At 41.4% G+C, this 144,179-nt stretch overlaps 1 protein-coding gene across 1 annotated transcript; it reads left to right on the forward strand.

Annotated features, from left to right (window-relative positions):
• The first annotated feature begins 25,614 nt into the window (after positions 1-25,614).
• Positions 25,615-93,295, forward strand: Enpp3 (ectonucleotide pyrophosphatase/phosphodiesterase 3). The gene is made up of 25 exons (XM_040728183.1): positions 25,615-25,770; positions 30,191-30,266; positions 34,224-34,346; positions 35,562-35,687; positions 39,727-39,787; positions 43,826-43,923; positions 51,872-51,951; positions 54,512-54,631; positions 55,114-55,223; positions 56,505-56,570; positions 58,337-58,409; positions 64,574-64,682; positions 65,707-65,835; positions 66,349-66,380; positions 67,961-68,088; positions 69,870-69,936; positions 71,661-71,748; positions 75,361-75,539; positions 76,824-76,875; positions 78,441-78,595; positions 86,602-86,737; positions 87,514-87,591; positions 88,811-88,943; positions 91,318-91,474; positions 93,046-93,295. Exons 1-25 carry the CDS (start codon positions 25,693-25,695, stop codon positions 93,214-93,216), a joined length of 2,625 nt encoding a protein of 874 aa, XP_040584117.1. The 5' UTR covers positions 25,615-25,692; the 3' UTR covers positions 93,217-93,295.
• Positions 93,296-144,179: the final 50,884 nt, after the last annotated feature.

Raw genomic sequence — 144,179 nt, forward strand, 5'->3', positions numbered from 1 at the left:
AAAATAAGAAAGAGGGGAGAGGAGAGGAGAGAAGAGGAGAGAGAGAGAATGAGAGAGAGAGAGAGAGAGAGAAAGAGAGAGAGAGACAGAGAGAGAATGAGAGAGAGAGAGAGATCACAGCAGAGAAGCCTAGCTGACACCACCTAAACCAGGTGATCAAACATTATCAGCAATGAGAAAATGTGAATCATGCCCCAGACTGATAGGATGTCATGAGAGCGTTGCACATTTCTTTTCTTTTCTGCCAACATTGCACATTGTTAATCTACTTCATAAAGAAATATGAAACGGAATGCATAGGGACATTCTCCAAAGCAACTGCATACTTCATGGAGAAATATAAAGCTAAGATGAATGGGCATTCTACAAACTAACTGGTCTGTAATATTCAAAGAATCAGAGTTAAGAGAGCTAAGAAATGACAGGGAAAGGCGTGGAGAATGAAAGAACTATTCAACAACAGTTAAACACAAACCATGACTCTCACAGAAGTTCTCTTACACGAAAGGAAAGTTAAGAAAACCTAAAGGACAACTGAAGAGTACATGGGCGATGAAGACCAATGCTAGTCCCCGGTTTTGCTAGTTGTGGCAATATAGAAAAGTGCCTTTATTTTTAGAGTGTATGCATAGTAAGTAGTGCAGAAAAATCTAAGAAAAGGTTGGCAACTTGTGGCAACTGAGTGCTGAAGTCATGTCAGAAACTTTTGGGGAACCAGTTAAAACAGAACAGTGTTGCTATAGTTTGAATGTGGATCCAATATACTTTTGAATGTGAGCACTGCCCTATCCTTCTTGGGAGAAGGTGGGTCACTAGTGTGGGTCTTGACACTTTATAGCCCAGCCTGTCTCACCTCATACTCACTTCCTGTTCCCGGGTGTAGATGCAATGTAGCTGGTGGCTTTCTATTTCTACTGCTGTATCTTGCTTGCCATGATGGCCAGTTACTGTGAGCCAAAACAAACCAGCTGTCCCCGAAGTTTCTTTTGTCCATGTATAAAATTTTTCTTACATTGCCGGGCGTTGGTGGCGCACGCCTTTAATCCCAGCACTTGGGAGGCAGAGACAGGTGGATCTCTGTGAGTTCCAGGCCAGCCTGGTCTACAGAGCGAGTACCCGGACAGCCTCCAAAACAATACAGAGAAACCCTGTCTCAAAAAACCAAAAAAAAATTTTTGTTACATTTATTTACATGTGTGCATATGTGCACACGCATGTCATGGTACATATGTGTAAGTCAGAGGACAACTTTACAGGAGTTGTTTTCATCCTTCCATCATGTGAGGCTTGGGGACTGAACACAGGTTCTTTTTTTTTTTTTTTTTTTTTTTTTGGTTTTTCGAGACGGGGTTTCTCTGTAGCTTTGGAGGCTGTCCTGGAGCTCACTCTGTAGGCCAGGCTGGTCTCGAACTCACAGAGATCCACCTGCCTCTACCTCCCATGTGCTGGGATTAAAGGCGTGTGCCACCACTGCCCAGCCTGAACACAGGTTCTTGTTAAGGATGTTTACAACAACAGGAAGAAAGCAACTAAGATGTATAGAACAAATCTGTCAGGCCTGCAACAAAGTGTGAACACCCAAAATGTTTTGAAGAAATGCGACGCAGATTCTGACACTGTGAGAATTTTTCACTTGACAAATACAGTCACCCCAACCCTCCCCCCACCCCACCGCCATGGAAATATCTAAACCCACAGATGTTCAGGTCCCTCATATATAATGATGTAGGTAGGTGAAGTGGGTCAGCATGTAGACGTGGCAAACTGCTATCATTATAACCACTGTACCTTGTAAACTTATTGCTGTTCAACAAATCCTGACATTGTTAGTGTGCACACCATGTGTTTGCGTACATGTAAAAGTAACAAGCTTCTATCATTATAACTACTGCACCTTGTAAACTTATTGTTATTCAACAAATCCTGATATTGTTAGTGTGCATGCCATGTGTTTGCATACATGCCACAGCACACTTGTAGGGGTATAGGACATGAAGTATGCAATTTTATAATAAATAGAAATATTCAGTGAAGCCAATGAATTTTTGTCACAAAAGGCAAAAGAGGTTTAAATGCAAATGGATTCTAGGACAGTTTCTAATAAAGTTATGGCCATAACACCTGTCACCATATATACTAGTATATTTTACACATACACACACACACACACACAGAGAGAGAGAGAGAGAGAGAGAGAGAGAGAGAGAGAGAGAGAATAGAAAATCTGTGTAAAAGTAAGATGATGAATAGTTAAACAAAGACTCTCTTTTATTTTGTAGATAAAGGTAGGAGGAGAGAGGAGATGAAGGAGGAGGGAGGGAGGTCCCACAGGAGAAAGAGCAGATTAAAGGCGGGGAGAGCAAGAGGAAGAGAAAAATTCTAAACACAAACATTAAGCCAACTGAGCTCCAACCTTAACACCTGAACACCCCTCTCCAGAGCCCATGTGTCAGAAAGAGAGAACTGACTTCTTCCAAGTGTCCTATACCATGGCATGTGTGCCGTGGCATGTATGCAAACACACCACACACACACACCACACACACACACACACACACACACACACACACATACACCAAAGTCAGAACGGTAGCAGTTTGCCAAATGATCCTACTTCCCTTGACAATCTGGCCAAGGCAATGCAGTTTCTTTTACTCTAATCTCCATTAGTAATATTAGCGCTCCTATCACATATCACACAGTAAATATGGCTGGATATGAATTAATAATGTGAGTTGCACAATGACTACAAGTAAGGAGGCTATAACAGAGTTCAAGAGGAATGCATGTGTTGTCTGTATTGATGAGAAAATGGACCCTAACCAGCTGCAGGAAGAAGCTGTTGCCTCAGAGACAATATGGCAGAACTGGGTCCAGAGCAGAACCTGCAGGGCCAGGTCCCAATGGGAGAGCAGATAAGCAGCAGACAGACTTCTAGTCTGTCAGAAGAGGGGCAGAGCTGAGCTGAAACCTCGGAATATTTGAGAGTTCTCTGTTGGTCCCTGACACACACTTACCTCATATCAGACAATAGGCGGGTAAGGGGCCATTGGATTACCTTGCTAGTTGTTCATCAATTTATGGGGCCCAGATGAGGAGTTATACCCTTTCCTTGGTCCAGTATGTCAGATAAGTTATTGCGCTTGGTTTCTCTGATACAATTTTAATATGCCCATGTGAGCCTACAATCTCACTTCAATATGAGAAATGTATAGGGTGGGTGGCATCCTTTCTACTTTCAAGAACAAGCCATTATCAGTCTGCAGTATGTGGGTGCTTCTCAACTGATTGTGTTGTTTGTATTGTTTCTGTACCCACCCTGCTGTACACTCACCCTCCAATATCAAAATGGAGTCCCTCGGGGCAGAGCACACCCTGAAAAGTCATTGTTTTGTAGGAGGTAGATAAACTGAGCACACAGCATAGCCTAAGCTCAGCAAAAACAATTTTCTGCTACTGATATTGCAAATTGCCATTGATGTATCTAAACAACACAAGCTTAGCAAAAACAATTTTCTGTGACTGATATTGCAAATTGCCATTGATGTATCTAAACAACACAAATTTATGACTTTATAGTTCTGTTGATTATAGGTACAGGATTAATCACTCCAGGCAAAAGTCCAGTTATCAAGAGGCCTGGACTCCTCTCTGGACTTGCTAGGGAAGGTCTTTTTGGCTTTATTGGAAGCCGTGCACATTCTTTAGCTAATAGCTTCCTTTCTCCACCTTGAAGTCCAGAAACTTTACAATTTTTTTAGCTTTTTTCTCTATTTACATCCTTTTTACTCTAGGGAAGGTGAATGATCTAATTCAAACAAGAAAATGAGATTTCCCTTTCTTCCATTTTGTTTGAAAAACACGATCCTCTTTTCTCAGCCCACTAACACAAAGGCTGAACTCTGTTTACGAGGCACAACCAGAAATAACATTTTACCAGGTCTCTGGGCATTCCTTAATCGACTCAAGTTGGCATAAAATTAGCTGCTACAGTAACTTGGACCTAGTACTGAGGAGTGAACCACAGAAAGGATAGAGAGGTGTATGGGATGTGGGACCTTTCTCCACTCCCAACCAGAAATGCTGGAAGCAAATTATTTCTGGGATTTGGAATGGGAAGTAAAGTGAACTAACTTTAAAACATTTATAGCAAGGTAAAAGCTGTGGTGGGATTAATAAATAGATTAAAATGGCACAAGACATGCAAAAGTCTCATACTCACCTGGGTCAAGCTTGCTGAATGACCTGAGCAAACTATTCACATACAGGTGTATGTGTACATACACATACATAAATATATGTACATATAATTACACACAAATGCACATGCACAGACACACAGCTATAGTTGTGGAGTTGGAAAAGATATTACTGGAGAACCATTCTGCAAAACCTTGTATGGAACCATCATGTAAATTGAAGCAAGGGAGGTTGCACTGTAGTATTAATGACCTTGTAAAGAATTTGGTTTTAACCAAAAAGAGACCATGACCTTGGAAGGTGAAGTCTGGTAGAAGTAACTTGGCTTCTCTAGGGCCATGTGCCACCTAAGTGGTCTAGCAATATGAATCAGGGGTAGATGATGATGTATCACTTCAACCTCTGGAGAAACTGAAAGGTGAGATGAGCTACACAAGCTGTTAAATGGTGTCTATGTGAGGAAGTCCTGCTCTGGCTTCATTTCTGTTGCTATGACAAATACCCTGACCACAAGCAACTTAGGGGAAGAAAGTGTTTATTTGGCTTACAGTTCCATGTTACAGTCCTTTATTACAGGGAAGACAAGGTAGGAACCGAAGGCATCACAATCAAGGACAGAGAATGTAATTTCATGGATCCTCGTTTGCTCACTAGCTTTCTTCACCATGCATAGTCTAGAATTCTGGCCCTCAAGAGGTAGAGACAGGAGGATGGCAAGGTCAAGGCTAGCTGGGGCTACACAGTCAGCAGTATCTTAAGTATGTTAACAGATACTCAAAAACAAAGTGGTGAAATCTATCTCTTACAGCTGAAAGCAGGGTATGACTTCTGTCAGGGAGACTTCTAAAGGACTCCGATTTGTTATTGTATGTCTTAGGATTGTCTTTTAGGATTATTATATTTTCATCAATATAATCAGTCACTCATAAGGAAGAAAATATAAAACAGATGTACAACCTAAAAATAATAACCAGATCTAAGACCTATTAACATTCCCTATTGGAGGGTGGGGGGTATAGTTCAGCGGGTAGAGTGTTTACTTAGCATGTACGAAGTCCTGGATTCAATTCCCCAGCCACACAGAGCCTGTGCATTGTGGTACCCTGTAAGGCAGCATCAGGAGGTATAAACAGATGGACCAAAAGTTCAAAATCATCCTTAGCTGCATAAGGAGTTTGATACTAGCCTGGGACATGAGACCCTGTCTTTTTCAAATAAAACCCCAAGTAACGATAGCAGCAGTAATAATAAAATAAATATTTTGGGACAAATGTCTAGTGTGCCTTCACTAGGTGAAGGGAGGAACACTGTCAACACCCTAGTGTCCCACTTCTTAGTAGCAACTCCTTTCTCTTCCTAGAGGCAACACTGTCCTGACTCTTAGATGCTGGTCATCGCCTCCACTGTATTTATATTTTCATCCACTAACATGTGTGCCAAAGATGAGTAGCAAAGAAAAATGAGGTGTAAAGTAAGGACTGTGTGACTATCTCCTTGGAGAACATAAGCTGGGCAAGGTGTCTCAGCCAGAGCCTAGCTTTAGTTCCCAAGAGGTTTGTAATGGTGATTTCCCTTCTGGGAAACATCAGTAGAACAGAACAGAGAACGTCTTGGGAAACACAGAGTAGACAGCACTCTGAGTGTCCCACACTGCCTGTTGAAGAGTTAGTGTGAATATAGCCATTGGAGTAAGATATTATGTATTTTCCAGTTTCTAATCTTACATAGTTGCCTCTAATGCGAGAGGCAATTTGCCTTTGCAATGAAATGCAATGATTGTCCTTCCCTTCTTGTGTTTTACTTACTTAAGCAGTAAGACCACCATAGGTGAGGGAGAGTTTCCTACGAACCTGGCTAAGCAGGGTTACTCAAAGCACAAAGTGCAGTCTCCCCGGACAGCTGGCCACACCACCAGTCCTTCGGGTCACTCTCTACCAGTCTGAACTGGTTTCTTTCTTTGTCCATGCACATCTGTTGTGTTGTATTTTCCTTTGTTGTCTTTTTGTTTAATTTATGGGCTGTTCTACTTTGATCTAACTGTCAGAACACCGGCTTCCTGGAAGAAGTGCCTCCTTGTTCTGTAGTGTACATTTGTTGCAAATGAAGGTGTAGAGCAAAAAAAAAAAATGCATGCCTTAAAATGTTCTTCTTGTATTTTCCTCTTGAACAAGAGTGTGGGCTGTGTGGAGATCATTTCTCAGAAGGTGTTAATCCCCTATCCTCTCTCTGTCATCATGGATGTTGGGAAATCTTACACTCTTTTGATTCTAGAGGTGCTACAGATACCTACTTTTCTCTTGCCTGAAGCTTAGAAGATCCAGCCATTTACAGAGAGTTTTGGTAGATGTTTGTATTTTATTCATTAACTGTGCATGAAATGGTCTTCTAAGCCATGAAATGCATTTCCTTTGGCTCTAGAACAATTTCCTCGGCGATTTTTCCCTTCCTCCTTTACTCCTGTCTCACTTCAACTTTTATTATTTGATGATAGAAGACAGCCATGTAAAAATTTAAATATCTCGATGTTAACGTTAAATATGTTGCCTCATGTGCTGGCTAGTTTCATCAATCAGACACAAACTTGAGTCAGTAAGGAAGAGGGACACTCAGTTGACAGGTCACCCCCATCAACTTAGCCTGTGCATATCAGTGAGGGCATTTTCTTGATTAACAATTGATGTAGGAGAGCCTAACCCATGGTGGGCAGTGCCGCCCCCAAGCAAGTGGGCCTGGGCTGTACAAGAAAGCAAACTGAGCGAAGAGTAACCCAATAAGCAGCGATTCTCTGTCGTTTCTACTTCAAGTTCTTGCTTGAGGTGCTGCCTTGGAGTCCCTCAATGATGGATCATAAACAGTAAGAGGAAAAAGTATTTCTTCATGAAATTGCTTCTGGTCAGTGTTTTATCATAGCAGTAAAAAAGCAAATTAGTGTACCAAGTATCTAAACTATGCTAAATATGTTTTTCTCTGAAAACTCTCCTTGTACCTCTTTTGTACTTTCTCTTTCTTCCTTCCCCCCTTTCCTCCTTCCTTCCTTTTTTTTTTCTTGACAAGGTATCATGTAGCCAAAACTGGCCTCAAGCTAAGTATGTAGTTGAAGATTATCTTGAACCCTTGGTTGACTTGCTTTTACATTCCTAGTGATAGATTGTGGTTTGCCGTACCACACCCTGTTTATGTGGTATTGAGCATTGAACTCAGGGCTAAGTGCATGCTAGGCAAGCATTATGTCAGTTAAGTTACATCTCCAACAAGGAATCATCAATTCGTCATATGTTTACTAAATTTGTTAACCATTGGTGCAATTTTAAACTTCAATTTTATTTTACTACTCTATAGATAGATAGATAGATAGATAGATAGATAGATAGATAGATACTGTGTGTTTTATATCTTGGTAGACTGAAAAGGAACTTAATTATTGCTATGAACCCTTTTCCTTAGAAACCCTTTCCATTGTTCCCTTGGTACATCAACACTACTTGTACAGCACGTAACACACTATACTGTGCCCTGCACTGTTTGTTTTATCAGAATAAAACTCTTTAAAGCAAATTCATAAGCTCAACATTCCTACACAAAGTTTGTGCTTGGTGGTTCATATTTATTATTCATTACACTAGATGACATAAAAGCCTTCAAAGTCCCTTCATTTCTTGGAAATAGCTTCCTCTGAGGCAATAGCTAGTTCTAAAATTCTGGGTGTTGAAAAAGATTGGATCTCCAATAGAATTGTGCCTGCTAAGGTTTTCAAAACTGCTGTGGAACAATCTGTGGACACTGTAAATATGCATTACTTCCATTGGTTTATAAAGAGCTGACTGGCCTATAGCTGGGCAGGCAGATATTGAGTGGAAGAGTCAGATACTGGGAGGAAGAAGGGCAGGGTCTGAGGATACACCATGAGACACTGAAGAAGGAGCAGGGGAAGGACATGGATGAGGTAAATGAGCCTTGGCGAAGCACACAGATGAATATAAATGGATAAATTTACGTTATAGGAGCTAGTGAAAGCTGGGCGGTGGTGGCGCACGCCTTTAATCCCAGCACTTGGGAGGCAGAGGCAGGCGGATCTTTGTGCGTTCGAGGCCAGGCTGGACCGATAGCCTCCGAAACAATACAGAGAAACCCTGTCTCGTAAAAACAAAAAACAAACAAACAAACAAACAAAAAAAAGGAGCTAGTGAAATACAAGTCTAAGCTACCAGCCAATCATTTGTAATTAATATTAAGTCTCTATATGGTTATTTGGGAGCAGCTGGTGGGACAGAGCTGATCAACAAGACACAGAAACTTATGCCCACAAGTGGCACCCAAATGTTCAGCCCCTACTTCCACACAAAACCTGAGAAAACTTAATAACAATAAAAAAGTTCCAAGCATACAAACACAGAGCCAAGCATGGCTACCTAGTCTCACAGTCTCATGTAGACCGCAGTATAGAGACACATCCTGCCTGCAGGATCAGCTGCCAGCCACGGGGCCCTACCACCATGTGCTAAGCTGAGCAGGGCCAGCAGCTGACTTAGCAATTTAAGATTCAGCTCATGTGATCAAAAAACAGTACAGATGCTCAATAAAGATACATACAAATGAAAGAAACCTCTAAACCAGTGACAGTGTATTTTAAAATATACATTGGCTTGGAAGAAAAAACATATACAGTCATAGATTTGTAAAGTTTAAAAATAATAAATTTCTTTAAAAGGAATAAAGTAATAAAAATACACCATATAAAGATGGAAAATGCATGGGGAGTCTTGATCTTGTATGTTATTATGCTGTCTTTAGATGTTTGATTGCTGATAAATGAGTGACAGCTGCTAAGACACATTGGATAATGAAAGCTACTTGATTAAACCAACCTATATATTTTAAAAATATCTTGACTTCAAAATGGAATTAAAAAGATACGTTGCTTGGGTAAGGGGTTCTGCTTTTGTTCCCACAGAAAATGAAAAGCTGTGGATTCAAGGTTAAAGATGATCAGGTTTGATAGAGGAAGACCTGAAAATCCTGACCAACAAACATAGACAAATAATCTTAGAAGAACTATAAGACATGTGATGCATATTTTACCTACTCAAACATAAAACAAAAAGTCATTTTTGGCTGACTTGTGTAGAATGCTGTTCATACTTGTATTAACGCATAGTATTTACTATTAAAATTTTATATGTTTTTTATAACAAAGGGACCAGATGTCAGCAAAGATAAGTAGCCCAGATAACCCAGCACCTCAAAATGCCTCCATTGTTTTCCTCAGAGTTCTGCATCCAGAACAGCTTCAAGGCTGCTGGCTGCGATGATCTAGCCTCACAGACTACTCAAGCCAAGACTTAACCATTATCCTAAATTTTCTCAGGTTCCCCCAAAGATGCCAGTGCCCCCAGACAACAGGAAGTAGTATAGAAAAAAACAATGCATACATTTCCAAAAGATGAGTTATGGGCATTTGTTACAATTTAGTGGGGGTTGGTTACAACTTGTTATTTTTCATAATTGGGGGAAAAAAAACTAGCCAAAGGAGTTAAATTCAAAGATCTGTTCCTAGCCGGGCATTGGTGGTGCACGCCTTTAATCCCAGCACTTGGGAGGCAGAGGCAGGCGGATCTCTGTGAGTTCGAGGCCAGTCTGGTCTAGAAGAGCTAGTTCCAGGACAGCCTCCAGAGCCACAGAGAAACCCTGTCTCGAAAAAGAAAAAAAAAAAAGATCTGTTCCTAAAGGGGGATATGATATAGGAATGATAGAAAACAAGGGTAGATTATTGAATCTACTTTAATCCTAAAAGCAACTATTAATCTCAAAATATTTTACATTAGTATGGATTTTGGTTTATTGGTACAAATTTAATGTTATTTTTGCTATACTATATTTCTACTCTTGTTTGGGGTATGGTGCTTATGCAGCTTATGTAAAAAATGTAAATGCAATTTTTACCTGATAATCATTCTTACTTTCTGTAGTTTTCTTATGCTAGAGTTGAAACCTTTATTTTTTTAATTAAACAAAAAGGGTGGAATGCTGTGGAATAAACCTTCTGTGCACTGTGAACATACGTTGCTCTCATTGTTAATAAAAGTTGCCTGATGGATAGTGAAGTGGGATTTTCAGGGCATAAACAACGCCAGGAAGAAGGGTGGAGTCAGAGGAATCACCAGTCAGATGCAGAGAGAAAGCAGGATGCGTACAAAATGAGGTAACAAGCAATGTGCAGAAGTTAGATAAAAACATGTGAGTTGACCTGGGTAACAAGAGTTAATTAGTGCCAGGCGGTGGTGGCTCACGCCTTTAATCCCAGCACTCGGGAGGCAGAGGCAGGCGGATCTCTGTGAGTTCGAGGCCAGCCTGGTCTACAGAGCCAGTTCCAGGACAGCCTCCAAAACAATACAGAGAAACCCTGTCTCGAAAAACCAAAAAAAAAAAAAAAAAAAAAAAAAGTTAATTAGTAACAAGCCTGGGCTATTGGCTGAGGATTTATAATTAATTAGTATTAAGTCTCCGTGTGGTTATTTGGGAGTGGCTGGTGGGACAGAGCTGACCTGCCATTCAAACAGAAAAGTTTGCACACACAAAATGTAATGCAATTTCCTTCACTAGAAATTTATGTGCAGGGGCTTAGATCTCTGTGTTGTTGCTAAAACTATTAAATAAATTACTTAATAAATCTTCCTTGAATGTCATATAGGTGATAGACATCTCCATAAATAAAAAGCAGAAGTAAGCCGGGCGTTGGTGGCTCACGCCTTTAATCCCAGCACTCGGGAGGCAGAGGCAGGCGGATCTCTGTGAGTTCGAGGCCAGCCTGGTCTACAAAGTGAGTTCCAGAACAGCCTCCAAAGCCACAGAGAAACCCTGTCTCGAAAAACCAAAAAAAAAAAAAAAAAAAAAGCAGAAGTAATTTAATTCCTGTCACCAAAGAGTGGAAGAGTGGACACACAGAAAGGAGTTCTAGGATTGAGAAAAACAACTCAGCTCATTCCAGGTTTCACAGAAGTGAATTTATGTGGGCCATACCATACACCAATGTGTGAGCTGTACTGGGGACTGCTCTCCAGGATTGTGACTTTAGGCTGTCTCTCTAGAGGATTTTTCTAGAATTTGTAATTTGTGATTCCCTCACAAGGACACTAAAGCAAAAGGAGTCCATGGAAGCCTGAGATGTTCTTAGAAATCAAATTACTTCTCAAATTTCACATGGCCAGGTGGTGGTGGCACATAACTTTAATCCCACCACTAGGGAGGCAGAGGCAGGCAGATCTCTATGAGTTTGAGGCCAAACTGGTCTACATAGCAAGTTCTAGGACAGCCAGAGCTGCTACACAAAGAAAAAGAGAGAAAGAAAGAAAGGAAGGAAGGAAGGAAGGAAGGAAGGAAGGAAGGAAGGAAAGAAATAAGAGAAAAGAAATTTCAGATGAACAGAAATGTTTTCAAAAACTTTATTGATGATAGGGTGAGCTTCTGCACTTGAGACAAAGTAGGACACAGTATTTCTGGGCCCAGACAATACGTCAGAGGTGTTGACTGTTCCACAGAGAACGAGAACAGTGATCTGGGAGTCATCCATATATACTAACCCGTAAATAAATTGTACATGTTGAGCTGGGCATGGTGCCTCACGCCTTTAATCCCAGCACTCGGGAGGTGGAGGCAGGTGGATCTCTGTGATTTTGAGGTCAACCTGGTCTACAGAGCAAGTTCCAGGACAGCTAATGCTGTTACATGGAGAAACCCTGTTTTGAGGGGGGTGGCATAGAAAGGAAAGGAGACAGGGATTGATGGATTGATCAAATGATTATACATTTCATGTTCTCATATTGTAATTTTAAAAAGCAGCTCAAGAGAGAAAGTCGCCATGCAGCAGAATTCAAGTGGAGGGGTTTTTAATTAAGTGAAAAGGATCATAAAAATGGGAAATGGGAGGGGGAGACAGGCCTTTAGGGACAAGAGCATTGGGAAAGAAGAAAGAAAGAGAGGGAGAGGAAAGGACAAGAGGGAGGGGGAGAGGGAGAGGGAGACAGACAGACAGAAGGAGAGAGACAGAAGGAGAGAGACAGAGGGAGAGAGACAGAAGGAGAGAGAGAGAGGGGATGGGAGGTGGTCAGGGCCCTTTTAAAAGGGAGCATAGTAAATAGGCACAGGTGGTGCTCTTAGTGGTACCAGCTGAGGGAGTATCCTGTCAGAACTCCAAAGATAGGCCAGCACAAATGCCTAAATACTAACACATGTCTCGCTACACAGATACTGCTAAACACTGTTACCTTGGCCCAGTCATTGATTCTACATATACTATTACACGCCATTGCTTGTAATGCATACAATTTACTTATTTCACTTGTATAAACTTGTGTACATGAGCCTATCTCCTAGTAACTACATTGTTTCATACAGCATAAAGACAAATTCTACACAGTATTCCAAATTTCTAATGTATAATTAATAATGAATGGACATTAGCTAAACATCTAAACACAGCTGACAGTGTCTTGGACACTCTTAGCTGTCAGTTATGTAGAGACCTGTGCTCGGAGAACACTACAAGCTTGCACAGAGCCTGTCTGTAATCAGTCAGATACAGAGTACAGCCCCAGGCACGGCAAGGGAGAAATACCACTGTATCCTATTTGAGACTTAACTTTGTCAAATAGCTCTTTTTTTTTTTTTTTTTTTTTTTTTTTTTGGGTTTTCGAGACAGGGTTTCTCTGTGGCTTTGGAGGCTGTCCTGGAACTCACTTTGTAGACCAGGCTGGCCTCGAACTCACAGAGGTCCGCCTGCCTCTGCCTCCCAAGTGCTGGGATTAAAGGCGTGCGACACCAACGCCCGGCTAAATAGCTCTTTATACACTTCCTTTCTCGTACTCTCATTATAGTTAAAAACTAACAACAGTCTTGCTTATGCTAGCAAATGATTTGAGAAATGTTAGTATTAGTCATGCTACTAAAATCCCTTATTATCCACAGGGTCAAACTATTGTGGAAAGACACCATCAGATACCTAATTGGCCGATTAAGATAAATAAGAGGGGGTATTTACACTCACCTAAACCCTCACATACTATTAGCTATGCTACCTTTAAATTTTAAGAACAATTTCACTTTAAAGGATGGTTGTTTTTCTGTTGTTCAAAGGCATTTGCCCTAAGGGAAGCAAACCTAAAGTAAATGCTAAATAAAAACAGAGCCTGATGGTCTAAGGTTGAGGCGAATTTATACTTATGTCTTCCCCAAAACAGAACAAAGCCCCAGATGGCATCTGACCAGGACATCCAGAGACCACAGGCAAATGAAACATCTGGAGGCAGATGACAAATCCATCAAGAGGAGATGTCCTAAAAGAGTAAGTGGATAACTTGGGAGCCATCTGTCAGGACTGTAACTCATTAAGCTGAGACTTTGGGCAAATGGCAAGGACTAGCCCCCAAATGATACTGTTATGATTAATGACTATACTGCACGTTAATTTTTGTCCATGCAGAATTCAAATGCCTTTTATCAGGGGAGATAGAAGACACTTCTGTAATAAGAGGCAGTGTGATATTGTTTTGTCATATTAAGGACTGTTTATATAGGTTGATGTGGAATAGGTCATATTACGTGCATTTTGCTCACAGCAAAGTATTAGCAGAAATTAATCAAGAGATGGATGAACTGAGGATGATGTCCCTCTTCCCTCCATCCTTTGTTCTCTATTCTTGTAATGCTCTTATGCTTGCCTGCGTTAATTAGAATAGCTGCAGAGGTAATGCATTCAGTCTTGGCCTCTATTATGGCCACTATTCTTTCCTTTAAAAAAAATTAGAAGCAAGGAGATGTTTGGGGAACAAAGATCCTTGTGCCCACAGATCACGAGGGAAACCAGGAATGTTAAACACACATAAAATACCTGTTTTCCCACCTAGAAGGCACAGAGTGAATTGTGTTAAGGACCTGTTTGGTATCTGTAGAGGCAGACCTCACCCACCTAGATCCAGGTTGATGAAGTTAGTCTGGACAGGGTTCTCATTCTCATCTCTTCACAGGTTTGTTTCTCTGATAGACACGCACAGGGACCGGCCTGTAGCAAGTTTTCTTGTCAGACTGCCAGCCTACAAATAATGACCTGGAGACTTACTATTAATTATGAAATCTTGGCCTTACCTTAGACTTTTTCCTACTAGCTCTTATAACTTAAGTGTTATTTTTTACAAGTATTTGTCATGATGATGCCCAGTGTCATGAGATGCTGAGGAGTGAACCCAGGGTTTTGCAAATTCTAGGCAGCCACTCGACCAAATGACATAAGGCTCAGTCCCCAGCTCAGAAGTGACCACTTCTGAGCGATTAAAGAAGGACCACTTACACTCCCATCATCTTCTGTCTTCTGGAAGAGCATCAACCACTCTTAGTCACTCAGCCACCCCGGAAGACTTTACTTACATTATTGAAGGTATTTTTAAAAATCAACGGATTATAGTTATTACCACATCTACAAAATATGATCACAGTAACACCCTAGAATAGGGCAAGATTCAATAACACCATTATAGCTTCTCTAAGTTGACAATTAAAGTTAACCATTAGAGAAGCAAGTAGGAGCCTTGAGCACTTCACAAGTGGCAGAGGTTTTCAGAACCCAGAAACCTGCAAGAGTTCAAGTCATATCCCAACTGCTTACGTTTTAAAACTCAGTGGCACCTCTTGATGCGGGTTCAATCTTTCCTAAATTCATGTAACAATTATAAATTGTATCTTATTTCTGAGACATCACTAACCAGGAGATCTTACACAGGTACCAAATCTTTTTGACTTTATCTGAGAATATTTGCTGGTTTTATCACATAAAGAGGATGTTTGCTGCAGGGAATTTGAAAATGAATCCATAATTTAAAAGAAAAAAAACATTTAAACTGGCTATATGTAAAATCCCTGACAGGATATTCAAAAGTACTATTGACTTAGCAAAAATCTAGAAGATTCTACTTAAGGAACCTGATTTTCAAAGTTTAGAACAGCAGCAACAATAACAAAACCTAAAAGCAAACCAAGACACATCCATGGATGTTGTCCTAGTTAGATTTCTATTGCTGTAATAAGCATTATGATAAAAAGCAACTTGGGGAAGAAAGGGTTTATTTCATCTTGCAGCTGTATTCTGTCATGAAGAGTCAGGGCAGGAACTCAAGCAGTGTAAGAACCTTCAGGCAGGCCGGGCGGTGGTGGCCCATGCCTTTAATCCCAGCATGCGGGAGGCAGAGGCAGGCGGATCTCTGTGAATTCGAGGCCAGGCTAGACCGACAGCCTCCAAAACAATACAAAGAAACCCTGTCTCGTAAAACCAAAAACCAAAAACCAAAAACCAAAAAAAAAAAAAAAAAAAAAAAAAAAGAACCTTCAGGCAGGAACTGAAACATGAAACAGAGGCCTTGGAGAAGCACTGTTTACTGCTTTGTCCCTCTTGGTTTGTTCAGCCTGCTCTCTGATACAGCCAAGGGCTGCCTGTCCAGGAGCGGCACTACCTGCAGGGAGCTGGGCATCAATCATTAATCAGGAAAATGCCGCACAGTGCTGTCCACAGACAATCTGATGCAAACATTTTCTCAATCGGGTTTCTGTTTTCCTAGGTGACTCTAGTTTGTGTCAAGTTGAGAAAAAAAAACTAACCACCAGTTGACTCCCTGTCAGCTTGACACAAATATATCACCACAAAACTATAAGCTTCCCCTTTTTGTTTGTCCGCAATATCTCATTAATATTAATAGCGCAATATAAAACACAGTCCAACTTTTAAGAGTCCCATGAGCCTTTCAAAATTCCATTGACTTAAAGTATCCCTTTCTGAATGGAGATGGAGGAGGAGGAGCTTATGGGGTGGCGGATAGATAGGAAATGGAAGGGGACTGGAGGAGAGGAGGGAGGGGAAATTAGCTGGTATGTAAAATAAATGAAAGGAAATTATTTAAATAAAAAGTTGAAGGTCTCTTTACAAGTCCAAAGTCTTTCAACTGTAGTCTTCTGTAAAATTAAAGGCAAGTTAAATATTTTCTTGTCACAAGAGGGAAGAACCAGGGCACAGTTAAAATCAAGTCCAAGAAAAACCAAAATCCAACAGAGAAAACAGCTGAGTGTGTGATGTCTGGGGCTCACTCATGGTTTTCTGAACTCCAAAGGCCTGGAGGGCTCCACTTCCCTGGCTCTGCCATTCATACAACACACAGCTTATCTTTTGTTTGTTTGTTTTTGTTTTTCAAGACAGGGCTCTGTGGCTTTGTAGGCTGTCCTGGAACTAGCTCTTGTAGACCAGGCTGGCCTCAAACTCCCAGAGATCCGCCTGCCTCTGCCTCCCGAGTGCTGGAACTAAAGGCGTGCGCCACCACTGCCTGGCTCACATAGTTTATTTTATAGGTCAGTTCTGCTCCACAACGCCTGCTCTCTGTGGTGGTCATCCTACAGTCCTGGCAACTCCAGTAAGTGGGAATCTCTGCAGGCTGCACGCACACCAATGACCTCTGGCTTCCCTTCAAGGACTGACTCCACTACACGGTTCCAACCCTCAGATTCTCTCCATGACCCCTTCAATCCCAAGATCTCCACTGTGATTAAGGGTGCACCCTCCCCAGTCTCTCTCAATGCCTAACCTCAGATGCTCTTTTTTTTTTTTTCCTGAGGCAGGGTTTCTTTGTGTCATACTGGCTATCCTAGAACACAATCTGCAGACCAGGCTGGCCTTGAACTCAGAGATCCACCTGCAAACGCTGGGATTAAAGGTGTGTGCCACCACCACCCTCAGCTGCTCTTATACTCTTCAATCTTGCATCTCTGATGTGACTAAAGCAAGGACACATTATCAAGTTCTGCCAGCTTGAGATGCCTTCTTGACCCCCTCTGGACTACAATGTGAAGAGAGTGTAAGTTAACATGAAGGAGACTGTGAAAACCCAATGTGCAAATCTACTGTGCTCATTTTTTTTTTTTTTGTCTACTTGACAAAACCTAGATATACCCAGGAAGAGAGAATCTCAAGGATGTAACTTTTAGGCAAGTTTGTGGGGCATTTTCTTTATTAATGATTGGTGTTGGAGGTGTCCAGATCACTGTTGGTGGTGTCATATCTGGGCAGGTGACCTTGGGTGTATAAGGAAGCAGGATGAACGAACCAGGAGGAGCAAGCCAGTAAGCAGCACTCCTCCATGGCCCCTGCCTCAGTTCCTGCCTTGAGCTCCTGCCCTGATTTCCCTTAAGGACTGGTTGTAAATTTTAAGATAAAATTAACCACTGGGCGTTGGTGGCGCACGCCTTTAATTCCAGCACTCGGGAGGCAGAGGCAGGCGGATCTCTGTGAGTTCGAGGCCAGCCTGATCTACAGAGCAAGTTCCAGGACAGCCTCTAAAACAGTACAGAGAAACCCTGTCTCGAAAAACCAAAAAAAAAAAAAAAAAAGAAAAAGAAAAAGAAAAAGAAATTAGCCCTTTTCTCCCCAACTTGATTTTGATTATGGTGCTTGTTACAATGCTAGAAAGCAAAATAGGGCACCTACTATCTAGTTAACCGACTAAAAACATAAAATAGAGTTTGATGGCAGATAGCTAAATAATGTTGATCCTATAATTAGTGGGTCACTAATAGAAAACTCCAGTGCCAGGTATGGTACCCATCCATGGGAGTTGTTGGTCAGGGAAGCTTGCTCCAAAGGCTCCTCCCCTGTTAGGAGCAATCATTGTTACTTAGAATCTCTTGTAAATATTGCCAGCCTTTTAAAAGAATAGTCCGTCGTAGTGTTAAAAGAATAGCTGCCTTCATTCCCATTCAACCATCTTCCCCCTCCCCAGCTTCCTAAAGAATAGAACTTGGGCTCATAGTGAAAGACCTCGGCATCAAAGCGCCGGGCACTGAACCGAACCCTCTGCCCAAGAACCGGGGCCAGACCACTGGCTGCAAATGCAAGAGGTGATTTATTGAGTACACAGGTGCCTGCGGATGCTGCTGCAACTCAGGTGCAGAGCATACCGGGCTTGCAGGGAGTACAATATTTATAGAGTTTCAATGGTTACATAAGTAACAGGCATTTTATTGGCTCATCTTGGGGGCAGGGGTAGTTCCCACGGACTAAGTCTCCTGGTATTACTTTATGAAAGACCCCGGCACGCTTCAGCAATTATTATCCGGGTCCCATGACTACTATGGTGATCATAGACACAACTGGGGGCAAGGGTATTTGCCAAGGACTAGGTGTCCTGGTATTGCCACATAAAAGACCCTGGCACGCTTCAGCAATTATTATCCGGGTCCCAAGACTGCTCTGGTGACCACAGATCCTGTTTGACATCCTGCCAGCTGGGCGAGGCACCTGGTCTGGGTTTCTTTCATAAGGCCTGGCCTTACTTTTCTTTTCCTAGGGGGTCCTGGGTAGGGGGTCTTTCAATAGGAATAGCTGATGGCAAAAAGGAAACATTCCACAATTAGATCACTTAACCCCTCCTTCTGCGACCCTTTCATCTTGCCAACACCTGCTATCTGCTCACCTTCAGTGGCCTGGTTACTAGGCAACGATCCCTCCCCTTTGATTACTCCGCCCTACCTAGTTTCCCCGCGCCTAAGGAAAATAAAATCTTGCAGCTTGATCAGCTATGTTGTCTTGCTGTTCGTTTCTCTTGTCTCCTGTCCCCTCATTCCAGGTTTCCGTGGGCTAGGCCGTCATTGTGCCCTGCTGGCAAGGGCACTCCCCCAAATGTAGGCTTTTGTAATTTCACTTGATTGCCCACCGGAAATAGATAAGAGGATCCTACTGTCAGAGGTACCAGACATCTCGAATACAAAACATAAGGCAACCAAGCTGTAACTGAGATGGCCACGTCCTTTCTGTTAGATGACTTTCACAGTATCAGATGGTATCGTGTAACCTGCCGGGGAGGGAGAGCCATAAACTAGGTGATCCAGCTCTGAACACTGAAGGACAATAACATCCTGACAAGCAAATAAATGTGCCCCTTGGTGCAATAGTGGTACAAGTATTGTGGAGATAATTAACTACTCCCCAATTAGATTTATGACCTACCCTACGACAGGGAACCCATGCCCAGACTGTAAACCCAGTCAAGAACTCATGCCTAAGGAGGATGAAATAAGCTAGTACTGCTTAGCTAAGTTGGCACAGCATCAGATTTCCTTGTAAATATCTGCATTAGTACATGTGAGCAAAGGGTATTCTTAGTCCTAACCAGAGAAGCTTCTGATTGCAGGACATGGAAGTAGGTGAGGACAGAGATTCATGACTGCCCATTTATACCATTTATGCCGCATGTTTAAGGCTCAGGGAACATTGCAAAAGGGAAGGCAGAAAGAATGAGCCAGGAGACAGAGGGAAGGGTTGGGAAGTGTCGTCTTCGTCTTCTAAGCATCACACGGGTATGGTAATCAGGAACTCATAGCAGGTGTGCTCATTGACACTGGGTTTACACAGATCAGGCCCAGGAAACAGTCAGCCAAGATGGGGAAAGGAGCCACGGGGCTCTACCTATTACTGATAAACTGTGAGCAACCAATGCATTCTTATACTTACCAATGAGTCCACCAGGCTCTAATGGATAGTTCCAAAGCCATGATCATACAGACAGACCTTGTTAAACCCTGGGATATAAAACAAGACAAAATGTCATGAATATGGAAAAAGAGATTTGTGGGGGAGAAGGGAGACTAATGGAGTGAAACGGAAGTAAGAGAGAGTGTATCGGGGGAGAATAACCAAAATGCAATATGTGCATGTATAAAATTGTCAAGGAACAGATTTATTAATTTAAAATGTATGCAAACTTTGGACTCGATGATCTCAATGGAATGTTCTGATTCTGAAAAGCGTTTCTTTTGTTTTAGCAGTTAGTGAACCCGCTTCTACAGATCAGGCTTGAATAGAAGACACATGATAAGCTAAGGAAATGATGTAACAGAATTAGACAAAACTACAAAGCCATCACAAGAAACTGGCTTTGTGCCTCAGATATTTTGCTTGTGAGGGTGGCTTTAATAACAGAATAAGGGGGCTGACATGGTTCTTGGAGCTACTCTAACATTTCTGAGTATTTGTATAGCAAAGCATATTCTTTTCATCTTCCACTGTGTCATAGCTGGACAGGTTTATCTAGAGCAGTGTTTTCCATAGGATTTATTCCATTTTTAAGGGGCTTTGTGGAAACCCACCTTTGTGGGCTTCTGTCAGATCCAGTCAACTTGCCTGGTTCATACCTAAGAGAGGGAGTGTGGATTGAGAAAGGGCAGGTAAAGATGCTAAGAAAGAGACAGAGACATGGATAGAACCAGGAGACAATCCAGTGAATACTGAATACTCCAAGTTTATTCTTCAACATTCTTAAGTACCCCGACCAAAAGGGGGACTTGGCAGAAGACTTCTATTATCATGTATAAGGAGCAAACAGACTTTCTTCTCTTAATCCTCCAGGTAACCACACCTGTTATCTGGCCTTGATGGTCAAGAGTAAACAAACCTCATTCTGTCTGTTGTTATTTAGATAAGACATCCAGTACCAAGACCAAAACATCCTGCAGAAGCCAAGCCTTATTCTGTTAGGTCTTTGGACTTACTAAGGACAGTTTTGGACTCTTTGAACTTGAGGCAAGATGAAGCAGAGCCATGTTTATGGGTCCCAACAGGTTTTAAATAATCTTTATAAGAGAGAAGAATTCTCATGGTTTGTTTGACAAGGCAGTGGTTATAGGACCAGCAATTTCACAACACCACACTTTGAGAATCACTGGCTTAGTGTCATCAAAACTTGCCGAGTTTGCTATGACTTTTGACCCCACTGTTATTAATTGACCTTTCCCATCAACCTGAACCTTCATCTCAGCACAGAGTAAACACATCATAAAGTGTCAGTCTATATACATTGGAAAACAGAGCTGTGTGTTTAATTTTCTTTTCTTTTTTTTTTTTTTTTCCGAGACAGGATTTCTCTGTGGCTTTGGAGACTGTCCTGGAACTAGCTCTTGTAGACCAGGCTGGCCTTGAACTCACAGAGATCCTCCTGCCTCTGCCTCTCGAGTGCTGGGATTAAAGGCGTGCGCCACCAACGCCCGGCTTTAATTTTCTTATAAAAGAAAAGCATTTTATTGAGCTGGCTTATAATATCAGTGATTTAGTCTGTTGTGCCAGGTTTGCAGAATCCCAGAGACTAACCAAAGGAGTCAATACTTCTGATACAAAAGCAAAAGGTCTCTTTTATTGTTCAAGCTGGCCTGCTTGGATCTCACCCCATGGCGGGGAGATGAGATACCAACCAGCCAAAAAGAGAAGCTTTCAAAGGGCAAGACCATGAGGTTGAAGGCCACAAATTTCAGAGTTTCCATGCTTACTTAAGGTCATAAAAAGTACAGAATAAAGCAGTAACTATATATTTTAAGCAAGATACATTTGTAAGATAAGACAGGGCACAGGGCTGCAGGGTTACAGAGTCACAGGGTCTGCCCTGAGCTGAGGGGTCTTTACAACCTTACAACCAGCAATTAGGAGACATAGGAATGTTGACACAAGTGGTGGACAGCCACCTCCCCTTCTCTGAGAGAGGGCTCAGGTGCCAGCTACAGCATCCCCAGGCATTAGAAGTTCCCTTTTCAGGGCCCAAATTTTAAAACTTTTATTAATTTTAATTTTTGGTCCCTCAGGTCTTTTATCAGTATGGTAGGAAGCATGGCAGCATGCTGGCAGACATAGCACTGGAGAAGGAGCTGGGAGTTCTAGATCTGGATCCAGGGGCAGCAGGAAGACAGAGACCCTGAGTCTGTGCTGAGCTTTTTTTTTTTTTTTTTTTCAAGACAGGGTTTCTCTGTGGCCTTGGAGACTATCCTGGAACTAGCTCTTGTAGACCAGGCTGGTCTCGAACTCACAAAGATCCTCCTGCCTTTGCCTCCCAAGTGCTGGGACTAAAGGCCTGTGCCACCATTGCCCAGCGGGTTGAGCTTTTGAAACTCCAAAGCCCACTCCCAAGGCATACTTCCTCCAACAAAGCCACACCTACCCAACAAGGCCACACCTCCTAATTCCTCTCAAGCAATGCCACTCCCTGATGACCAAGCATTCTAACTTATGAGCCTATGTGGGCTATTTTTAGTCAAACCACTATAAGAACCCTTTGGTTGACTGATTGAAATAGGCTTGAACTGGGGAATGAGAAGACTGGGGTTCCAGGTCTAATTCTGGTGTTTAGTAAATATGTAATACTGGGAGAGTAAGTCACATAATTTAAACAACCACAGACTAAAGAGACAAGAATAAAATCATTATAAGGGACACTTGTGTCTGTTTTAAGTCGTTAAACTGAACCTAGGATCTTACACATACTAGGCAAACACTTCACCATGGAGCAGACATCCCTAGAGATATCCTTAGTTTGACATCAAATAATGTGCATCAAAACATTTCTTAAGATATGAGAAAGCAGTCACCAAAGAGCCATCAAGCCCTTCCTGCCATGAAGGACTGTATCCATTCAAACAGGGTGGAGCAACCTCCAGCTACCAGGAATGGGCACTCCTTTACCAATCAGGTCCGCTTACAGAGTGAAGGAACTATCTTCTACTTGGGACCAGGGAGCTCCTTTTGGCCGGAAACCAAAGAAAGCCAATAATTGAACTACAAAGATGTCAATGAAACTAGAGGGCCCAATAATGTTGAAGGAGACAGAGAAGGGAAGAACGCATCGAAGACTGAGTTTGTGGACCATCAGTTGCTAGGTCCAGCCTTAGAGTAATGAAGCTAGTTTGTGGCACATTCTCATCCATAGTCACAGTATCCTAGTGGATAATAAAAACTTGGTTCAGTCCAACTTCCTCCTACTTAGGAAGCTGCTTAATGCCATATAATTTGGGAAGCGTGAACATGCACTGTCGTAATCCCTGTTGTATTGCTGTGAACAGGCACAGCGATGACAAGGAAGCTCTTAGAAAAGAAAACATTTAATTGTGGGCTTGCTTACAGTGATGTCCTAAAGCATAAGTGTTTTGTCATAATTCACTATAGTGATGTCACAGTGTATAATTGTGATGTCATAGTACAGCATAGTGATGTCACGATGTATAACTGTGATGTCATAGTGCAGTAGTGATGTCACAGTGTATAATTGTGATGTCAAGGTGCAATATAGTGATTTCACAGTGTATAATTGATATAGTGCAGTATAGTGATGTCACGACGTATAATTGTGATGTCATATTGCACTATAGTGATGTCACAAGGTATAATTGTGATGTCATAGTGCACTTTAGTGATGTCACAATGTATGATTGTGATATCACAGTGCACTTTAGTGATGTCACAGTGTGTAATTGTGATGTCATAGTGCAGTATAGTGATGGTAGAGTGTATAATTGTGATGTCATAGTGCACTTTAGTGATGTCACAAAGCATACTTGCAATGTCATAAAGCACTATAGTGATGTCACAGTGTAAAATTGTGATGTCATAATGCACTATACTGATGCCACGGTGTATAATTGTGATGTCATAGTGCAGTATAGTGATGTCACAGTGCACTATAGTGATGTCACAGCGTATAAATGTGTTCCATAGTACAGTATAGTGAAGTCATGGTGTATAATTGTGATGTCACAGTGCACTACAGTGATGTCACAGAATTTAGTTTTGATGTCACAGTGCACTATAGTGATGTCATAGTGTATAATTGTTATAGTGCATTATAGTGATGTCACCATATATAATTGTGATGTCATATTTCACTATAGTGATGTCACAATGTATAATTGTGATGTCATAGTGCAGTATAGGGATGTCACAGTGTATAATTGTGATGTCATAATGCAGTATAGTGATGTAACATGTAAATTGTGATGACGCAGTGCAGTATAGTGATGTCACGATGTATAATTGTGATGTCATATTGCACTATAGTGATGTCACAAGGTATAAGTGTGATGTCATAGTGCAGTATAGTGATGTCACATTGTATAATTGTGAAGTTACAGTGCAGTATAATGATGTCACAATGTGGTTCTGGTGTGAACTTTTGAAACCTCAAAGCCCAGCTCCAGGAACATGCTTCTTCCAATGCCACACCTCCTAGTCCTTTCAAATAACACCAATTCCTGGTGAGTATGCATTCAAATATATAAGCCCATAGGGGCCATTCTTATTCAAATCACCACACATACTATTTTGTTGTTTGCTTTAAAATAATTGTCAGATTGGGGAAATTATGGAATGTAAGACACAATCTTCACAGAATTGAAAGGCCTTATGGTAGTTTCAAAATTTCCATTAGAGTCAAAGACATTTCTATTTATTTTAATCAATTTATTTACTTAATTATGTGTGTGTGTATGGGAGTTGTTATGTGTTCATGAGTACAGGCACCCTTGAAGGTCAGAGGTTGAGAAGCTGGAGTTACAGGAATTTGTGAGCCTTGTGATGGAGAAATTTCATGCTGGAAATCCAAGATGAGACCTCTGCAAGAGCAGGATATACTCTTAATTACTGAGTCCTCTCATCAACTCCTGTATTTCTCAAATAATTATTTTTATCTGTGTGTGTGTGTCATGCACGTGTGTGTGCATGTGGTAGTGCTCTTGGAGCACTGTTTGTGTATATCTGTGTGCATGCATGTGTGCTAGCACTCTTGGTAGCCAGAGGAGGGCATCAGATCCCCTAGAGCTGGAGTTGTTGGCAGTCATGAGCAGCCTGACATGGGCGCTGGGTTCTAAACTCTTATTCTGCAAAAGAAGCATGCACTCATAACTGCCAAGCCATCTCTCCAGCCCCCAAACACCTTAATAAATGCAACATGATGGCTATATAAATGCGCAAACTCCCTGTCACAGGGCTGCTTCTTTAAGGTCACTTTTAAGGAAAATAAATGACCAGTTTCTCATGCCTCTAATGAAAATAAATGACCAGTTTTTCAAGCCTCTAATGTCATGTCGGCACTGGGGAAACTGAGAGATGAGGGCTTGGAAAACTCGAGGCCACCAGGCTACTGTATAAGATCCTGCCTCAGAAGGAAAACAAAATCAAAACCCAGAAAACAATCGAGCTGGGGGTAGAGGGCTTGGTAGCTGGTATGAAGCCCTGGATTCATTTCCCAGCACTTTGTAAATTGAGCACGGTGGCTCATGCTGTATAATCCTAGCACTCAGGAGGTAGAGGTGACATGAGATCCTGTCACAAACAAAACCAAAACAAATGATTAGATTTTTAAAAAAATGATTAATATATTATTCATGCTACTTACATATCCTGTTTACTATAGATTATAATGCCTCAAGCTGTAAAGAACAGATGTCCACAATACCCGAGAAATGGACTTTACTCTGTGGGCAATCCTTTTAGACCACGGCTTTCCCCTCTTGGATTAACCAATCACTACAGAGCTCTGCTCTTCTCCGGTATTTAAAAGGCAGTCACAGCTGTGACTCTCAGGACAGTTTCTTTTTCCTTGACTAGAGGGAAGAAAGAACTTTATTGTTTTCTGGATAAACAGGTTTACAGGAACAATGGACTCCAGGCTAACCTTAGCCACGGAGGAGCCTGTTAGGAAAAGCAGTGTCAGGAAATACAAAATCCTTTGTGTGGTGAGTACAGCTGTTAATTTTAGTTTTACAAGCTTGGTGGCAGATGTGAGGTGCCTGCCTCTTTGCTTGTGTTTGCTTGTGTTGTTATTTAGATTAAAATGTTAAGTAACTGTGCTCAGTTTTATCCCTTCTGACTGCAATGCAAGTTAGCATGATTAATTACATTCTACCAGAACTTTGAATTACAGTTGGTTATTACATTCTACCAGAACTTTGAATTACAGCTGGTTAGCATTCCGCTAGAAGGCAGAAACTGTGCAAACACTTTGCACTGATTTTTTTCCACATGTTTATAGTTAGAGCTTAAGCCAGTTTTGAAAGGTATGAATGTTGCAAGTATATAGTGAATGAAAGCATTATCAGATGCCTTTTGAGGAACTGTGGATTTTTATCAATATTTTATTCTATTTAACTTCCATGGAGAGATGGTTTCTTTTGTGTCCTTCCTCACTTTCATCTTTTCATATGGTTTATCTACCATCTATCCTGCCCCAAAATATAGTGCTAAAAAGCCCTTTGGTTTTATTAGTCTGTTTTTGTCCTTCATCATCGAACTTTGGGATGATAATGTCCAGCACCCTGGTTTCTCGAGGTTCTTTCAAATGCCAGCTCTGGCTTTCTTTCCCCACAATGAAATGCTTCCTTAGCAGCTGGCTGATCCACTCTCCCTGCTCCCACCCAGTGTCCAATTTGAATGACCCTGGCCCTAACAGTACATGGATGCTGTTGAGTTCTTTTTTAATGTTCTCTCACATGCTTCCTTGACAATATTGAAATGCTCATGTTTAGGACTTTCTTTTCTCTTCTCTTCTTTCTTTTGATTTATTTATTTATTTGGTTTTACAAGACAGGGTTTCTCTGTATTGTTTTGGAGGCTGTCTGTCCAGCGTGGCCTCGAACTCCCTGCCTCTGCCTCCCGAGTGCTGGGATTAAAGGCGTGTGCCACCACCGCCCGGCGATTTACCTTTATTTTTATAAAAGCTATGCATAAACATCTCCCCTCATCTTATCTGATGATCTTTGCTTTAGGCAATCTCTATGTTGTGATATTGAGTCACACCTGCCCCCAGCCCAAGACTTCCTCCTAAGCCATAAGTTATGATCTCTGACTTCTTGCCAGGTCTTACTCCCTTGACTTCAGAAGTCTCCTCCTCAGCATCGGGTCTATCTTGCTGTGGCTTTCCTCTGACTTCTCAGGGCTAGTATACATCACCATTCTAGTGTTCGTGAAAAAAATGCATGGACATTGAGCCCAGTGACAACAGTAAATGAAACCCTCAGTAAGTTCTCAGTGTTCATCTTTCTAGGAGTTACAGAACACTCCTTGTAGCTTTTGTTACTATCTTTATCCCATCTTATCAACTCAAGGAATCAAAATCCCTTGGGAAGAAAACTTGGGTGCTTCTGTATTTTTCTTTTCCTTTTCGTACTGAGGCACAAGCATAGGTTTCATCTCACAGGAGGCCTCCACTTCTTTTCACTGAGACCTGGGCTTGCTCATTAGGAGAGTCTGGCTGGCCACAGAGCCACAGGGATGCTCCTGTGTCTTCTCCCCAGCAGAGCACACCACCAGGCCACAATATCTTGATTTAGGTTCTAGGTATTGAACTCAAGTCCTTGTGTTTATAAGGTTCACAGTTTACTGGCTAAGCTATCTCTCTAACCTGGGGATTTCTTTTTAAATCTTTCTGGCATATTTTTTTCTACCCTATGTATTAGAAAGGTCACTATTTTTAAATCATACCCTAAAAGTGACTCTAATGGTTCTCTCTCTCTCTTAAGGTTTCAGGGGTTATGATGTACATGCCTATAATCATAAAACTTAGATGAGAGAGGCAGCAGAATCAAGTGTTCAAGGTCATCCTCAGCTACATACAGACTTTGAGGCTGGCTTGACTGATTTCCTTGAGACTCCCATCTCAAAAACAAAACAAAACTAAACTAAAACACACACACACACACCCACACTCACACACACACAAAACCCACACATTTAAGCCTGTCTTTTTTTTTTTTTTTTTTTTTTTGGTTTTTCGAGACAGGTTTTCTCTGTATTGTTTTGGAGGCTGTCCTGGAACTAGCTCTGTAGACCAGGCTGGCCACGAACTTACAGAGATCTGCCTGCCTCTGCCTCCCGAGTGCTGGGATTAAAGGCGTGCACAACCAACGCCCGGCTAGAAACCCTGTCTTGAAAATAAAAAACAAACAAACGAAACCACATTCCTCTTATACGTTATTCAGTCAAGCTGAAGCCAAATGTTGAGTTCTCAGTAAGTTTTGGAGTTCAGAACATTTTTTTCTACGTTGTGCTCAGCATAAGGCAGCTTAAAATGCATGTGTACTCCAAAACTAAGAAGATTTAAATTAATTACACGCCAAAAGTGATTATGAATCTTAGGCTGCCAAGGAACTTACAGAATTAGAAAGAAAAAAGGAAACCATAAATGCATGGAGTAAATACAAAATCATTAAAAATGTGAATTTTAGCATTACAAAATTTTAAAGCATAGTAAGAATAGACACACACGGTTTTTTGTTTTTGCAACTTTAAGTGGAGAAAAACCCAGGAGAAAAGATGTATGCCCAAAGGTATTAATCTATAAATCTATAATGTACTAGCTTTACCATAAGGAGTAGACCAAAGTTGGCCTTAGGCTTTCTAGTCATTCTAGTAGGAGCCATCTTTGGTTTCTGGGCACTGTGACAAGGAATTAACTACTAATGTTCCTGTACTTTTTTCTTTTTGGTTTTATGAGACAGGGTTTCCAGGTGTAGCCTTGTATGTCCTGGATTAGACTGACCTTGAAATCAGAGGTCTGCCTGCCTCTGCCTCCTGAGTGCTGGGATCAAAGGTGTGTGCCATCACCACCCACTAACACTGTTCTTAGTTATTTACATTCACTGCCTCATTGAGCAAATACACAACGATCTCTCCCTGACGATCTCTCCCTGATTCTTGGCTACAGTTTGAGACCTCATGGGAGAAGAACTGTTCTAATATATTAGTGTCTTTTCTTGGTCACTGTATTAACTTTTATGGTACAAGTTAATGTGTTAATTTTCAGTTGATTTTCAAAATGCAAATTCCTCAAAGCCAGAAGTTTATACAGTTCTTTATTGTGTGAACAATTTTGATACTACGCTTGTTCTTTTGCAAGGTTTATTGTTTGCTTTTAAATTATAATCAAAATTGTTTTATTTTCAAAAGTTATTTGAGCTTGTGTCTGTTACCATTGTTTCAAATTAAAAAAATTTTCCAATTATTGAGGGGGGGCACATGCACACACACACCATAGGCGGTGTGCAGAAGTCTAAAGACAACACGCTTTTGGGGTTTTGTTTTCTCCTTCCACTCTGTGGGATCCAGGGACCAAACTCAGGTCAGCAGACTTGACAGCACTCACCTTTACCCACTGAGCCGTCTCACTGGACCATGTTACCATTCTTTGTGGCCATGTCCAGCATGTCCAGCCCTACTGGCCAGTACTCTTATCATTTGAATGCGTGGTTTAAGTAAAAGAATCTAATCACATCACATTTAACTGATGGAAACAGGGAGTCTCCTCTATTGCATAGCTTTGTCAGCAGTAGTTATCACAATGACCTAACCAGTCTATGGTCAAGAAGTTTCCAAATCATATGAAGCTGTGTGTATGAACTGAAGAGCACAGCAGATCCTTCCAGTTAATCACTTGCATGCTGTGTGTTGACACACGTTAATTATTTCCCTGGTCCTGTGACAGACAGAACGAAAGACGTGGCTAATTAGCAAGGAGGCACTTCAGGATTTCACAGTTCTGCTGGACGCCGGAATTATTTCCTGCAACTCTTCTCCAAGGAAAAGCCTAGTTAGAAAAACAACTGGGGAAGGGGGAGGTAAATCACCCCTGTGGTTTGAATTTCTGCTTCCACTCAATCTGGAGTCAAACTTATATTTGAATTATGAAAGTGGTTGAATTTGGACATCTATAAAACACGGTGTACAAAACATTTTCTCATGGGATTAGGATGTGTCTTAGTTACTAGAGTACTGGTCTACCATGCATGGAGTCCTGGGATTGCTCTCCATCACTGCGCAAGGCAGGCATGGTGGCACAAACCTGTAATCTCTCATGTAGTTTAAGCCAGGGATGCTTGGCTCTACCACAAACCTAGGTTACATAAGAACTTCTTTCAAAAGCAGACACAAATAAAAATAAGTAATTTTTTTCCAAATCCCTTTTTAAAATCAGATATTGAATAAAATAACATGCTTTCATTACCTGTTGTATCTGGTATCTTTTATGATCAGGTGCCAGATATTTTAATTTTGTAAGCTAAGTGTACTTAGTATTGACCTATAAAGGAAAAGTACCCGTCTGTCATTTTGTCTATATTTTTAAAAAAACATAGAGATGACTTCTCCTTCTTTTCCTAATAGGTTCTTCTTGCTTTGTTGGTGATTGTGTCGCTTGGATTAGGCCTGGGACTTGGGCTCAGGAAACCTGAACAGCAAGGTATATCTCCCACCATTTTTTACAAAATCAAAATCAAAACCAAACAAACAAAATAAACAGTCTCTTCATTCTTCTGGCTTTAATTCTTTCAAACTTGTCTTTTCCCAGGTTGCTTTGCTCCCTACCCACCATACCTCCTTTATAATAAACATTACTCATTGTTCTTTCTGGACTTTATTCTTTTACCCTCACGTACAAAATGGAAAACAAAGTCAAAAGAACTCCGGTAAGCCGGGCGTTGGTGGCGCACACCTTTAATCCCAGCACTTGGGAGGCAGAGGCAGGTGGATCTCTGTGAGTTCAAGGCCAGCCTGGTCTACAGAGAGAGTTCCAGGACAGCCTCCAAAACAATACAGAGAAACCCTGCCTCAAAAAACCAGAAAGAAAAAAAAAAAAGAACTCCGGTAATTACAAATATCCGATGACCACGTCCAACCTCCTGACCTCTGCTGTGTCCAGTGTCTTGCTCTTCTCTATGTCAGTTTCCTGACCTCCACTGTGTCCAACCCCTTGACCTCTGCTCTCTACAGCCCTTTGACTCTCACTGTATCGGCTTCTTGACCTTTCGAAGTTTTTATTTCTCTGTCTACCTCCTCTGTGCTTGATAGCAATGTTAGTGTTGTCACTTCTTACACATCCCACTCTGGTTAATCAGGACGAAATTCTTAAAAAGTCAAACATCATGAAAGTGTCAGTTTTTTGTAAGAAGCAAAGAAAAATAGGAGATATGTACCTCTAACTATAAAATCACATTCCCTTTGTTTTTAATCCTACTGGTATGAATAGCAAATATATCATTGATAAGTGAAAATATCAGTATTTTCTATAGCTTTTTAAAAAATTGATTTTGTCTTATGTATATGTGCATGATATGTGTGTATGTGGTGGTGGTGGTGTATGTTGCGTGTTGAATGTGTGTGTGGTATGTGTATGGTGTGTGTGTGTGTATGTGTGTGTGTATGTGTGTGTACAGCATATGTGTGGAGATCAGAAGACAAGAATCTGGGGAGTTTATTTTCTCACTCATTCTGGGGTTTTCAGGACTGAACTCAGGTCATCAGGCTTGTATGAGAAGTTCCTTAATTTCCCAGGCCATCTTACTGGTCAATCGTCTATATTTTTTAATAGATTGTGGTGGTGTTTTCACTAAGGTGTAAGACAAGTTTGTTTTTAATGCATCTGATGACCTTTTCAATATGATTAATATATTTTATTTGGCTCCACTGAGAAAAATCTTAGCATCTATTTACCAAGGAGGCTCTTGGAGAAGTCAGCTGACAACTCTCTAGCCATGCCATCATTTAAGAATGTACACACAGGCCGGGCGGTGGTGGCGCACGCCTTTAATCCCAGCGCTCAGGAGGCAGAGGCAGGTGGATCTCTGTGAGTTCGAGGCCAGCCTGGTCTACAAAGTGAGTTCCAGGACAGCATCCAAAGCCACAGAGAAACCCTGTCTCGAAAAACCAAAAAAAAAAAAAAAAAGAATGTACACACAGTTCTTCCATGCAACACAGGAACACAGCAGAGATTTACAAAAAACAGTGACTACTAGCTAGAAAATCCCTGCCATCTTGTGGCCTCTGGACTACTGTGTCTCGGAGGGGTGCTGCTATTTCTGGCTGGAATGAATGTTGGCAAGCTGTTTCAGTGGTATCATTCTGGTGTTGATGTATACAAATGGGCATCATTTTATCCTCCAAACTGCACAAGTTGACCACAAAAGGCATGTACTAATCTCTGAATAGAATCCACTATTGTCTCAGATCTTTTCCCTGTCCCTTACCTACTCCCCCATTCCTTACGTCCTTATACCTTCTGGCTGGCTTCCCAGCACGGTTCTCCTTTGTCTTCTTCCCGTCTCAGGTTCTCATCCTCCTACCAGCATCCCCACCTTACTTCCTCCCCTACTCGGGACTCCTTCCACCTTGTTCATCCCTTTCAATATTCGCTGACACTGAGAACAGTCAGCCCAGCTTCTGTTCTTCACCCTGTGCCTAATCCCTTCAGCCTGGGACAATTTTAACCATTCTCTACTCCATGTGTCCCTTCCTCATTGGCAACGTAAATTGTTCCTCGTGTGGATTTTAAAAACGTGTGTGTGTTCTTACAAAATTACTGTCATGTGTGCGCATTATCTCTTACTTATTCGTTAAAAACTGAATGTTGTCTTGTGCTCTGTGTTTTTCTATTTAGGATATAGCAATGAAGAGAACAGACAAAAGTCCTCTCAAGAGGTTACATTTCTAGGCTGAAGATATAACCTAGTTGATACAGTTGGTCTAGTCCTTAGCTAGCACGAATGAAGCCCAGGGTTTGGGATTCAGGACTACATAAACTAGATAAGGGAAGTAAGCAGGGGGGTCAGACACTGAAGGCAATCTTTAACCACATAGCATGGAGGAGGAAGGGACAATTTCCAGGGAATGATGATTGAAACCAAAATCAAGAAAATGAAATGGCATGTCAGGCTGGTGTGTGGGAATGGGTGTGGGTGTAAAGAAACTTGAATTATGAGCTCATGGAAGTGAAGAAGTGGAAATACTCTCCAAGGAAGAATGTGGGGGTGTTCTTTCCCTCTCAGCCTGTTGACCATCAATCTGAGAGGGGAAAGAGGCAAAAAGGGGTGACAGGAAGCTTTGCACATGGCTCATGAGCCTAAGTGGAAGGAGGCCTCTGGAGACAGACTTTGGTGAATCAGCTCAACTTTATTCCATAGTATAAGCGATATATAAGATTGGGGAGCTGGGGACAAACACTAAGTTTTCATTAAGTAGTTTGCTCCTATCACAAGGCTTACTATGTGGCAGTAAGATCTATAACAGAGCTCCTAGCACAAGTATTCTTAGGAGGGATCTGTGCTAAGGGTCAAGCTAAAGCTGAATCAGGTATCTGTCTTAGAGACAGCTTTTAGATAAGGTCAGTGTGCCAGGCCCAGGGACTTTCTCCAAGCAGATAAGGGCAGGTAGAGAGCAAGAAGCCTTGCTTGGGAGGGAGGGAGTTTCCGTATTGCTGAGCTTAGAGAAGCTGCCAGGCTATGGTAGATGGCAATCTCTAACAGTCACCAATGTATTTCAACAGAAGATCATTCTAGGTAGCTAGAAACAGCAACTGCAAATGGCTAATCCAGGACAATGCCTGCTGTATTCCATTGAAGGAGTAACAGGGAATTCATGAGCTAGATTTAATAGGACCGGAGGGAGGCAGTCAGGTAGAGGAGCTAGTTGGTAGGGGTTGGTATATCAAAGCTTGATCTTGGATTTTCAATCTGAGTACAATAGGAATTGACTGGAAAGTTTGAGCTGAGGAATGATGTAATCTGGTTCATTTCCAACTGCTGCATACGCTAAGGCTGCTGCATTCCAAACATGGAAGAGTAAGAGCAGAAGAGAGGACAATTAGGGGACTGGGATGATCAACCACATGAGCCTTATCTTGAAGCAAGTGGCAATAAATATCTGGATTCTGGAACCAGTTGTATGGGTTATAGCTCAAATATTAACAAGTTGGTATAAAGTGAAAATGAGAGGAGTCAAGAATGACCCCGTGAGTGTTTTTTTGTTTTTGTTTTTGTTTGCATGAACTTCTGGAAACAAATGCTTTCATACTTGAATATAGTTTTCATCTCCCTGCACCAGTCTGTCTTTACTTTTGAAATCTATCTGTTAGCTATTCTGAGCTACACATTGACCTTCTCGGCTTTGCTAATTTGTAAAAGCCCCACCCCTTTCCTGAGATTCAGTGGGATCATCCTGCCCCTTGCTAACTCCCTACCCTGTGTGCTCCCATGTATTGCTTGTATATACCCATTTCTCTTATTCAGCAGAGTCATCATACTGAACCATAACATCATCAATCTAGTGTTAGTCTGTGCTAAGCACGTCCATGTATTCTCACCATCTAAGGATGGAACAATAGCCAACCTCTAAATGTTGCTGTCCTTTGCCTTTCATTTGACAGGCAGCTGCAGAGAAAAATGCTTTGACTCATCGCATAGAGGACTGGAGGGCTGCCGATGTGACTCAGGATGTACGGTCCGAGGGGACTGCTGCTGGGACTTCGAAGACACCTGTGTGAAGTCAAGTATGGGCTTTGACAGTCTGTCTGCCAACATGTTGGTTGTGCTGCCATGATTCTGGCATCACAGCATTCCACCATGAGCTTGTTTCTAGGGCTAGCATAACAAAGTACCATGGTCTAGGTAGTTTAAAAAACTGAAGTCCTTTCTGACCAGCCTGGAGGCTAGAAATACAAGATCTAGATGTTGGTGGCATTGTTTATAAGGGAGACAAGTTTTGTGCCTCTTTTCTAGGGTCCTGGTAGGTCATTGGCAAGCTTAGACATTCTTCGACTGGCAGTATCACAGCTTCAAACACTGTCACACATCTATGTCTCTTCATATAGCCTTCCTCCGTGTGTCCTTGTTTCCAACTTTCCCCTTTTTATAAATAAATAAAATCAGGGCATGGTGGTTCATACCTGTAATCTCAGTGCTCAGGAGGCAAAGCAAAAGAAGTTTCTATGAAGATGAGGCCAGACCGGGCTCTATAGTGAAGACATATCAAAAGAAAACAGCAACAAAACAGAAAGAGGGAGAAGAGGAGAGAAAAGGAAGGGAAAAAAACCCCAGGTGTTGTATTGAAGACTACCATATTGACTTCACTTTACTTGACTCTTTGCAAATAATTTGCAAATATTTGCAAATAGGATCATATTCATTTATGATGGGGATTACACCTTCATTATCTCTTAAGACTGCACAACTCAACACACAGCATCTTTTCTGGATATCTGCACAAGGTTAATTATTGTCATTTCCCCCTTCTCCATGCGAAACACAGAAGCCCTTACCTTGACTGCATTTGAGGGACAGCCATACAAAAAGCAAAATGATACATAATGACCTGGGTTTCCATGGAATTCTATTACTTCTGTCACCACTTTCCTTTCCTCGTGTGCTGTCCTTAGACAAGGCTGGGCAAGGCTGCTCGTGGGTATATTCATATTGCATCAATGCTCATGATGTTTCACCATGGGGAATTCCTACACTTGAGTGGGAATAGGACCAGAACATCTGCAATCTCAGAGAACAAGTTCTATTTATGGAGCCTCATTTCTCTCTGCTACCCAAGCAAGGACACTGCAGTCATGGCTTCTTTTTGTTTTTTAGGATGTACTTTGATTTATTAAAGCAGATAAGTATGAAGTTTGACTGTGTTGTAAGGACACAGGGAGGAATGCATGGCATTTGCACTCTTTGCTTTGTGCATTTAAGGACTGACTTGCATACTTTTGCAGCTCAAATATGGACATGCAATTCATTTCGCTGTGGGGAGAGCAGACTGGAGAAGAGCCTCTGCTCCTGTGCAGATGACTGCTTGCAGAGGAAGGACTGCTGTGCCGACTACAAGACTGTTTGCCAAGGTAGGCAGAGGATGTTGGCACATCGTTTGCCTCTGTGGGTTCACTGGAATTCAGTTTCTTAGGGCTATCCTAAGCTACAAAGATTTTTAAAAAGGCAGAGAGAATATGTAGCTATTACTCCACGTCCAGGGAAAGATGAAATGTGTTTACTGTGAGATGAAATGAGGTTTAGAAAAGAAGTCTATTTCATAGATGGGTAAAAACACTTGTAGTCTTCATGTGGACAGCAAGGTGTTTCCAGTCCAGTGACCATGCTGTATGCTTACTTGTGGTTTGAGACATTGGATGGCAGATTCCAAAGTTAAAGAGTGTGGAGATGGTTATACAACATAGCTACAACACATGTGTTGAACAATCTGTGCCCTGGGTGATCTAAGGACTAAGAGCCCTTAAGGAATTATTGCCAACACAAGACCCCAAAGCAAGCATCCGACTCCTAGTCATACCAGCTCACTTCATAGAGACTTGAAATTGTCGGGAGCTCACTAATGCTTCAGAATACCCGATGAATTATAAAAATTGCACATTACACAGACACTAAACTCTTCACACTATAGATCCTGATCCTGTGACTCCACAGTCTACTGAATTAATGTCTTTACATAAAATAGAGAATAAGTTGCATTCTAAGTTTTGAAGCAAGAGACAGAAATTGGAATGCAAACGTTGCTAGAGCTGGGTTTCTGTACTCTACTAGAGCTGGGTTCTGCACTCTAGAAAAAGTAGAAGGAAGCTATGGTGGTTTGGATGAGAAATGTCCCCCATAGTCTCGAGAATTGAAATGTTTGGTTGCCCCAGTTCGTGGTGCTATCTGGGGAGGTTCAGGAGGTGTGGCCTTGCTGGAGGTGCTTTCAAAGCAAAAGTCACCTTACTGGTTTGCTTTCTCTGCTTTGTACTTTGGTTAAAGATGTGAGCTCTCAGCTTTTTCCTCTGGCTGCTATGCCAAGTGGGTCTAAGCCTCCCTTCCAAAACAAATTCATATCCCTTTGGAACTGTAAGCTCAAATAAACTCTTCTGTTATAATTTGTCTTGGTTGCTATGTCTGACCTCAGAAGCTGACAGAGAAACTAACACACAAGCCCAGACCAAGAGATGCTCAGGCAAGGCACTTTTGTTTTCTAAATTAGGACAACTCTTCAACTTAGATGAGATATATAGTTCTGGCAAATTGCAAGACAGAAAAAGCATGAGAGAGGATCTTTTGTGCAAACAAGGAATTTCCATGGGTAGAGTGTCTAGTCCCTACTGGCCGATGTTTGAGTTTATTGGTTAGCAATGACTACTAGGGCAAGGCAGGTTCCAAGAGGCATATTGTGCTTCTCCATGAGTAGGGTGTATTTGCAACTGCCGTGTTTTTAACACAGGAGGTAGGGGCATGCCCTGGGCCCTTACTTAATTCCTCATTTACTGTGTCCTATTCTGTGACTGCACAAAATGGCTGTGAGCCTTGGGCCCCCTTCTAGCGTATTATCATTTTGTCCGTCATTTCAGTGACCCTTAACTGTCTTAGAAACATTACTGTAGTCAAGAGTAGAAAGTACGCTTTAGATATATGAGTCATTTTATATGAAAAATAATGAAAACCAGGATTACTGGAAAATAGCCTGAAATGGTAACATTTTCCAAATGCTTAGTGGTAAATATTGAGTCATATTTTTTTCTGAGTATCTGGAAAGGCAAGTATGGCTTCTGGTTAGCTTAGCTTTCTAATCTCACTGACTGCAATATTTCTTGTCCTTAAAGTCTCCTTTCTCTTGTCCCAATTTTGTAACTTTAATATTTTATCTGAAGGCTTGCGCTGAGATCACATAAATTTCCATTTGAGTTCCTTGAGCAGCATTGCTTGACTTTTACAGGGGAGGGCAGGAATTTAGCCTTATACACATTCAATAGTCTGGTGGGGCTAACCACCTGTTTATTTTCAAATTAAATTTAGTGTGTTCTCACTTTAGAGATATAATTTTTTTTAATTTAAATAAATAGCTTCAAAGAGCACTTGAAGAGAGTTAGAACCATTTTGGAGTAAAAATCTGTTAATGGCTTTTATAATTTGGCAAATTTAGAAAACTTTAAAAACAATGATTAGTTTCTATCAGACGCAGATAGAGAGAGTCATCTGGTGTTTTCCTCATATCTGTCCATCACCTATCTTCAGCATTTATCATTTTGCAGCCAATCCCATCTCAGGCTGACAAAGCATCCTTTTTGTAAAGGTAGCATGACTTGCAGATAAAGGCACCGTGAGCAAGGCAAAGGTTTAGTGACTCAGCAAGATAAGCAACTGGACTGTAAACCTGCTTCAGAGGGAAGAGCATGGAAAGGATGGGAAGGACGCTCAAGTAAAATCACTGAATCTGTAGCCTCGGGTGGGGTCAAGATACTTGTCCTCTTGTAGGGCAATTTGGGGTTTATCTGATATTATGTAAGAATTCCTCTCTAAATCTTTTCTTGTTCCCTACTAGTTAAATGTTACCTGAGTTGCCAAAGGAGTAATCTAGACAAAGATTCCCATTTACCTAGGATATTATCTGATATAATATCTATTACCTGATGCATAGACTGGCCTTTTAGATGGTTCCCAGTGTGACATTCACATAGAGTATATGATCTGTGCATCTCGAAATCTTGTGCTTCCTCTTCTTTTGCTCTTTGAGATAGTTTTACATGTATGAGTGTTTACCTCACGTGTGTCCATGTACCATGTCTGTGCCTGTCTTCCGTGGCATTTGGAAGGAGCAGTCAGATCTTCTGAGACTGAAGTAAAAGAAGGTGTGACCTCCATGTGGGTCTGGGATTCAAAGTCAGATCCTCTGCAAGAGCAGCTAGTGCTTGTAACTGCTGAGCCATATCTCCAGCCTTGTGTTTATTTTAATTTTGTAAAACAAAAGCATACATATAATTTTCTTGCCACCCTCTTCCCCTCTGTCTCTGTCTCTTTTGTCTGTCTTTCTGTCTGTTTCTCCCTCTCTCAAAAGGTTAGATTATTTCAAGGCTGGCATTAGCATCACTGCTCTGTCTGTGTCTAAAAAAGGTAAGGATTTAATAACATTATAATACTTATATGTAATTATTATATATAATTACTTTTATTCATCAAATATCTAATCTATGTTCAAAATTAACTCTCTGTTTCATAACAGTTTTTTAAAAGATTGAAACAAAATCCAAACAGGTGCTTTCTACTGCAAGTGACTGATATATTTCAAGTCTTCCCCTTTGTGCCTCTGACATTTTATAATACTGGAGAAAAGAGGTCATGTGTTCTAGACACTTTCTAGTCTAGGTTTTGCTGACTGAATGCCTTCTAACTTAAGTAATTTCTCATTCCATTTAGTTCCAGAAACTTAGTAGTTAGAGCCAGAAAACTGCTGAAACTCTGGTGTTTATTGATTTATTGCAAACTACATTTTGTACAAAATGGTGTTGTCTTTATCATGATGTATATTACATCTACTTGTATCTTCTGTGGGAGTTGTCATAAGGAATTGCTCGGGGTCACATGGATCTTCTGTCATTTCCACTTTGTGCTGGAATGTTCTATAAATGGAAACATTCATGCAGAAAACTTTTCATGTTAAGAATTCTCAATATTTTCTACTTGAAGCCAACCATTTCAGTTAGCTGTTTCTTTTCTTTGTGGTTTTCTTCCTCTCTTCTTTGGTTTTGTGTCAATATTTTTTGTCAGTATTTATTAAATGTATTATCACCACAGCCATTGTGAAAATATCCTTCAGGTGAGGTGTGAGAAAAACAAACCCATTAATGGAGAAATATTCTTTCCATTTAAGGACTCTCCTTTGTGTTTTTCTGGATGGAGAGGCTTCCCTTCCCGAAACTCAGCAATGTAGATCACTGATGCCAAGTCTTTAGAGGTCACTGCCCTTGTCACCACACGAGATAGAGTGTACTATGTTCTGGAAGAAGTTAGTCATCTGAGTGATAACAGTCAAGCAGTTGGAGAAGACACACCCAGCAAACCCTTGCTTCTTTCTGTTTATATGTGGCACAGCTATCTTAAACAATATGATCTGCTTTGCAGGAGAAAGCCCGTGGGTGACAGAAGCCTGTGACACAGCCCAGGAGCCCCAGTGTCCAGAAGGGTAAGCAAGAATGGCACGGTACCTCGTCTTCCTTTAGTAACAGGCACATGATGCTGGAGAGGGGTCAAGCAGAATTTCCACACGTTCCTCTCAAAGTATAATCTTTAACAGAAGTTTGGAGTCCTTGTGGATTCACACTCAACACCCATTTGCTTGCTTTGCTGTTGACAAATTACTTTCGTGTATTATTTTATTATAATACAATAATAACTTAAATGTATTTGTTGTTGCATACCCACATTCCCAGGGACTTACAGGCAAGAATGGAATTCAGACTAAATTTACCCTTGCCAGGACTGTTTCCAGTCAGTTAACATCCTGACATTAAACTATCTTCCAAATGAAGGGAGGGGAAGGGCTTCATGGAAAGGAAGGTTCACCATGACAGGAGGACCCTTGTCAAGTAATGTCCACCCACCTGCTTCTCCTCCCATGTGCATGACCATCGTTCCCAGGACTTTGGTGATGCCCCTTGTCACCTCCCCCTCAGGGTGAACTTCCCTTCCTTTCTCCCCTTTGTCCCCTGCCCTCACTTTCCTGGGCCCAGCAGTTAGGGATGGCAGTGGGGTGGCAAAAGATGAAAGGAATACTTGGACTTATGAAGAATCAGCATTTTAAAATAGCGTCATTTTATTTAAAAAAAAAACTGTGAGGAGCCTGACATGGTGGTATGCCAGCATAAGGAGTCCCAGTTACTTGGAAAATGAGGCAGGGGATCACTTGAGCCAAGGATTTGGAAACCAATTGGTGTCTTTCTCTTAAAAAAAAACTGTACCACATTAAACCACAGCTCAGAGATAACATGTCTGGCTATATGACACGTTCTTTGACTTGTGTTAACTCTTAGATTCAGCAGTCTCTAGCAGAACAGTAAGGACATACAACAAAGCTTGCCTACCGGTTTTGTCCATGGGGCTTTGCACTAGGCACTTCTCAGAGCTTTATCCATGAAGATGAATATTAAACAGTATGGGGCTGGAGAGATGGCTCAGTGGTCAATAGTGCTTGCTGCCCTCTTAGAACACCCAAGTTTGGTGCCCAGATATTTTCTAATGTAAGCTGCACCATGCCACTGTATCTTTAGAGGTTACTTATTTTTAATTTGTAATCCTGTGTATGAGTGTGTGCTGTGTGCAGGTACACTCACATGACTGCAGTGGCTACAAAAGTCAGAGGATGATACCGGATTTCCTGCAGCTGGAATTATTTGTGACTCATCTGACGTGGATGCTGGGAACTGAATCCAAACCCTCTGAAGAATAGTATGCACTCTTACCTGCTGAGCCATCTCTCTAGCCCCGATTTTTGTTTGTTTGATTTTCCGAGACAGGGTTTCTCTGTGTAGCCCTGGCTGTCCTGGAATTAGTTCTGTGGACAGGCTGGCCCTGGAACTCACAGAGTTCTGCATGTCTCTGCTCCTGAGTGCTGGCCACCAACACTTTTTTTTTTAAACGTATGTATTTTCTACATATCGAAGTTCCAACAGTCCCAGTTTTTTTCATTTTTATTTATAAATCAAGATAAGCTTCATATATGCTCCTATTTTAAGCATATGATACAATAAAACTTGGAAAGTCACAAGCCTCAGTCACAACTTATAAGACTTAGGATATTTCCCCCACCCCAATAAGATGCCTCATTTCAAGCCGGGCATTGGTGGCTCACGCCTTTAATCCCAGCACTCCGGAGGCAGAGGCAGGCGGATCTCTGTGAGTTCGAGGCCAGCCTGGTCTACAGAGCTAGTTCCAGGACAGTCTCCAAAACAATACAGATAAACCTTGTCTCGAAAAACCAAAAAAAAAAAAAAAAAAAAAAAAGATGCCTCATTTCCCTTCTCAGCCTCTACTCTCTGAAGGCTTCCGATTTGTTTCCCCACGGATCCCTGATTTAGACTTTCCCATCAATAGGACCATGCCATATATCCTTCCATATTTGGCTCTTCTGGCTTAGCACAATGTTTTTGAGGCTCAAACGTGTTTGTAGGTATCAGCTTTCTCTGGGCACGTGTGCAGGGTACTGCCCCTATTGGACATTTGTCCCATTCTCTTGTGTAATTTCTGTTGGCCTTTTAGTGGTCACACATCTAAGAAAGCTGTTCTCACCTTGTATGAGACTTAATGTGGTGTTCTTCTGAGTGATTGACTCTGCACTCGGAATCAGCCCTGGACCATGGCAAGCCACCTTGTCGCGTCTGCCGCGCAGCCTGTGTCTGAGAACGTGTGGAGGGTGTCGGGGATTGACAACACAGAGTCTTGTTCAACGATGTAAAGAAAACTTTAAGCAGGCCCCAAAAAGGTTCAAGGAAACTTCCTAAGAAAGGCTCCCTCCAGGAAAGCTTCTGCTCTGTCCTCTACCCTGGCTGGTTCTTCTCTGACACCAAAAAACTGATCTGGGCGTGGCAGAAGAGGCGGTTAGTCTTTGGACAAGGTCGAGGTCAGGGCGATTTCTGTGGGCAGGCCTTTTCCAGGAACTTATTGCCCCCGGGCATTGTATTGTTTTTAGTAAACATGTTTTTAGTAAACATTGTCTTACAGCTGCCTACTCCCAGGCAGAAGGGGAAGTGGGTCTCTGCTCAAGGTCTGGTGTTCCCATACCGCCTCTCAATTTCATTTCCTAGGACTCCTTTATACCTTTAGACTCAGCATCTAGAACAATGGATTACTCAGAAAGCTGTTAATTTTCCTTCAATAAATAAATATTCTAAGCAACCAAACAAACTGGTTTTCTAGGTCCCCTTCATAACTTGTTCTACAATATGAAAGTGACAGACTAGTAACATTTTAGCTTGACTCAGTCATATGGAGGAAGTGGAAAGCATTTTATTATTTTCTTGGCACCAACATTCAAACTTTTGTTTTCAGTCATATTTGGGTAGCTTATTAGAATGTTAAAGATTTACTCTAACCAAATTTCTTTTTGCTTGTGAGCCTAGCCTTTAACGGCTGAGCCATCTCTCCAGCCCCCAAATTTCTTTAAAAATTATGTTTTTGCTAAAAGCAATGGAATATATAGCTGCCTGAGCACAGAGGTGAAAATTGCTTTGCCATACCCTGCCCCCTCTCTGGGTTTTGAGACAAGGTTTCTCTTCTATAGCCTTGGCTGTCCTGGAACTCACTTTGTAGGCTGGCCTTGAACTCAAGAGATCCTCCTTCCTCGGCCTCTCAAGTGCTGGGATGAAAGGCATGCACCACTAAGCGTGGCATCATACCCATTTTTTCAAGTACTATAATGAAAAACAAATCTACTGTGTTCATAGTTGCTGTTCGTGACAAACCCACATTGAAAGCATCCAAATGCCTTTCAGCACAGAGAGGAATGAGTTGTGATTCATTCATGCATGGAAACTAAGCAAATGTAACAAAGGATGATTTATAATTTTAAGATAGATTAATCTCAAATATTATGAATTCCAAGCAAAAGGTAGTATAGTTCACATAATGTATACTATGTGATTCAATTTATATATAAATTCAATATCAAAGTGGGAACAGCTGTTCCTAAAAGTCAAGATACAGCTTATCCTGGTTGGAGACGGGGTTTTCTGAGGTCAGTAATGTGGGAAGGAATCTGGAGCATTATTCATGTTCTGTTTCTTAATCTCAGTGATGGCTACATGGCAAAGTTTGGTTAGGGAAGATTTATAAAGTTATGTATCTGTCATATCAGACATGTATTTTGTGCAAGCAAAAGTCAAAAAGTGAAGATAAATAACAAGTTTTTGGCTGTAACTCCAAAATTGCTGTTGATCCTTTTATCTTAAATACCAGTCTAGAAGAGTAGAAGAGCTTTCAAATTTGGGGATATTTGTTAATATCCTAAGATATGAGCACAAAGTTAAAGAATGAAGTATTAATGTGAGAAACTCATCACAAACTAGTTACCAAATTTATGTCTTGGGAACATCCAAAAGGTGGTTGAAATTCATCGACTGTTGCTTGACCTAGAACCATTTTCTTATTTATTTTTTAAGTGTTTTCTAATGTAGAGAATGGTAAGTAGTACAAGATCATGGGTAGAGTTTCTGCTTTCCATTTTCAGGTTTGACCTGCCACCTGTTATCTTGTTTTCCATGGATGGCTTCAGAGCAGAGTATTTACAAACATGGAGTACCCTGGTGCCAAATATCAACAAACTGAGTAAGTCCTGAGAGCTGACTGAGTGCAAATAACAAAGCAACCCACCCATCCTTCCCCTCTGGCTGCATCGGTGATTTATGTTAGGCCCAGGTCCTGTCAAGACCTCAAGGATTTACCCCTGTGGTCTATATATTTTCACTAGGGATATATTTTCCTATGTGTCAGTTCTCCTCGCCTTTTTCTTAAGCAGCATGTCATCATTTTGTTTACTTTGGTGTGTTCCATGTTTGAAGGCAACTTCTGAACTATGGAAATCCAGTACATATACCAACTCAAATGTGGCATTTGTCAGAACTGGGTTCCAAGTCTCAGTGGCTGTGACTCAGGAAGACAAAATCTTGAAGGAGCCTGGGTTGCTGGGTAGACCTGGTGTCTATTAATACTCCATCAGGGCCTCCAATGCTCAGGCTCCATGTCTACTTCTGGTGTCAGACTTGGTAGAAACCAGCTCCACCATTCATGGCTAAGAAACCTCAGACAGATCCATCTCTCCCTTGCAACACTAGTTTGTCTGTGAGATGGTAATTTTCTAGTAGGTAGGATTGCTGTCAGCTCACTGTAGGGTTTTCAGTTCTTATTATCACAGCACTGTGCTTCTGAGTTAGGGCACTTGGCCCTCATGAAACTCCATGCAATAACTGAATACTTGAGGTCACAGCCTGAGAGCAAACTCCAGGGCTCATAGCATTCACTGCTCTGCAATTCCTATCTTTCATTTCTTTTTCCCAGACTCTCTTTCATCTCCAAAATTCTCAAATACAACCACAATTTTATTGGTTTCCTGCTTTGGTTTTTTCTTCAAATTATTAGGAAATGGCTCTCTAAGCCTGAGTAAGCGGATTGGATTTTTCTTGCTGGTAAAATGAGAAGACAAGAGCTGATGATTTCTTCGGTTAACCTCATGCCAAGATGGCATGGAGAGGCAGCCTGCTTCTGCCTGCAACACAGCAGCCCCAGGCCTTCAGCTTCCCCACATTCAAATAGATCTTTGGCAAAGAGACTGAGAATTTTCCAAGTGCAGAGCTAGCCACTCTCTGTTGAGCTACTTGGGTATGGAAAGTTAACCAACACTCTCAGTTTTTACCTCATTATCTACATTTATTTGATAACATGGATATGAGACTCTGTGTTCAAAAGGGAATTAATAGAAGGCTGAACAGAAACTGTTTTCAAGTGGGGTTAGTTTATTTTCTCATCCCACTGAGTACTAGAAATGGTGTGTGTGTGTGTGTGTGTGTGTGTGTGTGTGTGTGTGTGTGTGTAACAAATATTTCAGTCTTCTGCTTGAAACACATTTTGTCACATATTTGGTCCATCTTGATAGCCAAGGCATCAAGATCTTACTTCTTAAGTCTGCCAACACAACTACCTCCTTGTTAGTTTCTAGGGAACTGGAGTATTATGGTTTGGATCTGAAGTACCCATCCCCCACAGGCCTGTGTTTTGAATGCTTAGGTCTCAGCTGATGGCTTTGTTACAAAACATTTGGAAACTTTTGCAAAAAGTTTGGAGCCCAGCTGGAAGAAGTAAGTCAGCAGGTCTTTGGAGTATTGTTCCTGGCTTCTTCTTGCCTCTTTCTTGCACTTCCTTGCTGACAGGAGCAAGAGGATTTCCTCAGTACACATTCTTGTGTGTTCTGCTCAACTCACAGAACCCAGTAGCCAAGGGCTGTACACTGAATCCTCTTGAGAACATAACCCAAACTAAATCATGCTTTTCTTGTTGTTTAACCAGGGTTTGGTCACACTGACAGAAAGGCAACTATGGACTAAGACTAGATATTATGATATAAGGTCAACATTATGGTAGCCTTGAGGTGAAATGGGCACCACTCTTAAGGAAGTCCAAGTCTCTAGGATCCCATCAAGCTACAGAAATTGAACTACAATCCTTGTAGAAACTGAGCATGAACTCAAACCACACAGCAGTGAGTCATACCAACAACTACTAAGTGTACAAGAATATGGCTCCCAGACTCATACTGTAATGGGCTTTATGACATTATATCATATTAGCGTAAAAGGCTGTAGACATAGAATGGCTAGAGACACATCAAGAACTTTTCCAACGAGATGGAATGGATTTTCCTTGGGTTGGAAGCTGCCTTCCTGGAAAGTTAGGTGGGAAACTGAAGCTAAAATAACACTACAAGTATCTGGTAGACAGTAAAAATCCAGCAGTTTCCTTTTGATGGATTTTTTGGGGGACTCAAGTTGGCAAGGTTGGCATTTACGAACAGTAGGCCTCTTCAGTTCTCTGTGGCAGGCCATCTGCTCTCTGCCTTCTGCTGTATTTTGATAAGAACAGTTGCGACTCGATCTACCAACCTATGAGACAGTTGTCTACAAGCACGATGTTTACAGAGGACCTCTAAAGTGCACAAATTTTACACAACAAATTTTGTGTAAATGGGTTCACAATTTGATAGCCTTTTCCATACCGTCTGTGCTCTTAAATCAAATCGAGTTTTGTAGTTAACATACACTTGGTTTTTTAAAGCCACAATCCACCTTTTAATGGATGTATACATTTCACATGATTATTGATAAGGAAAGATTCCTTGTTTCCATTTTACTCATTGCTTCCTGCTTGACATTGGTTCTTTTGTGCTTAATTCTTACAATCTGCTTTGATATTTTTCATTTATTTCCGTACACATTTTCTTTGTGGTTACTATGGCAATTTATACATATTTTTGAAGGTTTTTTGTTTGTTTTTGTTTTGTTTTTTGAGACAGGGTTTCTCTGTGTAACAATCTTGGCTGGCCTGAAACTCACTTTGTAGACCAGGTTGGCCTCAGACTTATTGAGATCAGCCTGTCTCTACCTCCCAAGTGCTGGGATTAAAGGCGTTCAACACCACCACCCAGCCATATTTTTTTATCATATTATTATAACCACCTATTTTAATTATGTCCAAACTCCACAGTTTTCCCTCAGCATGCAATATAGCTCACATTCTATACCTATGCATAGTCTATATCCATCATCTTATCATTTAGTTACAGTTATTATATTATTTTGTTTACCTTTTTATGTTGGAATTAAATATGATTTGCCTACTTGCATAGAATTAAGATATTCTGTATTTGTCTATATGTTTACCTCTGCCCATACTCAGCACTCAGCATCCTTTTCAAGGCAAGTCTAGTGCTAATGAACTCAGTTTTGTCTGGAAAATTGTTTTTCTTCTCTCTCTCTCTCTCTCTCTCTCCTTTTTTCACTTTCTCTTTTCTTTATCTTTTCACAGATAACTTTTTCTGGATAGAGTGTTCTTGTTTAGTAGGTTTTTACTCTTTTTCTTTTAATGCTTTGAATTCATTATTCTACTCACTTCTGATTTTCTTCTGAAATAAAACAAAACAAAACTACTTACAGTCCTACAGAGATTCCCTGGGAGTGCTAAGCAACTTTTTCTCTGATGCTTTCAATTTGTTCATCTTTTGATAATTTTATTGTGATATATAATGGTATGGTCTTTTAGGTTCCTGTCTTCTGGGTTTCTGTAGGTGTTCTGGAATTGGATGTATATACTCTTTCCCAGGTCTAAGTGTGTTAGCCTTTATTCCTTTGAATAAGCTTCTTAGTTCTTTCTCTTCTCCTCCTCCCTTCCTCCTCCTACTCCTCCTCCTCCTCCTCCTCCTCTTCCTCCTTCTCCTCCTCTTCCTTTTCTGGAAATCCTATGATGTGTATATTGGTCCTATTAATAGTGTGTTGTAAGATTCTTAATCTTTATTTTCTCTTTGTCATTATTTTTAAATTTTGTTCTTCTGTATGAATAATTTCCATTGAAATCCTTAAGTTTTCTGGGCATTTCTTCTTGATCTAGTCTGAATTTGTAGTTCTCTATGAAAATTTCAGTGAAGTTATTACAGTTTTTGATTGCTGAGATTTCTGTTTGGTAAATTTGAATACTGTCTATATCTTTTATGACATTTTGCTTTTGTACATGTATCAATAATGTGAATCTTTGCAACAGCTATCTGCTTCATTACGGTCACTCTCTGAAAATTTGTCTTGTTCCATAACTATTACTTTTTGGTTTTTCGAGACAGGGTTTCTCTGTGGCTTCAGAGACTGTCCTGGAACTAGCTCTTGTAGACTAGTTTTGCTTAAACTCACAGAGATCCACCTGCCTCTGTCTCCCGAGTGCTGGGATTAAAGGCGTGTGCCACCACTGCCTGGCTATTTCTTTATTGTTTTTATTTACTAATTATAGACTGTATTCATGTCTATAATTATATAAGACAGTCACTTCTCTTAGTCATGGTCTATTAGCCTTGTATAAGAGAAACTTAACAATTAGCCTGATCATTTAGCTAGAGGCTTCTCAAACCCTCATGTTAGATTCAACTTACTTCTTTGTTCTTAGGGGATGTGCAGATATCAAATATTTATGAGATCTCATCAAAACAAGCAAAACTAAAACACAGTTTCATCATCATCATCAGACATTCCTCTAACTTTCTGACCCCAGGAAAAAATAAGTTGGAATCCAAGATTCTTTGCCTGTTCTCCTTGTGATAAGAGAGAGGCAGCTTGCTAATTAGTGTTCTAGAAGAATCCACTGTCTTTGCTCTCACTGACTTCCAGGCAAGTAGACTGGTTCCGATTAGTGTTCCAAGGCAGGTTTGATGATGAATCTCAGTTGTCATCTTGATGAGCTTTAGAGCCATCTGGGAGATGGACTTTTGGGCATGCCTGTGGGGATTCTCTTGAGCAGGTTAGTTGGTGTCGGAAGACATACACAATGGGTAGTACCATTCTCTGAAGTAGAAATCTGGACAGTACTGTGAAGAGAAAAGACAAGACAAAACAACCCAAAAAACCCTGAGCCAAGCACAAGTACAAACTGTTCTGTTTCCTAACTTCGGATACAATGAAGCGAACTACCTCTTGCTGGTTTGAACTCCCCACAACACAAGACTGTGAGCCAAAGAGAACCCCTTTTCCCTTAAGCTGCGTTGGTTGGGTATTTTATTTCAGTGTCAGGAAAAGCAGAAACCATTCCTCTGAGGACACCATGAAAGAGATAGGTGATTGGACATGATCCAGAGGAAGCTCTGAACTCCTTACTCACTCTGGGCTAAGGCAGAGTAAGGAACTGGGGTGAATGTGCACATGCTAGCTCAGTCCTTCTTGTCCTCTTTGATCCCTGGAGAAATATTGCAGACTGGGTCACCCCAGTTCTTCAAGACAGATGAGGTAGAACCTTGTCACCTTCATTTTAACTGGGAAGTTTGTGTGGTCTAATTCTCTTTCTCCCTGCCGGGAGCTGGAACCTAGAGGTTCCCAGTGGATCATCTGGGATATGGTACTGTGCTGAGTGAGAAGCAATTAAAGCAGTTACCAGATGGCTCTGCTTGCCATTGCCTGACCTTCAGGAGTCTTGGAATAGGGTTCTGGAGTTCTTACACAGGGGATTGATTCAGTTGCTACTGAATGGCTGTGCCTGTGGTGCAATGAAGAGGAACAGGATTTCCTACTCTTTCAAGTTCCCAACATCACTCCCTCTTTAGTCTTTTCTTCGCCCTGTGTTATGGTCTTGGACACATACTTGCAACCACTGGGAGATCAACACCCTACAGAGCTTACAAGAGTCCACTGAGTTCTGGATAAGACATAGGTTAGCCCATTTGACTACTCTCTCCAAAGGGTATAAGATGTTTGAAAAGTGGAAGGCACATATCTTGAGTTTGTGGATATTGCTGAGAAGTTTGTATGACATCAGTTTATGGCATACATACATGCCACAAAAACAATATTTTATCAAGACTGCTTTAAAGCTCCAATGTGCCCATTCCTTGACTTAGTCTGTTCCTCATTTAGTTTTCTGTCCTTAGAGTTGTAAACACTGTAAGTCATTTTTGGATTGTTTTTCTTTCCTTACTTGTGCATGGTGTATGTGCTTGTGTTTTTGTGTGTGCACATGCATAATGTGTGCTTGCGTATATAGAAGCCAGAAGTTGATATCAGGCATTTTCCTCAATGGAATTCCATCTTAATTTCTGATAGAGGGTCTCTAGATGAACCTGGAGCATGTCAGTTTGCCAAGACTAGGTGGCCTGTGATTTCCAAGGATCTCCACCTGTGTCTGCCTCCTGAGACTTGGAGTTAATGCTGTACATGGCCATACCCAGTTTTTTTATGTGGGTGCTGAGGTCCAGGCACAGTTCCTTATGCTCATGCAGCTGAGACATCTCCTCATCCCAAAACTTGCTTTCTCTGAAAATGTTTCTATAAGTAAATTATGTGCACAAGTAAGATTTTTAAGCAACATTTAGTAAGTTCTTAGTCAAATCAAAACCCTGCCCTGAGAGCCTTTCTTTCCCCATGGAAGCAACGCATCATGTCCTCTGTGAAGCATTCTATTGGATCGTAATTTCCATTCAGAAGAAACACTGCTGGGAGGTCATTCTTTCTGCAGTCTGTCCTCTAGTGCCCGGGTTAGAAAACATGACGTAAAGCTGTGGCCTGGATCTGAAGGTAGTCACAGATGTGTCCTGTTTGGAACATTATAACCAGGGTGGTGGCAGTTTAACTACAGTTCATTTACAGCCAGTATCTATAAGCATTTAGAAACTCGAGCTGCCCCATCCATGTTCCAAGGAAATAAAAATAGGAACTAAGTCTATTTTCCTGGTATCATTGTTTTCTCTCATGTCATCTTTTCATGATGAAAGTAGACTAGATCTCATCTTATCATAGAACTTCATAACCACCCAATTTATAACATACTAAGGAGGCGACACCTCCACCTCTCCTTTTCCCATCAAGGGCCCTGCACAGTGGACTCAAAATGGGTGGGTTCCCAGGAGAGTCTGAAGGGGGAAACTTCTGGGTCCTATTAGAAAGAACACCAGACAAAGGCTGGGAAGTAGCCCAAGCTCGTGTCTGTTTGGAAGGACATTGTTTTCAGCTGCAGAGCATGTGGCATTTTGGCCGTCAACCAATTTCACTTTGTGTTTTAACTTAAATAGAATCTATAATGGGAGAGCTGGCTTTCAGGAGAGGTCACGGCACTTGATATGGAAACATTCCATGTGGCCACACCGCTGTAAAGGAAATGGCAATGCACTCCCCCGGTGCTGACCCTCTCTCACAGGGTTACTGCTCACATTGAAAACGGAGGAACAATGGGAACACAATTAATGCCATACTTGGTGGAAAACAGCTTACAGGAAGCTTCATAGATCAGATGGAAACTGCACCCAAAATAGTAAGCAGCAGAGTGAACTCATGCTTTGCCGATATGACTTGGTGGCATGGGTTTTTGCAGCTGTATTCTTCAAATGCCTTTTCAGGTGTGTAGGTAGGTCTGATGATCTTTGTCATGATGAATATTATATAAATATGGAAACTGTCAGCTGAGAGCTAAATGCTTTGTAGAAACCATTACTGTAATGATCAGACACATAAAAAGAGGAATTCAATGAAAGTGATGCCAGTAGTGTGTAGTTTAGGGTATCTTAAAGGTCAACAATCTGGGGCTCATGGGATAAATTATGGTCAATTGGCTTTATATCATTGGATCTGACATATGCTAAAACAGTTTTTTAATGATTTAAAAGAGAAGAAGACATCTTGCAGCGTATAAAATTATATGAAACTCAAATTTTGATGTCCACCGAAAACATTTATTGTACGTCGGCCACACTCACTTATTATGGATTACCCACGGCGTCAAAAGCAGAGTTGAGCTGCTGCAGCAGAAACCACGTGGCCCTGCAAAGCCTCCTGGTTCCTCTCACAAAAGAGTCCACTCATCTCCTAAAAATGGACTTCTTTTAGTAATGGACAAAGGTTAGAGGTTAGAATTCCAACCTCTTTCCATCTTTAACCCACTTTTTAGTTTTCTGGTCTTATAGAAAACATATCAGTGTTTAGTTATACAAAAGTATTTCTGAGAAAGAAACAACTTTCTAATCCCTAACTATATTTTCTTGCAGAAACATGTGGAATTCACTCAAAATACATGAGAGCAATGTACCCTACCAAAACTTTCCCAAATCACTATACTATTGTCACGGTAAGTGCTTGGTCCTGGTGGTAAGTTGATACCATAGACAGGAAACTGACTATATTACACAAAAATATTGAGCAAGAACTGGCCAAGCTTGTGCCATGGACTTCATAAGAACATGTGTAATCGTACGTGACTGAATTCAGGTCAGAAAGGCATGGTTCAGTGTGAGGTCAATAGAGTGCCATGAGGCATTCTCAACCAAAAATGCCTAGCAACCTCTGTCATGTGAGAAATATCATTCTCCTGGACTTTTTGATTGTCCTTTACTTAACTGAAGGTTAGCTGGGAACAGTAGGCAATATATAAGGACAGGTACTTCTATGTGGAAAAATTTAGTCTCTTCTGTTTTTTTCATGATTTTTACTTGATAGAATTTTGTTTCATAAATGGACTCATTTCAGCCGGGTGTTGGTGGTGCATGCCTTTAATCCCAGCACTCGGGAGGCAGAGGCAGGCGGATCTCTGTGAGTTCGAGACCAGCCTGGACTACCAAGCGAGTTCCAGGACAGCCTCCAAAGCCACAGAGAAACCCTGTCTCGAAAAGCCAAAAAGAAAAAAATGGACTCATTTCAGTGAGTGACATTTTAAAAAGATTAACAACCAAGGCAACTGGATTCTCCTCAGTAAATGAAAAAAAAAAAAGGTAACAAAGAGTTACCAAGCACACAAGAGTTGTGTTAGTTCCTTTGTTCTTTGATGTGACAGCCTATCTGATATAATTGAAGCAAGCAAGGAAAGCACACTTTGAGGGGACACACTCCACCATGGTAGAAGGCTTGGAGACAGGAGGGAGAGACAGACCAGTTGGCCAAGTTCATGAGTAGTCAGGAGAGAGAGAGAGAGAGAGAGAGAGAGAGAGAGAGAGAGAGAGAGAGAACAGAAAGTAGGGCAGGATAGGGATACAAGTTCTGACATAGCTGATCAAGGTGCTTGTCTCCAAACCTGACAACTTGAGTTCTATGCTCAGATCTACTTCTGTCTTGGGGGTGGGGTGGGGTGGGGCATGCAGCCTGGCAGTACAGACTTTGAAAGGAATTCAATGGAGTTGGCATAAGCCAGACTTTTCTGTCTGGAGCAGGTTAATAGGAAACTAAACACTCTCTCTTGATGGCTTCCTTCTTTATTCTTCTTTTCTCTCATGTTCTTTCTCTGCTGTTTTTACTGTATACTTTTTTCTACAGCTTATATATCCCAATAAAGTTTTTCAGGCAATATAGGAATTACAATATGGTGACATTCTGTTTTTCCAAGTGAATGATTGTAATAAATACAGGTAAAAACATGTTTTTTTATCTCCCTTACATGATTATTTTACATATCATAGGTAAAAAAAAATTATCCCAAGAACCCATTCATTTATCAACTTGTTATAGATTAGCTGTGTGGGATAGCAAGCTATTCTAGTCAGGTCTTTTACTGAGCAACTCCTAAGATGGAACTCATAGGCCTTAACTGTGAAACACATCCTTGTATTTTTTTTTATTATTTTATTGTTTATTGTGTATACAGTCCTTTGCCTGCATGCCAGCAGAGGGCACCAGATCTCATTCAAGGTGGTTGTGAGCCACCATGTGGTTGCCAGGAATTGAACTCAGGACCTCTGGAAGAATACTCAGTGTTTTTAACCGCTGAGTCATCTCTTCAGCCCCCCTTGTATTTATTTTTATTCATCAAAACTCTGCATAGGCTACATTATTATTATCAAATTCGACAGTACAGACTAGGGAGAGGTCATCTTCTTGACGATCCACAGGTTAAAAATGCCCAGTAGAACGGGATGTTTCCAAGAGATAAACACACTATATTATAGGCAGTGGAGATCTCCCCATATCCATTCACACCATGCTAAATACCAGAGAAAGAGAGCTGTAGCAAACATGTAAAGGCACAGCAGAAGCAAAAGATATTCCAGGGTCTGCAGTCCTGTGTCCTTGCCAAAACATGATTGGCCCATCAGAGAGTTTCCTTCTGGTGGGTGACACCTGGAACTTCAATTGCCACTAACTGCTCCACTGACATGGATCCACCGAGTGAAAGGAGAGAACCTGACTCTTGCAAATTGTCCTCTTGTCTCTTCATGCTTGCTGTGGCGAGTTCATACTCCCACAACACAGACACAGACACACACACACCCCCCCCACACACACACAGACAATAAATATATAAATAAGCACACACCTCCAGACCCATACCCAATGACCCACTTCCTACTTCTTCCATGAAGGCTGTAGGTTTCACAGCCTTCCAGAATAGTACTATGAGCCAGGAACCACATGTTAAAGCAACTGAGCCTCTGTGGAACATTTAACAGTGAAACCACAACAGGTATCAATGTCAGTCATTTGCTACTTGATGTCAGTCATTTGCTACCGAAGCCAAGAAACAGACTTGTAGGATAAGGATCTGTATATTTTCCTGATGTTTAGTTTTGGAGCTAGACTTTTACACTGAAAAGTATGACATCCTTTCCAGGTATGAGTTGAGATCTGTTGCTATTGCAACCTGCCTGTGTTTTACTAAAGTACGCTTCTTCGTAATCTTATTTTTGTAATAAATAATATAGGGCTTGTATCCAGAATCACATGGCATCATTGACAACAACATGTATGATGTGTACTTCAACAAGAATTTTTCACTTTCTTCAGCGGAGAAAAATAATCCTGCCTGGTGGAGTGGGCAGCCGGTATGTACCATTTTCCTTGTGGTCTCCAAGCCTCTCTTTCCCCATAAGGCTGATTCTGGTTTCTCAGTTTACCCTGAGGTTTCTCTTCACCCAGGTAGTTTCTAGTGCCTAAAGATGTGAAGATTTTGCTACTATTGATTATTATCATTTGAACTAAAAAACATTTGTGGTTGTTTATGTTGAAATTTGGGTATTGTATCATCAATGTACTAAACTCAACTTTCTCAGAAAGATACCCATTTCCCCCATGCTGTTTTGCAATCCCTTCAGAGGTGAAGAGTTATGCAATCTTATCAGTGTGAGGGAAATAACGGACCTTACTACGTGTTTTATTTTTGAGGCCGATTGATTATAAATTCTAAGTTACTATAAAGAAAAAATTAATGACTGTGAACAAATTGTTGGTCAAAATACTTGTTTGCAGTAAGTTATAGTGTTTGTACCTAAGCAGTTATTATCCAGTTGACTTTCACTCTTTACAGATTTGGCTAACGGCAATATATCAAGGTTTAAAAGCTGCTGCCTATTACTGGCCAGGATCAGATGTGGCTATCAACGGCTCCTACCCTACCATGTACAAGAATTACAGCAGGTAGAGAAAATGCTTCCAGATAAGGATCCATCTAGGCAGAGATGTGTAGAATAATTTTTCTCATTTATTTATTTGCCTTAAAGATTTTTTCCACTTGTTTGGTGTGTGTGTGCTGTGTTTAAGTGTGCCATATATAGAAATCAGAGGACATATCTCAAGAGTTAGTTCTCTTCTTTTATCATATGGTTCCAGAGATTGAAACCAGGTCATGTGGCTCAGAGGCAGGCATCTTATCTGTTGTAGCTTCCCCTTTCATGCTGTTTTGTTACTTAACCCTGACCGAAAACAATTTATGGGAGAAAGGAGTTTCCTTAAGCTCACATTTCCTGATTAAAATTTGTCACTAAAGGATGCCACAGAGGCAGGAGCATGAGAAAGCTGGTAGTGTCATATCCATAGTCGAGAGCTGGGAGAGGATGCCTGCATGCATGCTCACCTGATTGTGTGTGCTGAGCTCAGTTTCTCCATCCTTCATTAATATTTTCTTTCCAAGTGGTTCTAGGTTGACAATGAAGTGTAATAACCATAGCCCCATCCCATTGTCCCCTTTCTTTTTCCTTTTAGTGTTAGTAACCGAACCCTGGGCCACATGCATGCTAAGCCTACACTTTACCACTGAGCGGCACTCTGGCCCCATTTTGTCTTAATTGTGATCATAATTCCCTGCTTGCAGTTATTGAGGCCCAAGATCTTAAAGCTGTTCTCTTCTACCCCTCGTCCCGTTGGTCAGTCCCTGCTTTTGACTCTACTTCACAGACGATGCAATTGAGACTTTTGTCACCACTCCGCCGTGTACTCCATCCCATTGCCTGCATGGTGGGAGCTCCTCGCTAGACACCCTTCTGCTTCTTATCCCCTCTGATCTATTCTCATTCATCAGTCAAAAGGGTTCCCTTAAAGCATAAGTTCAATGACAGCACTGTTTTGACCAAAATTTCAGTGGCTTTCGATATGCGCACTCTGTATACATCTTCCAGTGCGTATTGTTGGAACGGAGCATGCAAGAGTAGCAATTGTTGATAATGGGTAGTTTTCATTTTAGTTGTGGAAAATCAAAGGAGAAATGAGTAAGGAGGAAAGAAAGAAATCTGTCTGGATTAGAGAGTTTGTTGAAAGTCATTCTAAAGCAAGCACTGACAACGGGACCCTTTGAGTATGCCACACCCCTTTCAGTGTTCTTATCATGTTCTACAGAATGAAAACCTGGGGCTATTAATTTTCCTCCATAAGGAAGAATATATTGGAATTATTTGATTACATTGTCAAAATTTTTTATTCCAGTTCTGTACCATATGAAACAAGGATCTCTACATTGTTAAAATGGCTGGATCTGCCCAAAACTGAAAGGTATTCCCCTGTTGAAGAGTAATCCATTGTGATGTACTTACGGGTGAAGCTGGAACTTTCTGTACCATCACTGATGAGTTTTCAAAACCTTGGAATTCCCTGTCTGTCCTTCTGTCTTTCTCCCCTTCCTTCCTTCCTTCCTTCCTTCCTTCCTTCCTTCCTTCCTTCCTTCCTTCCTTCCTTCCTTCCTTCCTTCCTTCCTTCCTCCCTCCCTCATACCTCCCTGTCTCTCTCCCTTCCTTCTTTCTTTGTCATTGTTTGTCTTTTTCCCTCTTCCTCCTCCTGCCTCCTTCTCCTTTTTCTCCTTCCAACCCCTTCTGGCATTTTGAGAGGTTTAGTTTGAAACTCACTATATAGACAAGGTTGTTTTGAACTTCTTGCAATCCTCCTGCCTCTGCCCACTGAGTGCTGAGATCACAGGTATGAGCAGATGTGTTATCCTTTCCAACTGAAACCTTCTCCAAGGCTGACTAATTCATTAGAACATCAATGATTGTGAAGATTTGGAGATGGCTAGAATTAAATTACAATTTATTTTAAGCGATATGTAACCCTATAAATAGCCACTCCTTGTTTATCTCTATGTCAGACCTAACATCCTGCAACTAAAATGAAAAAAAAACTTGTGGAATATGTTAACAAGACTCTAGTTTTCAGCCACGAGTTGGTGGTGCACGCCTTTAATCCCAGCACTCAGGAGGCAGAGGCAGGTGGATCTCTGTGAGTTCGAGGCCAGCCTGGTCTACAAAGCAAGTTCCAGGACAGCCTCCAAAACAATAAAGAGAAACCATGTCTCGAAAAACCAAAAAAGAAAAAAAAAGACTCTAGTTTTCACCAATCGAAGGGCTAAGAATGTGATTAATAGCTTCTAGGATTGATAGCAGAGTTGTCTCCATTTTTTGCTGCAACCCACCTCTCTGGTGTTCTCATCAATGTGTTTGAAACGTCTTGATCCATGACACTCTCAGTTCTAATACTATATGAACTTCGTGAAACTGCTTCCATGTTGGAGTGTAGAATTTGAGATAAACTAAATCTGTGCCCTGGGGCCAGGGTCACACACATTTGGCTCCACGATAAACTCTTATCACAATTCTGAGGTGAGAGATGTGTTTTGAGTTGACCAGGCATATGTCACTATACTAGCTATTGGCATTGCTTTCAATGTGCACTTTTCAAGGATTATTCCTGGGAACAGGTGCTCGGAGAGGGGGCTTGTTGATATTATCTATAAAGGTAGATAGAGTCAGTACGTAAGAAGAGAGGCAGATATCAAAAAAAGAGTTGAGGCAGAAATGTTAGAGGCTCTCATACCTGTTTTTGAGGACAGACTTCAGGAGCAGAGAGGGGCAGGTGCAAGACCCAGGCCACAGCCTAGAGTCAGAGCATATGGAAAGAGAGTGCCAGGTAATCAGAAACCATCCCATTAGAAACCAGCTGCTGACAAAGGAACTGGGCATAGAACAGAGAGTCAGCCAAAGGTCAGACATCAGAAAGTGGAAAGGGATGGGCACATTGAGAGAAGTCTTACCTACAAGAGCAAGGTATGTTTTCACAACTAAGCCACAATAGTGCTTATTCTGGAGAAGTATTATTTACTTTCATTAGGAGACCCGACTCTACTCTAGCCAATCTTCTGGATTGAGGGCCTTACAGAGAAAAGAGTAGGAACAGCCAGCATGCTCATGAACTACAAGATGCTTAAATCCTTCTGCAGGTTTACACTAAATGGTTAATGTCTTCCTTTCTCTCAATTTTACCCCTAGACCCAGTTTTTATACCATATATGTGGAAGAACCTGATTCTGCAGGGCATAAGAGTGGACCAGTCAGTGCTGGAGTAAGTTTTTTTCTTTGCTTGTTTGTGTTTTGATTCTAAACAAATGGAGAATCATTCATCTCTAACCTACAAAATAAGACCGAGTTCTTAAAATCTCTACCAAATACACATGTTTAAGAAATAGATGAGATCAAATACTCAAAGGGCCTAAAGTCAGCATTTTAGTTTAATAGTGACATAGTTAAAAGTTCTGGGAAGGGTAACTGCCTGAATAACCATATCTTGATACTTTTTATTGACAATCTGATGAAGACTTTGATGTGGCCCTGTTAACCCACATACCGAGAACTCATGGCCAGATACTACATGGGTCACTCAGCACTGTAATGTGGACATTTCAAGTGGAGCCACCTGTCAGATTCTTGTGGTGTGCCACAGCTGTCTACCATACCTCCTGTCACTCACAGCTCTTCACAAGCACCTCAGGGACTGATTCCTCTCAGAGCCCTCATAACCACTGGAGTGGCTGCTAATACCAGTTTCTTCATTAGCTAGACTGTTCTCACACAATTTTTCCACATGGCTATTGTATTCGAATTCTATTCTCAGGAAACAAAGCCATCCTGTTTTCTAAACCCTAGTGAACCTCTGTGGTTTGGGTCAATATGTGAAGCTTTCAAAGCTCCCAGGTGTAAGATGCCCTATGGAAACTCATCTAACAATTGCCTCCACTGGAATGTAGGCATGTTTGCTTGGGCCTCCTTTGCTATTTACCAGTGAAGTTCCTTTTCTTTTCTCCTACTAAACCAAGATGGTTCCTAATGTGAGGCCCTGCTCAGTGCTCACCACCTGAGAGCCTCTTTATCCTTCTGGCACTATCCTGAAGAATGCAGCATTTGACACTTACTCTGGTGTAACTTCAAAACCCTCCTCCTGTTCATTCTCTAAGTTTAACTGGTATCTATGCTTGCTGCTACAGGTTTGATAAGATTAATCATTTGAGGAGGATCACTGTCCTGCATTTATCTGCCTCGGCATCTGACTTAGATTAGGTACCATTAGCTGTTTCTTTCCTTTTCTGTGCTCTAGTTTTAAAAGTATCAAGTTTTACGTTTTAGGAGTAATCGCAGAAAGTGCAGCAAATGAAGAAAATCTGGTTCTTAGAGGTGTCTATGCAGAGGCCCTGTTCTGGTAGATGGGATTGTGGATTGCTGGAAAAGAGTTTTAGTCAGGGTTCTCTAGAGGAACAGAACCAAGGACACACACACACACACACACACACACACACACACACACACACACACACAAAGTTTACAATGGTAGTGACAGCCAAATCACACGGGAGACACTGAGAACTCAGGAATTACGCTGTCCTGGAAGCTGGGTGCCTCAGTAATTGGAGAAATCCCAGAATGGCTGTTTCTTGCTGAGGAGCCACAACAATCAGGCCATAAGGCGAGATGCCTCAGTGTTCTCAGTCAGACACTGAGAGCCTAGAAAGTGAGAAGCAGCAACAGGGCAAGTCAGGTTGCAAGAGCTGCCCACTGTTGAGCTGGGCCTTTCTGCATGGGTCAGACAATTCTAATTTGTGCCAAAATGACATCAAAACCAGCCACATTAGAGAGTCTCCCCTGAGTAACAAAAAAGGAAACAGAACCTGCAAATGGTGCACTAGAAGGAGCTGATTATGTACTACAGGACCCCATGGAAAGGCCATATTTAGGTGGACTACTGGCCCCCTTCCACAAGTGGACAGCACCATAATGGTAAAGAATGATTATAGTAAGTACCCATTATGGTGAGCTCCTCTGTGTTGAGTACGGTTTGAAGTGCAGTGTGACTAGTACTTTGCATCCCTACCTAGGGCACTGGGAATCAGAGAGAAGGCTATAAAGAAGCCTAGAAAAGAAGGCAAATACCCAATCATGCAAATCTCTGTAGGCCATAAAAGTGTTCAACAACAAGTACTGAGGCATCGTTATTAAGAAAGTGGAATGCCCAGTTCCATGTGTATTTAGAAATCATTTTTATTGGGCAAGAGGAATGCAAGAGAAGGAAGGAGAAACATGCTAGTTTCTGCAATACTCTAGAACAGAAAGGGATAGTCTTGGACCAGGAGGAGGCCAGCATCAAGGATGGAAGAAGGTATGTTTGAGATTCAGTTAAAGGATAGATGTGTCATGACTGGGTGTGAGATGGGTGAGCGATGATGCATTTCTGCTTTCTGTCATATGCAAATAGGTGAGTGATAGTGGTCCCACTGATATTTATAAGCCTACCACAGGGGGGTGGCTGAGGGAGGGAGGGACTCATTATGTAATTGAGGTAACTATGATGTCCAAATGCATGTAAGTTTCCAAATGGCAGTCAAATATGTATTGGAAACTGAAAGCAGATAAAGAGCTGGGAATTGGTAGTATATAGATATGCTCAGAAGTGGGAAATGTCATAAGGAGAGAGTGAAGAGTGACAAAAGAATAGAGATTAAGACAAAACCTAGGTAAGACCACAACAAACAGAAAAAAATGGATGGAGAAAGTTATATGGCTTTGCAACTTTAGGATTATCATCATTATTATTATTTGTAATCACATTTGATTCAAAGTTCCTAAAACCTGCCAATTACAAACACAAGGGCTATTTCAGTATGCTTTGGCCCATGCACTAAGTTGAATGCTCATTAATTTGTAGATTTTTCACTCATTAAAACCCATCTTCCTCTGCTACTCTGAAGAGTTTCTGGTGGGTCTAATATTGTGCTAGGCAGCCCTGGGGTGGAGATGGTAGTGCCTTAGTATACAAAGCTTTCTTGAAAGAATAAAGAAAGTAACGAGTTAATACCACATGATTTTTTTTTTGCTGCTAAAAAAAGACTTTAAGAGTAATATTTTTTTAATTACTAAAATTTTGATAGCTTAAAGGATGTGTAATGGAAAGGTTATCCTTGAGGGGGCTTAAGGAAATGATGATTTAGAAGGCACTGGGATTTGGAGAGTGAGGGAGCCATAGGAGCCCAGAAATTTGTTTTTTTCTTTCTTCCTCCTTCTTCCCTTTCTTCTTCTCCTTCCCTGATCCTGCTCTCCCCTCTCCTTTTTCCCCTCCTACCTTTTCTATTCTCCTCACTCACCTTTCCCTCCTCTTCTTTTTCTTCCTCCTGTTCTTTCTCTTCTTCCTCTTCCTCCTCAATCTCCTCTTAGTCATTTTTCCTCTTCCCCTTCCTCCTCCTCCCTTCCTTCCTTTGTTGAATGAAAATTAAAAGACCCAGAGACTAATATTGGGGTTCAAACCTCAAGCTGAAGAAAACCAAAGTAGCAGGCCACTAGCTCTTATCACTACCTCAGGCTGAATGGGCTGCCTCTCCTCAGTGTGGTGGAAGAATCCTAAGACTAAATGTCTTCCTATCCTCAATGTGACTGGAGAACAAATCCCTTCCTAAATTCAGTGTGGCTGGAGAATGGATGCTCTATACTGAGACCTTCTTCCTGTCTTATATACCATTCATGAGTCCTGGGATTAAAGGTGTGAGCTATAATTCTCTTTTAGACTGATTCACTCTTTTGAGATGTGGGTGGCCTTGGACTCACAGAGGTCTGTCTACCTCTTAATCCTGATTAAGGTGTGTACCACCACCTCCTAGCTTTCGGAATTAAAGGTGTGTGCCTGGCTTCTGTGGCTTGTGGCTGACTTTGCTTTCTGAATCCTCAGTCAAGCTTTAACAAATCATAAATAATAGCTCACCACATCTGCCTTCCCACAGAGTCTTACTATGTGATTCAGGCTGTCTCTGAACTCTCAATCCTCTTGCCTCAGCCTCCTCAGGGCTGTTTGTTGTCATGATTGCTTAACATGGAAGATGAAACACTCACAGTAAAAGTCACCTGCTACTCATTACCCAGTAAGGAATCTTTACATCTTTAGTAGGATGAAAAGTTGAGAGGAACAAGTTGTTCTGAGGAGAACATTAGAGACAGACTAGCTTCAATGTTGATAATGTTCACACACATGGCAGAATTTCAGAGTGCTGGCAAGGGCCACTGTAGAGAAACACATGGATAGGGGTTATGTCTTGGGGAATGGTGGGCCTTTGGAGAGCATAGCTGTGTAGAGCTTCCAGCCAGCTGGATCCTCTGCCTCTTTGAATCCAATTTTACAAATCAGAATCTGCAGATCCAAAGCATACTCACTCAATTTGGTCCTAGCGTTTAACCCATGACACCAGGACTTCATGTACCATTCCAACAGTGTCCACTGTGAACATGAACCATCATGATTACAGACAAAGCAAACTTTTCATTTTCTTTTCTTCCTCTGGTACCAGGGACCCATCTCTCTGTATATGCATGCAATGCAAAAGAGAAGCCATGCTTTCTACCATCCAAGCCACAGCTATATGCACTCTATTCCTTTTCATTCAAGTATTCCCAACACTGCTTACTTTTTCTTTCTACAGAGTATAAATTCCTAAAAGATGCTAAGGTGAGCTAGGAGACATGTGATGAGTTAGGGTATATGGCTCTTGCCCTGCAAGAGCTCATATTGACCTTGGAGGAGAGAGGATACAGGCATCAGTGATTTCAAGACTGGGGAAAATCCAGTGGCAGCAATTTAGCAAGTGCTCGGAGAGAACTGACTCCTGGTGTGCTTGGGAGACGTGGATAGGATGGTGATGTGGAAAGGGATACTGGAATCTGGGACAGTGACAGACAAACTAGACTGTAAACACCCTGAAACTGACAGTCACATGAGTGAGCATCTTGGAGTTGGTGACAGATTAATGTAAGACAGATCATAGGTTGGTTCCAGTCTTTTTGTCTCTTAGCAACTGTGGGCTGTGAGTATGCTAAGCCTTTACAAGAGGACATTTCACATCCATGAGTGTCTTCTGTGAGGATTTCATGTGAGAATTACCTAATGTCTTTAGCTCTGTCGGATTTGTAAAATGTTGTCTCTAAAGAAGAAAACAAAGACAATTGTTGTTGTAATAGTATGAGAGACGAAACACATTTCCTCGATCCATTACTATGATGCTTCCCTTTTCACTAAGGAATACTGAAAAATGACAACTTAGAAATTTCATTAAACTTTAGGTCAGTTCAATGTACTATTGTAATAAAGTAAAGAACATTGTAAGCCCGAAGACTATAAACAGTTAAATGAAAATGAACCCCAATTCACTAGTTCATTGTTTATGTGACTTCATACATTTCTGTTAGTTTCCTGTTCATTTGTTTTTACTTAGAAAGGGTGAGATACTTACATACAAAACCAGGGTTATGTAATATAAATGGCCAAGTTTACAATTTGATTTTCTTTTGTTAATGTTTAATATGGCGTTGTGAGCACTTTCATATGCCTTTGTTCTCTTTAAAAATGTTTCATGGGCAGGGAGAGTAGGTCAGCTTGCTTAGTATGTTTGTGACCGTGAACTTGAACTTCAGCAATACACACACACACACACACACACACACACACACACACACACACACACACCCTTAAGGACTGTGGCATATTCATCTTAAAATTTGTGTATGAAATTCAAGGAAAAAATTATTTTTCCTAGAATTAAAATTACAAGTCAATAACATGATGGGTTTCTTTGCATGTAATGTTTACATAGAAGTAAAATTATTCGGTTGTGGAGTATATACTCCTCTTTAACAGTCTGGTTACTACTGTCGTATGATCTTTCAGAATGTTTGCAACCCTTTGGCTCTTTTAGAAGTACACAGATTCAGCCGGGCGGTGGTGGCGCACGCCTTTAATCCCAGCACTCGGGAGGCAGAGGCAAGCGGATCTCTGTGAGTTCGAGGCTGGGCTGGACCGACAGCCTCCAAAACAATACAGAGAAACCCTGTCTCGTAAAAACCAAAAAAAAAAAAAAAAAAAGAAGTACACAGATTCATACCTCTGCCATCAGGCATTCTTATGTAAACATCTGTAGTTGAATGGTATTTGTTGATATTCAATGTGCTTTCATATATTATAAGCCTTTAATCAGATCTTCTTTGTAGGAAACGTGATTCAACTTTGTTGTTGTTATTTACAGAGAGTGAGAGAACTTTCATTTGGCAACTGTGGTGACATAGGTGCTGTCTCTATGTTGTCTTTCAAATCCCAACAATTTTAGAGAAGGAAATATGCTTAAGTTTTTCCTTGACTGAGTAATTATTTAGTTGCTGAAACAACATAAATTGTCAACTTTAGCTCTAAAAATTTTTTTTCAGGTAATTCAAGCCTTGAAGTTAGTTGATGATGCCTTTGGAATGTTGATGGAGGGTCTGAAACAGAGGAATTTACACAACTGTGTCAATATAATCCTTCTGGCTGATCATGGTACGGCATTTTGTCAAAATCATATTTTATCATTGATTATATTTTATCCCTCCAACAATAATAAAAATTGATGGTGATATTTTAAATCTGGATTTCCAGATGTAGGTGCTATTGAGAAAGTAAAGAATGAATTTTGTGGTAGATCATGGAAAGAGGCCGAAAATGTCTACCTTAATTATTTAATAGTTCTGATATCTGTTCATAGGCTTTATTTTCTGAGAAGTAAAGTCAAATAGAGTTAATAGTAGTTAAAAGAGATGTGGGCCAGTTGTTATTCAGTCTACAAAGTGCTTCTGGCTGCCTTTTAGCCGTGATCTCTTTGCCACAGTTGGCTAGGCTTTGATGGCTGCTGCACTTTGCTGCACAGGGAAGTCTTACTGAGCTCCTTGTATTTCTTAATCTATATGCCTGGTGTGTATTTAAGCATCGTTCTTGTCTACCAAAGCCCTGTCTCGTCTTGTTTCCCAGCTCTAGGTTAACTCTTGAGTTTGTTTGTGCTCAGTAGGAAAGGAAGCAGACCCCTCTTCCTACACGCCAATGCCCTTGTGGTTAATCCACCTCCTTGCCCGACCGACCCCCACTGTAATATGCACTTAAAGCTTCTAACATGTTTTCCTGCTGCCTTGAAACTACAGGAAGAACTTTTCATGAGCATCTTATTATAAAGGAAGATGCTAAAATTAAAATTTGTGTGCCCATAAAGAAAGAATCCATGAACCACTGGTTCTAGAGAATGTGGTGTTTAGCTGGACTTCAAATGTACCTTCAGAAGCGAGCCCTTTAAGTCCCTTAATCCATCTGTAGTAAACAAATGATCTTATTTTTTCCACTGACTCTCCATTCACGACGTTGAGTCTCCCCATCAGCTGCCTCACTTTTCAAGCTCTGCCACTTGCAGAATAACAATTGAGTCAATTGCACAAATTCTCACCTCACTTGTGTTTGAAACATGTGTTTGACATTACCAAAGACAGACAATTGTTACCATTTACATACATCCAATGAGGTTTTTATTTTATTTTAGGAATGGACCAGACATACTGTGACAAGGTGGAATACATGACAGATTATTTTCCTCAAATAAACTTCTATATGTACCAAGGACCTGCCCCTCGCATCAGGTCTCGTAATATCCCTCAGGACTTCTTTACCTGTAAGTACGGAGGGAATGCTGAAGGAGTAACCATAATAGCCAGGTTCTGACAGCCGTTAAGGCTCTCTAGGCTCCTTTGTGGCTTTTTGAGAAAACCACATAGAAGCGCATGAGAAATCCCCATGTAGAAGTGTAGTTAGTCTACATGATCTGTGGTGCTCATTCACACAGTTGGGGCAAAACAGATTGTACTCCAGGCTTCAATTCTAAAGTAATTCTTTGATTTAAGAATTTTTTGTTTGTTTGGTTTTTCAAGACAGGGCTTCTCTGTCTTGGAACTTGCTCTGTAGACCAGGCTGACCTTGAACTCACAGATCTGCCTGTCTCTGCCTCCCGAGTGCTGGGATTAAAGGTGTACACCACCAACGCTCGGCTGATTTAAGACATTTTTAAATTGATTTTTTGAGATCACAGTTATTGATAAATAAACATGTGTGTCACGTTTGCTATAGTTGTGTGCATTTTTGGCAGTGATTTGTGTGTAATGCAATTCATCCTTTTGTTTTGAAACAGTTAATTCTGAAGAAATTATCAGGAACCTCAGTGTAAGTCCCTTTTAGAAATGTTTACATGTTTCTATGTCTAAGATATATTAATGTATATTATTATTATCGTTGTTGTTGCTGCTGCTGTTGCTGTTAAATTTCAGACACAGATATATTCCTATTATATGGAATTTATTAAGTTTATTATTGACGCTAAATTGTTTCAAGCATGCATGGCAAGCAGTCAGAACCGAACCAGGAAGATGGGATATAAGCTATTGAGGATAAAGAAACCCTGACTACACAGTGGTTAAAGTCATCTGGAACCTCTTGCAAATTCACAGCGATGCCAGCACAGAAACCTTCAGCACTGATAAAGCTGCTGGTGCCGTGTTCGCAATGCTTGGGGCGGTTAGAGAGCTGTCAATGTCCTCTTTCATCTGATGATTTCCCTATACTCTCCCCCTTCCTGCATTCCCTTTAAATTTTTTATGTCATATCTCCTAGTTCCTCAGTTTTCTTCTGTATACTTCCCAAGAGATAACAGGGACACAAGGTTGATAATTAAGATGAGATACTGTGGTTTAAAACACATGAGAATAAGTAAGGAAATTTCATTTCCTCATCTTCTTACTTACATGTTTATTTTTTCCCATTTTGTTTCTCATACAGGTTACAAAACTTTCTTTGTAATTCTGTTTCTCAATTCTTCATTTTTACTTTGCATGAATAGGCACTGATGTAATGTTCATTGTTAAGGCTTTAAAGACGTGATTATCAAACAATTTTTTAATAACATTTGTGATGAACCTATGAACTTTTCACAAATAGGAGGGTCTCTTTAGTTTCAAAAGTTATTTAAGTGACTTGAATGCTAAGGAAATAGTTGTTTAAAAGATCAGATGAGTGAATTCTGTTGGGATTTTTTGGTACAATTAAATTAACATGTATATTTGTGTCTATATTAACGTATATAATTTAGAGTCTAGATCTACACATAATTAATTTTCTGCCAAAAAAAAGGGAGGAGAAATTTGTGGTATCGTAAGATCAATACTGAAGAATACAAATTTAAGAAAGACTTCAAATATTTAATCAAAATTTAAATTTCAATATAGTGATTGTGGTAATGATAAATATAACACGTCTTGTGGATAATAGGGTTAATATTCTTAGTTTTTGCTAATCTTAAAGCCACTTAGAAAAGATTTAAAAAAAAATTTATGTGCATGTTTGCCTGAATGGGTTTATGTGTCCATGAGCTTACCGGATCTTGAGGAAGTCAGAGAGGGTATGGGGTCCTGGGAACTGGAGTTCTAGGTGATTGTGAGCCACTGTGTGGGATCTGGGAACCGAACCCAGGTCTTTGGCTTGCACAGCAAGTGTCTCACTGCTGAGAGATTGCTCCAGTACCAAAGCCACTTCTAAAAATTGGTAAAAACTTGCCTTAAGTTTTAGACAGGGTTTCTCTGACCTGGAACTCACTTCATAGACCAGGCTGGCCTCGAAATCACAGATACCTGCTTGCCTTTGCCTGGGATCAAAGGTGTGCGCCACCACCACCCAGCTTAAATTGAAGTTTTAAAAGTTAGTCTGTGGATTTGACATGTCACGGAGAAACATTCATCCCTTTTTTTCAGTGCCGGAAACCCGATCAACATTTCAAACCCTACTTGACTCCTGACTTACCGAAGCGACTGCACTATGCCAAAAATGTCAGAATCGACAAAGCTCATCTCATGGTAGATCGGCAGTGGCTCGCTATGAGGTTTGTGTCTATTCCCAGCAGAGACCTTTGGCCGGGAACTCCTTTAGTACTCCTCTCCTGGTTAGGGGTTAACTTCTCTGACCACCCACAAGGCTTCTCGTGCTATCCAGCACTTCCTGGTTGCTGATACTTTTGTTACGGAGTTGCTCTTAGGGTTTCAATTCTCGTAATACAGATCAAAAGATGGAGGAAGGCTAGAACTGCTTACAAGTGCTCCGGAGATGTAGGTGACAGCGCATTTCTACCCTGACTCACAGAGTAAAGGCTCTGTCATCATCCAGGCTGAGAGTGACCATCGGAATGGCTAGCTGGCTCTTTGAGACTATTGTCTTCCTGGCTTCCATAAAATAGTCTTTTGATGGCCAGGGTCACTAATCAGTGGTGACACTTATCTCTGCGTAAATAAGCCAGAGAACAAATCAGATCTACCTTCGAGTCATGAAGTGATTCTGATTTTTGTTTTTGTTTTTGTTTTTGTTTTTTTTTTTTGAGAAAGGGTTTCCCTATGTAGTTATGGCAGGCCAAAAATTTAATATAGAGGCAGCCTGCTTCTGCTTCCCGAGTGCTGAAATTAAAAGTCACCACACCCAGCCTGATTCTGAGTGTCATTCTTTACTTTCTGGCTGGTGGGGGAGGGGCTAATGGGGATGCAGTGGTTAAAATACATGTTAGATAAAGAAAGACAAGATGGACGAAGTCAGGGTTGTTGGTCTCAATGTGTGTATGCAGGAAGAGAAATGGGGCACTTGGCTGAATTTATTCTATAAAAATAACCTGGAAATGTAGTTTGATCAGACCATGTGCAGTTCCTCACTTTGTCACTAGATGGCAATAGCCTCTCCTTGAGAATGGGTTTCTTAGCCCTCTGTGTCTTCAGCTTGGGGATCCTGGTTATAGACCTCATTTTCTAAAAGTATTTCTTTAAAATATGTGAACCAAATTAAAGTACTATTAAGCATAAGATGTTAGCAATTTAATATATCTAAATGGAGGTTCTGTCTGTAAGTATTTATCGTTTGGGTATTAAATAAAAAAAGTTAGGAGGCCATTGGTACATAATGACCCAGGATTATAGAAGGTGGGTTCAGCCACGACGATGTCTCTAGGCACCATGTGCCAAAGCCCAGTTCCAAATGATGGGCTTTGTATCCTTTTCAAAAACTAGCAGTAAGGTCATATTATTCCCAGACATCTCCACCTTGAAACAGGAATCAGTATTTCTCCAAATTTCAAAAACTCTATTACTAAATTCTTAGTCATATTGAGTTTGGTGTACAAAAGTGAGTTTGATCATAAAATCGTGCAAAGTTTTGGTTTATATTCCTTATTTTGCTTGTGTATGTATGTGAGCGATCGTGTGTGTGTGTGTGTGTGTGTGTGTGTGTGTGTGTGTGTGTGTGTGTGTGTAAGTCCAGGACAGTTTCCAGGAGCTGCGTCTCATTTTCCACCATGTAAGCCTTGGAGGTTGGTCAGAGTTCAATCAGGCTTGATGGTGAGCGCCTTTATCTGCTGAATCATTTCTACCCACCCTGAAGGGGAAACCCTGGAATCTGTGCTATTGAGGTTGCTCCTTTGTCAAAGCCCTAGAGCTGGAAACCTTTGAATTCTCTTTGTAAAAGCTGGAATTCTCGTTCTTTCTGTCCTACTCCTCCGTTTCTCAATGGCTGGGAATGTGACCATGAAAACATATGCATTTGCTTGCCAGAAAAGTTCCTTTGAACACAGAGCCATTAATAAAACAAGTACACTGACCAGTGTATATTGATGTTACCCCTTCACAGGAGTATCTCGAGTTCAAGCTGCGGAGGAGGGACACATGGCTACAACAACGAGTTTAAGAGCATGGAGGTAACACTGCAGCTTTTAAATAGAAGCAAGTCAGCGGTGAGATGAGAAATAGCTAATACAGAAGGAATATGTGGTTTGGCACGGCGGGTGAGGTGCTGTGATGCCCAAAGAAAAAGGAGAGCAGGCTAAGGTTGGGGGCAGGTATCTTTGAGGGCAGGATGCAACTTTAACTCCTGGGAAAGAGCTGGAGATCCCCGGGTGACATTTGAGCAGAGACTCCGGTATCGAGGGAACAGTGAGTGTCCCACACAGAAGAAATAACCAGTGCAGGGGCCCTACTTTGGGGTGGTCATCATTTGTTGGGGACAAGGGAGCCTTGACAAACTACTGGAAGGTGTTCGACTGTGGCCGCTGTTGACTTTGAAGGAGGAAGCAGGAGAATAGCGGGGCATGCAAGTCTGAAGCGTATATTAAATGTGCAAAGAGAGATGTTGAATAACAGTTGACAGTTTATGCTGGCAGTCTATGCAGGCATAGAAAGTGTTTAAAACATAGAGGTCAAGGTGCTGCACTTGGGGGTTGAATTCAGACACAGAGGAAGCATGGACTCTGTGCAGGGCATCTCTCTTTGGAGGAAACAATCACAAGCTAAAGGACATAGAGGTAGGTGACAGCAAGGAAGACGTCTGAAGCCCAGGGAAGGAGCCGTGAAGAAGAGACCCGAGAAAGTACAGCTCACACTCGTCCATAGCAAAACCACACCGAACTTGTGGTCCCTGCAACCTGATTCTCCTACCTTTGAAAAGTTAATTGTTTGGGGTAGTCCATGAACCAAAACGAATTCTATGTTTGTGGCTTTACTTGTTTGCAATCTTAAATAATGAGATCTGTTAAATAATGCCAATTATTCAATGAGTTAAGTAAGAATAAAAATATTTAGGTCTCTCTACCCCACAAGTACATGAAGAGGTGTCAGAGAAAGAGATGAATTTAGAAATTTGTGCAGATGTTTAACTCTAAAAGGACCAGCATTTCCCCTCATGTATTACACTCTTTGAGCAGAGACATGCAAGAAACAGGAAGAATGCACATTAGCATATGGCAGATTTTTAATGTGTACCTTCTAGGTGTCCAGGAGTTATGATGAGATAGTCTTCCTACTGTTGCTGAATTCCTCCTAATCTGTTGCATGTGAGGATCTGGGGAAGCAGGTTAAGACAGGGCAAATACAGCTCACATCACAGTTGAGTGCAATTGCACAGATCACAGGTAGAAACTGTTTTAAAACTACATTTCTCATCCCTAAAAGAAATTCTTACTGAGGCCTAAGGAGAAAATAGGGTGTTGTTTCAGAAAGAAATGGGTAATGAGTCTTTCTCTGTCCTGACAGCCAGCTCCCAAGTAATGACACAGAGACTTATTAATTCTGAAAGCTTGGCCTTTGGCTGAGGCTTGTTTTCAAGTAGCTCTTATAACTTAGATTAACCTATATTTATATTAATCTATGTTCTACCATGTGGCTTTTATGTCTATCCCATTCAGTGTGTCAGGTTCATTCCTCCTTTCTCCTTCCCAGAGTCCTTTCTGTCCCCGGAAGTCCTGCCTAACCTCTTCCTGCCTACCTACTGGCCATTTAGACCTTTATTAAACCAATCAGAATGTGCCTTGGCAAAGACATGTTTTCACAGCATAAACAAATATTCCACAACAGAAATGTATGTATGTCTCTTTCTACACTTGTGAATTAGATGTCATCTAGTAATAACTTAACTCTTACAATGTAGGCGATCTTTTTGGCACACGGACCCAGCTTTAAAGAGAAAATTGAAATCGAACCATTTGAAAATATTGAAGTCTATAATCTACTGTGTGGTGAGTATGTTTAAGTCAGCTCACAGCAAGGATATAGTGTTTGTAATATATTTCTGATTAGAAATTGGGAATAAATTGAAGGCTACCTGCCACGTATTAAGAAGATGGGAAGGAGAAAGATAAGGAAAATTTCTTAGAGTTTTTGGTTACATAAGTGACTCCTTTTGTTTTACGAATAATGATAAATCGCCGGTTGTGGTGGTGCACGCCGGTAGGATTTGCTGAAGGAGGCAGAGGCAGGAGGATCACGAGTTCGAGGCCAGCCTGGGCTACGAATAATGATAAATCTTGTATCTTAGGAAGCCAAGTTTTTAAATATTTTAGTGACTTAATAATTTTTAAAAATTAGAAAAATGAAATAACAATTCTAATTTTTGAAAAAATAAACATACCTGAGTCCTCAGAGATATGCCAGTCATTAAACTGCTCGCTGCATGAGCATGGGGATAAAGCAGTTCATGGCAGTTACTGATGGAACAGACTCAGGCAGATCCCCGGGGCTCACTCGCCAGCCAGTCTAGTCAACCGACTCAGCCTCACTATGAGACCATGTCTCAAATAAGGTTGAAAGAGGTTGAAGGAGAAACCTGATATTAGTTTCTGGTCTCCACACGCACACACATGCATGCACACCTGCACCCCCCCACAAACGTACATACACACATGCATATATACATACACACACAAACTCAGCTAAAAAGTGTTTTCCTATTATTACAAGAAGTCTTCTGGAACTAAAACGGGTAATAAAGTCTCATTTTGCAAGACACTTGTTATTGCACTGTTAAAAAACTATAAAGAATTAGTGTTTCAGGAACCAAATCTGCTACCTGCCTGCCTTAGCGGACCATATCAACAGGTTGTGTCGCTTAGAACGTCCGAGGAGGGAGGAGCTGCGATTTCACTGTCAGGTGGACATGGACAGACTCACTATTGTCTTTCTTAATCTCGCTGTTGGCTTGTCATAATTGAATGTGACTTAAGAAGACAAAAAGTCTCTGTGTAAGCACGAGGTGGTGGCTGGGCGAGGAGGCACAGCAGGTTGCCTTCTGAGTTCCGTCCTGGAACATGTGTGGTGGAAGGAGAGACCGGATCCCCACAATCTGTCTTCTGATCCCCACGTGCACGCCCCTCCCCCATCACAATAAATAAATAAATAGGTAGACAAATACATACGTAAATGTCGACAACCTTAAAACAGCCTTGTTACAGCCTTAACAACTTAAATCCTTGGTTCCCATAGCTGGGCTTGGATCGGGGATGCTGGCCTTGTTGCATCGGTGATCAGAAGGAACCGGACTGGCAGGACTTGAGGAGGTCTTAGGTGGTAGAATGTCACAGGAATCTAAGGTTCATGGCACCGGATGCTCTACAGAAAATAAACAGGTTGAAGAAGTTAGTGGAAGGGAGCATGTTCAGTCAAACTGTTCTGAAAGACATAAGAGACTCCATCTCATATATTCATGTATCTCAGGGGCTCTCGGTTACAAAGGGCTTTTAGGAAGGGAGAGGGGCAGTCTAGAGAGACAAGGGTCAGAAATCTGTGTGCTGGGTGTGATCTTACACATTCCAGGAAACGTGTGCTTTTTGTTCTGAGAGCCCCATAATGGACTTTGTGTTTGCTGTCACGTCACCCCGAGTCAGTTGCCTGCGGGTCCTTTGCTCTACCTAGATAGAAGTCCTGTGTAGGCAGGGGGAGCTCTTCAAGACTCACTGGCTTCTCTGGTCTTAGTTCTACGAATTCTACAAGAACTTGATTAGCAGCGGCACCATCAACTGCAGCAGTCACGTGGCGCCCTCTAGTGTTCAGTCCTCATGCAGGTCTTGTGTATCAGGCTTCTTGGCCCTTGGTAGCAGGAGTGTTTACAGCTCTCAGCCAGGGGTTTTAGACCCCAGACTGTGAGACTTGACAGCCTTCTGGAACTCATTTGGTGGCCAAAGCCCACATGTTCTCTCCTCTGGTACCATATAGCCATTTATTCTTCGTCAGTGTTGACTGCCCACTTCCTCACCGTGTGTGTCCTTTTCTCTTCCCATGGCTTTTATCTCTGCGCAGGCTGCTTCCTCAGCTTGGTCGGTGCCAGACTAGTCGGAGTAGCTTGCTTTCTTTGTACTACAAGCACAAGCCCGCAATACTGACAATAGGTCAAAAGGACAGCTCATGCTAGACAAACCTTGGGAGTCGGGGGGCGGGGGGGGAGGGCTGATACTGCAGCATCAGGGGAGGCAGTGCAGGAGATTACCTTTCAGCCCACTCCCTGAGTGCAACCCGTTTGGACCAGTCACAGCCATTTGTTTGGGCCAATCACAGTTTTCGAGACTCAGGCTTCTCAACAATTGCAGTGCTAGTCACAGCTAGATGGAAGTGGTGCTTCTCTGACCCAGGCGGCAATGACCGCAGGATCAACGACAGTTCCTAGTGTGTTGTGACAATACAAAGTTCATTAGGCAGGGTTGGAAACGTGTCTGCGGCTCTGCCTTGAGGAGCAGAGGACATCCGCTACAGTCTTTGGGGGGGAAGGCATCTGTGAAGTGTTTGGGATAAGTGGTGTTGGCACAAAAGCATTCGCTAGGCGGCGTCCTTTCACTCCAGGCAGGAAGGGAAGCATGAGACAATCCAACAGCTACTAACGGGGAGTTGTATCGCTCCTTCCCAAACGTCTTTGCTCATTTAGAGGAAAACAAGAATTTATTATCTGCACTAATGATGATTTTTAATAGAGTTTGACAGTTTTGGCAATATAAATACCTGCCTTTACCTACTGATCCATTTCACTGGCCTCTTAATTTAAGTTTAAAAAATATTTATCCTTAGAGAATTTTTTGTAATTATATAAATAGACTAAGATTTTAAATTAACTTCCAGAAATGAGCTTTTATTAATAATATAACTTTTTGAAAAAGTTTACTGAATTTCTTTATGTATATATATATATATATATATATATATATGCCCACTGAATTTTTGTGCACCATGCCTGCAGAAGGTCAGAGGGCATTGGGTCCCCTGGAAGTAGAGTCACAGGCAGCTGGGATCTGCCATATGGAGGCTGGAAATTAAACTAGGGTCTTCTACACCAGCAACCAGTGCTTCTAACCACTGAGGCATATCTCCAGCTCCAAGAACATCATTTTTGGTCAAGCATGCTGGCACATACCTCTACTCCCAGCACTAGGGAGGCAGAGGAAGGTGGATCTCTGAGTTCCAGACCAGCCTGGTCTACATAGCCAGTTCCAAGTCAGCCAGGGCTACACAGTGAGTCAGTTTCAACAAACAAACAAACAAATAGCAATGAGTATAGTTTTCAGTACTTAACACTCATGTTATGCGTAAAGAACAAAGTAACTGTTTAAGAAATGAAGCTCTTCTTTAGAGGAGTAGAAGTTCATGGAGGTTACCATGGTGCTTTATGGGGAGTGTCCCAGTGTAGATGGGCAAGAGGCTGGAGACTTTGGGAAATGGAGATTGGTCTAAGTCATATCTGTAAAATGGAAGTACATCACAACAGACTTTATAACAGGCGTTAAACTCTGGGGGCCCCCCATACTCCACAAAGGAGTTGTTACCTTGCGTGTCCAAGCTAATCCGAACTTATTACTTTTTAAAAACAGATCTTCTACACATTCAGCCAGCACCAAACAATGGCACACATGGCAGTCTAAACCATCTTCTGAAGGCACCGTTCTATGAGCCATCTCACGCAGGAGAACTGTCAGCACCTTCTACCTGCCGCTTCACTGCTCCGTTGCCTACGGACACACTGGACTGCTTATGCAGTGTGCTGCAGCCTGTAAGTAACAGTTTCATGTCTTTACGAGAATGTAAAGGGGCCATCGAGTTTGTCTTCTGGCTTGGCTGCTTACCGGGTAACTGTTGTTTCTCTGACCCTTATCTTCGTGGATACACTAATGTCAGTATGCTCTGTGAACTGGACAGAGTCATTTTACTGTGCGTTAACTCACCTTAGACATCCAAAGTAGTAATCCTGCCAGCTCTCTTGAGTTCCCTTGCAAACCATTTTCTTACAGTTTAAGAATCAGATGCTCTCCTCAGCCACTTAGACTAGAGGGAGCAGGGATTATAATCTGGCTTTAGACACACTCAGTAGGGTGTGTGCTGTGTGGCATGTTTTGAACAGTGGTGTCGAATCTATTAGGAGGCAATTGAACACTGGGGAAGCTGGCAGTATATTCTGAGATGGTCATTTTAATAGATTAGGCTCTGGACTGAGTCCAGAAGTTAGTCTTCAGATCCCAGGACATTGTGGATAAGGTAAAGTTTCCTGCTAGGAGGAGACCAAGGGACAAGGAATCAGAAGAGTAACCTAAAATATAAGTGGTACGGGTAGGACTTGACCTCGTTGCTATGGGTGAAGACATTAAAGGATAGAAGTCCAATAAAATTTCTCAAAAATGATTTAAGTCCATAGGAAAAGATCCTAGTAGGTGTGTGAAATTTTTTTCTGTGCATATATCTTCAGATGGTATTCCTACTTCCTGGTCCAGATAGCTTCAGTGGAACCGCCATGAAAAATCATTAGTATAAATGGGTAATTTGTTCTATGTTTTAGAGACTAACAGGGCCCAAGAGAACTTGGATCTTGCGAACCTAGTCTATCTTACTGTAACCCCAGTGTCCCTCTCTGTAATGAATGCCTCTTGCTGTTCAAAATGTGGCCTCAGAACTAGCCTCTGCATCTCTTCTAAATTGGAAAGACATGTGAGATCTCAGACCATCCTCCAGACTTGCTGAATCAGAATCTGAATTTTAACAAGTTCTTCATGCATCTGTCATTCCAACTTAATTCCAGCTGTTATCAAGATGCTTCTTCCCATTAACAATATCTTTGCAAACACACACACACACACACACACACACACACACACACATACACACACACACAGGGCAGAAATACCTCTGTGTTTCTGAGTGGTGACATAATTGGAATGTAATCTCAAGTTAGTCTGGCTTCTTTATTCAGTAGTAAAACACATTGTGCCATTGCTGCAGAGCTATTCTTGGTCATTCTTTAAAACACTAACTTATTTCTCCCTGTCTCTCTCTCATCTTCCAGAATTCTCAACTAGAACAAGTCAATCAAATGCTAAATCTCAGCGAAGGAGACAGTAAGTCAGTGGAAACTGTGACACTTAGAGTTAACAATATATAGCATTGCTCTTTGAAGGCTTCCAAATGAAACTCACAAAGGCTTTTGAATGTAGACTTTTATGGACAATATACAAGAGAAGCAGGCAAACAAACATAGAATTCTAATTGGAACTACAGTGTTCCCAGGAGCATCCTTGAAATGGTTGTAACTCATCCATGTCTTTTATTCCCTTTCGAAGATGTGAACTGGTTAAAATACTGAGTTTGAACCTGAACTTCGTAGCTTTCCTACTGTCTATCCTGGGGCAAACCTAAGTTTGTTGTGCCTCTGTGTCTTCATCTACAGTAGTTTTACCTACCTCGTGTTGTAAAGATTATTTTTAAAGCCCATGAAGAGAATTTACAAGTATCTTTTGCATTCATATTACCATTATGTATTATTTGTAAGTACAAAACTCATGGTACCTCAGTTACATCATTTATAAAATCTGGATACAACGCTGGGCGTTGGTGGCGCACGCCTTTAATCCTGGCACTCGGGAGGCAGAGGCAGGCGGATCTCTGTGAGTTTGAGGCCAGCCTGGTCTACAAAGTGAGTTCCAGGACAGCCTCCAAAGCTACAGAGAAACCCTGTCTCGAAAAACAAAAAAAAAATCTGGATACAAGCATCCCTAATATCTATAGGGGATTGTTCTTGGACCCCTTGTGGGTACCCTGGATCTGAAAATGCTGAAACCTTTCCAGAAAATGGTGTAGTATGTGTGACTTCTGCATATCCCTATATGAACCCTAAACCATTTTTTGAATGACTTATACTATCCAATATGATATAAAATGTTATGAGAATAATCATTGTGTTATATTATATGGGGAGTAAATGATAAGAAAAAACTTACATATGTTCAGTTTAAATATAATTTTTCTAGATATCGCTAAGCTGTTATGGCTGAGTTATGTAACAGGATATAAGCACAAACACCAATCAATAAATAAAAATAAACCTTCTCCAGCTCTTCAGGACGTTAAAAAAGTTGTAAACAAGGTTACTTAACCACAGGAATTTGCTTCACTAAGTTCTAGAAATGAAACTCAAAGTCAAGGTGCCAGCAGATTCCATGACAGCCCAGACCTGCTTCCTCATCCTAAGCTCACATAGCAGGAATTGGTAATGAATCACTCTGCAGTCTCACCTCTGAGGGTCAAATCTCGTTTATGAGAGTTACACTTTGTGACCTAAAAGCTCCAATCACCATCCACCCGGGGGATGGGATGTCACCATGAGTATGACAGTATTGAGGTGGATTATCTGCATTTTGTTTTTGAGTCTCCTTTTCTCTTAAGCTCTTCAACAATAAGGAGGTAAAGAAGACAGGTTTCAGGTCTTTGCTGAGCCCCTTGGCTTTGCCCAGTTACCTGTCAGAACTTTACTTTTGTCAGAGGTATAATGAGATGATAGCCTATCTCATATAGTTGCTCTAAAATATTAATCCAATTACCCGACATATAATCCACAGCTGGAGAGTGGCAATGACTGTGTGCCTTTTTGTTGTTGTCACAATGTTTTATGTCATTTTTATTTTAGTCTCAGCAACAGTGAAAGTGAATTTGCCATTTGGAAGGCCCAGGGTGACACAGAGGAACAAAGATCACTGTCTCCTTTACCATAGGGAATACATCAGTGGATTCGGCAAAGCTATGAAGATGGCCCTGTGGAGCTCATACACACTGCCCAAGCCGGTAAGCATTGAGCCCAGGGATCAGTGAGTGATGGAAAGATTCTAACGCTGAACACCTAAGGGCCGAATTCTGATTTGCTGAAGAGTTCATGAAGCGAGTACTGACTCCCTGCCCCTTATAAAGTAATACTGCAGTTATTACACCCAGGCCCTTACAGGTGGTGTGTGGGTACCGAGAAGGAAGACATTGTGTTGTGCCTGAAGAAATTAGAAATAGCAGTTTAGGCCAGTTTGCTGACTGGTTAAGGAGGGAGAGAAGGACATTTCAAACGGAAGCAAAAGGAGGGTCATGACATCTGCCCACTCTTCCTGGAGTGGGTGCCGGGTGCACCATGGAGATTATGGTGACTTATATAAGGCTCTTGTCCCTTTGATTATTTAGTAAGCGCTTTCCTATGTGCTGTGTGCTGTGAGCTGTGAGCTGTGAAAGTCACAATGTAAATGCGGTCTAACCGTCCCTTGAAGGATCTAGGGCTCTAGAACATTATACGTACATAAGTATTGCGTCGCAGGTGTCTTTAGCCTGAAGTTGAGAACATGCTTGTGTAAATCTCCTTCCCTCTTCACAATCTGGCAAACTCCCGATCCTCTAAATGGTGCTGGGATGGTTAGGTACCCATTAAAATATTAGATCCCTGACTCAGGCTACATACAAAGTTAACTTCCTGACTGACTTACAGACCCAAATATGAATAGCAAATCCATATTTTTTATTTATATTTTTATGAGCTTGGGACTTTGGGGAATAATACTAACAAAATTACAAGGGCATTTAATTAGGCTATATTCATGCTAATGTGTGTGGAATGGAAAAAAATCACTGGTGGGACAGAATTTGCATTGGATATAGAAATGAGTTATGAGTATCGCGAGTAGTAATTAGGGTCTAAGACAGATAATCAACCCTTATACATAGACAAGAGACTGGCAAGTGGCTTAGAAAATGCACAGTAAAAAGTGATTCCAGGCATTCAATCTCATTAGCAATCAGGAAACTGTAGAGAAAGTAAAGTCTGCCCCAAATATCCATCCATGATCTCCTTTAGGGGAGGGAAAGGTTTTATTTCAAGTCTACGGGACAATAGCAACGTCTGGGAACTGGCAACTGGGAATTGCTCACCAAATGGAATGTATTGGTGAATTACTCTCAACACTCTAAGGACAAAGCTATACCACCAAGCAGAAGGATGAAGAAACAGCTAGGAAGAAATCTCTCTCTCTCTCTCTCTCTCTGTCTCTGTCTCTCTCTCTCCCTCTCTCCCTCTCTCTCTCTCTGAGTGTGTGTGTGTGTGTAGAAAAAAATCGATTCCTGCTCTTGCTAAGGATACCACTTCCTTTATAGAGAGGAACTAACTGGCTGCATCTAGTTTATCTACTCCTTTTGGTCCAAGTAAGGAAATTTGCAGAAAAAGAAGCATATTTTTTTCTACTACCAGTTAAAGCTGTCTGGGCCATGAAAGCCAGCTTCACAACCAACAGTGAATGATACAGTTGTGGCCATGCTAACAGGATGCTACTGTTTGTTTCCCAGTGTGGTAAATATTATACTGTCACCAGAGTTCCCACGTAGGCTGGTGTTACTCTCTTATGGGCACACTATCCAGGTGTTTGTGTTTTTCTCCAAGGCTCCTTAAAATAATATCTAGTTTGTGTTTGCTTTTGAGAGGGTCAGCATGTCCAAGGTTAGTCTCCTTATCCAGTCCCTGACCATGAAAAGTCCAGGCAGGCAGGGCTTGCTTGGGGTTAAGGGGGGGTGGTGCTCATGTTTTTGATGCTTCTTCCCCTTGCCATCTGGCATTCCTGAATTTCCTAGAGCAGTGGAGGATGCCAAAGGCAGAGAGATTGTAACTGGGTTCAGGTTAGGTGGTTAGCGCAGGTCTTTGGTATATTCTAAAGATAGCATCTCTGTTTCCAAAAGACCCTGTCCATTCTCTGATCCCACAGAGGTGCTTGTGTGTTCACCCCGCCACGTGACAGGATGGGATTCTAGCAATTCTCTGCTTTCCAATTCAGAAATTACTCTGTCTGTGTGTTGTGGTTCAAGAAAATTACACAGGAGGATGTTTGGAGCTTCACATAAAATGTCTGGGATCAGCTCTGTGTCTGAGAAATCAGGCTTCAAATAAGCGCTTTTGGAGCATGGGTGCAATTGGTTGGTCTTTAAGTTTTTGGGTGTCTTTGTTTTTCTGTGGTTTTGGTGGGCGTTGTCATTTTGGTTGTTATCGCAGAAGAGCTCTGGGGGAGGAATTGTGACTTGAAATCATGGTCCTCCCACAACAATTTCTGGGCCATTAAATCTGGTCAGGGTTAACTTAGATGTTGCTTCTGGGCCTACTCAGTAGTAAGCTCAGAGTTATTTATCTAACTAGATAAAAAAAATGATGAAAATAAAGCAAGAACCATGGGTGGCTGTTTAAAGGAGATATTTCATTAATTTCTATGAAATTAAAACTTTTATTGATTAAAAAGGTAAAATTGAAAAATGCCTATCATTCTATAATACACATATATTTTATATACATATATATGGACAATATCTATGCATTACATGGCATACATACACATCTCCCACATCATTTAAAATCTCTCTCTCTCTCCCTCCTGTGCATGTGTATGTGTGTGTCTGTATGTTCATATATAAGTGTTGAAACCCACATGGAGGTCAGAGGCTGACCTTAGGTATTGGTCCTCACCTTTTGCCTTATTTGAGACAGAGCTACTATTGTCCATGGCTGAGTAAGCGAGGATAGCTGGACCTCAAGCTTCCAGAGTCTCTCCTGCCTCCGCCCCATCTTGCTGCAGGAGCCCTGGGATGGCAGATGTGCTCTACAGTGCTGGGCTCTGTGTGGGTTCTTGGGATCGGAGCTTGGGACTTCAGACTTGCTGCAAGTTCCTGCTATTGAAGCAACTCCCTACCTCTGAGTGGGAACTATTAAATAAGGCCCTCTTGGGGTCTATAAATTATGACCTAATCACATTTGTAAGTTTTTAAGTAACTAGGGACAATATGTGCCCCAGACCTTTTTTGAACTACAAGTAATTTTTCCATAGAAACAGAAATTGTACAATCAGGTATCCAGCTGTGTGCAGTTGACTTTACACACTATAACTTTTGTGAGCAGCCCACAGGTAATGGACATCGATCACTTTAATGGAACTGTGTTTGCTTGCTGATCGAGACCTGTTCGGTCCCCACACCAGAATGGAAAGAAAAGCATCTTTGTTGTCCATGTTCATTTTCACTTCTCTTGAAGGACTTTGAGAGGTGGGAAGTCTGTATTTTTCTCCGAGTCTCTGACAGCATCTTCTTTATTGTTTCTCCTGCCTCTCTTTGGAGCTCAGAAATTTCAGGGTCTCTGGGAAGATGCGGGGTTGAGGCTTTGCAGGGGAGCTGGCTGGGGGTGGGGTGGAGATGGTGAGTGATAGGAAAGGCTCATCAGCACACCCCTTCTCATAGGACGTGTCAACCTCTGCAGTCTCCCAGGACAGGGCTGCCTCTTGCCTCATCCCACCTTTAGGAACCAGGCTGTGTGCTGTTGTTCCTAGTCTGAATGCATGGCCCTTTGTGGGTTCAGGTTTGATGTGTGAAAAATAAATCTGAAATTTTTCAGTTAGCAGAGAGCGTATGACAACGTTTTTAATACTTTTGAGCTTCAACCGTCCTGTCCATTTCCCTCAGCCCAGTGTGTATTCCACTTTGATAATACAGTAAACCAGCTGACTGAGTCGCTGGTGCACAAATTTTACGCTGCAGTCTCCTTCCGTGTCACAACAGCCTTCCCTCCTTAACATTTTCATGATTGCAACTGTGGGGAGTTGCACTCTAATAGCTTTATTCAAGAGAAACTTACTAACCACGGGAGATGTTATAGTAAAATCACGAAACGTGTAACCTATCTAAAAGCTCACAATTCCCCCGGGTGTTTATGGAGCTGACTGGCTCAGTTATCAATGTCCTCGCTCACAACATAGCCGCGTGTCTTTTTATTGCCAAGTGGAGGAACTGATCATCAAGAACATTTTCTTATGCTTTTGAAATTGTATAAATGAGCTTTCCAGACCTTGCATCTTAAGGTAAGTTTTTTTTAAAGGTATAGTTAATCTGCTGCTTCTTTCTCCTCTCTTAGAAAGGAAGAATAAAAGGCACTTTTTTTTGGACAGTGGGTCTCATGTAGCCCAGAATTAATTCAAACTTCTTGTCCTTGTGTCTGTCCTCACCCCCTGAATGCTAGGATTACAGGCACGTGCTCACACATCTAGCTTTGTGAGATGATGGGAACTGAACCCAGGGCCTCATGCATACTAGACAAATGCTCCACAACTACGTGGATTGTATCCCTAGTCCAAGGTGATCCACTGCAGACACTATACATATCTCAAAATGTTTTTATTCTGGTTTTATACTTAATTGGTGGTTTAGCAGGCTTTTGAATTTTAGAGGATTTTTTCCTCTCTAAATGTATTATGTTAATGGGCCAATGTTGCAGTTCCCTACTTTTTTCCTACCTATCTGTCTCTATTTTACTTTTTGAGATGTATCTTCTACATCTTCTAGATCATACTATTTTTACGTTCTATTTTTGATCATTTTTACTTTCTGGTTCTTTAGCATATAAATGCTATAGATCTCCATACCTGTCTCAAGGTTTTCTTCTGCTTTCTATATTGGAATTTCCTTGTTTGTCTGTCAGCTCACTTTTTTCTAAACATTTATTTATTTATTTATTGTGTATGCATTGTTCCTGCCTGCACACTAGAAGAGGGCACCAGATCTCATTATAGATGGCTGTGAGCTACCATATGGTGCTGGGACTTGAACTCAGGTCCTCTGGAAGAGCAGCCAGTGCTCTTAACCTCTGAGCCATCTCTCCAGCCCCATCAGCCCACTTTTTAGGTACGAGGCATTGAGCTATGTGGTCTATGCTTTCAAACTCACTGGGTTCCGCAGTTTGATTAAATGGAGGAGCGGCTGTCTTGTCTTGTAGTTCCAACTACAACTATTACGTTTTATTGTCAGGCTAATTTGTTTCCCCAAGGAAGGGCATGTCTAATCCAACCCACGATGTGTGCGATCTACAGTCCACATGGGGTAATGGAATGGGGGTGGGACCTGCCACTCATTAAGCAGAGTTTCATCTTGTTCATATCCATCTGGCACGTCTGCTCTTTGCTGCGTGGATACCATGCCCTTTACTATGGCAGCCTGTAGTCTGCGCTCTGCAGAAGGGAGTGTTCTATTCGGGCCCCCTTTCCATAGATTTTTAAGCTCCCCTCTTGATTTCAGTCAGGCCTCCATATTCCTCTGTTTTTAGGAGACTTCGAATTCTACCATTCTGAACTCTCACCATTGTTCTGTGCTTCCCTGAAGTTTTTACTTTCTCTTCTCTCTGGTTCCTGCTTACCTGCTTTCTAACTTCTGTGCATTTTTTCTCTTTACTGCATTCAATTTTCTTTCCACTTTGCATAATCACTGTGCACGGTGCTGTGCACAAAGAACATTTTCATAATATACATATATAATACACAGAGTATCTTCCCCCACCTCCTCGGGTCTCCCCCATCCTGCTAGTCCTTCATCCCCTTAGACCAGTGCTTAACCTTCTTGACGCTGAGACCCTTTAATACAGTTCATCATGTTGTGGTGACCCCCAACCATAAACTTATTTCATTGTTACTTCATAATTGTAATTTTGCTACTACTATGAATTGTAATGTAAATATCTGATATGTGAGATATCTTATATGTGACAGCCAAAAGGGTCATGACCCACAGGTTAAGAACCGCTGCCCTAGATAGTTTGTCCTCTACTTTCATGTCATATATATATATATGTATGATTTTACATATCTATATAAATATAACAGCCACACATAAGAGAAAGCCTGCACTATTTGCCATTTAGAGACTGCCTAGATTTGTTTAATATAATTATCTCTTGTTGCATCTGCTTTTCTTGGAACAACGTAACTTTATTCTTCTTTATGACTGAATGCATATGTAGCATGTTTTCTTTCTCTATGCCTCTGCACAGCTCTAGTAAATCACAATGCAGTAAACATGGCATTTCACGCTCTCTGTGACATGTTGGCTAGGAGTCCTTTAGGCAAAACTACCTAGGAGTAGAGCAGAGTCACATATACGGTAGATCAGGTTTTTAGTTCTTTGTCTTCTAAAGGAAGTTCCATCCTGTTTTTATCCAGCTTCTGAGTATCTCTTGTAACCTCTTCTGTGTCTTCATTATTAATGTGTCTTTATGAGCTTTAAAAGAAAGCAAAGATAAAAGTACATATTTAATCAAGATGAGAACTGTACTGAGCTCCTGAGAAGTGCTTTCTTGCTGAAGCATTGCAGTGTGCGAGCATTTCCCGTGCTCAACTGGCTTCCCGACTTCCCTTATCTTCAACTGTTACCTGCTCTAGACCCGTGGCACGTGCTCTTCTGCCTCAGAGAACACTGCCTTTGACCTCACATGTATGACATAGACACTTTAGCTAACATTTACCATAAGCACAGCACAGTGAATAAGAAACAGGACAAGTTTAGTATAATTTTTTAAATGCATTATTTCAAGTTTTTTTTCAGGAAAATATCCATCAAGTATAGTATAGAATAAACATACCAAACCTCTGTAAATGGAAGCAAATAGTACATCTTTTACTTACTTTTGGGTATGTGTTTATCAAATGTGGCGACCATATAAGGTATCGCCATCATGCATGTGTTGGGCCCAGGAATCAGTCACATTTGCAGAATAATCCTGTGCATGAGGTCAAGTATTAGTCTTTAAGTGTGATTAAAAAGGAAATTATACCTTTTAAACCTATTTGACAAAATTTATTTTTACTTCAAAAATAAGGATGTGTTTGGAGGCTTGGGATAAAGTTCAGTTGCTAGAGTGCTCTCCCAGCTGGCATTAAACTCTGGCTTCATTCTCCACCACCATGTAAATAAGACTTGGGGAACATGCCTGTAATGCCTTGGAAGGTGGAGGTATGAGGATCAAGAATTAAAAGTCGTTCTTGGCTATATAGCAGGTTCAAGGTCAACCAGGTATACTTGAGATCCGCCTCTCCCTCTCCCTCCCCCTCTCCCTCTCCTTCTCCCTCTCCCTCTCTCTCCATATACATACACACACATATATATATAGTTGTGTGTAATACATGTATTATAAGAAATGTGTTTTATATGCATGCTATGTAAATATATATTATATGTTTAGATAACTATAGCTATTTGTAGGCTGATTATAACTTTTTGCCCAGTTTAGAAACAATGTATCTGTTTTTTGTTTGTTTGTTTGTTTGTTTGTTGAAACAGGGTTTCTATGTGGCTTTGGAGGCTGTCCTGGAACTGGCTCTTGTAGATCAGGCTGGTCTCCAACTCACAGAGATCCGCCTGTCTCTGCCTCCCGAGTGCTGGGATTAAAGGTGTGCGCCACCACCGCCTGGCTTGTATCTAATTCTTATCTACATGCATATATGTACACCAGCTGCCTGTCTGGGGCCCACAAGGCCAGAAGAGTGTGTCAGGTTCCCTGGAAGTGAAGTTACAGACAGTTGCGAGCTGCCATGTGGATGCTGGGAACTGAACCAAAGGGCAGCCAGTGTTGCTAACCACTGAGCCATCCTGCCTGCCCCAGTGCTTTCCACCACTTCTCATTTACACACGCAGCGTATCCCGACAGAAAAGTTTAATCCCGAGAAAGACTTTGTTTTCCAGCAATAGTCCCCATTCTTCTTTTGCTCCCCGTTCAGTTTTGATTCTGCAAATGTTCTTTTCCAAGGCATATTTGATTTGTCCTCCCAGAGTCCCCTAACCAGAAGGGAACCACACAAGAAAACATAGCCAAATACATCCATTCCCATTGCTGGCGTAGACCTGATTCACTAAGAAAATAGGAAGAGGGTAAATGAAAAACAGTCTAGGGAAGTTGTAAACCAAATAAGGCAATGGGTGAGCCACAGCTGTGGGTGTAATTTTTTTCCTCCTTTTCTCTCTTCCAACAGGGAGACACATCACCCCTTCCTCCCACTGTCCCAGACTGTCTGCGGGCTGATGTCAGGGTTGCTCCTTCTGAGAGCCAAAAATGTTCCTTCTATTTAGCAGACAAGAATATCACCCATGGCTTCCTCTATCCTCCTGGTTAGTGAAACTCTTTTTTAGAGCAACAACTAGGAAGCCCTCAATCAGCGGGATGTGGCGTGTGTGTTAAACATATATTCCCCACCCAAATGACCTGCTTGGGCTGCCTAAGAGGCTTCGGCGGTCACGGGATGGCCAGCGGTGGTATAACAACTTCCTTAAAGATTAATAAATTTTTCTGTGGGAACCACAGGTTAGCTCTAATCAGGCCCAGATGTTTAGAGAGTTCAGCAGGTTTGAGTTTAATTTTACAACTGAAGGGTATCGGGAAAGTGACACAGGCATCTGAGACAACATTATCTCTGGCATCCCGCCTGAGCCAAGGTCAGTCCTTGCAGAGGATGCAGCTGCTTCTTGGTGCAAAGAACAGGGCCTGGAACCTGGCTGTCAGCTTGGCTCTGTGCCTGAGAGCTTTGGCCTGTACATTATGCACTCACGTGACTCTCAAACTTTTTTTTTTTTTTAAAGAAAGGATCTCTCCTGGGGTCACATGAAAACCAGTGGGATTTTTCCAAAACTTGAGTTTTTTTTTTTTCTGTTTGTCAGGGAATGTCATTTTCATATTTTCGAGAGAATTTAAACTATTTCAGTTTCTGGGAATGGTTTGCTCCTGGTATGTGACTCTAGTTTTTTTTTTAAGTCATGAACAAAGACAGTTGACTAATAGATTCTTCCTTTAGAGATTTGGAGACTTCTAGTAGAAAGAGGATTAATGTAAGCAAAGACCGAGTCAACCTGAAGTTCTATAGTAAAATATATGTTCATTTGTTTTACAGCAATCAAAAGAGCTAATGAGAGTCAGTATGATGCTTTAATTACAAGTAATTTGGTTCCAATGTATGAAGAATTCAAAAGTAAGTGCCAATCCTCCCCAGTCCCACAGTGGCCTTTAGACTCAGGGTTTCACATATGCTGGACAAACATGCCATCCTTACCCTTACTCTGCCCTGCCCTATCACCTGGACCTATATGCTCAGTCCATTGTTATTCTTTATTTGGGAATAGGGGTCTGGATAAATTGAGCAGGCTGACCTTAAATTCACTTTGTAGTTCAGGCAGGCCTTGACCTTGTTATATTTTTTTCTTATAATCCCTCAGAGTAGCTGGGATTACAGACCTGGTGGTACATATGTATTAACTTTAAACTAATAAAGTGACTCCTTGCATTGCCAAACTGAACCTATGTTTTATTACTACAGTTTGTTATTGATTTTTAATCATTTTATTCTGTTAGTTTAAATACAGGTGCAAAATTCTTGATGTAGTTTCTTTTCAACTAACCAAGATTTTGACTCGCTGATAGAATCTGATAATTTTTAAAACTTTGTTTTTAATCTCTTAACTATTGAGAGCTATTTATAAAGCTTAATTTTGCTAATGTTCACATAAGTAGTGTAAATATACCACAGGATGATGATTAATAAGACAGCATGTGTGTTCTGACTATTGCTTCACGTTTGAAGGAATCTGAAGACTTATTTTACTCTAATTTCAAGTCTAAACCTAAAGCAATAGTTATCACCAGCATGGCTGCTTATTTTTGCTACATGAACTACCTTGTAGAATCTTCCAATCACTGCTCACAGTTACTGAAGTGGAATGTGATGTTATTTAAATGCATTGACACAAGAAAACACTTCCAAGCATTCAGGAGAAGCAGATATTTTAAAATACCTTATGTTGTAATTTAAGAAAAGTGGCACATGACAGAAAGACACCATGAAGACAGGGTTCAAGCAGAGGGTTTTTTTTAATAGGGAAAAGGATCATAAAAAAGGGGAAAGGGAAGGAGGGAGACTGGCCCCCAGAGACAGAAGCAGCAGAAGAGAGAGAAAAGAGGGGGAGAGGGAGAGAAAGAGAGGGAGGGAAGGAGAGATGGAGGGAGGGAGAACAGAGAGAAGGAGAAAGAGAAAGAAGGATTGGAGGTGGGCAGGGCCCTTTTAAAAGGGAACATAGTGAATGTGCACAGGTGGTGCTCTTAGTGGCTGCAGCTGAGGGCATATCCTGTCAGAACCCCAAGGACAGGCCAGTACAGATGCCTTAATACTAACACTTCATTCTTTTATTTTTTAGAAATGTGGGATTACTTCCATGAGGTTCTCCTTATAAAATATGCTGTGGAAAGAAATGGAGTGAATGTGGTTAGTGGACCAATATTTGATTATAATTATGATGGCCATTTTGATGCTCCAGATGAAATTTCACAGTAAGTAATTTAACTTTTTGATTTAGCAATAGAATATTATAAGGGAAAATCTCAATACTTCAGGTAGTGTATGTCACGTCTGCTGCGCGGCCTGTGTCCGAGAACGTGCGGAGGGTGTCGGGTATTGAAAACACAGAGACTCGTTTAATGATATAAAGAGAACTTTAAACAGGCTCCAAAAAGGTTCAAGAAAACCTCCTAAGAAAAGCTCCCACCAGAGAAGCTTCTGCTCTCTCCTCTCCCCTGGCTGGTTCTGCTCTCACCAGAGGTGGATGTGTGTGGGTTTTTGAAGGTGCGGTTAGTCTCTGGACAAGGTCGAGGTCAGGGCGGTTTCCGTGGGAAGGCCTTTCCCAGGAACTTATTGTATCATTTTTAGTAAACATGTTTTTACTAAACATTGTCTTACAGCTGCCTACTCCCAGGCAGAAGGGGAAGTGGGTCTCTGCTCAAGGTCTGGTGTTCCCACAAGTGTATAATTTCTATATTACATAGTTTATACATAATTTCTGTCAATTTTTAACTTAAATTCCCTAATTATTATCAAAAAACAAAAACAAAAAAACAAAATCAAAACAAAACAAAAAAACATATGGCCAAAATTTAAGCTAGTTGCTACTGTAAAAAGTTCCAGGCAAAGATTATTAAAATTTTTTATTGAAAAATTTATTAACTGTGGACCAAGACAAGATTTTCTAAAAGAGATGCAGAAAATCAGAGTAATATCAATGAATATTGATTTGAACCAGCTATGATTGGGGAAAAAATCAAGTAAAGACTAGTTTACCTTAGTAAATTTCACACATACAGTGGGCAGTCCACAAAAGTCTTTTTCAGTAGAGGATATAAATAGATTTCAGTAGAAAACCGGCTGAACCAAACTTACACCTTAATACTGACCCTGATTACAATAGACTTTTAAGAGTTACCGATGCACTTCTGTGGGTATTAGCACTTGCTGTTTCAGAAAGAAGTCTTGTCCATTGCTTCTTTTATTGTCAAAATGTCATAAGGATAAAACAGAAGAACTGCAGCTGGGTGCTGGTGGCACACACCTTTAATCCCAGCACTTGGGAGTCAGAGGCAGATGGATCTCAGTGAGTTCAAGACCAGCCTAGTCTACAAAGCAAGTTCCAAGACAGCCAGAGTGGTTACACGGAGAAACCGTGTCTCAAAAAAATGAGTAAATAAATAAATAAATACTGACCTCCCCCCCAAACAAACAAACGAACAACACAAAGACTGAAGCATCCCAGCCCACATCAGGCAAAGCTCAGCTCCTACTTATGCCTTCTGATAATGTAAAACTCAGACTAAGCATGGAGCCAGTCCCTACGCTGTTTCCTGCTCTTTCATTTCACTAATTTTTATTCGTTTGTTTTTGAGGCAAGGTCAAATGTAGCCCAGGCTGGCCTTGTTCTCACTATGTCACTGTGGATGTACTTGAACTCCTGATCCTCTTGCTTCTGTCTCTCAGAGTGCTGAGTTACAGGGATGTACCACCATGCCTGACTTGCATTTCATTGTTTAGTCGATTCTGGTTCTCATCATTTGCTAACATCAAATATTCTCATTGAAATAGTCTAACAGCTATTTGAAAGCTCTTTACTACAGAGGAGGTACTTTTCTAAGCATTTACGCACACAGGCTTTGCTTAATCTACAAAAACAACTTGATGTTAGGTTCCTGTAGCCCATCTGCAGAAGTGAGGAAGCCAGGGCTAAGAGAGATTAAGCATTTGTGCAGTAGAGTCTTTACCTAATACACTGGAAACAGCAGAATGGGAACCCACACAGCCTGACTCTGAATCAGGAATACGTTGCCGTCTATCCCAGTTCACACATTTCTTCTAGTGGACTCAATTAACATCTTTATTTTTCACTCAAAACTTTAAAACATGAATTCCTATGTGTTACTGGAAAGGACACCCATGCACCATCAGTTATCTGAATTTACCTTCAGGTGAACCCTGTGGACACCTCCATGTTCAAGTCGATTAGATGAGCGTCTGAGATGGGCAGATGACTCCACTCATGCAGTGGAAGAGCATAGCCACGGGGGTTGGGACCCTTTGTCCTTAGCACCTAACCCACTACAAGGTACTCCTGTGACGCAAGAGGCCAACAGACTTGGGAAACACAGAAGGCAGAATTCCTTGTGTTCTAGGATTTTGCTATAATGCTAGGATGACCACACTTAGAATTCGACTAGGAATTTCTGGCTAGCTGAAGTGGGAGACGAGGCTAAAACTACACTTTCCATATAACCATGTTTTCCACTTACTCCTTTTGGCAAGTCTTCCCCTTGGCATTTCCTTAAAGCTGAAAAAAAAAAGACATTTGTAATGATGTCAACTCATTTCAATTTATGTTTTCAGACATGTAGCCAACACTGATGTTCCTATCCCAACACACTACTTTGTGGTGCTGACAAGTTGTAAAGACATAGCCTACACACCCGACAGCTGCCCTGGGTGGCTGGACGTCCTGCCTTTCATCATCCCTCATCGACCCACCAACATGGAAAGCTGTCCTGTGAGTACACCTGAGAGAGCCTGGGGCCCAGAAAATGATTTCTGACATCTATCTCACTTGGGCTGTTTTAGTCTTTGTGGATAGAGTTTTGCTTGTCTATAGATGTATGACCTATAGAATTAATATCAAACATGGATTGGCATATATAAATAAGTTTATATGAAGGTCTCTGTGTGTGTGTGTGTGTGTGTGTGTCTGTGATACTCACTAGGGTACTATAACTAGTTTTTTTTATTCTGGACACAAGCACTGAAGTTTTGCACTATGGATGTCATTAAATTAATGTTTCCCTGAATGAATACGTAAATAAAAATCCCAGGACCTTGAAGCATAAAGTGTTAAGCACACACATACTACAGGGTGGTAAGGGGAGGAAATAAGAATTTGGAATATAGCAATACAGGTGAGATACTTATAATGATAATTATGAGACACCGATGTGATGGGTTAAAAAAAGATCATGAACCAATTAACTGTTATTTCATACTCACAACTGGATGAAGATACGGTGACATGAGGATCATCTTCCACTGACTACAAGAGTGTAAACTGGCATAAACACTTTAAGGAATGCTATGCTTAATATTTTGTAGAGTTATAATTACATGTGTTTAATAATCTAACTATTTCATTTATATATCCTCAAATCTATGCTCTTAAACACAAGGAGGACGTCCCAAGTTATTCATTACAGTATTGCTTGTGACAGCGAAATTACCCATTCCTATCAGCTTGGTAATTTTGAAAAGCTGTATTAAATTATGATGAAGACAGACCAGAGATTTCAGCTAAAAACAAATAGCCCATCCTGATCTGGATCCAACATTATGGATAGATTATAAACCTTGCTGTGAATGAAAAAATAACTTTAAGCGAGCACATTTGGTGCCCTCGGTCTAAGTTTGAAACCACAAACCAATGTTGCGCACCATCTACTGATATGTAGTAACAGATAAAGAACTGTTTAAACTCACACTGACTCATGTAGGTTAGTAATGTTAGCTCTGAACCTAGGGACAAAACAACAGCACCTAAAAATACATTTCTTTAAAACAATTGCACCTAGGGGCTAGGGAAATAGCTCAGTTGATAAAGCACTTCTCAGGTAAGTTTGAGGACCTGAGTTCAGATCTTCACCACCTGCCTAAAAAGCTGGAAGGAGTGTTGAACACAAGCAATCCCACAATCCCAACACTGGAAGGTGGGGGCAGGAAGATCCCTGGAGCTTGCTGGCCATTCAAAGCAACCAAACCAGTGAGTTGCAGGTTCGATGAGTAACCCTAAAAAAAATAATGGGGAGAACAGCTGACGATGAAACACAGTATCAACATGTGGTCTTCACATGAGTACATATGAACATGTATGCACACATACACAGGCGTGTGCCTGCAGCAAGTACACTGTGGGCATGAGTTTATGGTGACTAGTAGTTCAATTAAGCAAAATTTAGTTGTATCAATGAAGAGCCAAGGCCATAAAAAATTTACAAAAGGACACCTAAATAATAAAATATCTTCATGCTAATGAAAAGGTACGTTGTGTGGAAAACAGTTTTGTGTTTCATTTTTCAGGCAAACAAAACAGAAGACCTATGGGTGGAAGACAGGTTTAAAGCACACATTGCCCGGGTCCGTGATATAGAACTCCTTACTGGTCTTGACTTTTATCAGGAAAAAGCACAGCCTGTCTCGGAAATTTTGCAACTGAAGACATATTTACCCACGTTTGAAACCATTATTTAAATGAATGTATAAAGCAATTTGACAAAATGAGGAATTCTCTGTCAAAAAATCATAAAATAAAATTTTCTATTTTCCTTAATCCTTAGAATCCTATTGCATATTTTCATTGCAATCTATCCTTTTCATTTCTATTAGCAATTTCTAGAAAATCCTTTTGGTATAATTTTATTTATCCCCCCCCATGTCCCGTATACACACATGTGTGCTGGTGTCCAAGAAGACCAGAAGAGGGCGTTGTATCCCCTAGAGATGAAGTTACATGTGGTTGTGAGCTGTTGGTGTGGGTGCTGGGAAGGGATCCTGGGTCCTCTTCAAGAGCCACGAGTGCTCTTAAACACTGAGCCATCTTCCCGCCCTAGTATAGAATGTTTTGCATTGAGAGACAAGGCTCAAACGGGAAATTCCTTCCTTATGTACAGCAATGTGATAATATTCTATGTGTGGATACTCTTCCTTCCATGCTCCGTTGTTCCAACATGGCTCCAATACAGATGATAATCTCTGGGCTTTAGATCCCTTTCTATTGGGAGGTGTGTAGCCCTGGAAACCCAGTTTGCCTACAAGAGTCTCTGGCACTGGCTAAACTGTTGGGTTCTTGACCTAGAAATGAAAAGGCCAGTCTGAGAAAAGTTACTTAATCTTGGTTTCACCTAGAGATTATGTATAGTTGTACCTTTTTTGTACCTCATTATTTGTTATAAAGAAACATGTAGGCCAGCATGGTGGTGCCTACCTTTAACTTGGGATGCTGAGGCAGGAGAATCACTGTGATTTTGCGATCATCCTGGTCTGTATAGTGAGTTCCAAAGCCTGCCAAGGCTACATAGTGAGACACTGTCTCATAAGCAACAAAAGAAAAACCTCAGAAATACATGAAGCTGGGCTGTAATTCGGTGATGGGAGCTTGCTTTCCTAGCATATGCAAGGTTTCGGGTTCAGTCTCCAGCACTACCAGAAGAAGAAAAAAAAGAAAAGGTGAAAAAGACAGAAAAAAAGAAACACATGAGAAATACTATTCCGAAAGAATGAATACTGTGATTTAAAGGCCCACGGACTTAATGGGAATGGCCACTTCAACTATACCTTTTCAATATTCAGTCCTTATTCTGCAATAAGATTTTACCTTTTAAAACTAAAAAAATAGGGCTGGGCGTTGGTGGCGCACGCCTTTAATCCCAGCACTTGGGAGGCAGAGGCAGGCGGATCTCTGTGAGTTTGAGGCCAGCCTGGTCTACAAGAGCTAGTTCCAGGACAGCCTCCAAAGCCACAGAGAAACCCTGTCTCGCCGGGCGTTGGTAGCACACGCCTTTAATCCCAGCACTCGGGAGGCAGAGGCAGGCGGATCTCTGTGAGTTTGAGACCAGCCTGGACTACCAAGCGAGTTCCAGGACAGCCTCCAAAGCCACAGAGAAACCCTGTCTCGAAAAAAAAAAAACCAAAAAAAAAAAAAAAAAAAAAGAGAGAGAGAAACCCTGTCTCGAAAAACCAAAAAGAAAAAAAAGAAAAAAAAAACCTAAAAAAATATAAACACAAAAGTTAACTGCAATAAAACTATTATTTAGGAAGACTATTAAATACATGGAAGACTGCAAAAATAGCATAAAGAACTCTTGTATAGCCAGGCGGTGATGGTACACACCTTTAATCCCAGCACTTGGGGGGCAGAGGCAGGAGGATCTCTGTGAGTTTGAGATCAGCCTGGTCTACAAGAGCTAGTTCTAGGACAGCCTCCAAAACAACACAGAGAAACCCTGTCTCTAGCTCCCCCCACCAAAAAAAAAGAACTCTTGGGTAGAGCCTCACCAATTGTGAACATTTGCACTCCAGATGAGTGTATGTATTACATATATAGGTCTATGCATTATATATTATGTAAATACATTAAAAGATCTTATGAGAGTATATTGATGTCATCTGGCCCATTTATTCCCACTCCTTCAGTGTATATTTCCTAAAATTGAGGACACTAACACAATCAACCAGGAAATTTAGTGTCAAGATTGAACTGACACATACTTTATTGACCTATGAAATTTCACATTTGGATGACATTCTTTACAATATTTTCTTTCCTGGGCCAGGATCTGAAGCAGATTCATTCCCTGCACTAAACATTCTCTTCTGTTTGAGGTTGCTTGTCTCAAAAAAGAAATGAACTTGCAAAGAGCATTGATGGTTTTGAAGAATGCTGACCTCCTGTCCATGAGATTTGTGTGACATTTCCTCATGATTAGTCTCCTGCTCTCCACTTTGGGCAGTGACATTACACTGTTAACATTTGTCCTCAGTACTTTATATTTGGCAGAAACACATGGTGTTGATTTGTGTGGTTGTTACCGAGACTACACGGCTCACTTGGTTGAGCTGGTGGTTACAGACATCTGCTCTGTAAACATAGTATTTTCCCTTTATAATATATGCCATTATGTGTGGAGACTATTGAGATCCTATACCTATTATGTTTAGGCTGTTCCCAACATAAATATGAAGATATAGCAATGAATAACATTGCAAATATGAAGTTTCATATTTGGGAATGTGTATTTTCTAGGGTAATATGCATATCTACATTTAAAAAAAAGATTTATTTATTATATATGCAGTGTTATGCCTGCATGTATGCCTGCATTCCAGAAGAGGGCACCAGACCTCAATGTGGATGGTTGTGAGCCACCATATGGTTGCTGGGAATTGAACTCAGGACCTCTGGAAGAGTAGCCAGTGGTCTTAACCACTGAGCCATTTCTCCAGCCAGTATGCCTACATCTTTAAATAAAATGAGATTTAATTATCAGGTCTTTTTTTCCCCAGTTCTGAGTTCAATGAAGCATGGTTTTCAACCCAACAAAAATGGAAATTTTCATTTTACAAGTAGTATCTATTTTAAGACTACTCATACAATATATACATATCTATTACATATTAAATAGCATTATTTATGTATCTACATGCATAAATATTAATATCATATGTAATCTTCCCAATGTTTACAATGACTAAAGCCTATTGACCCATGACCTTTGGCATGGCTCTCCTTTGAAATACGGTTTTTAAATATGGGATTTGGGGAAATGTCCATCCATGTTACTAGGACCTTTTCCCCAGGTGATTTCTTATTTTTAGGAAAATGTGTATTCAAGATTTGGAAACCCCTTTCTTAAAAAAAAAAAAAGGCATGGAAGTAGAAAGCGGCTGGTTGACAGGAAGAAGAAACCAGTCAGAGGGGGCGGGGAGGAGATGGTGATGGAGTAAATATGCCCAAAATACATTGCAGACACAGACAAAATTCCATAACAAAGTTCGCTATATGACCAAAATATGCTCATTTAAAACAATAAAAAATAAAAGAAAGCCCTTTCTATCACAAAATGGAAATTACTGAAGCAAGCAAGGTAGCTGCTGTGTGACGTTTCAATAAATGAGACGTGTGGTTGATAGCTCATGGTAAATGGCATGGATGTGGTGAGAAAGAATAACTTGAGTATCCATGATGATCATACATTGGTCTTTATAATTTGGTATTTTATTTTTATATAATAGAATTCTGTCATCTCAGACAACGTGACTTTCCCTTTTCTTCCTGTTGATAGTAAAATATGCAATCAAACCAATTTCAAATGGCTTAAAATTTTCATTTTGCATTTTTTTTGCCTTGGATATGCATGCATCAGTGCATCACTTGCGTGCCTGGTACCTGTGGTGGCCAGAAGAAGACATCAAATCACTTAGAATTGGAGTCAAGGATGGTTGTGAGCCTTTTTATATAGACAGGTATTTAAAACAGCTGAAATGTCTAAATGGAACGGGCAGACCTTGTGGTACTGTTAGTTTGGGGTATATGTAGTTTGATAAACAGGCACATGTAAAAGGGATATTTCTGTGAACTATTTTACTGAATCAAGAATTACAATGAACTATTATTGTAGAGAGGGCGCTTCCTAACATGAAGAGGCCAGCTAAGGTCTTGGGAACAGAGTTGGAAGGAAGAGAAACTCTAAAGGTCGGCTTATTTTCTAAATTTAGTTCAATTTTTGAAAAATGTATTTTCTTAGGGAAATTGTATCCTAAAAAAACAAAAATGAAAAACAAAACCAAAAACTTCCAGGAAGGGTTTTCAGTGTCATAGTTTGAGGAGAATAAAAGAGTCTGTTCTCCCATAAAGAATCAGAAATAACTGCCATTTTCTGACCCAGTAGAGACCAACTTCCCCTCTGGGTGTGGTTGAGTGGACAGATGAGGACAGGTGGGCTAAAGAGGCGTGTCTGCTCATGTAGTGAAGTTCATCTTTAGCCACTAATGTTATTGGAACCTAATGTAAGAGTACCCATTGGTGTCTGATCAATCTGTACCAGCAAATGGAGTTTCTGGAGTCTGTTTATGCTTAGAAACTGGGCTGATCTTCATGTCAACTCCATCTGGTTTGGGCACTTGAGTTTATTTCCAAATTAAATTTTGGTTCGCTAAAAAATTCTCTTGCTCTGGGGAAATCGCCTTCCTTCCTCCTCTTCCACCCACATCCCTACATCACCAAGACTTGTTGTCTGTTTACTTTTGGAGGGCAGGGTATGGGAATGGAAATGGGTTATAAACTAAAACAGTTGTCAAAAACACAAACAAGGTTCTTGGAGGAAATGACTTCCTTTTTACACTGTGTCCCTGGTGGACCACAATCACTCACTCAATCAGGGAACTAAGATTTGGATAAACACCCAGACAGCAGCAAACCTCAGCCCTTCAATGACAGAGCATCGGGCAATTTAGACTCATCCCAAACCCACAGGATGGATGTAGCTAAAATAACAACTAGTGAGGTATGCCGCTCCATGTGGAGTTGAAGGGACTCCTTTATCCTGATATTTTTATATTTTTTAATGTGCAAATTAAGGTTCATAGGTTTAGAATCTGCGAGGACAGGTAGTACATTGCTGAACCGCCAGTAACAGCAACGTGTGGAAGCCACGGACTCTAAAGCAATTAGTTTTTTAAGTTAAGGAAATTTGCCTATTGACTATTGCAATGAATCCTTCTGTTTGTCTCTTCAATATGATATGCGCTCTATCTGTTGCTGATATTCTCCTAAAGACTTGAGTATCATAAGACAGAGGTGTCCAGAGCAGTGGTTCACAACCTCCCTAATGCTACAACCCGGTAATACAGTTCTTCATGTTGTGGTGACCCCCAACCATAAAATTATTTCCGTTGCTACTTAAAAACTGTAGTTTTGCTACTGTTGTGAATTGCAATGTAAATATCTGTGTTTTCCAAAGGTCTTAGACAACACCTGTGAAGGGGGGCTACCCACAAGTTGAGAACTGCTGATCTAGAGGTCATGAGTTCATCCTTAAGTTGTAGACGGTAGGATAGAAATAAATTCTGTCTCCCTGCTGGTGTGTCCCATGTAGACTCCTTACATTCTACAGCTGAGTTTTCTCCTTTCCACGAAAGATGGTTGCTTAGTGCTTATTTACAGGGAATAAGTTACTAAATACTGAGCAGGTGCCACAAGGTAGGATTATGTACTCTTGGCGGCATAGGAAGCTCCCAAAAGTAACTAGGAAATTGCTTCTGCACAGTGTTAGCAGATCTGTGGACCATTGCCTGTTGCTTGTTGCCTCCGATATGGAAGTTTCACTCCCTTATTTCCAGCAGGATGAGTCAGCCACATTAAAAGCATCCTCCATCCTGTTTGTGGTTGCCTTGAGCTTTAGCTTTGACCAGTGTCAATGACAATCCCTACTCCCTGGTATATCCTGAAATTCTAAGGATAATTTAATCTTCCACATTCAGAGATAGAAAGTATCATGGCCCGACTAATTCTGTTACTCAAACATATGAACAACAAAACCAAACATTTACACTGGATTGGGCACAGTGGCTCAGACAGACTGGACACGACAGTCAATTCAGGTAAGAGCTTCAGGTGATCTGGCCACAACTTGGAAAACATGCTTGTTCTTCAAGGATTCCATCAGCTGTCCCTGGGGTTCTGCTATCAGTCTCTCTCAGTGTTTAAACAGAACTTTCCTAACTCAAGAGCAGCGATGTAGACTCACATCTTCATCTGATGGGAGGAAATCCATCCACAGACTCCATGCTGTCTTCCTCACTGCCCTTTCCTGTCTGGGGCCATCTGCCTCATTCAGTCCCTCAGGCCATGTCTAGTCTATTCAAGAGCTCAATGTATTTATTGCTTCATTTAGTCTTTATTTAATCTTTTGTATTCTGGGTGCTAGGTGTTCTAAATGACTAAAGTTGGGAGGCTAGGGGGACCTGGGGGGTGTTGAGGGAGGGAAAACCATGATCAGAATACATCATATGAAAACATTTATTTTCAACTAAGTATGATGGGCATAGTACTTAGAGGTATAAAAATATACTGAGAGTGGGGCAAGTTAAATTTTAATATTTTTTTCTTTAGTGTGATGTACACTTCTGGGAAGATTTTTAAGTGTCTTCTAGAATTTTCAAAATGTACCATTAAAGCTGTTGTAGATTGACAAGAAGTTAAAAAAATAGTTCAAGGAGCCTAGGTTGTCCTTTGCCTAGCTCCCCCCATTGTTCACATTTTATGTGTCTAGAGTAAAGTATCAAGCCCAGGAAATGACACAGTACTGTTAACTGTTCCATTACCCTGGTTCAGATTCCATTGGCTGTTACATGCACACAAGGCTTTAGTGTTTAGCATTTACACAGTCTAATTTTTCTACACAACCCTGAGAGACAGTACAGTTGCCCTAAGTGACCATGACTCAGAGGGCAGCCCACTTTGCTGAGGGTGGGGATGTCTAAACAAGTAGCTTAATTCTATTGTCCTGAAAGCTTTTTCCCTTGGACTTTTAACTGTTCCCATATAAGATTTGCTACATTAATTTTAGTTCTCTGTGGCCTTTTGTAAATGCATATATCCTTAAGAAACAAATTTCTCCAGGACTTATCTCCACAACCCAGGTCAGAATGGATTATAGTTGCCTGAGAGTCACAGAGAAGTCTGTGAGGATGAGATGTTAAACTTGGGGGAAGAACAGGAAAGGGTTATTTAGGGAACATGGCTGGATGTTGTATTTATCAAGACTGGAGCAGCCAAGCAGGCAACTCACACTGCGTGGCTGAGTTGGTTTTGAGAAGCAATGGCTAAGAATGACGTTAAGTATCAAAAACTAAAGTATGTCTTTATTTTAAAACAAGAACAACAGAGATGGTAACCTGTAAGCACATATCTTGAAACTTCAAACTAGCAAGGATGAAGGTAGAAGAATAAAGGGATCTTGTGTTTCAAGGACCAGTTTCGGGGAGGCAGTTTCGGGGAGTCTGGAAGCAGTTGTCAGAGCTGGTAGCAGCGCCAAGGCGAGGAAGAAAGTTTCCATATAACTTCAGTAACCAAGTAGAATCAGGGTGACTCACGCCCTGTCTGCACTTCAGACGTATTTGATGGAAACTTTGCAGACTGGGTTTTCCTCCTTTGCCACCCTGACTTTACAAGCCATGGCCCACAAGCTTGGAAACAGTAACTGGGCAATTACCAAACGGTTGCCGAGTGATGGCGTAAATAGCTGGAAAAAAGCTCGAATTTGGATTCACGACAGCCATCAAGGTAAATCTTTTTACCCTTTTGTTCTACATAGTTTTAGATGCGGCTTGGGTCCAGAATGGTCACAGACGAGAGGAAACTGCCTGCCTTTCTAACAAAAATTCATCTGGATCAGCGGAATGAATTTACAGTAGTATAGGATTTGGTTTTCAGATTTTCTTGAAAAAATAGTTGTTTTGAAAGGTTCCCTGTGTTCTAAGAAACATGATTGAAATGTACTTTTAAAGGCACTATACTGCACTGTGTATGTAAGTTCTGTGGAATATTTTGATGTATGTATACACAGCGAAAGAGTTATATCATCAAGAAAGCGTGGTTATCATCACTCATGGCAGGACTATCTGAAGTCTCCCCCTTTACAAGACTCCTGAATGTTAAGAGGCTGGAGAGAAGAATATTTTCACCCAGAAGCTTAGAAAGTCCCTAGTCTCATCACTGGAGCTCCAGGGTTGCCGGCTCCAAAGTTCAGGGCAAGGGCATCCTAAGGTCAGGCTGAAAGAGTCCTGTCTTGCCTCTCCTAGGCTTTTGTCCACATGTGTTTATGGTATATGAGCATCTGTATCCAGTTGGTAAAAATAATTTTCACCATCACCACCATTACGCACACATATATTACAGATACAGATACAGACAGACAGATACACACACACACATACCACATACATACATACATATATATACACATATACATGTTACTACATTCATACATACACAAACACATGTGTACTTGTCCTCACTCAAATACACACACACAGACACACACACACACACACAAAATTTTATAGCAATTTTTTTACTACATTTTGTTGCCTTCCTTATTCATTTTTACATAGACTCCACGGTTAGACTTGATTGACAAAAAAGACAGTCACTAATCAGTTGTGCTTGCCTATTTTTGGTGCAGTTTTGATGGGACTCGTTTGTGAAGGATACTGTTGGCTCTGTTTGGCTTTCCTTCTGGTAGTGGTGGAACTGAAGTCATTTGAGTTAGACCTGAGTTAGGCAAATGTGGTACTTACTTTCTCTTGTGATGGGCAGAATAGAGAAAGGGGCTGGAGATGACCAGGAAGCTTAGCTTTTCTGAAATTCTCCTGGGTGTTGTATGATGTGATTTATCTGCCTCCCCGCATCTCTCCTAGAATTCTAGGAGTTCTTGGTATTATGTGCAAATGTACCGAATGGTGGAGTTGTTTTAGAGATGTAGCAAAAATGCTGAGCTTGACTTTAGGATGGGGACATGACCAGGGAAATTCAGGCACGTCGGAGGTCCTTAGTTGTTAAGACAGCATTCCAATTCTTATTAATTAAAATGTCCTTATGATTATCTGGCTATCTGCCCTTCATTCTTCCTCTCTGTATTTTTAGGAGTAAAACAAAAGGGAGGTGATTACTTTCCTAGTTATTCTTTCTCACACAACAAAACTTCAAACACATTTAACTTCTTATGAGGAAACGATACACATTTTAAAATGGGTTATGTTGGATAACCCAACTACCAGGAGGAAAAATCGGAGTTGAAAAGACATGAATTTAGAGACCTGGATTGAATTTAAAGTATCATCTTAAACTCTAAAACTAACACTTTTTTAAAGAATATTACTATAAATGAGAAATAGGTAAAAGAAATAAGCCCTCATAATATCGCCAAAGCACAGCAGGTCACTGCCAAGAGCAGCGCACACATCTTCCTGCTCTGTCACTGTAAGATCACCTAAGAGCACTGAGAAGTGTAAATCTCACAGGTTTAAGGAACTAAGTGCTTCTTTATCGTTAAAAAATACAGTTACTCAATTTAAGTCTTAATAGACACCCAGCATATTCAGGAAGTGTGATGAGAGATTTGCCAAGGAAAATGACCATTGGCCACAGTCTATGAAGTTGAGTCACCTTCGAAGCCAGTCTTTCCTCTTACTCTCCCTGGAAGCCACCTCCATCCCCTTCCCCTGGGGTTCCCACATGTAGTGATTCACTCTTCCTGGAGAGCCATGTGGATGCCCTAGAAGATAGGCATCAGAGAGGCAGAACAAAAATTGAAAGAGAAAGAATGCCTGCGATTTTGTTAAGTTTTCAAACTCCCCAGTATATATGTGCTCTGGGATGGGAGGTAGTTCACTTTGCAACACGAGCCTTCAGAAACCATCAGGACCAGTGGAGCCGAGTCTTCTTAAGGAGCTAATGTTTATCATGTGCCTAGAGGGTTGCCTTCTAAGAAGCAATCTTGAAACCCACGTGGCCACAATTGAAGGACTGCTTTATAAAATGGATTATAGCCTTTCCTGCTCCTTCCAATTGGCTGTCCTAAATATACCCAAGCATTTACCAACGCTCCTGCTCATTAACGCCAGTTTATTCTGCCCTTTGTTTAGTCTCCTTCTTCTACTCTGTTGTTTTTTTTTCTCCCCTGGGCATACTCTCTCTCTCTCTCTCTCTCTCTCTCTCTCTCTCTCTTTTGTATTTCACTCCTGCACGTATGTTCTGTCCTTGACTTCTGGTTTTTGCATGTTTCTTCTTTCCTTGCTTTTGGGTGACTGCATGCTTATATCCCTTGCCTTTTACTTTTCTCATTTTCGCAATAAACATTGTGCTGTAGGCTGAATACTGCCTCCATCTATTTTCCTACGCTAAAGTCTTAATCTACGGGATGCCAGCCTGTGACTATATTTAGATACAAGATATTATAGGGGTAATCAGTGACCATGAGCTCATTATGGTGATCCCAAGCCATTTCAGCAGCTACTGTCTTATAGGGAGAAGTTGGGCATGGATGATTATGGGGTGGGAAATGATGGACAAGGCAGTAGTTGGCCATGTATAATCTGACGAGCCAGATTGGAAACAGTGCCTCTTGTTTTATAGCCACAGGAAGCACCGATCCTGCCAACAACTTATCTCAAGGTGTTCCTTAGAATTGTGAGAAAATGAAATTCTATTAGATAGGTAACTCAGTCCTTGATGATTTAACATCGTAGTCCTAAATAGCCAATATAAATCATCTTAGCAGTCACATGACAATTTAATGCATGATAGTGAACTATAAACAGATTTTGTGGGACAGTTCAAGAATGAATTGCCTCTGAGTAGTTCTTATATGATTTAAAACATGAATATTAGCTGCCTGGGTCACATTTTAGTGCTTTCTTAGGTGCTGGAGTTCACCCAAGAATTCTTTTATTCAATCAACGTATAGTTATTGAATTCTCTCTACCTGTAGTCATGGTACCAGATGTAACACAATGAAGAGATGGCGCAGTCCTCAGGGACCCCACAGTGTGGATTGTGGAGGCAGCCGTGTGAGAAACTAGTTGCTGTAAAAGATTATGAGTACACAGGATGGTAGCAATGACCAAAGGAAGAAGTGAGTACTTAATTGAAAACTACTTACAGAAATGATCACTCTTGAGCCCACAAAGGGAAGGGAAAGGGATAACCGAATTGTATTCTCCCAACTTATACTAAAGCCCCAACCCTCAGGGAATGGTATTTATAGATAGGCCCTTCAAAGATAGTTAGAATTAGATGGCGTTCTGAGAGCCTGGCCTTTGGGATGGCATTCAATGGCTTTATACAAATCCATTTCTGGCACATTGATGGGAACCCTCATCAGAATCTGATCATGCTGGCACCTTGGCCTAGGACTTTAAGCCTCCAGAACTTGGGGCTGATATATTTCTATTGCTTACACTATCCTGTCTGTGTTGTTTTGTGGTGGCAACCAAGTTAAGAAAGTGCAGAGGCAAAAGTTCTAATTCATGTCTTTGCATAATCAATTGCTCCAGCATTTACTCATTTCTTTTCTTTTGTTCTAACATTTTTTAAAACAAACAACCACTAACAGAAGCTGTTAAGGTGGTAAGTAGACAGGCAGGCCTTTTAGTGGAAAGTCAGATAATAAACTGGTATGCAAATAGGCAAGGTATATGGGAATTATGGAAGTGATATAAATAGCAGAAATGGGGACAAGGTGAAGATTCTGGGGTCCTACAGAGAGAAAACAAGGGGTAGGCCTATCAGAGGAGAATAATCAGTCAGTCCTGAAGAATGAAGAGTTGTATGGCCAGCCATACCTGCATATGGGTGAGTGGTCAGATTAGATGGGACCAGCAAGGTCAAGGCAGAGTAAGCTCTAAGTGCTCCAGGACCAAGGGCAGTTATGTAAGTAGAGTACAGAAAATGTGGAAGACTGCAAGGTGAGACTAGCCAGGTCCAGAGGGCTTCGTATGCCATTGCAAAGAACTTAAATGTGACCTTGTGGCTAACGGGGAAACTTCTAACATACTGGGAAGGGGACTAATATGCTATGTTTTGTTTGCTCTCCTCGATGACAATATCAAAGATAAATCTGTAGGCCGGACATGGTAGCACCATCTTTAATCCCATCGCTTAGGAGGCAGAGACACCCAGTGAGTTAGGTTAAGGCCAGCCTGACTTACACTGTGAGTTTTGAGAGACTTCTGTGTTCAGGCTTGGAATGATGAAGGCCTAGAAAGGAATGAAGACAGACATAAATAGAACAGAAAGGATTAGGGAACCTGAATGAACAAAATGTGACATGTGTTGTAATTTTAAAAAGTGGCGTGAGAGAAAAAGATGCCATGTGACAGAATTAAAGTGGAGGTTTTGTTTTGTTTTGTTTTTGATTAGGGAAAAGGATCATAAAGGGGGAAGGGGACACTGGCCTCTAGGGACAGGAGCAGCTGGATCGAGGAAAGAAAGACAGAAAGAGAGAAAGAGAGAGGAACAGAAAGACAGAAAGAAGGAGAGAAAGAAGAGAGAAGGTTGGGAGGTGGGCAGGGCCCTTTTAAAAGGGAACACAGTGAATATGCACAGGTCATGCTCTTAGTAGTTGCCTCTGAGGGCGTATCCTGTCAGAACCCCAAGGGCAGGACAGTACAGAAGCCTAAATATTAACAACACGAACATGCAGGAACATCCTACTGCAACATGACCATATTAACTTGCCTGTCTCATAAAAATAAAATTTTAACAAATAAAAGTTTTAACAATGATGCTATTGGAAAAAAGGTTTAGAGTATGGAAGATAAAATAGCATTAATTAATACACCTTCTCACTCTTCCATACATACAAACATGGTGTAAGGAGCTACAGGTGGTCTCATCTTCTCTTATAAAAAAGGACTCACCTCCTAATTACATGTCAAAGGCCCCCCATCTTCAAATATCACCTCAGAGGTTAGGATTTTAACACCTGAATTTTGTAGAATTCAACATTCAGATTCTAAAAGCACAATCACATGATGAGTCTAAAGAATAAAAGCAGGAATTGTGATGTTTTGTCATCTGGAGTCCAGAGGAATGCAGGATTGCAGATGGTAGTTGTGTACGTAGGTGCACAGGTGTGTGGGGGAGGTTGGAGTGTGTGCATGCATGCATGTGCACGTGTGTGTTTCTAGGCAGAGAGAGCCCAAGGCTGTTTAGGTAAGCAGAGCAGAAGAAGCCCGCACAGGTTCACTTATGTGAGTGGGCACATAAATAGATAACACAACAATGGGTTTAATTTCTCTATCAACTGCGGAGAGATAAGAAGTCAGGTAGCTTGGGTTATGGTGAAATATAGTAATACATTCTATTGCTCACGGAATAAGAAGCTTACTAAAATTGAAAAAAAACCACAGGGTCTTTGAGGAACCTGCCTGACTTCTCCAATTCTGTTTTTGGGGGCACCTCCTTCAGTCCTCACTCCCTATGGCCATTTCCCAACAGTTGTTACCTATATGTCCCTTTTTAAATCATGTTCCCACACAGGATGACTGTCAGCAGATTCTCCGTACCCTCTTAACTACCAAAGAAAGGAAATGGATTCTCATGAAAGTAACCAAAGCACTCCCTGCAACAGCTTCAGTGGCTGATGACCAGAGGGCAGAGGTGACTGACTGTGCTCCACCAAGAAGGAGACCCCAATGGAACCTCAGCACAGAGAGAGGTAGGAGGTCACTCAGTGAGTACCACCAGGTTCTGCTGGGAGGGATGAAAGTCCGAAGGTCCACTAACCCATCTAAGGTAACAGATGTGAAACAGAGCCCAGATGAATCACCTTCAGCTTTCCTGGAGTGCCTCCTAGAAACCCATCGGTTCTATACTCTGATAGATCCAGAGGGCCTGGAAAATCAAGGCATTAATCTTTGTTACTCAGCCAGTCCCTGACAGATGTAGGACGATACAAAAGGTGGATGGGTTTGCAGGAAAGAATGGGTCAGAGCTATTAGAGCTAGTCCAGAAGGTGTTTGATGGCAGAGGCAGCATAGAAGACCTTCGGATACAGAGGATGGGGCATGCCACCATGGCTGCAGAGGCAGCAGAGAAGACTTTCGGATGCAAAGGATGGGGCATGCCACTGTGGCTGCAGAGGCAGCAAAGAAGACGTTCTGATACAGAGGATGGGGCATGCCACCGTGGCTTCACTGCAAGCCCCAGCCACTCTCAACTCTGCCTGTGCACACTGTGATAAAAGAGGAGACGGTTACAAAGCCCAAAGTGCCCACTGCAAAGGATTAGGTCGTTGGAAAAGTGAATGTCCATGCTGGAAACAGGCAGCCACCTCCAACCACTCCTCCTATCCCACCCTCACCCCTGCCAAACTCAAGACCCCCCCTTTTTTTTTGACTTTTGATAAATCCTTGGCCATTAATTCTGCCAGTCTGCTGCCAGATGACGACCCTGAAGAGCCCATTCATGACTGCCTAGAGATGTTGGACGTCATCCAAGGTATGTCACCTGACCTGACAGGCATTCATCTCACTACCAGAGTTGCAGATCTCTGTAAGGATGACAGCAGCTTCACTCAAGAAGGAAGGTAGTAGTCACAGGCCAGAAGGATGTCATTTGGACACAAGACTGGCTCAGGGGCATATCTGCCCAGACATCAGAAATGCTTGCTTTGACACAGGCTGATATGTGTTTGCCATAGCTTATGTTCATGGACAGATAAATAGAGGGGCTTACTCACCTCACAGGGAAAGAGTAGTATTGCAGGTAAATTTGAAATTGTCCAGTTGCTAGAGGCCATCTGGCTGCCAACTGAACTAGCCATTGTTCACTGGCCAGGATACCAAAAAGACAAAGCCCCCCTCCCCAAACTGAAGGTAACAACCATGTAGCTCAAGTTGCCAAAGAGGCTGCTCTTGGGGAACCCAAACCCCAGACTGTCCTGAAACTATCTGCTGTCCCTGAGACCCCACTCTGCCTTGATGAAGATGTTCCTGAGTGTGACCCAGAAGAGATCAAGCCATATTCCCACTTGGGGGCTCAGGAGAGCCACAACGGATGGTGGATCTTGCCTGATGGAAGAGTCTGCATGCTGAAGGTACTGGGCCAAAGCTGGCTAGCATCTCATCATGCACTTGTCATCCATGAAGATCTCAGAGCTCATCTCCCCTCATGTCTGCTTATCTGGACACAGAGAAAAATTTCAGAGCATTTCAGACTACTGCCTGACTTGTTCCCAGGTAAACGCAAAGAACATACCTCCCACATGCTAATGGAGCCAAGGTACAGTACCCGGTGAGTTTTGGGGAATGGACTTCACTGAATTCAAGCCAGGACTATATGGCTACAGATACCTTCTGATCTTTGTTGATACTGTTACAGGCTGAGTAGAGGCCTCTCCATCCTGAATGGAGATGGCCCAATGGTAGCTAGAAAATTAATAATGGAAATTATCCCCAGATTTGGCCTCCCCATATCTCTGGTGTCTAACAATGGTCTGGCCTTCATGGCCAAGTTATCTTGGTTGCTTTTTAAGGCTCTTAACATAAATTGGAAACTTCATTGTATGTGTCATCCTAGAATTCAGGAAAAGTAGAGAGAAAAAAACAACTTTAAAAAAGAGTTTAACTAAAAATACTCTTGAAACTTGTGGTAACTAGGTTGGCCTCTTGCATTCTGCCCTTTTCAGAGTTCAATGTACCGCTCACTGAGAAAAGTTCACCTTGTGTGAAACAGTCTACCATGCCGCACTGCGGTCAGATTGCCCCGCTTCAATCTCTGAGTCCTTAAAAGATGGCAATTAACTTAGGATAAGATTCTCCCTCAGGCCCAAGCTGCTCTACTTGTTGGGTACTGCCCACCTGATCACCTGTTCCAGCCTAGGAGATACTTTATTAATCCACTGCTTCAAAACTGACAGCTTGGACCTAGATGGTAAGGACCTTACATTGTGATTCTCCGGACTACTACTGTTGATAAAGTAACTGGTATTTCTCTACGTATTCATCAATCATACATCAAGAAGGCATCCGAGGAACCACAAAAGAGAAGCCCACCCCCCAGAGGTGGAAAGTGACTGAAAAAGGACTATTAAAAATCAAAATTTTGGCCGGGCGTTGGTGGCGCACACCTTTAATCCCAGCACTCGGGAGGCAGAGGCAGGCAGATCTCTGTGAGTTCGAGGCCAGCTCGGTTTACAGAATGAGTTCCAGGACAGCCTCCAAAACAATACAGAGAAACCCTGTCTTGAAAAAGACAAAAACAAAAACAAAAAATTCAAATTTTCTAAGGTTTCATGGTCTAACATAACTATGCTCTTGGTGTTGAAATTTGTATCAGGACTTTCCTATGGCTAACAGTTTTGTTGTTTTATTTCCAACCTATGCAAACAGAACCTAAATGCATCTTGAAAGGGGAAATAAAAGACTCCCCTGTCATAGGAAAAACCCTGATATTGTCTTGCCATGAAAAAGATGCCTTTATCCACCAAGGCCCATAGTTTGTACAAAAGAAGGGAAACACATTGTCTTTAGGCAAACGGATGGAGGATACTTGGGATGGACTCATCTAACTGACAAATCCCAACATAATAATACAGACTTCAGCATAATCAAATACTCTTTAAATGACTCTGATAATGGAAATTGCAGGTGTGCTAAAATAAAATGTGGAAGGGAAGACTCATTAATCACTTCAATTGAATTTAACATACCCAGGTGACCCTGACCTGGATATGTGTGTGTGTGTGTGTGTGTGTGTGTGTGTGTGTGTGTGTGTGTGTGTGTGTGTAATATAATCTCTGGGTCCATTTAGCACTAAAAATTCAACGAGAAAACTCCTGTGTTAGAAGAGATCCCTCTATTCTTGGGCTCTTAAAAAAGAAAGTTAAATGGGATTGCACTTTCTTATGAAAATTATACAAGAATAGTGGACAAAATGAACCAGGCCCCCACTAATGTCTTAAAGGCTGTGGCTGATGTTCCCTTTGACAATGTCTTTTTCCTCCACTGTTTGTGTTTTGATTGCACAAATGTCCCTTCTTATTGTAATTCCACTGCTTACCACACCCTCCCCTTTGATAAACAATTGCCCTAAGGATGGACTTTTTTCTGTGGAAATAAGGGTGTATTTGGAATAGGACACATTACACTTATTTTACTCAATAAATCTTTACAATCTGTTAATAGAATTGCAAGAGCTCTTCCTGAAAACTGTGATTATTACTCCTTACATCTATTAGATTCACTATAGTTGCTGCTACTGAAGCCCTTCTGTAAAGAAAGGTTTCTAAGATAGCCTGTCTAATTTAAAAAACTATTATTACAGCAAAAATATTAGCAGAAATTAATCAAGAATGGGAGAAGTGAGAACAGCTACTTTTCAAAATAGAGTTACTACAGACTACCTAGTACTTATAATCTTGGTTATCAGCAATTTACTGGAATGTGCTGTTTTAATATCTCTGCTTTCTCTCATACCATTGACACACAAATTGATAATCTAGGTAAAGAAACAGACAAAATATCAAACAAATTTAGACTGGCCAATGTGACTGAAGTGGTCCTCACCCTTCATTGGCCCTCTAATATTATTTCTACTAATGATCATAATTGGGCCCTGAGCCCTCCAATTTGTCACTAACTTGATCACCTGTCAGATGAACAACTCTAGAATCATTGCTGTTTAAAGACATTATTAAGACATTCCCCCTGTCAAAGACTCATCAAAGAAACACAAGTCAAGGGGGAATGAGGAACCTGCCTGACTCCATTTTGAAGGGAGGAGCCATTATGCTGTATTTTTAAAAGTAAGTTTCCATTTATTGTGAGAGCTGAGTTGCTCCGTTTCCTGGAACCTGACCTTCCCCAACCCATGGCTATGGTGTTTTGTTTTGTTTTTTGTTGTTGTTGTTGTTTTATTTTTGCTTTTTTTTGAGAAAACCCTTACTCTTCCTGACCCTTCCTGACTCTCCCTGACCTCTCCCTAATTATATGTGAGTCTATTATCTATCAAATCTGTCCAATCCATCTCCCTACATACCTATATCTTTTACCATATCTGTAAGTTCCTGTAAACTTCTGCTGTATGATTTCCATGCCAGTTACAAGTTGACCAAGGCAAATGAACAAGGATGGAGTTGAAAATAGAGAGGAGCTATCATATAAGTGATTTTTGCTAAGATCTTGGATCCTATTTGTTGAGCCCCAGGACCTTCGAACTGGTTGCTTTGAAGACTAAAGGGCATGACATATATCAAAGTGTCTTGGAAATTGTAAGATTTTAAATTACCCAATTCTATTTATTGAGGGAAAAATGCATCTTTGCAGGAAATGGAATAACTAAAGTTGGTGAATGGCAAATGAGACTAAGAGTAAGTCGGATACAGAGAATACATTGTTATCTAAAGTTATTTTAGTTATTTGGGGTATGAAGTGGCTTTTTGTGGGCAGCGTTCTGTTTTCTTCATGTTTTCTGTGGCCTTCCCAGTGGGCAAGTGCTTCCTGCTCACTGGAGAATGGAGTATTCAGTATCCCTGGATGTGGACATTATTGAAAATAATTTTAGTGTGATCAGGGACATCTAGTGGGCAAAGCTGCTTTGTGGTTGGACACAGGGACCCACTAACTCCAACAAAGTTGTTAGCCTCTTCTGGAAAGAGTGAGATCAAAGCAGTATCTTCCTTATCATAGGATTATCATGGGAATGAAAACTGTTTGAGATTTATAAAGCACTTGGAGAGGGGCTGGCATTTAAGAGATGAGTTATAAGTATTGAATTCATGTATGTCTGAACCTCAGATGTGTCATTTTTTACACACATGATGGCTTTTCTCATGCTTTCTTCTTATGTTTCACACGGCAAAGATGTTCAGACCAGCCCTGAGCTCACCACTATCCTGACATAATAACTGTCTTTACCACTGTCTCATCTTATAACTTGGAAATGGACATAACAGAGGGATAATTGTTTACATCATCAGATGGGAATTATTAAGAGTTCCAATGTCTGTACATTAGGGGTCAGGTTATGGTGAGACAGGGAAGCCCTGGATTACTGGATCCCTTAGAAGTTAGTAGCGATTCTTCACTTCATTCTGTTGTTATGAAAGCTCTTCACAGTAATTTCAACATTGCTAGTGAAACCACTGATGAATACCATCTTTCTCACAAAAGGTATCACTAAAACCTTAACTAGTGTTTATTTTGAACTTTGTAAATTTCTTGAGGAAACAATGGGCAGATGTTCAATAGACCATGAGAGTGACAGTTGTTGAGATGTGCCTGAAAGTAACAAGGAAACCAATGGTACAGGATGGTGCCTAGGTTCTGTAGGCCAAGGGGCAGCAGCCAAAGAAAATGTGTAACTTTTTCTATGGAAAGTCCTTCATAACATGTTGTTGCTAAGTAAAGGTCACAAGCAGTAATAGATCCATTTTAAAAAAAAGATGTATTTAAATGCTTATGTTTACATAGTAGATGAAGAGATCCTGATTGAAATGAAAAAAGAAGAGTTAGTTTTCCCCAGGAATGAGTCCCCCTAATTGGTTATCCAGTACCAGTTGGATATCTAATGTCAAGTTGTCAGCTCTGGAAACATACACGTATGAGCAATGGTAAATGGTCTCAGCGGGTTGCATTCATATATTTAAATGTATGAGCATATATATATATGTATGTATATATATATATACATATATATATAATTAAAGAAAAAGTGGCTATGAATTTGAGAGGAAGTGAGAAGGGGCTTGAAAATGACTGGTGGGACAAGAGAAGGGTAATATGTTAAAAATATACAAAATTAAAAATGATAAATTCAATAAAATAAAACATAAAAGCTTTAGAGATATACAAGATTACTAATAGCAATTGCCTCTGATTTTAAATTTCCCATTTTTGATGACAGATGTTTTCTATATCTTCTGTAATAATTATCAATAGATACATAAGAACAAGAAAGGAGAAAATGCTTGAAGGAGGAATGTCGTTAGGTGCGCTAGTTTTGGTCATCAAACTCTTTGAGGGACAGAGTTTCTACTTACTTTGAGGGCCTTTGATCATCACATTGTCCTCAGCTCTCCAGGGAGGGGAAGATGCCTGTGGCTTGTGAGAAGGCAAGGGGTGAAAACACGTGCTGAAGAGTGGAACAATGGATGCGCACATCTTCCTGCTTCCCCCCCTTCCTCCCCTTATCATTCTCAACGTGAGAGAGGATATCGGTTGCACAAGGTCAAAAGTACTCGACTATCTGGGGCCTCTAGGGGGAAAGAAGGAGAGAACAACACTTATCGTAACCTAGTAATCAATTGTGAGCTCTAATCCACAAGAGCTCCTTTGTGGTAAACCAATTATCTTGGTGGAAAGACTACCTTAGAGGAAGGCACAACAGATGAGTCTCAGTGACTCCCACAAGGGTTTGGAGCCTTTGGCTAAGGACTCCAAGGGCTGCTGCCAATGCCTAAAGCTCGTCTCGGGCATTTCTGGCAGATTTCCAAAGCCCAGAGACAAGGAACAGCAAGGGTGCTGTCCTCATTTCAACAAATTGATGCAGCCTGAGTTCTTCCAGACTCGTTCCAGCAGTGACAGCCGATGAATCACCCAGAAGACCCGATGTCACATCTGTGACTCGTTATGTATGATTCCCAACATGGTTTCCCTTCATTTCCAGCGACTAGACACCCCAGGGTCCAATCACACATTTCCCACCGGCGATTTTCTCTTTCCTCAAAATTCCACAAACTGGCTTCCAGCCAGTGGGTCCAGCTTAGGCAGAGGAACCTCTCTCAGCTGAGAGAAGCGTGTGGATGTCTGAGTTGAAGTTTCCGGGATAAAATATACAACAAACAACTAATACCCAAAACATTCTAGAAGTCTGGAAAAAAAAAAAAACCGCTGACGGTGGAGAACTGTTGCAAGGTTAGAGTCAAATTGTCTTGATCTTAATTTTTTTTTTAGCGATTTCACATACATATGTAAAAACATTTGCGTGTACACCTGCTATTTTCTCTTCACCTCTTCCTTTCTACCACTAGGCCACTTCCTTTTTGTATCGTGGTGTCTTTTGATTGTTGTTATCGTAGGCATTGTATTTAAGCTTGTCTGCGTAGGCATGAGTGGGGGCTGTTTACTTGAGCCATTTACCAGTGCCACCTCAAAGAAGACTCTTGACTCCCACTTTTTCATCAGTCATTTATGTGTCCTGGAATGACACAATAAATGGTGAGCAGACACCAGAGTCTATTAAGCAGAAGCAACTGCCTTAAAAAAAGAAAATACCACGGGTAGGGGGGAGGACTTCTAACTAGTTAGGGCTACAGAAAATCATTTGGTTTTGTGACCCTGAGAAGGGGCATTGAACACCCTTTTATAGAGAAGGACCATGTACAGATGGGATGTATGGGCCTGGAGTTGGGATTTATGACCGTGTACAGATGGGATGTATGGGCCTGGAGTTGGGATTTATGACTGTGTACAGATGGGATGTATGGGCCTGGAGTTGGGATTTATGACCGTGTGCAGATGGGATGTATGGGCCTGGAGTTGGGATTTATGACTGTGTACAGATGGGATGTATGGGCCTGGAGTTGGGATTTATGACCTTGGGAAAGTGCGGCTCCTTAGGTTTATGGCCCCTTGCAGAATGGATTCCAAGAACAGGGATTTACAACCTCTGATTACAGAGTGTTAATTCAAGATGTTTACATAGTTCTCTATTCCTTTAAATTACCTTTCCCTTATCTGGGAGAACTCAGCACAAAGGGTCAAAGCTTCTATCAGTTCTAATGCACTCAGAAATATGCATATAGGTTATGGGCATAATTTTTTTATGTTCCTGGGCTCTTTGATTTACTGCCTATGGCTCCTCAGAGAAAGGGGGGAGGGCAACAGTGGGTGGGGGGTGGGAGGGCACGTGTAAGATCCTCCACCACCCATCCTGATATACTGTTGGGTCTAGTTTTGTGCAGATCCTGTGTGGATGGCCATTAGTGTGAGTTCATGTGTAGAACAGAGTTCATGTCCAGAAGACAGCATTTTGCAGCATACCCTCCCATCCTCTAACTCTTACATTGTTTCTGCATCCTCTTCCATGATATTATATCTTAGGCTAGTTTTATACCTTTAGTTATTGTCTGTGGTGGTGGTGTGTATGATCTAACATCCTTGTAATCATTAGGAAAATTGTAACGTAATATACAAACAGACCCATTAGCTTCTCCAGATTCAACAGCTAAGAATGTCATAAAGGTAACACCTGGGACCCACAGCAGAGATTTCCAGGCTTGGTTGTAATCCGCCTACCCGACTGTCTTAGTTACTTTTTTATTGCTGTGACAAAACACCACAACTAAGGCAACTTATAAATGAAAGCATTTGATTAAGCTTACTGTTTCAGAGGGTGAGAGTCCATGATGACAGAGCAAAGGCAGGAACAGCTGAGAGCGCACATCTTGGTTTACAAAAAGGAGGACAAAAGAGTATTCTGGGAATGTGGGAATTGAGTAGGCTTTTGAATCCTCAAATCCCACCCCCAGTGACGCACCTCATCTAACAAAGACATACCTCCTAATCCTTCCCAAATAGTTGTAGAGATTGGGGACCAGGAATTCAAACATGGGCGCCTATGGGGGCCACATTGACTTTCCACCAATGTATTTGTTAAATGCCTTAATTTATGGTTTTCGCTATTCTGCTAGTATAAAAATTTCATGAAGCTGTTACTGTGTTGAAACATGGCATTTGGGAAAATCTGAGTCTGTGTTCCTGGGAATAGTCATTCATATTTGGCTCCAAAAATGAATGACCTCTTATTCCCTTTAAAATGAGAGCTGTATTTTCTCATGGGCAGGTATAACAGTGCCAGGCTCTCAGCTTGCATCACCACTGACCAATCATTGTCCAAGCAAAACTGTTGGCCCGTCTCTGCCCTTGTAGAAAGGAGGGAGAAATGTTACTCATTTCAAGAGGTTGCTGTGAGCACTGAATTTTCTTGTGAACTTAAGGTATTCACACAATGCTTATTTGTTTATCAGAAGTCAACATCAGCAATGGACAACTTTGGAGAATTGAGGAACTGGTAGGATTCTGGTTAGAAACCTTGTGTGAGTGGCTATTAGGCCAGGCTCAAAGAGCCTGGGGGCCAACGGGCCCTTGCTGGCCTGCACTGGACTAAACCAGGTATCTGAGCTTGCAGTAGTAACTTCCCCAAATTGAGCCAACCTAGGTCTTCCAAGGGAGCTCCCAGCAACATCTACCATGCCATAAGACAGGATGACCTGAACCAGTCTCCCATGACCACAAAAAGACCCTGATGTCAGTGATGTAACTTCCCCTTCCCCTGGGATGGTGGGGGTGAATAAGGCTTTCCCCTTCCTACGATAAACTGAGCTTGCTACATGTAGCATATCTCCTGGAGTCTGGTATCATTGACTCTGGGCCTACTCACCCCCTCCCCCAAGAGGAAGTTCAGTGGGACAAAGTGGCAGGTCAAAGCAACAACCTTGCGGAAGGATGAATCAGATGGTCTGTGCCTAGAATCCACCATGTTGTTGTCAGGTCTCAGGCCGCCCAAATACAAGCTCACATTGAACTATGGGAGGATTTCCGGCAGTTAGGCAAAATCCAGCATTCTTCCCAGAATTGTGAAACCAGTTCCCATCTGACCAGAGGAGAAATGACATCTGGTTCCCTTGACATATACCTGGGGTTGCAGATCAAAGCCCATGCCAGCCTCCAGGCTCCCTCAGTCCCTCCTCACAAATATTTATTATATATGTTAGAGACCCTGTAACATGAAAAATAAATGAATGAGAGAATGATGTTTGGGTTCAAACTTCAAGCTGAAGATCAGAAAAGCAAAGCAGTCGGCCATTGGCTCTCACCTCTACCTCAGGTTGAATGGGCTGATCCATGCACGACATCTTCACCAAGTCTCAGACTGCTGCCTCTCCTCAGTGTGGCTGGAGAATGAACGCCTCTCTGAGTCCTTGCTTCTGTCTCATATACTTCCCTCATATTGGGATTAAAGGTGTGAGCTATAATTCTCTTAGACTGATTCATTCTCATATAGATCTGCGTGGCCTTGGACTCACAGAGCTCCATCTACCTCTTAATCCTGGGTCCCAGGATTAAGCGTGTGTACCATCACCTCCTAGTTTGAGGCTGCTGGGATCAAAGGTGTGTGCCTGGCTTCTATGGCTTGTGGCTGACTTTGCTTTCTGAAACCTCAGGCAAGCTTTAATAAATCATAATAATCATCACTGTAAGACCCCACTCCAGCCTCCTGGCCCTTCTCACCTCCCAGTATTTCCCTCCTCCCAGATACCCACTTGCTCTCTTTATAGGACAAGGCTTTCTCCCTTGTCTCTGCTATTTTCCCTTCTCTCAGATAGCCCTGGCCGTGTTCTGTCAGCTTTCTTTCCTCTCTGCTCTGGACCCTTCCAGATGCCTCTGGATATTTCCCCCCTTTTACCTGTAATATGAACCTTCCCTTTAACCATACCATGGAGCGATCATGCCAGCAGTTTTCTGTACCTCTTCGTACATTTCTGGTGCCGAAACTCTCACATAGAATAGGAAAATGTGATTCCCTTCCTCCACCTTGTTCTAAACAAAGTCATGCGGGCAGTTACTTCTTTAGGAAATAGGTGTGGGCTATAATTCTCTTAGACTGATTCATTCTCTTATAGATCTGCGTGGCCTTGGACTCACAGAGCTCCATCTACCTCTTAATCCTGGGTCCTAGGATTAAAGATGTGTACCACCACCTCCTAGTTTGAGGCTGCTGGGATCAAAGGCCTTCCCTTTCCCTGTCTCCAAAGCTCAGTGTTTTAACAGCACTACCCTTTAATGAAGGTGATTGTGTAGATGTCTATTTTCTCAAATGTGTGCCTGCGGCCTCTCTTGGGCCACAGCCTGTGTGACAAGCAGAATCTGCTGGGAAAGTGGCCAGAGAATAAGAGTGCTGCTTCTCATGTTGTTAGTCTCCTCGTTAAAGGGAATACCAGAAAGATTAGGATGTTCGGTTTATTTGGTAATAGCAGGAAAAAGCGAGCGCTGAAAAAACTAAAACCGAAGCTAAGCCATGCAATTCATTCAGACTGATGGCCGCAGCCAGCAGCAGCTCATTGGAAGGCAGTTTCCAACGCTGTAGTTTTCAAAGAATCTTTTCATATATTTCCCGAGGTCTCTCTGAAAGGGTTCCTTTCTTCCCGGACACTCCTTCTGAAGGCTGCTATAAACCAAAACTAATTTGAAGGTAAGCACGCTTTTTAAAGGCACAGGCCTCCGCTTCAAAAACGCTTATTGAACTGGAGTCATCAAACTGACTTTCTCATCCAGACAAAGCAGATTTCTTGTTTCCAAAGCGCAAGGGAACTGGACTGTTCTGGTAACCGATTTACAAAAATCAGCACACAGCGCTCGAGTGAAGTCTGTGCTGTATCGTTCTATGAGACAGGGCCACCACAGGCCCACAAGTGACATTTATAGGCTTCACGCTCTGTGTCCGTTCCTTTCCCCTCCTCTGGCCCTCCTTTCCCCCTCTCTTCTTTCCCTCATCTCCCCTTGCCTGGTGCAGATTGAGCCCAGGGCAGGAGCTCTACCTCCGAGCTGTACTCCCAGCCCCAATCGATATTTTTTTTCAGTTTACAAAGTAACCTGGGAACACAGGAAGTGGGTTCTGCACCTCCACCCTGTGGGTAAATAACTTTCCTCTGGGAACAGTTTATTTCTTTCTCTTCTCTCTTCTGAGAGAAGGTCTTGCATGTATTGTAGACTGGCTGGATGTCTTATATATCGAAGGCTGACCTTGAACTCCCGATCTTCCTGCCTTCACCTCCCCAGTGCCAGAAAGAAAGGTTTGTGCCACCACACACCCTGTTCTTGGCTGTACTACGGATCTAACTCAAAACTTCATGAATGCTAGGAAGGCACTCTACCCACAGAACCTTATCTCCAGTCCAAACCCAGGGGTCTGAAGGGCTCTAAACTTCCACAACCAGCGAGCACCAAATGAGAGCAAAGCCGTTGTCCAGAGCTCAGGGACATGCGTCTGGCTACACCAGAGAGACGACTTTCAACAGACACACAGTATGCTTCAAGTCCTAAGTGGTTCTCAACCTTCCTAACGCTGCGACCCTTTAACACAGGTCCTCATGTTGTGGTGACCCCCACCCATAAAATTATTTCATTGCTGCTTCATAACTGTCATTTTGCCGCTGGTACGAATCATCACGTAAATATCTGATATGCAGGCTACCTGACACATGACTCACAGGTTGAGAACTGCTGCTTGACATTTGGGTCTTCTTTGCAGCAGATGCTGATGTGTCTTGTGCAGAGGGCGTGGTCTTCGAAGCCGATGTGAGGGTTAAAGAAGAATAATGCAGTTGAGGAGTCCCTGACTCAGCTCTCAGGAAACACTGTGTGTGTGTGTGTGTGTGTGTGTGTGTGTGTGTGTGTGTGTGGTGTGCCCCGGACACAGAAGGTCCTGCCTTTTCTCACAGGCAAACACCGGGGATTTTCTTTTTAGCTGCTCTCCCAAACTCAGTACTCACTCGGCATCTTACTCTCCACACGCACTTGACAACATCACTCTCATCTCAGTCCGCCTTTTGACATAACCTCAGTTCTCCAGAGACAACTGCTGTGGTGGCCTTGGAACCCTCTCTGAGCACAAACGTGGGCCAAAGTCACCTTCACAGTGCACTCACTGTACTCCCAATCTACACGAAATCACACAAGTCTCCTCCGTGTTTCACCGGGCATGAACCAAGGGCCTGTTATTTGACAGGTCAGATAGCAGCTTTTCTAGCAGCTCATAGAAGTCTCTGTCGAATCGGTTTTTTCTAGATCCAGTCTGACAACAGCATTGCTTTTATTTAGTGGCTGCCAGAAAAGAAACATGAAGTTATTTATTGATAAGGGTCAGATTAGAGTTGTAAAAAAATACCTTTAATAATTTGCCCACTAGATGAAAGTAAATTGGCTTCTTTGTTTTACTGGATTTAAATTTAAATTTTTGATAATTTCACACATGTATATAATGTATTTGATCATATTTACTCCTATTTCCTTCTTTTAACCCCTCCTATTCTTCTGAACCCCTTCATCTTCCCAACATATCCCCTCTAGTTCATGTCTCTGTGTGTATAAGTTTAATTAGGTTTCTTTGCATGTGTATGGGTGTGGGTGTGGGGGTATTTACTATAGTATAGACAACTAACCAGTGGCTACAACACTAAAGAAAAATTATTCCCCTCCCCCAGCAGCGATTAATTGCTTCTAGCTCCTAGAGGAGCTCCCTGAGCCTTGAATGAACCAGACCTTTGAGCTGATGTTATGCAGATAACTACTGTAACACCATAAATAAAAGACCCAGAGACAAATATTGGGGCTCAAGCTTCCAGATGAAGATCAGAAAAGCAAAGCAGCCAGCCTCTAGCTCTTACCAAGGGGCTATCCTCAAACTGCTCCAGACTTCACTGCTCCTTGGATTCACTCAGACTGCTATGTTCTCCTCAGTGTGGTTAGAGGCTAATTCTTAGACTGAATGCCTCTACCTTCTATACCTCTCAAATCCTGGGATTAAAGGTGTGAGCTCTGATTCACTCTCCGGTATCCCAGGGTGGTCTGGGACTCGGAGATCCATCTGGCTTTCTCCTGAGTCCTGGGATTTAAGGTGTGTGCTACCGCCATCTGACCTCTGCAGCTTGAGGCTGGCTTTGCTTTCTGAATCCTCAGGCAAGCTTTAATAAATCATGAATAACATATCACCACAAACCACAGAGCTCATGAGAGCAACAGCTATGCCACGTGACACTTACATTCTTTGTGCCCCATCCTCTGTGATGGTCCCTGAGTCTTTTGGAAGGGGTCAATAGAGATATCCTGTTATGGCTGAGAGCTCAACAGGCACTAATTCTCAGCATTTTGGCTAACTACAGATATTTCTGTATTAATTTCTGTGCATTGCAAAAAGAAGGTTCTCGGAACAAAGTTGAGAGCAGCACCAATCTACGGGTGTGAACATAAATATTTAGAAGGCAGCCTAAGTGACTTTTGAGTGGCGACATACTTCACTACCTCTGCGGGTTTCAGTTGTGCTCTCTGATGGTCGTAACGTATGATTTGAAGCTGAGCTCTCGTGACTTGCCACTTAGGACGTTGCTACTATAGCTTTAGCAGTTCTGCTGTCATCTTCTACTCCTTGCCTAACCCATCCCAGTCCAGTTCAAAAATAATAAGCAACTGGGCCTGGAGAGATGGCTCAGTAGCTAAGAGCACTGGATGGTTCCTAGCACCCACGTGTTAGCTCACAACAGTTCATAACAACAGTTTGGGGGTTCTGACATCCTCTTCTGGCCTCAATGGTCAATATTGTACAGTTGGTGAACATTCATACATACAAGCAAAATGCTCATGAAATAAAAAGAAGTAAACTTTTAAAAGGTTTAAGATAACAAGCAATGGATCAGGCTCTCCACTTTGATCTCTGGCAACACCACAGGCCTTACTCTTGCCTGGCTACCAATAAAGCTTGTTCAAGATGTCTTGGCCTGAAGTCCATTCTTCTAAAAATAAAGGTGAAAAGCACAGTTGGACACACTTTTCTCCCCACTTTCTCTGCTATCTGTCAACATGACACTGCTTGCTTCCCAGATGTGACAGTGTTTCTTCTGTGTCGTAGACTCCAAATGCTGTTAATGATACCGGTTTGCTGCTGTAGGAGTTCCTGACTTGAGTAACTCTACTCTTAGACGATTGTGTCTTTGGCTGTTTTCACTTTCTAGTAGTCCTATGAGCTGCTCAGGCTCCCTGGGGAATCTGGGATACTCTATAGACTGGAAGAGTCTAGACTGTTGCTGAGCTTTACAGGTCTTAATGTGTTAAAGTGAGAGTCATTTGGAGTATTAAAACTACATTGACTTGTCGAAACTTGGTTGAAAAAAGCACAGCATTATATGCTTTAAAAAACCTTTTTCACATAAAAATATTGTATTGTAAGTTGGCAACTGTAATATGCCTGCAGTCTCAGCATTCAGAGGGCTGAGGCAGGGGGATTGTAATTTTTGTTTAACAAGGTCTAGGATACACAATGAGATCTTGTTTCAGTAGTGCTTTTGTGAGAACATGTGAAACACCCAGTTTGGTACACTTTTTATAGGTACAGATATTATATACAGCATACATATATTGGTTTTTGAGACAGGGTTTCTCTGTAGCTTTGGAGACTGTCCTGGAACTCGCTCTGTAGACCAGGCTGGCCTCGAACTCACAGAGATCTGCCTGCCTCCTGAGTGCTGGGATTAAAGGTGTGCACCACCATACCTGGCTTAAACACATTTTTTAAAAGAAAGGACACTGAAAGAAACATGAAATATCAAAAAATTAAAAGAATAAAAATTTAGAATAGGTATATATTATACACACATATACAAATACATATTATATACAAACTGTCCTCAGTATAAAAGGAATTTCTGAAATAACAATGTATACAAATGAAAAGACATTATTCGATTTATAGAAACCACAAATAGCTAATACAGAACTTTCTAGACTGCTACAAAGTTGTACATGAAAAATTCAGTTTTCTGTATATGTAATGGATTAAGTAGGCTTCAGTAAACAAAATGCAAGGAAATTTTTGGAGAGAGTGGATGTTCTTATGGCAAAATCGCTAGAGGTTTGGATTCTGAGATGCTTAAGTCCCTTATAGAAAAGGGTGTCTGTCGCATTTACAGACAAATCCTGCATCCTCCAGGTACAACACCATCTCTAGGTTACCTGTAATTCCTGCCAGATGCAGTGCAAACTATGGTTCGGGTAATAATGCAAGGACAAATGGCTGCACTTACTCAGCACTTTTTCTGAGTAATTTTAATCCTGGTTGGTTGAGTCTGTAAATGGAGAAGCTGTGGACAGGGTGGTCCATCTGGACAGCCTGATCTGACACATCTGTGTGCTCCTGAGTAACCAGGCCACAAGACTGGCAAAGTATGTGTCTATGAGCTGAACAGTGTCTCCCACACTGGGAGCTTCCGGAGTCTCACCACCATGGCTCCTATGTCTACTGTAGTTGAGGAAAGAGTGGACAAGAACCATTCTCATTTGGAGGAAGGAAAACTGAATTGTGGAGAAGTCTTACTGAACACTCCCGCTGCTCTGTGCAATCGGGAGTATCCCAGCCCATTTAGCTTATTTCCATGATTTTTTTTCCCTAGGCACAACTTTCTGAGCTTCTTGGTTGATACTGGACTCAGCAATGGAAAAACTGAAATAATATGTCTGTGTCTAATTTTACAAGGCCTTCAAGCCAAGTGGCAGCCTATAAACAAAACAAGATTCCCTATAGTTTTGCAGTTATAGCCAGCTCTCTGAGGAGAACCTATCCCTCACCCAGCGGGGAACTCTACCAGGATCTAGCAGTTCTAATGACATCCATCTGCTTGGTGCATGTTGGTGCTTGGCCGTGTTTGCCTAGTGTTTTCCAAGCCTCCCTCTGCAATACAGGTGAAAATGTGACTTAAATTGTATGAGGAGACATGGTACAATGCATAGGAGCCCCAAGGACATTTCTTAAACAGCCAGACATCAGTGTTTTCATCTGGAAAGTGTCATAATGATACCTCAGAGGGTGTTTAAATAAGTTAGCAGATATGAAGAGTTAATGTTTCACACAGTATCTGGAAGAGAAGAAAGTGTTCTCTGTACTAGACTTCAGTGTGACAAATTTTAAGAACTATTTGTGATTATAAAGACAGCAAACGTAGGTTTATAATTCAGAGCCTATAAATCATTACTGTCTGTCTCCTAGATTCAATGTGTGACCCAAAGTATTCCAAGGCTCCTTCCTACAGGCATATGCAATGTACAGCTGAGAATAATAACTGTGAACATGGCCCAATATGAAGTCATAACTGTACTTAAAATACAGTGACCTTTGTTTTGAGTGTGTAGGGACTTTGTAGGTGATAACATTATGTTTAGTATCAAAAGGTTGGGCACACTTGGATACTGTGATGTTATCTGGATACAGTGAAATAAGGCATAAAACAGATCAAAGTAATTTGAGAGATAATCAGCCTTTTTATTTTATTTATTCAGTGAGACACGATTGATCTGGTAATGTTCCCCCCTACTGGTCCCATACATCTGGGCTCAAGTGATCCTCCTGCCTCAGCCCTCCAAGTTGGGACAACAGGCATGCTGCCACATTGAGCAAAGCAGCAAGTCTCAACTACTAAATAATGCTGTTGTCTGGGAAGTACATATTTATTAAGTGCAGTGACAAACATAATGGCTGTGAACACCAGGAACGCCTGATTCACAGATTCAATGCAATTGTACCCTGCATTCATAGCTTGCATCTCTCGTCTTCCCCAGGCCTGTTATTTCCTGTTGACAATGACATGATAGAAAAATGCTTATCTCTACTTGTAAATTCTGCCATGCCCTTCTTCTGCCCTTGAATTAACTGGCTGAAAAATCAACAGCAAACACTTCTTCATAAGCTTATAGCGCCATAGCAACTGAGAGCAAATAACAAAACACTTGTAAAAACTTAACATCACTGCTATAGAGGGAACCAGGATATAAGTTGCCTTAAATGGGAACAGGATTCAGATTGGGAGATCATCTGGGTGTGTACAGTGAATCCTCTGGCTGTTCTCGGATTAAAGCATGGGAAGATGGGGAGTCCTAGTGGCCTCTTAGGGGAGAGTCCTGAAGAAGTATTTGGAGTTTTTGAGATTCAGGGGGAGGAAGGGGATGATCAGATTGTTACCGTTGTCACTTAGAATGTCCTCCTAGGCCATCGTCTTTATCTCTGTCTTCTTGTCTACTTGCTATCATTCCAACCCACATACCTTACTAACTGTCTGGCTGTACTCATCACCGGGCTGGCTCCAGCCATAGAGCTGTGTGCCCACTAGGTGCCTTTCTGCACGGGTTCCCTGGTTGGTCCTCCCTCACCTTCCTCAAGGCTCTAACATCAGCTTCTCAGTCTCCTCTGACTATCTTGACTAAAAATGCAACCATCTCCAGCATCGTCCTTCTCTTCCTTCCACTTTAATTCAGAGAATTTAGCACTCGTTATGTGATATGTTTTGGTTTCCTGATTGCCCACATCTTCTCTTCCCTCACCAGGGGGGTGGCGACTTGGTTCTGTTTGGGCTACTGCAGCATTCCCAATGTCAGTTAATGTTAGGCTTCTATTATCTCTCTGTCTGGATCATGCTTGGAAATAAGCATAAAGACCATGTTGGTTACAATGTAGGAGGGTTGAAAAACAGAATATCTGATGGGCTAGGTGAGATTAAACCCATATCCAACCTGCTAATTCTAAACTGGAAACAAATTCACTTAACATTGTGGGTAGGTTACACACTAGGAGAGCTCACTGCATCACCAGGTCACCAATGCTATGTAAGAGTTTCTGAAAACAATTAAAAAGTTCCCTGAGGTGGACATCCTGGGAGCACAGTGTTAGGGTGTAGGACTACAGGCTGTTAGAGTGTAGGTGACACACACGGTCTTCAGAGGAAAAGACCAGAGAGAACACAAGAAACGACAGAAACCAGGGCACCTGGCCACTTCAGGAACATGTGATGCCAATCTGCCTGTCCTAAAAGCCGCTCTCGATGTGCCTTCTGGGACCGGTTTATCCCGCCCATCCTCTGTGGGCGTCCCTGTAATTCCTTTCAACAAAGGGTGTTCTATCTTGTACCATTTGCTTCACTGGGTCATAGGAAGCCTGCACTGTCTTGTTTATTAGTTCCGGCTTTCAGTTTTCTACGTTTCTATCTTTGTCTTGAAAGGGGCATGCTGTCAACTCAGGTTCAACACCAAACTGGAAAACAACTATGAGGACTGACCTCAGAGTCCATGGTGGCCTCCTTTGTAACAGCTAAAAGCACAATGCTCTCTTCTTTTTTCTGGTACTTACTAGATCTCAAGTTGTCATAAATCTTCCTCTATTTGTATAGAAGTACTAGAAAAAAACGATCTTGTGTCCCACTGAAGGATTTTTATATTTCACAGGTAAAGTGTCAAAGCTGACCAGTGGCATTTCTAATACAATTATGGGTTTCCACATCTATAGGTTACTAGTGGGATACTGAGTCTGACAACTTTGGCTTTTAGATAAAAGTTTAGACCAGGGTGTGCATCGATGAGATGAGGACAGCCTTGGCTAAGGAAATTAGATCTGTCCTTTTGGGAGTTGGAGGTCATCGTAGCAGGAATACAATTACTGATTACGGAATGCAAAGACCATAAAGACACCTCTAGTCGTGAAGGCATTCCAATGTTCAGTAAATCTTAGCTACAGAAAGATTTAGAATGCTATAGAAAAAAATCCTAGTTACATATGATCAGTTAATCATCCCTTTTGCTAATTCTAATGCACAGTTCTGACAGACAGTGAAGGTCTCCATCCTGGTTCCCTGCAATGCATGATCAGACTGTACAATATTTGGAATATAGAATGCATGGACCAGTCATTCCTAGGTTTCCCAGCAGATGTGATTTCAACTTTCCTATGGGTCTCTGAGACATTCGTACATTCTTATTCACGGGGCTTGCTTCCAGGATGTGGAGACTACGGAGTGATTAATCCTGCACAGAGGTTTCCCAGTGCAGTAATGAAATTTGGCTTTGGTGTGTTTCTTTAGTTACTTAGCAAATGGCTTACGTGCTGAGGAATGTGAGCCGGGTTTCCCTCCCTTCCCTCCTTTCCCTCCTTCTCTTGGGAGAATGCCATATCTGGGGTGGTCACCCTCCTAGTACCTGGAGTTTTCTCAATTTACTCTACAGGTACATAGCCCTAGCATCCTGTGTGACCCACGGGTGCCGCACCCACTGAGAAGCAGGGTGGAGGAAGTGAGGGCACACATCATCAATACAGACCTGGACTCTGGGATGCAAATGGAGCAATTCTCACAAGAAACTAAATGGAGGGGAAAATGTAAATAGCGTTTCAATGTTCCAAACTCTGTACTCTTCTGAAGTACAAGTCAACAGGAAAAAAATCTCAAACTTCAAAATAAACACTTTCACTTGTTTTCTTAAAGGTAAAACTGTATTACATATAGTCCTACAGACATTCTTTCCCGAGAGTCTAATATTCAGTACTCTACATGAGATTGTTGGTTTAAATACGCATGATCTCAGTGTGGGCCCTAGCTGCCCCTGGGATCCTGGCCGTGGGTGTGGATGAAGACAGCTTTCCAGTTTGCTGCTCTGCGTTGGACTCACCTTTATTAACACACTTGGCATTTGGGTTCTATTATAACTGCGTGGGATGCCAGCCAAGAAGACAGATTTGGCAGTCACACCAATGATTGGATTGTGGAGAACAACCAACTGGATAATTCAATTTGCTACCCATTTTTCTTTTCTTCCATTCCCACTGCCTGATGTTTGAAGCGTAAAGCAGATGATTCCCAAGTCTAAACATGTACAGTTTCTGACAATGTGGAAAAGTTAGATGAAGAGGATGCTATGTAAACAGAGATTGTGCTTATGCTTAGTTATTTTCTATTGTAAACTTTGTTTTAAACTATTTATATAGCCTCTGTCTATATGTGCATGTGTGTGCCTGTGTTGAGTATACACACATGAAGTGGAGGCCAGAGGAGGTCAGCCTGCTCTGCACTCTCTTACAGGTATCTCTCTCTGAGCCTGGAGTTAGGCTGGCAGGCAGCACATGGATGCTGGGAGTCTGAACTCATGTCCCCGTGTTCTTGCACAAGTGCTTTGACCCAGGGAGCCATCTCTCCAACCTCATATTTTAGCCCCTGATATAGGCAGGAGAATCACTTCAAAGTACCATTTCTTTAGCAAGGTGGTAACTTTCAAGGACTTCTTTCTACTCCAAGCCAAAGAATTGCTCAAAGTTATCAAAATCTTTAGCTATCCACTGTAACAATAGTAGCAATAAATCCTTCTATTATTGCACCTAATAACATACATGCTACATGATAGGATATCTTTCAGAAGAAACAGAGGTAAAGAGCAGCAAGGAATATGAGAATTTTCCTTTGGAAAGGCTATTTGAAAGTTGCTTATTATTTGAAAGTTCTACATGTTGTAGGCATGGTAGTGTGTATCTGTAATGCCATGCTAAAGGCTAAGGAAAGAGGATTGAGAATTTGAGGCTAGGCTGAGCTACTAGCAAGCCTGACTCAAAACCAAACAAAGGACAATGACAAAACAAGCCAAAATAAACAACAGCACACCAACATGAAGGCAAGACAAAACAAAACAATGCTACAGGCCACCTTGGAATAACAGAGCCGAAGGACAGGTTAGGGACACAACCAGACAGGCAAGCAGTAAATGAGCCTATGTGCTTTCTTTAGGAGTGAAGATAATTATAGTGTGTATGTATGAGTGTGTGGAGGGGTGGGGGGGTGGGGGTGGGTAGCTCTTTATTGCACCACAGATTTCAGAAGAAAGTACACTTTTTTTTTCATTTTAAACTTTACATTGAAATAAAGGGACATTTTTCTTGCCCAACATTCTGTGTAATTATACATTTATTTTGGATCCTCAGAAATGTTAAACTTACACAAATGTCACCTCAGGCTAGAATTGCAGTATGGAGCAGTTTAGAAAAACCAGTTTGCCTCCTTTGTATAAACCAGGTGTGGCAACACAGGGCCATAATCCTCCTGCTTGGAGGATGGGTCAGAAGGATCAGGAATTGAAGGTCACACTCCACTATGATGTCATCTATTAAAAAATTTTTTTCATAGTATGGAAATAAGAACCGATTTAAATGATGTAATGCTTACATAATCCACTGGCCAACGTTTATTTAGCTTGAAACATGACAAAAAAATATCCGAGGATTTTTAGAGGGAATCAATGCCACTCCGGAGTAACCAGTGCTGCCTTTAGGAACACTTTGCCTTTCATTTGAACCACTCAGTAGTAATTACAAGAGGAACTCCAGAGCTACTCAGATGGATCCTTAAGTTTACAAAGTGCCGGCAAAGGGAGTATCTCAGTACAGTACTTGCTGAGCAAGCATGAGGAACTGTACTCCTGTGAAAAAGCTGGGCATGGTGAGCCCCATGTCTCAGTGAGAGGTCTGTCTCAAGAAATGGTTCCGGAGGCAGGATACCAGAATTGACCTTTGACCTCTACCTCCCCCCACCACACACACATACACACACCACAAACAATTTACAAAGTACTTTTATACACCCAGAGTTTTTTTCTTTGCAGTGCTGGGGATCTTACAGAATCTAATGTAACTGCAGTTCCTTGCACATGCTCGGTAAATAAATGCTTTACTACTTAGCTACATCCCCAGAACCTTAAGTATTCTCAGTTTTAAAATGTGGAAACCAAGTGAAGAATGACGTCAGATGTCTTGGTTACGGTCTAGCAACAGTTGTAGAGCATGCAAGACTTAATCCTGCAGCTCTCACCGAACCATGGTAACTTCCGTTACTCACAAAATGATCAAGGAAGCCACCATAGCTGTTTGGTGCATGCCAGTTGGAACTCAGGGACACTGGGCACAACCTCACAACACTCCGTCCCTTCCTGAGCCTACCTCCCCTCTTCTCCCATTCCTCAAACAGAATCTCCCAATAAAACACTTACAACCAGGGCCAGTGAGATGACTCAGGGCAGGGCACTTGTTGGCTTAATCTGAGTCCAGTCCCAAGAAAGGGTGAAAGGAAAGAATTGACTGTCACAGGTTGTCTGCTGACTTCCACATATATGTCCTCACACATGTACGCACACACACACACTGTACAAACAAGTGTTCAAAATTTGTTAAAGACTGCAACGAAGTGAGTGCAGTTGTCACAATGAGAAGCCCATAGGAGTGGCAGTCAAAGAGCTCATGCCACCAAGCCCTCTGAAGAAGGTCAGTTCTGTGGTGTTGCTGGAGCTGGGGAAATGTTGCACCCTTCCCCCATGGGGTCTGTTGACTGCTTGTGACTAGGAGCTTTTAGCAAAACACTCCTTGTCCCCTCTTCCCAGTAAGGCCTGTGTGCAAGGTGCAAGTTCCTGTTTTAAATCCTAATTCCTGTTTTTGGCCCACCCTTTGCTGGAGGCCCCTAGGAACATAGGCTTCTGACCTTGGTGTTTTTCCACCATACCTGCCTTTGGTATATAAGGCTCCACCTTGTTTAAATAAACACCACTCTCCTGGTAAGAAGGAGCTCCTATCTTTGTCTTCATTTAATCCTTAGCCCTTCGCCTTGGATCATTGTGAAGTGTTGTAGTGTATCACCAGCCACTCGCTACAGGGAAACAACAAAACAAGTCCAAACTACAAAACCAAGGATGAATGTAGACATCCCAGGACATGTTACACTCTGGTATAGTTTCCAGATCCAAGTTAATTTTCAAAACCATAATTCACTGACTCAAGTTAGGCTTGATCTTTCTTTTAAAATATTTCTTTGAGAATTTCATACAGGTGTACAATGTATTCTGATCATGTCAAGCCTGTACTTCCACTTAATTCCTTCCAGACCACCCTGCCATGTCTCCCTCCACGTCATCTTTTCATAACACTCTGAGTCCTGTCAGGCTGTTCATGTATGCATGGATACAAAGTCATCTACTAGAGCAACCTTCCAGGGGCTATTTCTCTGAAGAAAACTGACCCTACCTACCCCAGAAACCTTCAGTTGTCAAAGTGCCCCCTCCATCCATACGAGGATTTTTGACTAGGATCTTGTGCAAGCAACCACAGCTACCAGTTCCTAAGTGCAATGGTCCCGTTGTGTATCCACAATGCTGTTTTGAAGGAATCCTCCTGAATTTCTGTCTCTAAAGATCTTTCTGCCCTCTTTCACAATGTTTCCTGAGTGGGGAGGAAGTGTGGTAGGGAGGTCCCATTTAAGGTTGGAACTCCATAGTTACTTGTTCTCTGTGTTGTGACCTGTTGTAAGCTCTATATTTATTACCATGAACTAAAAAGAGAAGCTTCTCTGATAAAAGCCATCCCAGTCTATTGGATAGAGAGATAACACTGTTTTGTTGCTACGTAGATTTAACAAAGTGATTGCAGTAGATTTTCTCCTAGGGTCTATGACTTTCCAGCCATGAGTTCTCTGTAAAGAGAAGCTTTTCCTTGTGAGAGAAGCCTTCCCGCCAGCCTGGTTCTAGAGCTGCATCAGTCCCAAATAAACACACAGGAGGCTATATTAATTATGAAGCTGTTGGCCTTGCTTGTTTCTTACTGGCTAGCTCTGACTTAAGTAATTACCCCATAATTGTTAATCTAAGTATTTCTCTTACGGGAGAATAGTTCCGGGCTTCCTACCCCATGGTGTAACATCTTGACTGCCCTTGTGTTTCTCCTTCCCAGAGTCCTCCTGGACTCCTAGTCCCACCTATCTAGATTCCCTATTGGCCAGACAGTGCTTTATTGACAAATGCACAGGACTTCCCCGACAGTTCTCAGTTTGGTTTATAGTACTAGGCATAAGTTCCATCTGTGGGTGACTTAACCCAAATCAGAAAGTCATCAGTTACCCTCCATAACGTTCATGACACTGTTTCACCAGGGTCATGTCTTGCCATGTTGGTCATTCTTATAGCTCAAAGAGTTCACAGCTGGGTAAGACTGCTGGCAACTGTTTTCCATGACAGTCTGCGGAACAACTCCTAGCACAAGTAGGAAAGGAGTTTTCTGGTCAGCACAGCTTGCTTCTGTCCCGTGACCTAAGTTCATGGTATATTCAGCAATAGAGTCAGTGTCTCTATCTCTGTATGTGTAAGCATTTGTTTTTTGAGTCAGAGTCTCTCATTGTCTTGGAACTCACTAAGTAGGCTAGGCTGGTTGCCCAGAAAGCCCCAGGGATTTACTTGTCTTCATCTCCCCAACAGTAGGTTTATAAACAGGCAAGCCATGCCCATTTGTTAAAATAAATGGTTTCTGGGCAAATTCAGGTCCTGATGCTTGCAAGGCAAGCACTTTACCAAATAAACCATGGCACAGACTGGGTCCTTCTGAAGATGCACTGGTGTACCAGCACAGCAGGAATATATGCTAATGGTTTTACACAGTCTTCTGAATACATCTACAGCCACTTACTCTGGGGAAACAAACACTCAGGCATTCCAAGAACAGTCAGTTTTAAGTCTCCCTTGATCCTGCTGTCCCAGCATCCATCTCTCATCCAGTCTCATCAAGTCTCAATCAAGGCGTTGTCAAAGTCTAGAGCTCACGGTGCCAAGCAATAAGTGGGGTTTTGCCTCAAGTATGGCTCAAGAGGCCAATGAATTAACATAGTACATGTCCCCAAATATCTTAAGGTTTAACTGGAAAGAACCGATATGGTTATTCCACAATGTTTATCTGAGTTCAACTTACTCAGGCAAGAAACATTACCCAGTTTCGGGGTCAAATGGCAACCTCTGAAGTTGCCTATCTACCAATATAGTACACTCAAAACAATTTAACCTCCCAGGAAACATAGCAGAATCCAAAGGATACGTGGGTGGTGGTCTTTGGTGTCCTTGACTGACGAGTGAAATACACGGTCCCATCTAAACCAGATTAAATCCTAGTACAAAATATTCCCAACTACACTTGCTACTTTAGTTGGACAGGTACCTAGTACTGGCTTCTTTGAGAGATTTAAAGGGAGTTGAGAGAGGTTATTGAGAGGACAGCAATCTTCAAGCATAGGACACTGAAACGATCACATGCATCTACCATGTCAAAAGTGATAGATTAGCCAAAGAGTAAAATGTAGAAAAATTTTAAAGTAACTAGAATAACACTGGAGAATTAAAAAAAAATAATCCAGAGGAAATTAGTTTTATAAAGTATGATATAAAAACCTGAAGAAATAAAACAAAAGGTAAAAAGTATGAGTATGCACTAATAATAGTAATAGTAATAGTAGTAGTAGTAGTAGTAGTAGATTGCTTAGTGAAAAGACCAAAACAAAAACATATGAGTAAAGTTTGTATGTCAAGTTAAAGAGTCAAATCAAAAAGACCAGCAACCCACTAGAAAAATGATTCATCGAGAAAGAAACACAGACTCTTGCATGAAGGTCAGTCTCTAAACAGTGGAAACAAATGAACACTATATGGTACATCCTTTTCTCCCACCAGTTTGGCAATGAAAATACCCAAACAGGATACTAGATTTCAAAGCACTCAACCCAGAATTTGAAGCCTGCTAGACCAACTCATTGCATCACCTCAGACAAATTGGTTTTCTAAAATTTTATTATGATTATCATGCATGATTGTATGTTCCATGGTACACATGTGGAGGTCAGAGGACAACTCTGTGGGGTTGGTTCTGTCCTTTCACCTTTGTGCAGGTTCAGGGAATCCAGCTCAGATCACGAGGCTCGCACAGTTGAGCAGCACACGCTTTTGAGACCTTCTTAACCATCTCTGGCTCCAGAGACAATTTTGTTACTATTTATTTGCTTCAGTTTCCTCATTTATAAAGCAATAATGAAAACAAGTTAATGCCACGCCTGCTGCACAGCCTGTATCTGAGAATGTGTGGAGGGTGTCGGGATTGATGACACAGAGACCAGTCAACGATGTAAAGAAAACTTTAAGCAGGCCCCAAAAAGGCTCAAGAAAACTTCCCAAGAAAAGCTTCCCTCTAGAAAAGCTTCTGCTCCCTGCCTTACCCCTGGCTGGTTCTGCTCTGACACCAGAGACTGACTTGGGTGTGTCAGAAGAGGCAGTTACTCTTTGGAAAAGGTCGAGGTCAGGGCGGTTCTGTGGGCATGCCCTTTTCAGGAACTTATTGCCCCAGGCATTGTATTGTTTTTAGTAAACATTGTCTTACAGCTGCCTGGTCCCAGGCTGATGGGGAAGTGGGTCTCTGGCCAAGGTCTGTTGTCCCCACAAGTTAACATTGTACCTATCTTAGTTTTTTTTTTTTTCTGGTGGGGGTCAGGGATAAAGTAATTTAATGGATATAGAGCATTTGGAATAGTTACTATGACATGGCAAGCACCATCATTGCTATTTTAAAATTTGGGGGATATCACAGAAACCCTCATGCATTGCTTGTAAAAATGTAAATTCATTCATCATATGTAGAGGGATATTTTCTTTAGAAATTAAAAATATGATGAGTAACATGTCTACTTGTAAATATGGATGCAGCTAATGAAATCACACTGGCAGGAAATACGGAGTGCTAAGGGGGGCTTTTGCAAGCACTGTACTCCCAAGACCAAACACAACATAACATCCAATACACAATGGGTTATTGTGACACAGCTGAGGACATTTAGTCTCTGTATAAGATGATGACCTATGCTTTGTGCACAGGGATTATAGCTGCTATAGTTGTCACTGATGAAACCCTAAGTATTCCCAAGAAGAGTTCCATCCCACAACTTAGTCCTAGTGAATCATAGGTACCTGAGTAGGCGGCAACTGGTATCATTTTATTAGTTATCATCATTTACCTATTATTGTCCCACAAGGCTCTTGGCAATATTCATGGCTGTTTGTATCAGTGTCTATTTCAGTCATCCTAGTTTGATGACTTTACTGCAAAACAACAACTCCATGTCTCCCAGATGCTGGCCAGACGGGCCTCCCATTAATGCTGCTTTCCAGCTATCCCCAGTCATGGCTTACTGTTAGCAAGCATGCTCAAGTGGATCATGAGTCTTTTCTGTCTCTATCCATTATTGCTTACTTCATTATACTCCCAAGAGGCAGTTGCTCAAGAGCTGCTTGCCACTCATCTCCTCAAGGGGCCTTGTCCTGAAATGGGAGGCAGAAAGAAAGTGGCCTGATATTATGACCTACATTCTCAACAGTCTATGTTTTGAAAAGCACATAGACAATTTATTCTAGAAGGAAGCATAGGGAATACCCTTCAAGAAACTGGGGTAGACAAGAGTGTTGAGCAAGACACTAAAAGCTCAGGAAGTAACCCACTGTCTGTGTTAACAGACAGACTACATGAAAATAGAAAGTGCAGCAAAGGAAAAAATCAACAGAGTAAATAGACACCCCACAGAATGGAGAAAATCTACCAGCTGCTTCTCAGAAAAGGGGTCAACATCCACAATTTACACTGGGTGTGGGGGTGCAGTTCTTGGGATGCTCAGGCAGGTGTGTCTCTGAGAGTTTGAGGCCAGCCTAGTCTAAATAGTGAGTTTCATGAAAAACAGGGTTACAAACAAACAAAGAAACCCAACAGCAGAATTTACAAAGAAGTCCTGAAACTAAATACCAAGGAAATAAAACTACCAACCAACAAGTGGGCAAATCCATTGTGAAACTCCACAATATCAGAAGCCTATTATAAATGTACAGACTTTGGGGCTGGTTATTTTTTGTGTGAGGTGTATTTTCATTTCCAGATTCTTTTAATAATAAAGTTGATTGAATTTGCTAAAATATAATTTGAAGCCCTTTTCAGTTTACAAGTTCCAAGATTCAAATGTCTCTGTGTATATCTAGCTTTTATCATTGTGATTGTCCTTGGTTTTAAAATACACATTTCACATAGATTCACATACAAACCCATTTTCTATTAAGTAAATTGAATTTACATGTAAATGTACACTTGAAATATATATGCAGCTTTAACTGTAGGCAGCTCCCAATTTTCAGTGATTTTTTTTCATGTCAAGATGGTGTGCAAGCAATGTTCTTTCTGTAGGAGTCTCATCAATATGCACCTGTTTTCACATTAGCAACAATATCTAATCTTTGCTTGAGATGATCAGCACTTTATTATAGGTCAGGCTTGTGTTAGGTGATTTTGCCTAACTGCAATCTAATGTATTCATATGGAGCCTGGTCTTGATGGGCAGAGGGAGCTGTTTGATAGGTGTGTTGGTTGCATTTCTGACTCACACTATTTTTAATATTGAGTGAATGGTTTTATTGGGAATTTAATTATCTAGTAAGTCAAGCAGTACCTGTGCTTGAAAATGATAAGTATTCTTGTGTGTATTTTATGCAATTTGATAGTTTTGTTCCTATTTTCAACATGTGTGTAACCTGAATCGCTTTTCAAAGACATCTTATCATTAGCTGACCTTTGAAATTGGTTGGCTCCTCCCTTCCTGGGGATCTCCAATCTGTTTCTTAAAGTGTTGGGGTAGGGAGTGTCCTGAGTCATTCTTACAAATGAAAGGGAAACTACTAAGAGTGGGGGCTAAGAACTGTCAGTAGTCTCCAGTTCATGACTCACCGCTAATCTGTCTCACTTTCCCTATGGGCAACTCTTGCATAACCAACAAAAGCCACATTTCTAAATAATTTGTGTCTGTGGTTTAGTTTCTGCTTCCTTTGTTGGTGCCATATATGTCAGTCAAATCTTGATTCAAGCATCACTCCTCTAACCACGGTCTACCCTGTAGACTGAAGATTGATCCAGACATTCCTGTTATATGTCATTCTGGCCCATCATGCCATAGTGCTAAGGTTTGTGAACTTCAAAGTTACATTTTCTGTATATAACTTTATCTCTTTTTACTATGATCCAGCTCATCGAAGGGGCTGATATTTCCTTAGTTGTATCTCAAGCCCAGAACAGACTTCAGTTTATCATACAGACTTAATAAACACTCGGCGAATAGTTGAATTAAAACCTGAATGAGCTGGGCAGTGGTGGCGCACGCTTTTAGTCCCAGCACTCGGGATGCAGAGGCAGGTGGATCTCTGTGAGTTCAAGTCAGCCTGGTCTACAGAGCTAGTTCCAGGACAGCCTCCAAAACAATTCAGAGAAACCCAGTCTCGGAAAAACAAAACAAAACAAAACAAAAAAAAAAAAAAAGAAAAAGAAAAAAGAAAAAAAACCGAATGAACAAAAAGTTAAAAAAAATGAGTGAGTGAGACTGAAGTTTTATTCAGAAAACGATAGCTAAAAACGATTGTTATTTTCTATCCTAGATCTGCTCAATATGATGAGAATTCAAGTTTGTTGAAGATACGGTTGTAATTTCAGAAAATGAAATTACATATTCCTTTAGAACTGATATTGCCACATTGTTTCTCACAGTTTAATTCCCCCTGTATTGTGTGAAAGACAGATGGAGGAAGACAGCTGGTGCCTATTGTGTGAATGAGTTTCGGTTTCATTTGTGAGGCTGTGAGCAAACACAGGGAGAGAAGCTTTCACGTCGGCTCACAGGTTCAGGGAGATTTCATCCCGTCACAGCAGAGAAGGACCTCAGTCCATGGCAGTCAGAGAGTGCGGTTTCCAGACGTCGTGGTGGAGACTCCTCATGTGACAGACAACCAGGAAGAAGAGAGTTAGATAGAAACAGGATTGGACTATCCCCTTAAAGTGTGAACCCTGCCCTACTTCCCCCAACCACGACACATTTTCAGATATTTACACAGTATTTTAAATTAGCAACCAACTTGGGAATAACTATTCAAAACATAAGACTGTGGGACATTCTAGATTCAAACTATAACAATATGTATTTATAGAGAATAAAGCTTAAGTGAAATTTTTTCATAAATATTCTCAAATAATTTTATACATTAAAATACACATTTGTCTGATCTTATTTAATTTTACTAATATGGTTAAATTTGTAATATAAATTTTATTTCTTTGTGTGCAGTAAATGTATATGCTTGTGTGTATATATATGTATATGCTTGTGTGTATATATATGTATACACATACATAGGTTGTGTGTGTGTGTGTGCTATGGGTCTGAACATGTGTGTGCATATGTATGAGACCAGAGTTGAACATTGAGTATTTTCCTCAATTAACCTTATTTCCACCTTAGTTTTTGAGACAGGGTCTCTCACTGAGCCTGAAGCTACTGGCTTCTTCTATGCTACTTGGTGAATAAATTCCAGACACCTCTAGTCTCCGCTGTCCCAGAGCTGGGCTTACAGACATTGTCAAGCTTATGCGGGAGCTTGAGGATCTGAACTCAGGTCCCTGAACTTATGAGGCAACTACTTTATCAACTTGGCCACCTTCCCAGCTGTTCTTTTATTAATCTTTATAAGCACACCTTTGCTTTCAGGAATCAAGAGTCAGAGGCAGGTGGTTCTCTGTGAGTTTGTGGCCAACTTGTTCTATATTAAGAGTTTCAGGACAGCCAGGACTACATAGTGGGACCCTTTCTGAGAACGACAGAGGGAGAGATAGAGGGAGGGGGAGGGAGGGAGCAAGAGTGCTAGGAGTAAATAATGTTAATTATTTGTGATATTTCCATTTAATTTAGTATTTTCATATTTTTTTTGTAATTTTAAGACATCTTTGAAAAAAATCAGTCATCCAAATCATCTAAAATAAGAGATTTGTATATGTTTTCTATTCTAAATAAATTGATTTTAATTTTTTAGATTTCTATTTCTGTGATAAAATGTCATAACAGTGTGAGACCCTGTCTCAAAAATTAAGATGAAAATATGATGAATTGAGGAAAACACCCAGTATTCAACTCTGGTCTCCATACATGCACACACAGGTTCAGACCCATCAGCACACATATATACATCTACACAAACATATACATTCACCGCATGCGAAGAAAGAAAATTTACAATAAAATTGTAACTGTATTAGTAAAAATAAATAAAAAGCAACTTGGGGAGGACAGGATTTCTTCCATCTTACACTTTTACATCACACTCCATCATGGGGTGAAGTCAAAGCAAGTACTTAAGGCAAGGAACCTGCAGGTAGGAACTGAATAGAGCCCATGAAGAGAAGGAATGCTGCTTGCTGGCTTGTTCCTCATGGCTTCTCCTTATAGTACATGACCACCTGTCCAGAGGTGACACCGCCTGCAGTGAGCTAGGTCTTCCCATACTAGTTATTAATTAAGAAAATGCCAGCAGAAGCTTGCCCGCAGAGCATTTTCTTAAATGAGGTTCTCTCTTCCCAAATGACTCTAGCTTGTGTCAAGTTGAGCAAAAACTAGGACAATCTTTGTTGCAATTTAAGAAAAGCAGAATGATAGAGAAAGATACTACACCACAGGGGTCAAGAGGAGGTTTTCTTTTTTTTTTTTTTAATTAGGGAAAGGGATCATTAAAGGGGGAAAGGGAAGTGGGGAGGCCAGTTTCCAGAGACAGGAGAGAGGAAAGTGAGGCAGAGAGAGAGAGAGAGAGAGAGAGAGAGAGAGAGAGAGAGAGAGAGAGGGAGGGAGGGAGAGAGGGAGGGAGGGAGGGAGGGAGGGAGGGAGAGAGAGAGAGGGAGAGGAGGGGGAGGGCGAGGGGGAGGGGAAGGGGGAGAGGGAGAAAAAGAAACTGTGAAGGATGGGAGGTGGGCAGGGCCCTTTTAAAAGGAAACATAGTGAATGTGCACAGGTGGTGCTCTTAGTGGCTGCAGCTGAGGGCATATCCTGTCAGAACCCCAAGGACAGGCCAGTACAGATACCTGAATACTAACAATCTTGATCTTCAATTTTTTGATACCCAGTAGTCAGAATCACCTGATTTTAGATCTCCATAGAAAATTTGCAACCCGTTAGTTATTATCATTCCATTTGCTTTATATTTATTTTTAAATAAATCTACTTATGGCTCTTTAATAACAAAATTTGAAAACTTTTTTTTACTCATGGAAATAATTTTCAAAATGTAATGTTGACCTGCAGCAACGCTCATGTCAATCTTTCTCATGGAGTCAGAGTATCACAACCCATTTTGTCTTTTCATTAGCTTACCAAACTTTTCAGAACTCTTACTTTAGTTTTTGAATTGTCGAAGGAAATGGGTGAATGGCCTCATTCAGTCTTCCTGTCCATTCGGGTTCTAGGTACCAGTTGCACATTCTAGTCTTTCCGACGAGCAGCAATGCGCTTCAGTGTACTAAGTGTTGGCTGTGAAGTCCCTGGGGGAGCCATGCTGACTCACTCCTATGAGGCTTCATGCACGTGGTCCCTTCCCTTCATTCTTTGACTAACTCTCATGGGCTTTTCAAATCTGCCCAGACATCACTGCCTTCAGGAACTCTTCTATTGTAGTCAGGATTTTAGTATGGAAGAAAAGAAACCCACTAAAATCAGGCCATGGCTAAGTAGAAGGGTATGGTTTTAGAAATAAAGTAACAGGGAAATCCAAAGATGAGTGGCAAGTTAGAATCGAGTCCTGGGGGACCTGAACTTGAACTTTGAAAAATCAAACCTCTTTCTGTTCCACTTGACACCGAGTGCCCGTCTGCACTCCTGTCTGGCCTGTGTGAGATTCCTTTGCTGTCCCCTTGCAGTCCAGTTTGGTTTCTGTTGCCTTATTCCATCTTGACCACTGAGATACTTGGGCAAAATTATCAGGTGACAGCAAACCTTATCACCCAAGGCAAAACAGAAATGACAGCTTATTCATGGCCTGGTCAGTTGATCGTCCAGATCTATGAGGCATTCATTACACTTGTCAGTCGTCAAAGTAGGCACAGAGCCATGGGCTGGGTGCATGGGGAGTCTCCTGAGAGTGGCCAGCTGGGGAATAGTTTCCGAATGGACACTATAGTTTTGTATAAACAATAATGGCCATGAGATCTGTGGCCCTCACTTTGGGGTTGGTAGCTTTCCTGTGGCTTCCCACCAAAGCTTTCCATCTTGTGGCTCTTAGCACACTGTAATAAACTTCACTAGTATGCTAGACTGGAAACTTCTGCATAAGTTCTTTAAATCCCCATTGTCTCCTGTATAGTCCTTGATATATAGTAGGTAGGGAATAAGCTGTATTCCAAGGTGGGTGTACTGACATCTATTATGAACACTTGAATCATGTTTCTTATTATTCTGGTAATTATAAAATAATTAATTAAACATAGTAATATAATAATTAATTGCCTCTGTTTTGAACTCCTGGAGCCCAGAGGCTGTTTTAATCTGTGATATATTCTCCACAAAGGAAGTCATCAGTTTTCTGCTGATGAAGGTGTTGTGGAATCAGGAGGAAGGCTAACACTCTAACTCCATGTAGACAAACTTTCAACCAATTTTCTTTTATTAGTGTAACCTTCCCCCTAGGTGCAGACTGTTCTGCATACAAATCTGGTTACATCTGGACTTTTTGTACTCTGGTTTGGGCTTTTAAGCTTTAGATTTAAGTAACTAAAAATAAAGAAGATGAAGCAATTCTCCCGAATGTTTTCTACAGGGCCACCACTACATCAACACCGAAACAAGATGTGAACACACAGAAGAAAAAGAAAGTTAGTTAAATGCTAGTGCCAAGATGCTTGATGAATACAGGTGTAAGAATTCTCAACAAAATACTTGCAAACCAAACTCAATAGTGTGTTTAATAGATTAGTCACCACAATCAAGTAGAATTCATCTCAGGATGTAAGAACAGTTGAATGCATACAAATTAATAAATGCAAGAACACTCATGATTAGATGTAAGGCAAAAAAGGGGCAGGCTTGCCAGTAGATGGTGCTGGGGAAACTGGGCACCCACAAGCGGTAGAATAAAATTAGATTCTTATCTTTCACTACCTGTAAACATCTACTCAAAATGGGTCAGATACAATAATGTAAGATCTAAAACTAAGAAAAGAAAGCAGGGGAAATGCTTCAGAATTTTGGAATGGGTGAAGATTTTCTTGGCTGAAACCTCAAAAGCACAGGAAATGAAGGCAAAAATAGAGAGATGGAATTAATGGCAGTAAAACTCTGCACATTCTAAAGACGTGACCAATAGAGTGATGAGACAAGTTGGGAAATGAGGAAAATGAACGCAGCTATGCATCTCCTGACCGACACCCAGAGTGAAACAGGGACTGAAAAGTTGACGGCAACCACAGTAGACCCCCAAATGTTCCTCAGAATAAGACATTAAAAGGAACAAAAATCTTTACACATGTTAGCAGTTGCTAATCATGGAGGAAACACAGACTGAAACTGACACCATTATTCCTGCATGCCAGCTAGAGTGGCTTTTAGAAAAGATTGTAGCCAGAGGAGAAAAGGGAACCCATTGACTTGGTTGGTGATGATGGAAATTAGTGCATCCTTTATAGAAAACAGTTGCTCAAAAAATGAAAAAGAAAACTAAGTGTGGTGGTACACGCCTTTGATCTCAGCACTTGGGAAGCAGAGGCAGGGGGATCTCTGTGAGTTCAAGGTCAGCCGGGTTTATGTAGTGAGATCCTGCCTTAAATAAGTAGGTAAATATAAATAGATCATATAAAAGAGAAACTTTAATATGATCCAGCTATCCCACTCTCTGATATATAACAACAACATACTCTCAGTATGTTGAAGAGACATCTTCATGCCTACCTGTATCTGTTTTTCTCATGGATATGACACAGAAACACCTCACATATCCAGTAGCTGAGAAATGGGTGGTGACATTTGATACTGGATACACACAATAGATTGCTTTCCAGGTATAAAAGAAAAATGAAATCTTGTAACTGGGATGACATAGTTGGAACTGGAGATCATTATGTTCAATGAGATCAGACAGAAACAGAAAGACGAGTGCTGCAGGAATTCATTCATGAAACATTAAAAACATGGTGGTTAATTATCACACGCTGAGGATGGTGGGGAGGACAGGGCAGGGAAAGATTGACACTAAGTTACAGATAGGAGAAAGCAGTTCTCATGGGCAGCTGTGCAGAAGGGTGGGTGAGGTTAACAAAAATCAACTATGTCAAAAAAGTAGAAGAAAGTGTTTAAGGGTTTTAAACAGAAAGTTTTCAAGGGAATAGACTTTTTTTTTTTTGAGACAGGGTTTCTCTGTGGTTTTGGAGGCTGTCCTGGAAGTTGCTCTTGTAGACCAGGCTGGTCTGGAACTCACAGAGTTCCGCCTGCCTCCCGTGTGTTGGGATTAAAGATGTGTCACCCACCGCCTGCTAGCTCATTCAAATATTCGCAGTATCTAATGTTACAATATTAACTACTTTAAACAAACAATGTCTAAAGTCATACAGTATAGCATCCATTAAAATAGACACTTTTCACGTTTTTATAGGTCTGTTAAAATAGTTATAAATTTGGGGGAAGAGTACTTTGTCACTCATTATGAAAAAAAAAGTTTGCATGGGCCAGGAGGTTATTAGGTGATTTTTAATGATCACTCACAGGTCTTTTATATATAGTTGCTTTTTGTGTGTATGCTTCCATTTTTGTCTTTCAGAAAGTTTCTTTTGTAGTGAAGTGTGAGGGTGCCCTCGCCTTTCACATTTTGTTTCAGCAACGTTTTTTCAGGTGTAAGGAACGATGCAGAGTGAGTTCCTGCTCTGCTGGGACATGGGAAGCCGAGTCTTCACTCTGCCTGTAGTGTGGGAAGGAGACAAGCGAAAAGGGTTGAGGGAAGTCCTCAGTTACACACTTTAGTTGAGACTTTCCACTAGTAAGATGAACTGTAGATTTGGGGTTATTAAGTAAGCTGAACAGAAAGCCGGGGGCGGATGCTCTTTCACCTCTCATTCTGAATGGGCCCTGTGGGAGGAGCCTGTGTTCCTGTCATTCACGATGAGTGGTACAGAGTGGTCTGGGGTACCTGAAGCAGCACTCTGCAGCTTCCACTGGCTGTTAGGTAGGAAGAGAAGACTCTAGAAGTTCCCACATGCTCTGGAGCGTTTGGAGCGCACTCGAGTTAAGAGCCTGTGGTGTAACTCTGTGGATATCTGGGGTTCTAGGCAGTGACTCTTGCCCAGAGAGTCAAGCTTGACGTTAGAGAAGGGTGGGATGGAGGATGTGGCTTTCCTCAGACGCGCCTGCTGCTGTCCCATAAACCAAGGGGAGTGTAGTGGGCTATAAAATATTTCTGAGCGTTGGCGGAGCTGAGAAAACAAGTCAGAAATTACCAGAAGCATCTCATAAGACACAGTGGGTATTACTCATGGACCACATCAGACCAGGTCCTGACTCTGTAGACAGCAAGGATGTGAGGCGAGACACAGAGAAATACGTGAAGGAACCATGTTGTCCTGTGTGAGAGCCCTGTCCATTCCTTGCAGAAAGCATTCTTATGTAGTTTCGAGGTATCAAGGCATCATGGAGACAGGAAAGCAAACAGGAAGTACACGCATGCTTATCCCTCTGAGTGAGTTACTCCAAAGATGCCAAAGGATCTGAAGTAATAAGGTAACTCTTAATCCTAGCCGATCTCTGGTGATTCAGGAGGACAAGGGCTTAAAAGAAAGAACTCTATTGTACACAGACTCTTTAAAACTTCAAAGGATTTCCAGAAAACCGGCACAGTGCCCACCAAAGCAG

This window comes from Mesocricetus auratus, unplaced genomic scaffold, assembly GCF_017639785.1.
Source record: "Mesocricetus auratus isolate SY011 unplaced genomic scaffold, BCM_Maur_2.0 Super-Scaffold_100018, whole genome shotgun sequence".
Taxonomy (NCBI): domain Eukaryota; kingdom Metazoa; phylum Chordata; class Mammalia; order Rodentia; family Cricetidae; genus Mesocricetus; species Mesocricetus auratus.

Coding starts and splice junctions, on each gene's coding strand:
- Enpp3 (XM_040728183.1), top strand. CDS start 25,693: ATGGACTCCAGGCTAACCTTAGCCACGGAGGAGCCTGTTAGGAAAAGC. Junction 55,224..56,504: donor ATGTACAAGAATTACAGCAG/GTAGAGAAAATG, acceptor TTTTTATTCCAG/TTCTGTACCATATGAAACAA. Junction 66,381..67,960: donor AAATTATCAGGAACCTCAGT/GTAAGTCCCTTT, acceptor CCTTTTTTTCAG/TGCCGGAAACCCGATCAACA.